Source organism: Spea bombifrons, chromosome 11, assembly GCF_027358695.1.
Source record: "Spea bombifrons isolate aSpeBom1 chromosome 11, aSpeBom1.2.pri, whole genome shotgun sequence".
Taxonomy (NCBI): domain Eukaryota; kingdom Metazoa; phylum Chordata; class Amphibia; order Anura; family Pelobatidae; genus Spea; species Spea bombifrons.
The window spans coordinates 29,291,400-29,395,685 of NC_071097.1; the positions used below are offsets into that span (position 1 = coordinate 29,291,400).

Below are 104,286 nucleotides of genomic sequence, written 5' to 3' on the forward strand. Positions count from 1 at the left end.
TGATGAAGGGCAGGTGCCAGCTCCGATTGGCCACGTGCGCCACAACTACCCTCATGACTTCATAATTTGTGATGAATACAATGACTTAACTCTTACTTTGAGTTCTCAGATTCACTTTGCTTGCTCAAGGTTCTACGTTACTACATTAGGCAAACTACGGAACACGGTCTTGCATTAAATTTTAGAGGGAAGAAAATGTACACCAGACACGTTTCATTTAGTATTTTTTTTTACTGATTTTCTGCATAGCACTTTTTCATCATATACTATTCCATACAATTTCAGAATCCATATTAAGCACTTGTTAAATAGGTTAGAAAAACAAATGACATTAAAAAAAATCTAGTTGTCTTTTAAACCTTTTTTATAATTTTTGTTTTATTTAAAAAAAAAAAATCCATAATTTCCCCCATTAAGGGGAACTTCATGCTTTCGTTTAGTGAATGGCCATCTCCAGTGTTCTGAGGTAAATTTGGTTATATATATTTGTATACATATATTTATATAGATATGATCTCCTGATTGCTTGCAAGGTTCTTGGGCGTAATGTTACCTCCGAATATTTTTCTGTGCCAATTTCAACAATGTATCGAAGTCAACAGCTTCTGATTTACCCTTGGTGGGCGCAGGATCAAAATTATCACAATTTGAATCTGAAAAATATTAAAGGTAAGATGTCATATCTTCCACACACAAACTTGATTTGTTACTTATTAGTACAGAGTGAATTTTTTTATCCCAATTTTAATATTTTTTAATTTTGTTTTTAATTTATGACAAACCCTCCGTGAAATCTATACAGTTACTAGAGATCTTTAGGACTTTCAGATGATTATCCGTGGCACGTTTTCAGAACGGTGAACTCCACAATGCCCCCCTACTAGATCCTGCTTAACTACAAGAATAAGCCAAGAAAACCAAACACCCCCCAAAAACTCACCTAGATCAGCATAATTACTTTTACAGAACTGCCTTCTCCCCCCAAAGCAGAGGTCGAAGGGGAGCTCATCGGGTAGACGCAGCTTGTGGCCGTTCTCTATGGCATCAAACGCCTCTTTGGTGTGACGGTACGTTACAAAGCCGTAATTATCGCTGCCGGTGAAATAGCAAAACGAGTTAAGCTTTCAAACGACGGAGGCGCTTATCGGGTCACGCAATTTAAGACTTCTGTAAATCCTCACCCATGCTCCCTGAAGTGAATAGTACACTCCTCGATTACGCCAAACACAGAAAAGCGCTCTTTCAGCTCCGATCTGGTCATCCGGTTGTTGATTTTACCGATATACACGACTCGCCTCTCCTCCTGTAAATTCACAATTTGTCGGGGTTAAAAATCAGACAGATGCAAATATATCCATAGGGGGTCCTAAGCAAGACAGGACTGCAAACAGATACACAGAACTCGAAGATAAGCTTCGGGCCCATCTACACTGCCTATCTTTCCCGATTTAAATACAAATCAATGAAAGCATTCTGAATAAACCATTCACAGAACAAAAAAAATACATAATGGGAAGAAATGTTAGAATGGGTTTGCAATGCTCGATTTCCAAAGACGATGACACGACTAAGTCATATAAGGAAGCATTATTTCCTTCCACAAAGCATTCTGCTACTGTATGTTTAGAATGGAGACGGACGAGATTCTGTAAAGGAGATTAACGCCTAAAGCAACATACGCCATGTGTCTGAAGACGTCCGAGGTCCCGGAAGTGATTGAGAACTTATTGTGATTAACAGCATTGGAGAGGCACGTTTCACGCGGCTGCTAAACATTCTTAGTTTTTAACCAACTTCAGCGCAACGGCCACGTCAGGCTCGCTTTAACCCCTTCAGGACCGGGATTTTGATACTAACGTGTCGCTAAAGGACCAGAGCCGTTTTTGTGTTTTTGCCATGTCTTTCTTCAACTGTAATTTCTCTCTTATCAATTGATGCACCCACACAAATCATATATTGTTTTTTTCAGCACAAGTAGGGCTTTCATTTGAAACCATATTAAGCTGGGTAGTACATTGTTTTGTTTGAAATAAACTGGAAAAAGTGGGGGAAAAATGAAAAAAAAGCATTTTTTTACAGTTTTGTATACATACAAATTGTACACACATTGAACCAATGGGAAAAAATTATCCCAAATATATTTATTAAGTTGTCCTAATTTGGAAACCACCCAACATGGCCAGGATTTTTATCTATTTTGACCAGTATAGGGCAAATATTGCAAGGCATGCATTACGTTTTTGAAATGTAATTTTTTTCAAATTTGGCATGGTAGTCTAATAACTGCAATAGTTGTCACAGATACTGATTATCCCCCCAAAATTATATGTTTATGAACAGTAGATAAGTCAAGGTGTACAACTAGGGTCATTTTGACACTTTTCAAACAGGGATTTTATCGCCAATTGCTGCCAAATTTTGAGGTATTTTTATATTTTTTTGTTTTTTTTTGCATATGTTGCAATGTTGCTTTAGATTTTATATTATATTTTGTATAGAATATGTGCAACTGCAGAACAAAACACCAAATTGTGTTCACCAACATCCCCCGGTTCCAACAAGGCCTCACATGCATGGTTCATGCATTTTTTGAGGAAGCTATGAGGGCAAAACTGGAACATGCGCATTTTAGTTTTCAAATTTGGAATTTTCAGAAATTGGTTTGCTGAGCCCATATCCCATTTGGGACATTTTGGAAGCCCCCCACTGTAAATTACCCCATAAAAGTATATATTTATGAACAGTAGACGAGTCAAGGTGTTCAACTAGGGTAGTTTTGACAGTTTTCAGCCAGCCATTTCTTCACTGATGTCTGCCAAACTTCACAGGGAAATTATTTTATTGCATTTTTAACGCATACATTTCAATGTTGCACTGAATTTCTTGCACACCATAAGTGCAACAGTGGAAGAAAACACCACATTTTGTTCACCAACATCCCATGATTCCAACAAGGCCTCACATGCATGGTTCATGCATTTTTTGAGGAAGCTATGAGGGCAAAACTGGAACATGTGCATTTACATTTTTTTTAAATATTTTTTTTTTATCAGATTACTTGTAAGTGACAGGTTTAGGCCGCTGACATCAATCAGGGAGACCGATCAATAATCAGCGACTTAAAATGTCACCGACAAGTGATCAGGTAATAATTATGATTTTTTTATTAATTAATAATTTGTGTTTTTTCATAATTAACCTAGATGACCCCTCTCTCTTTGTAGAGCAGGGTCATCCATGGGCTGCCATAATGATCCGATCATTCCTATTGGCCAGGAGCGATCTGATCAGCCCAGCCCAGCATTTGACCTGGAAGCACCCTGGACTTTCAGGTCAGTGCTGTTATTTTTTTTTATTATTATTATTTTATTAATTATTTATTTATTTTTTATTTTTTTTATTTTTCTTTATTATTATAATTTTTTTTTTTTTTTAACTCTTTCAATGCTGATGCTCCATTGAAGCACAGCATTGACTGATATTTAGTCCCCACAAGCTTGTGGGGACTAATATTAACCCCTGCAATGCTGCGATGGGGGGTCATGCACAATCGCAGCATTGAAGGGGTTAATTGAGGAACAGGGGGGGTAGGGGTTAACTGAGCAAGGGAGGGGGTGGGGGGGGGCTGGTCTCCACACTCATGTGGAGACCAAAGAACCCTGTCTCCCTGTCCCTGAAGCTGCCTCTGGCAGCTGGGACACAATCTCCAATAGACTGGAGATTGTAGGGGAGGAGTCTCTCTGATCAGTCCTACAGGACTGATCAGAGGACTTCTGGGGGGTCGTTTTTGCTGTTGCTGGTCTGCCTGGGCTTCCAGGCAGACCACCAACAGCAGAGCCCCCTACAAAACGGCAATTAACCCCTTCAATGCCGCGATCGCGGCATTGAATGCCGCGATCGCGGCATTGAAGGGGTTAACGCTGCACTGACGCTCTCATGGAGCGATCAGGCAGCAGGGGGGTGTTGGATCAGGTCCCCACACTTGTGTGGGGACCCATTCAACACCCCCCCCCCTTCCCTGAAGCTGCCTGCGGCAGCTGAAACCGCGATTGCAGATTTTTCTGCAATCGCTGTTTCTGCCTACAAAATCACTCCGTGGGAGTGATCGTAGGCTTGGGGGCGGGTTTAGACAGGCTGTGCTGTCTGCCCAGGAGTCCTGGGCAGACAGCGGCAGCAGCGCCCCCACGATCACCGCGATTGTGGTGATGTGGGGGCGTTTTTTGGAGGAGACGTACCTGGTACGTCCCGGTCTACCGGTGACTGTTAACCAGGAAGTACCAGGTACGTCCCGGTACGGAAGGGGTTAAACATACAGGTTTGAGAATTTCTAAAGAAAATGTGATTGTGAGACCCAGAAGAGCAGGACCTTCCCCTCCGCTACGTATAAGTCTTAACTTGTCTTCATTCTTCCCCATTGTAACCCGCTGGTGCTCTAATATAAAGAACATATTCTGGCTGTTCTGTTTACATCGACTGTTCTTGGCATCGTGTTTCACGGTACTTACTATGGCGCGCTCCTTGTGAAGGATTCTCTGTCTGTTACCGCTTTCCCGTGATCTGGTAAAGCAAAGAAACTATTAACACACGACTACATCAAATATGAAAGAGAACCCCAAAAAGGAAAGCGTAAATATGGGCTTCTTACCTTCTACTTCTGTACCTCTTCCGACATCGAGATCCAGACCTCGCCCGCGACCGAGACCGGCTGGAGCATGGAGAGCATGAACGGGACGAACAGGAAGAGGATCTAGAGGTGCTTCTTGTACTAGAACTAGATCTTGAAGATGAACTTGATCTACTACTTCTAGAACTGTACCTGGGGAGGGGGGGAAGTAAATTAAAAACTAGTAACGTGAAACGCAACTTTCATTAATGACATGGTGGGAAATAAACATTTCTTGAATGAATATCGATGAAAGAAATTAACAGCTTTATGGCGACCTAACAAAACCTCTGCTTACCTTTAGGCAGGTAGCAGACAGTCTGTCATAAAGCTGTGCTAATACCCAAGTACACCACATGGTGGCGCCAACGTTTCATGTAACTTATTCCTGCATCACATTTTATATGTATATGGCAGAGAACATGCTTTATTTTATAATTGTGCACCCCCATTAGCCACTTTTATAAAAAGGTGGGTTCCTACACATGGCACAATAAACAAAGGCAGACCAACTGGTAGAACACGGCGACCTTTACACAGAACCTTACACAGCGGATTTAAAATCCTAAGAACACGTTCTTCAACAGGAGCAGTAATGTAGTACGCTAACAATCTATGGAAATCAGTACAAAGTTTAAAGTTCTCAAACTCCCACAATGTATAGATAGCATCTCGCATGACATCACAGGGGCATCAGCTAGGCCAAGTAACCTGGAGAACCAGACATTAGGCCTGCTTTAGAATGCACCAAAAACTAATCATCCAACGGTTACATTTTTTGCTGTTGTGTTTAACTAACGAACAGCTTTAACTTGGAAACAATCCTTTCATCCAAAATAATAAAAAAGTTTGCGCACTGTGTTAAAAGCCAATACATCAGCGACAAGCAGCAATATTTATACTGTAGAGAGCTGCAGCACACAATGTTGCTCTATAAATCAATAAATGATACTAAAAAGTCATCTGGGTTATCAAATGGTTAAAAACCCCAGATGGCGAAGAATCTGAAGGAAGACCACAAACCAAGGAATAATGCAGCCTGTCTCAACACCCAACCTGGACTCTTTGAAAACAGCCTTTGTGGTGAATCTTAGTAGAAAACATGCAATTTCTTTGACATACCAAAACACATATGCTTAACCTATGTTTAAAAAGTCCTGCTGATTGGAACATTCTATTGGTTGCTATGGGGCCTATAGCACAAGAGTCACTTTTATATAACAATTTAAAAACATGGCCCAATTAGCAATACTGCCACTCGCTCATATCCCACAATAATAAAATAAGTTGATGCTCGTAGATGAGCAGTAAGAAATACAGAAAAATTGGGTCAGGAGAGCCATCAAAGCACAAGAGATGCCGGAATTAAGAATACTTTTGATACATGAGATTAAGAGCCCACTATGAATCAACTCTAAAAAGAACAGCACAAGTGTTGAGTACAGAAAGACCAGCGTTAGACCTTAGAATTCAGCAGACGCAGCAAACTTTCTCGTATTCCGCGCGGCCAGACAATAGTTTACAGAAACAGCTGGACATGGGCTCCCTTTCCAGAACCTGGACTCCATTCATTAAACACCAATCTAGAGCCAACTGATGTTCCAACATGCCCCGTATGGTACTCGAGTTATAAGTGTCAGGGCACCTCTATGGAACATAGACAGTCAAACCCGTAAAGGAGCTGGGAGTAAAATGGGATGGGGGGGATGGGTATTTGTTGTTTTTATTTTTTCATTCATTTCTGTTCAAACTTTGAAAGTTTATGGTCTATACTGGAAATAAGAGCATATTAGTTCTAGATTTTGTATTTTTTGATGGAAGACAAAAAAAAAAAATTCAGTAAATGGATCAGCGCAAAATCAGGTGCAACAAGTAAAATGTTCCAAGGAAGTCAAATGAATACCTTGAACATTTCATGTTTAAACATGTTGCAACCACAGATCAAGGAAGAATAACAGATTTGTTTGGGAGCAAGCAAAAAAGAAGAAAAAAAAAAAACCACAACACAAGCCTCTATGTTCTCACGTTGGCAAGATCTGGATAACATCCTACTTACTTTCTTCTCCTCTTTGATGGAGGTGATCTTGAACGGGACCTGGAGGAAGACAACGATGATGATCTTGAGCTACATGAATGACTAACACTGGACTTCCTCCCTCTAGTCGTCTCTGGGCTCGGAGAACTCTTGTACTTCCTATAGCAGCGCAGGGACCTAAACGAAACAGAGGATTTCTCCTTCTGAACATCAGCCGCTGTGTTCCCGCTTTCACTTTGACAAGGTGATGAGTCGGGAGACATTAACACTGAAACAGAGTGTCTTTCAGCCTCCAGCACATCATTAGTCCTATGATCTAGAGGACGCCCAAGATCATTTGTGACAGTAGTACATGGTAGAGTGGACCTGGCAGCACTGCAGTGGATGCTTTGGCTTGGTATATTTGACGGCTGTGTTGACCCTGGTGGCTTCTGGCACACTTTGTTGGGAGGCCTCTTGTTGAAGGCTACGATTGGCTTTATCAAAATATTTTGATGGTGTTTAACGTTCCAGCGAGAGCCTTCTTCACACCGAGAAGGTAGAACATTGGTTTCTGTTTTTGGCTGAGCCACGTTGGAACAGTTGTCAGGCTGCGATGCAGACAGAATGCAATAATCATGGTCACCGGAAGCCACGTGGACAGGCGGTGACTCCTTGATGGGAGCAGCCACAACATTCTTGTTTCGCAGCTTGCTCTGTGGCAAAGGCTTTGCCTCAATAAGCTTTGTCGTCTTGATTGGGGAAGCACATGTTTTGTCCTGTGGGTTCCCATGCAGTGGTTTCGGTTTTCCACATAAAGGACCAGCGTTAATTGGTTTCCATAGTTGGTGAGGTGGGGTTGCTGGTGGAGTCAGACCTGAAATAGAAGGAAGGGAATTTGTTACAGCCATAAAAGTGGTGGGATTGCTCATGTCTGCCTAAAAGACAAGTTAAAACCTGTTAAAGACGCGCATAAAAGCAAATGAACATCAGAAAGAAAAGAAAACCCCAACTAATAAAATATTTGACTCAATGTATCCATTTACCCTAGTATTTCACATGGCATGCACAAGGTTCTGTATAGGGTATTAAAGAAAAAGACTGTTACAGAATGCAACATTTCTTAAGTCTGGCATCCTATACAGTGCCACTAATTAAGACATGATAAACGTATATTTAACACTTACCACCATACGCCTTAAAATGCATACGATGCCTACACTATATGACCAAATGTATGTGGGACATTCCCAATTATTGACTTTAGATGTTTTAGCCACAACCATTCTAACAGGTGTATAAATCCAAACACAGAGGCCGCCATCTCCTTAGACATTGGTAGTATAATGAGTACCGCAGAGCCCAGAGACTTTAAACGTGGCGGTGTCATGGGATGCCCCGCTAGCCCTAGTCCACTGTGAGGGCCGTTATTGTGACGTAGTAGCATCAGTAGTAGATCACGCACACCCAGAGCGGGGCCAACGTGTGCTGAAGAGCCGCTGCAAACAAGTCAAAGATCAATATGTGCAACACTGAGCGTTGGCTGGAGTGGTGTAAAGCCACCACAACTGGACTCTGGAGCAGAAACGTGTTCTCTGGAGTGATAAATCACACTTCACTACTTGAAAGGACCCTACCTAGCAGAATGCATAGTGCCTACTGTAAGTTTTGGTGGAGGAGGGATAGGGGCCTGTGTTTAAAAGGTTCCAGTGAAGGATAATGCTAAATACAAAACGACATTTTAAACAATGCCATGCCTCTAACTTTGTGTTTTAGCATGACTGCGCACAAACCCAGGTACATAAAGACATGGTTGGATGAGTTTGGTGTGGAAGAACTTGACCGGCCGCACACAGCCCTGACTTCGACCCCATCGAACACATTTGGGATGAATGGAACGGAGAAGAGTGGAAACTGTTGGCCACAAAAGGAGGCTTATAACAAAATGTCCTATATGTATATAGCCTACATACCTTTAGTCATATAGTGAGCGAATAAGGGTGCGAGATCCTACATACAAAATACAGCATTATTTAAAAGGGAAAAAACAGGCCCAACACTTACCAGCAGTATTAAGTAACTCAGGAGCCAGGAGCCGGTCATGGATTTTCTTCTCTGATGGCTTCTCAGAACTGTCAAAAAAAAATCCAACAAATTTAGGTGAAACCCACAGACATACCAGATTTCATTGGGCATTATGCAGGGTCAGCCAATTACGTCTTCCAGAGGAAGCTCAGAGCGGTCAGCCCTTTATAAGGCACAGCAAGTCTGAATTGAAACTGCAACTCTATTGCAAACTCGCAATCCAGGACAAACCCTAAGAGAATAAGTCCAAAACAGCTATATGCAAGAGAAACACGAAACCCATGGGGAAACCCCAGGGAAGGAAGACCCAGTTCGCAGCATTCATACACCAGGACCTACTGTGTGCATTGGTATATAGCTGTAGGGTAACTCTCTCATACTTACCCAGAGTTTCCTACAGCCAACTTTAAGTCTGGATTTTGTGCCATACGTTCATCTTTAGCTGCAAAGAATTAAATACGTTAAACTACTGGAATGGGACAAGGCGTGATGCTGTAACAGCAAAGTGTACATTCCAGCACAGCTACTTCATTCTAAGGAAACAAAGGATTCTAATGTAAAAGTAGCGCGATAATCTGCGTCCTCCAAAAAAAATCAATACAGTTCCGACAAAAGTTGCACATCCAAAGAGTGTTTTTTTTTTTCTTTTTAATTCAGCCCTGTTCATACACAGATATTTATAAAAAGTAAAAGAAAAAAAAAAACGTGCACACGCTAAAACTCAGCTTTCCCAAAGGATGATGCAGATCCTTACCCTCTGACTCTTCAAACTGCTCTAGCAGGCTGGTTAGATCTGTTGCTTCAATCCCTATTCGGAAATTAAAGAAAAGAAAATAATAAGAGACCCACAATGGAAAGCATCATTACTATTAAACATGAAAAACCACTTGCCTTTGTCACAAGCAAAATCCTCCACGGTTCCTTTGGGGTATCCCTCTTCCACCGGTGTAAGCAGCATGCAGTCCTCTGCAATGCCTTGAGCAGCCGGCACAAGTATAGACATTTTTGTTTGTTTCTCGTGCTCCGTGTCGAGAACCTGCGTCGTGGAAGGCTTCTCTACTGCCACCTGCGCTCTAGATTTAGATTCCGCGGCAGGAACTGGAGTAAGACGTAGGATTTCAGGAGCTGAAGGTTTAAGCTCCATGAGTGATGTTGCCGTTACCAACTGCCCGGATTTCTCGACGGGCGCAGGCTCTGGTGTCACAGAACTAATGGAATTTTGACATTGTGCAGGAGCAGCTTTAGCAGATCCAGTAGAAGGTGGCATCACCTGAACACCTCTTCTTTGCGCATTCTTCAAAAGTTCCATTATTTTATACACCACCTGATTGGCAGATGTTAAGTCCGGAACAGGCATTGCTTTCTTTGTAACGGTCGTTACTTTTGGTAAGTTGTTTTCTGTTTGTTTAACCGGGGATGGGTGATTCAGCTTTTGGACCTCATAAGCAGGTGGCACTGCAGCTTTTTTCTCCTGGTGTTTAATTGTATTCTGCTTCAGATTTTCAATATAAGGCTTATGAATCTCTATTTTCTCCTTTGATCCAGAAAACGCACGACCAGGTTCATTAACCGGAGACCTGTTCATTTGACTAGGAGGCTGGCCACTCTGATTTTTGCACATCGGAGGAGCTCCGTGAGCGTCTGGAGACACTCTGACATCGGGATGCACGTGGCTATACGCTGAATTGAATGTAACCTGAGAAGCAGCAGCAATACTTTCAGGAAAGGGTTGTACGGGCATTACTTCAGGAACACTCGGCGGAACTGAAGGAGGCTGCCAGTAAGGTGGATGAAACACGGGAGGCCAAACAGGCGGATCAGGAGTAACTGTCCCCACAGCAATCGGCGGCGGCGGAAAAGGAGGCCAAGCCATAACCGGTGGCTGAACTGGCATGGGGTGTAAAGGATCATGTGGAATACAGTTTGGAAACGGAGGAGGTACCGGTAAAGCAGGAACAGCCGGATAATAAGTTGGAGGTGAGGGCCCTGGCCATGCAGGCGGATAAAAAGGAGGTGGTATATTTGGGTGCACAGGAAAAGCGTTGGCGTCAGCTGCAGTAGGGCACTTAATCTCCGTCTGATTTAAAGGTAGAGTCTCCTGAACGGTAACAGGAGGTAAGGCCGCTGCTGGTGGAGCAGAACCCAAGTTATTTGAAACATCTAAACTTGTTTTTTCAGGCACGGTTGTTGGACATGGCAATTCCTCTACCGAAGCAGCTTTCTTAGGTGTCTTGGAGGCCACCGCATCTTTTCCAGGTACGACCAAGCAAGGGATTTCCGCCAGCTCAGTCGGCGGCTCAGGAATGGAGGGCCACTTACTTCCCGATGCATTTTCATTCTCTCTCTCTTCAGCATTTGGTTTACGGTGCTGTAACCGTTTTCTGTATTCACTTAAACTGAGCGACTTGGGCTTCACCTCCTTGGTAAGCTGGTTTGATTCCTCTACTTTTTGTTCTTCCACATTGAGGTTCTTTTCTTCCACGTTAGAACAATCTTCTACCTGCATGTCACAAGTAGCTGAAGTAGAGACATCATCGTGAGCAGTGCTTTCTTTTCGAGCACTGTCATCTTTGGGGACAGTTTTGTCTTGGGACTGATCGGACGTCATTTCACACCCTTCTTTTAAGTTTGGGCGAGATGTGCCAATTTCAACATCCACATTTTCTGATGCAGACTGCAATTCTTTTCCTGTAGAATTTTTCTCAGCCTTTTTAACGTTTTCGTTGAGTACTTTCTTCTCCAAAGAGAGTGGGTTTTCTAATCCTCCTCTGCTTCTTAATCTAGTTTTCATGGTTTTGGATGACCGAAGCTCCATCTGAGAATCTTTAACCTGGTCCAATTGTTTTGTTAAGAAATCCGACTCCTGCAACAAATTATTGCTTGGGCGCTTTGACTGCGGTGGGGCGGCCTTCTGTAGCGTCTTTTCAGCTACGGCGTGCTCCTTGTCTTCATTAGCATTTTTATTTTTAGTCTTTACTTTTGATTTAGAGGTCACACTTTGCCCATCTTTCTTCTCTCTCTTCCTCTTAACAGAGACATCTTGGGCACATGAATTTTGTTGGCTGTTCTCTGGCTCCTTACGCTTTTCAAGAGACAGCTTCTCTAGTTTCTGATCAAAGTTCTTTGCCACGTTTCCATTACTGACTCTTGGTGTAGCGAAGTCATCAAGTTCAGGTAGGTCCTTTGTTTCCTTTTCCAAAACTTCAACTTCTTGCAAGGATTCCAGGTTGGACTTCTCCCTGTCGGGTTCTACGGACGGCAGTGTCAAATTTTCGTTTTCCTGATTTGGTGGTTTTTCCAGCGATTCTACCTCATCTGGTAATGTACCAAAAGTTTCACCAAAACTAATTTTGTGTACGGGTACACATTGTTCTTCTTGAGACTCATCTGTTATAGTGCTCGGAATTTTCAGTTCAGAATCAAATAGCTCTACGGGATGTAGAGCAGAAAGATTGTCCTCTGAAGACTCCATAGAAAAAACGTCCCCTGGATGTTGCATCCTCACCGGGAGTTTTATACAATCTCCTCCTTCCGACACAATCTCAAGAAAAACAGCATTTTCTAAATCTTCATCCATCTCAGCCGCTTCTGGGTCAAGGCATACGGATATTGCTGGAAGGCAATAAGGATGCATATATTTCACCAAATCATTAAGCGTGACATTTTCTGTGTTGATGACACACGGAGTATTCTGATTCAAAGCCATTTCCTGTTCAAATTCATTCTTTTGGGTTGAAGAGTCCATTGAAAAGTCATCAACCAAATGTGCCAAATCCTGGACCACTTCGGGTTTCTTTTCTGGGCTGTTGACTTCCTCTTCTTCTCCGTCACTCCGCGGCTGGGTTGCTTCCTTTCTTGTCCTACGCGGCATGCATCCTCTTACAACTTTATGACGGCTGTTCCTTTTTGGTGTGGAACTAATACATTCTGGAAATTGTTCCCAATTTAGGGCTGAAGATCGATCCACCTTCAAACAAACAAGAAAAAAATAATTCAGCGGAATCACAAACAAAATACACTATGAGCTGTAACTTTGTTACTATAGCCCAATTTGCGTTACTATTGTCCATCACTGACACATTATTAAAGAATGTTACTAAACTATTGAAGACACTCATTGCGCAAAATTATCTTGGACCTTCACAGACCCAAAGGTGGCTCACAGCGTGACAAATTAGTTTTCACGGAAAACTGCTGCACCCCAAATAACCTTTTCTATGACAGCTGTAGGTAATGGTGCAAGGCTAAAGATATATATCGAATCTAAAGTTACTAAAGTAGCGGACTCTGGTACACCAAGTCTTTACAACTATAACTAAACTGCTAGGAGAAACAACCAGAGGAACTCCTCACCTTGCCAGAATTAGCTCTGCGCTGATCATCCATTATTGCCATTTCCCGTTCAGGTGGGGTACGAGAAAAGCTGAGGAGTTTCTGCAACTGGAGAGTAAAAAAATCAAAAGTCAATGCAGTGAAATATAATTAAGCCCGATACATGCCCTCTGATTTTAAGTAAAAGTAGGACAATCTAAAGCTATTTTGCTTACTGAAAAAAGTAGTGCAGGCAATTGCTGCTTATGCCAACACAACACATACTACAGAATTCTGAAATACCAGTTCATGTTTTGATTGAGTTATAGAACACTATTTACGGAGACTTCAGCTTCATCCCCATTTAACCTTTAACCCTGTACCTGGTGTCTTCTACACACACACACACACTATACAGTCCCAGCAAGTCCATGAGTCCCACCATGCCATCAAGGGCATGAATTTGCTTACCAACAGAGTAATAGACTTACTGCAGAATTGTCACGATCTTTTGGCGAAACCAGAAGTTCCGTGTCTGGAATGGTGTCAAACGGAGACATGTTTTCATCATCTGCATTGTCCAATATTTCAGTGAGGGCGGTCAGAAGCGATAACTCATTATCTTCATCAAAATGACCTTTATTCTGCCAAAAGAAGCCCTTTGTTCTATAAACTGAGCATGTGTACTTTTTGAAGATTTGATACATTTACGTTTCAAGACATTTTCGGAGATACTTAATGCCCTGAGTTTGGCATGTTTAAGATACGTGTAACCGAGCACGGGACAAAAAAAAAAACTGTTAAACTCAAAAGAACATCTTCAAAGAGCGTGGCAGGGGATAGCTTGACGGACTAGTATACAATCAATGCACGCGTATCCATGTGGGATCATACCTGAGCCTGTGCACCAGGATCATCAATGATAGAAATGATGGAGTGATCAATATAACCCTGGAAAGTTCCCAGGATTCCGCCAGCATCCAGGGACGACAGCGAAAGGTCAGAGAGTCCAGTACAAGCCTCATCATCTTCAAAGGCCTGGCACTGAAAATAAAAGTGATATATATTAACCCAATAATTGCTATTGAACAGGTAAGAGATTCATCCCAGCGTTCTTCATAAGCACATCTCAGCAGCTCCTATAATTCCTTAAGATGGACAGCCATGAGCTAGAGAAGTCCTTTTAGATAAAATCCAGCGCCGCAAACAAACAGCTTCCTAAGTGTGAGTGACTTCAATTTTATGACCTGAGCTTAATTCCAAATGTTTGCATAAAAAAGGCATTCTTACAATACGATATCCAGGACAGCACTATATGCCAATGTATACTTATACTAATGTGTATATTATCAAACACTCATCTACAGACACCAGACAAGCCAGAAGGCTTGTTTTTCCCCTCTGAGTGGTGATCTGGCTATTGCACTCTTCCCGTGTTTTGTCTAAAGGCTGTCCTGTACAGCGGGCGATTACTTTCAAGGGATCCGTGTATAAAGTGGATATAGAGGCAAAAGGTGATAATTGTTAACCTTATTTGCATGTGCCTACCCAGAATGCCTTCTGGCTTGTCTGGTGTCTGTAGAAGAGTGTTTAATAATTTTCCATCACCTTTACCCACCATACCTTATGTAGTGGTATTAAAGGTTTACAAACACTCCTCATTGTATTAGTACACAGTGGTATCGCGCAGGTACATTTTTGTAACGTTATGGGTCATTTCAATTAACGACCACAATTGAAAAAGCCAGAGATACGAAGGAGGGGTGGTACTTAACATAACGAAATGCGTTTACTTCATTGTTCACCGATAAAAACAGGTTGCGTGTTTTCGAGCTGCTAGTTCTGGGATCAGCACATTTCTACTGGAACAGATATATACAATGCTGAGGGCAGGCGGAAATCGCTTACAAACGGGTCGAGCGGAAAGGTTTTTAACGGGACGGGGGCCGTAGGTTTTTACGCGACTCATCCTAGTGCCAAGATAAAGGCATCTACCCGTTGTACAGCACTATGGAATTTGATGGCGCTATATAAAATCATCATTTCCCTTTTAAACTATATGTGAACTATATGTGACACTACGAGCAGATGTACAATTAAACCTTTCGATAAACCCAATGCTACAAACTTTCTATAAATACAAGTGAGTCAATATTAAAATGTAGCAATAAAAGGCCAGCGGAACCTGCAGCAAAGAGCCGAATGCATCTTATGTGATACGGGAGCACAAACTGGTTTAGGTGACAGAAACACAAACTCTGTTTAATTACCTTTTTGTAATTTGTTTTACTAAATAAAAAGCATTCCCCTCAATACCCGTGTTCCTAAATGCACTATTAGACAGACAATGTAAAAGCAGCCAGGGAGCATCGGGGGTTTTACGATCGTCCCGACGCATTTCTAACGATACCTGCACTCCAGCCTCGCTGCCATTAACACCTGGAGAACTCTCGCTACCACTCGGTGCGCGCTGGAGGTTATTAGATTATTAGGCGACGGAATTAATGCATTCTTTATTTAAATATTGGAAAGATATCGAAAACCAACATTCTACTGCACTGATGTGTGGAATAGCCTCCATATTCTGTAAAATAGCCTAAAACGCATGAAAATGGGCATCTCCCGCCTTCTACAATCAGAACGTACCCGTTATTAAACCTGCTTACGCTGTACATTATTCTCTTTATCAATAAGTAAGCGATGTAATGTATTCTTCTTGCTAAACACAAACTCCTCGTTCTACATCTCAGCAGAGTACGAAAGGCGCTGCAGAAGTGAATACACACTAATAGCGATGGAGCTGCATATACCATGGAGTCCCCGAACACAACAGGTACATGATAGATTTATATGTATATATTTTTAATACATTGTAATTTTAAGGCTCACATCCATTAGGAAAAGATACACAAAAAAGTGACGCATGTTTTATTTCTTGACATTTTAATTCCTGATAAGTTGAAATTTAGGCTTTTAGACATTCATTTGAAACACCTTTATTACTGGAATAACTTTGTAAGCAAAAGGGTAATTACAATTTTTTTTTTAACACATTCGACGGAGGGTAACATACAGTAACGTAGGTCAGCACCGAACAAAAGTGGGTTTATTTCAATTTGTACGGAGGCCGCCGTGGGCAGTCATGTGATGTTTGGGTAACATTCCCTATGCTAGCCGCAGGTGTATAGTTATTAATTAAATCTCTATTTATGAAATCCTACAAACCTAATTATATCCTCTATACGTGTTCGTTAGAGTCCTTGCTGGGCAGTATGAGAAGGACTTTGCACAGTTATCATAGCCCAATCTACCATGCAAACGCAGCTGCCAAAGCACTGGGTCTCCGGGAACTATCATTGTTTTTGAAAATGACGTCATAAGCATCAGGCAGATTTGCCAAACCTTCTCTAAAAATGGATACAACGCAAACCTTTCATCCCCCTGGTAACAGGGGATCCGTAACACAGTAACACACACTCACTTTAATCAAATACATGACAGTTTAGTAACAGTTCCAAATAAACTGAAAGTTTAACCACAAACAAAATATCCGTGAAACTCGCCTCTTTCTAAAAGCTTCCTTGGGAAACGTCCAACAAGGTAAGTAAGGAAGCTGAACACACGGCATTCGGTATACAGGATCCCGGCCGGCGCACGACACCGCTTTACACGCTTACAAGAGATAAGCCAACGATAAAAAGAGATATGCTACGAAACGCACGCATTCCAGCTGTAGTAGACCCAATTAACCTAAATATAAATCGTAATGACACGGCGTACACAACACCACAGACACCCGACTCATTCATTGATTTCAAACTTAGCTTGGCCCACAATAGCAGCACCACGACATAGAACGATTCTTTATCGGGTGCGCGATAAACGTATAGATCATCTGTAATAAGATTCATTCCAGCTGATAAATGTATTAAATCAGCGTGATTTACAGTATTCCAAATAAATTACACCCCCAGCGTGTACAGAGATCCGTCCTGAACACCTTGACATTTATACGCACGTTAATATACGTGTGTAATTATATATTATAATAATTATGGAGAAATTCAGTTTATGCAAAAAAAACCCTATTTTGCATATTTGACTTATAAACTGGGGAAATAGTCAGCCTAAGTGAAAGTGTCTGTTGCTTATTCTGCCCCCTCATGCAGCACACACATGCAGTAGCGCAGTACAGAGCCCAGCGCATGCAGCCGGCTGAAGCGTGCAGACAAGCAGGGAACACGTGGGTCTCGCTGCCAGCGCCGCCCAGACACGGCTCATCCCGGAGGAAGCATATGGAAAAGTACTCGCGCTGCCCGATCGCTTCTCAATTCGAAACAACTGCTCCCGAAGTTAAAAGCGAATCGCAGACGCCCGATCCGGTGTCCGCCTCACGACTCAACGGGACGCAACTTTCGTGCCGTTAACGAATGCGATTTGATTTCCCGTTTGCCGTCTACGGGGGAAGTAAATGTAAAAGAAACACGTGGCTTATGTGTCCAGAGATTCCCATTAGACCGAGAACGTCTCCGCGAAACTTAATAATGAAAATCACAACGTAAACGAAGCCAACTATTTAACAACAACGCCCTGCCGAGAGGCCATTTTAAAAGTCCCAGGAGTTTGCAAACAGCATTAAGTGAATAAAAGAGACGATGCAACTGCCCCTGACAGGGGTAAATCTGCACAGTATGAAAGGGTTAATAGGCAGTGATTTGGTTAACAATAGCGTGTGTGGCAGCCGGTACAGCCGCCCGTAGACAGTCCCGGCACCGGGCACAACTCCACGTGCCAGCCGTGCCACACCACCCCAAAGTCCCCAGGTGCCCACACCCCGGAACAGGTAAGTAACATGTGGGGATGAAGGTCCCGTACACCCATTTCTGCCCCCTCTGTGTCTGCGGCGGCCTTGCTCGGGCGGCTCCAGTACACACGCATGGCTCTGCATCCACGTGTCACCGGCAGCGGGAGTATACAGGGCACCAGAGCCGCTGCAGCACCCGCGACCGGGCCAGTCCAACGCAGCAAGGTAGCGGGGGTGACCTATTGTACCTGGAGGGGGCCGCCCGTGGTGAAGAGCTCCATTCCTCCGATGGTTAACGTCTCTTCTCCTGCTCCCCACCGGGCCGCCATCTTGGCCCCGCAAACTCCAAGGCTTTGCCGGCACAGTCGACCAATAACACGTGGTACTTGCCGCATGGGAGGGGGCGGGGCCAGTCATCACCAGGAATAGAATGCACGCAAGAGCAGTAAGGGTGGCGCCATCTTGGATGTGGCAGTAATTGTGGCTCATCAGTTACAGTCTAGTTGCTGGAACAATCATGAGCATTCCATAACAGTAACGTTTTCCAGCATATACATAGTTACAACGAAATAAACAATGTATCTGTGCATTATTCTGGGCACGCTGTGTTCTTGTTTCAATTCATACACATTAATATATGAAATTATTAGACTAAACAATAATAAGAGTGCTTTGAATAGGTATAGTTTGTGTGATGCTCAACAGGGTGCAAAACAATAACCATTTGCTACGGGTTTATGGCCTTGGTTAAAAACAATGCTGCAAGTGACATTAAATTAAATTAAATGTGCCCAAGTACAGAAAAAGGATCAGGGCCCTCCTCACCTTTTGTACCGGTTTCTTATTGTGTGACTGCTGGCGCTATATAAATAAATATAATATTGAATGTTATAAGTGATTCCAAAAACTGTGAAAAAAAAACCGTGCATTACAATATTTGTGTGTTTCACCATGAAAAAGTCTAATGCGGGTCATTACGGAACGCGGAGCGATGGACGCTGTTTTGGAGGAATCACCCAGTAGGGTCCCGTTTTTCCATGGCTGACAGGTAAGCCTGGGCTAAGCAAGGTTCTGCAGCCTTTGCGTTTTCTCTGGACCCCCAGTAAGTTATTATTAACCCTTTACATTCCAATTAAATCACGGTACGTTTTTAGGTCGTTATTCGGCCGACGTCTCGTTTTATGTTGGGTAATATCGTCCTCGGCGGTTTTTGGAATGAATTCCATGAAAGCACATTACTGCTCCAACTCCTCAGCAAAACACTCAGAGCAGCTATTTGCAAGTTTTAAGAAAAAAGTTCTAGTTGCCCCTGTCAAAAAAATCCCCTCCCCCCTGCTGTTTGAAGGAGGGGGGGGATGGTTGATTGACAGGTACAATGGCTTGGAGAACAACGCCAAGTTAGTGAGTGAGTCAAAGAAGTTAACTTGGTTAAATTATTTTCTGCAAAAGCTCAGCTATCCCCTTTCTGCAGCTCGGAGGAAAGGAGAGAGGATGTGTTAAATCCCTTAACTATCTAAATGTTTGGAACAACTACAGGAGGGAAATTTATGTCAAAGGAAAAAAAAAACAGCCTTCCAGCAGAAGTGGTAGAGGTTAATACAGTGGGTTAATGTAAACATGCATGAGATGGGGATATGGGTCCTGAATCTCTAAGACAAGACTTAAGGACTGGTTAAGGTTTGAGTCTCTACAGCAGGATAAGCGAGCAGACTAGCCGGCCTGAATCAGTCTTATCTTCCATCAAAGTCTATGTTTCAATGTAACAAGACTGAAAATTGTACTTGTATCAAATTGTGTCGGGATGGATAACATTCAACGTCTTCAATATGGAGTGCTGCTTTTGGTTCATCTGTACCAGGTTTCCAAGTAAGATCATCCCCAATTAATGAGTTCTGTACTGGGATGCCACAGGTAGCCACATCAGGTAGCCCCATCAACCAACTGTCTGTGATAGATACAGACACAAAAGGGGAAAGAATTAATGGCATATTTTAACCCCTTCACAACAAATGATGTACCAGGCACTTCATGAGAAAACATCCCTAAAAGACCAGTGACGTATCTGGTACATCGTAGGTAAAAAAAGGTTCCACTGGCTTTTCTTTTACTTGTCATCCACCTCTTTGGAGCGATAAGCAACGTTTCTCGTGGCACTCTCTATGAAGCAGTTAGGGATTTGCTTCAGGGCTCAGAGCAAAAGAGGAGAAAATTCCTTGAGAGTGTTGAGTTTCAGATCAGCTACAAAAACTACTACCCCCAAAAGGACAAGCGTTTCTCATGGTGGCCATGGCTGATGAGGTGAAGTCAACTATTAAGTTCCACATGAAAAAGGTTCTGTGTCTGGCTGTTGGCCATGTTAAAATGACAGAGGAAGAACTGGTTTATAGCATACACTTGTCAATCAACTTCTTGGTATCTCTTCTGAAGACCCCGCTCCCACGAACCAGAGGATTCGGGTCTTGACCCTGAGAACCGGTGCTTCACCCGGCAATCTCAGGGTCAGACCCGGAGGGTTTCCAGGTATGGTCACAACATTTAATGCAATTTACTATCATTCTGCAAGAACTGGATCCCCAAACAGCAGAGGATTGTGGGTAGGGGAGCACTTTCTGTGAAACACCAAAATAAATGATGACATTATTATTTAGCAGCCTTTTTTTGCCACAACCGTTTGACAAAAACTAAAGGACATAATGGACGGCGGGAGCCCCCCTTTGATTACATTTAGCCTTCTTGGGTAACTTTGTTGTTTCATACAAGGCAGAGCAGTAGCGAAAGGTCTTAGTAATTATTATTATTTATTAGGCGCCAACATATTCCACAGCGCAGTACAAAATAAACACGGAGGAGAGGGTGTTAACACTGGCAATTCTCTATAAGGAGCATCCTGTACGTTACACATATCTGCTAACACATTACTTCAGTAACTACTATCGTTCCAGCTGTACGCGGCCTATCAAACTAAAAACCGGCACTAAACCGGAGCCAGCACCAATTAGCGCTAACACAGCTAAATGGCGCGAAAACGAGTCATTCGCCACACCCCCAAGCTGTTTACGGCACTGCGATTGGCGAGTTGTTTGTCAGACGTATGAACCACGCCTCCCAAGCGCAAGGGTTTCCCTAAAGGGGAGGCGGCGTTTCACGCATTCGTCATGAGCTGAGTGTAACCGGAAGTGGGTGCGGTGCAGGGAGCTGCTGAGGAACCCAAATGACCGTATGCGCGCGTTGCCAGGGTGGGTGTTGCGGGTGTGAGTAATACGGTCGGGTAACCCTGTGGGTGCCAGAGAAATCTCAGTGACTTTAAGAAACGTGTATTAACAGAAAGGCAAGTCGAAGCAACTGTAATTCGAGCCCCTGACCCACTAAGGGTTCCTGACCTGTCTACTAAAGGGTTAAAGTGGTCACCTGTGCTAAATTATTCTGTTGCTGATGAATACGCGCAGAGAGCAAGATACAAAAACACAGAGAAGTTTGCGTTCACTCATCTCCGTGACAACGTTTTATTAAACAATATGCATTAACAGTGTTCTCATTGGTGATGGTGTTATGTGATAGCCCTAGCAGCAGGTAGTGGTAATGTGTAAATGGGGTGTTGTGACGTCAGCAGCTATTTTGTGCACTAACTCTGTTATGTCATACCTGTTTAGATGATACGTGGCACCTAAAACCCTTAACAGCGGCTTGACTGCATCGTTACTAACGCTTTTGCTTAAAAAAGGATTCCCCTTTGAGAATCTGTATATCCTGCACACTATGCAGCTTACATCACACTCATGCTCATGTGGCTAGCGCTGTGACGTCATGGGGTGGTCTGCCCTCAGGGCACCCTCGGCTCCTCGCACCTTTCGGGATAGACAGTTACCGGTCTGCTGGCAGTCCCAATGGGCTTCATGGTTCAGCATAGGGCTGTCATTTCGGTTTTCCCGGGCCAGCTCTAATCATGTCACTGATCATCACCGATAAAGCGCTCCTGTGCACCGTAAGCAATGTATAAATTAGATTATTATTGTAAGGTTATACACCCTCATACTGCAGGGTAGCATTATAGGGAGTGACATATTTGTGTTGCGTACTCCTCGCCCAATATAGCACCCCCTATGTGCCCAGCACCGGGATATGATGTCATACTCCAACACTGCACATCTTAAAGACTCTAATAAAGTGCTAATTCTGGCAAAAAGCAAATCATTGGTTGTTCCTCATTTAACACATTATCCAACATTACAATTTTTGTGCCTCCATCAGTATGGATTAACTGCCCTCTCGTGTAATTCAGTTGATGTTTTCCTGACCTCGTGTTCATCTGACCCTTATCACTGGCTGGATATGCTGTCAGCGCCAGTGTTTGATAGCGCTCCACCTGATTGTGTTTGTGTGCATGGTGTGGTTTACACACACTGACCTAGCAAACATTGACCCAAAAGATAAACTGTTAACTTATCCTATAGCAGACAGAGAGGAGGCTGGACGGGCTGATGCTTCGTTGCTTACGCTGTACTCGCTATGTCAATCAGGGTAACGCTCTCCAGTAAATCCTAAGAATAAATCACTAAGTTATTCTTCCCTAGGAAGTCACAGACAAAGCAGACTCTCCTGTAATATATACACAGTATATAAATAATATATAACTGCTGTTTGGGGTCACTGAGCTGTTTCCATGGAAAACAAGTACTTTTCTAGCTGTAATATAATTTGCAAAAAAGGGTTTTCTAACGATCAATTTGTGTTTTAAACTTAAACTTCAGTGAACACAATGTGCCATTGGAACACAGGAGTGATGGGAGTGATAAAGGTCCTCTGTACGCCTATGAAGATATTCCATTAAAAATCATCCGTTTCCAGCTACAATAATCATTTACAACATTAACTCTGTCTGCACTGGATTTCTGATCCATTGTTATGTTAATGGAAACATTTAATTTTCTTTCCAAAACAAGGAAATTCCTAAGTGACCCAAAACTTTTGAACACGTGTATGTGTATATGTACGTATGTGTATATGTACGTAAGCGTACGTCTAGGCCATAGCTATATGTTTTATATGCATCTGCAAATTAAGGTTAAGACAGTAATTCAGTTTCAGCGAGGATACTCTTGTATACAACGTGCAGATTATACATGTGATTGTAAGGGATATGACCAGACACTGAATTAACTCACACACTCGCGAATAAATAAAGACACATGAAACTTTCAATTGGATAAACAGGCCGTGGTCTTTTATTTAGCTTACCATTAAAATAACAATTTACACACTTAACCTTGCAACACTGTAACCATAAAAAGCAACTCCTGGCCCAAGCCCCAGAGTGCCAATCCACTTTAACCCTTAGCATGCCATCCGCCCTAAAGCCAGGACAGCAAAAATGCACCACCGGTTCACCCCTTCTTTCATTTCTTTTTTTTTTTTTTTTTATAAAAAAGGGGTAACCTTAACTCAATAAAAGCCACGACATAAATAGTTAATAGATAAAGATTAACCCTTGGGTGGGAGGGTGGGCGCCTCAACAGCAGCTCTTCCATCTTCCAACCTTTGGCTCTCCCGCTATGCCGCTGCTCACCAGACTCTTATGAAAGGTCAGTGCAGACAGCTAGCGGTTCGCCGCAGGTAAGTAAGGTGTACCTCAGGGGACGCTCTATTTATAGAGCAAATTCCCGCCCTTGGCGCAGCGCGAGACAGCCGCGAGCGCAAGGCGCGCAAAAGGGGGGGCGTAACTAAGCGGCGCGCGGCGTCCTCGAGCGCACCTAAAGTAAAAAAGGCGGCAATACTAAGCGGCGCGAGCGCAACTAGAAAGTTCTTCACATATTTTTTTTTTTTTTTTATATAACCTGACTGACCTGTATGCTGACCTTTACATGACCCCAATCCCCACAACCACATGCCGCCCTGTCATCTAAATAGAGCCAGGGCTTTCCAATTTGTGGAATAAAGAGGCATTTTACAAAGAACTTCACGTTGGTTATATGGCTAAATCCATTATAGGTCTATTTAACAGATATCGTGAAGTTCTGTTAAAGGAACACATGTACTTTTATTCTGCATTAAAACATTCTGGTCCCTATAGCAACAAGAAAGCGGCAAGGACTTTCATTTGGTTTGCTACCGGAGTGTTCTTTTAATAAATTCGGAGGTTGTATGTGTAGGTTGTTCTATGTTCACTTGTGTTGACTTTCTAAGTAATTGGATGAGGCTGCACCAAAAATAAAAAAATCTAATAATCTGGAAATTATTAATAAGTGTGTCTTTTCTGCACTGTACAGAGGCTGGGGCTTCTAATTGTTGGGCTAGTTATATCAGTAATTATATTTACAAAGCCTTAGAATATATCCATTTTTGATCTGGGAGATGCAGAACATGAGCGTCCTTTATTACAGTTTCAGCAAATAGACTCTCTGCGATATGACTTCATGTCAAGGTATTATGGACCTCACAGTACTTTGCTGGGTTGGGCTCAAGATATGTACATTTTTAAATGTAAACCATGGATCTCTTTACAAGTGTAAATACCGGTATATAACTAAATACAGGGCGGCCACCAGGGGGCGACGTGCACATAAAACAGGACAATAAAGGAATTCTCATTATTATTATCTTTTATTTATATTTATTTAGCGCCTGCAATTTACGCAGCACTTAATATATATATTGAATGGGTCTGACAAGACGAGAATTGACAGACTAAGACAAACCGATACATTAGGGGGAGAGAGCTTACAATCTGGAGGATGTATGTTTTTATATGACTAACTTTATTATTTAACAGGTATTCATAAGATAATTGAACTCTGCTCCCTCTTCCAATTTGGGATGTCTCTGTTGCCGCTGGCCATTTGCCATCTGGCTTGTGGTAATGGTAATGACTGGGTGCTACAAGAACTAACAAAAAAGACTTACATTCTCAATTTCTTCAAAAATATATTAAAATAAAATGAATATAGAAAGTGGTGGGAAATTGAATTGTCCCTGTTGTGGGCTATAATCAGACCAAGGGGGAAAGACCACAACCCACAACAAAATGTGTAATTCCTAAATGAAGTCCCCTAGCGTATCAGCTACAGAGTACAGATGTAAAATTACATGAATGTATGGGACCTTAGAGGTCTCTTCTTCAACTAGAATGGCAATTGCGTTTGAGCTCCATAAAGCTCGTGTAATTTTTTTTTCATGTTTGCCCGATTAAAATTATCAACTTTCGACTGGAGACTCCTATCTCCTCTTTGGCTATATCCGTGTTTCGTCTTCTTTATATTGGAATCAACCAAATTATATTCAGATTTAGGAGATGCTTTAAACACCAGAATCTCCCAAGCTGTAGTTTTTATGGAAAGTAAATCTATCTGGCCTGTGTCTCAGCTTCTGCAACTGTGGACAATTGATCTTTTTTCCTGATCAAATATCTCTGACAGGTATTGAATAAAACAAACACTAATTTATCTGATCAATACTGGCTATGTCATTCATTTGAAGGCAACTTTCTGCATATTTGGTGGAAATGCTCTAAAATGAAACCAATATGGACCAGAGTCTTTCAAGAAATCTTAACTTTACTTGATGGCAATATAGAACAATCTCCCGAATTTGCCCTGTTTTACTTTAATATGCAGAGAATATTTCTCCCTTTTCTTAGAGATATTTAAAAATCTAGTAATTTAGAGTTCATATTTGGCAAGCTACAATAATAGCTGGTAGCCCTCGGTAAATACAAATTTGACAGATAAGATTAAAGTGGAATAAGGCCAATTTTATCAAGTAAAGATGTCTTCAAAGACTCTAGTCCATGTTGGTTTACTTTTAGAATACCTGAGCAAACTTTATACTTTCTGAATTTATTTTTATGTTATGTGTTTTGTTAGAAAATATGCATAATGCAACATCTTCTTTTTTTTTATTTTTGTGTAACCTTTTTAATGGGGGGAAAAAACTTTAATAAAGAATATCGGTACTTAAAGAAAAAAATATCTCCGACAATGAATTGCTAGGAGCAACAACACTGAGAAATTGCGGTAGCTCAGAAATTTCACATCCATTAGGCATTCAGTGCGTGTCTACATTGGGTCAGCTGAGAACCGAGCAAACCTAGGAGAAACACTATAATAATATATATTTCCAAGGGCTAGGTTAGGTAATAAATAATTCTTTATAAATAATAGTAGAATGAAAATTTATTATGCAACTTTACTGAACGAAGGCCGTTGGTCTTCGGGGTTTATACTATATTCTATAGTGCTGTATAAATCAATATATAATATTAGTATGTTTCCTTGTATTTGGAATTTATACATTATTCTATATATTGATTCTGTGTATTGTCAACATTAATGTCATTGTTAAATATGTTTACTGTCCCCTATTGTAACAGCGCTAGTAAGTCTGCTGGGGCTCTATACATAAAGGTAACGTAATATTTGCATCACAAAAGGTTTGCTGTGGGGTTTGACCAGTGTTTGTGTTATTCATAGTAAGGATGTCATTATAGATGATGACCAGTAGATGTCAGTGTGGTAGTTGGACATTTCCAGTATATATAACCTCATGGTAGCAAATAGAAACCATGCCCTATTATGTGAATATCTTCAATATCCCTGAGTTTAAAGATCAAAATAGCTATTTAGTGTTATGAGGGCAGCTGTGGAGTTAAAATATCCATACGCTTCCTACAACGTATGTATCTGCATGGTGTCTTATTTTAAACAACCACACAATTCATGTGTTTGAAATACATTGTGGCAAGTTGTAACCAAAAGTGTAAAACAGACCTAATACAGAATGCCTTACTTTGTTTGCTTGTGGCATGTTATGTAGTTATCTAAACCCAAATTATAGGATTAACCATGTATATAGAATTTGACAGCAGAGGACCATTCAGCCCATCTAGTCTGCCCATTTTTACCCAGTGTTTGGTCAGGTCAAATAGTAAGGAAAGCTTTAGGTCTATCCCATGCCTGTTTTAATTCCCTCACTGTATTAGCCTCCACCACTTCTGCTTGGAGACTGTTCAATTTATCTACTACCCTCTGAGTAATGTAAAACGTCCTTACGTTACGTCAAAGCCTCTGACTCTCTAATTTTAGACCATGACCTCTTGTTCTAACATTGCTCCTCCTTTCACATGAGCTTCACTCCTGTACTTTGTAAAACCCCTTTAAGTATTTAAATGTGTCTATTGCATCCCCCCTCTCTTTTCTTTATTCCAAGCTATGCATATTACGATCCTTTAACCTTTTAAGATGCTTCTCCTTATATGTCCTCCAACCCTGGTTAAAAAAAAAGTTGCTCTGTATATATTTACGGGACACTAAAGAGTTAAAGATTTTTTTTTTAAAAAAAGAACACAAATGTCAAAATCTTATTATTTTAACTGAAACCCGTGTTAATCTGTAAGATTTCCAACAATGAACTTTTCATAACTGTTGCGTTCCATGTTATTCATTAACAAATCCATACAGCATGTATTTATCTTTGAAAATTCTGTACACATTCTGAGTTCTATAAATAGGAAAAAAATGAGGACAAATGTCAACGTAATCACAACGCTTTCGTGTGTGTTATACATTAATAACAGCTTCAGTATTCCAGGAAGTAATAAAACATTCCTGCCATTTCACATGCCAAAGGTACGGGTTGTGTGCGAGTTTTTATTAAAAAAGAGACAGATTGTGTATATCCTGGCAAGGTGAGGGCAACGTAGCCTGGAAAAATTAATGACAAAGAAAGGAAATATTGAAATAATAATAATGCTGTTTTGCTTCTATTAATATAACTATCTAGCTTTTGATGCCCAGGGGCAGGTATAACCTGTAGATAAACCTCTCTGGTTCCTTTGTTTTCCTATAGAGCCTTTACTTGAGAATTTACACACTTTTTAGTACAATCCCAGCTTTGTACTCTGGCCTTAGATGACTAGGTCAAGGGCGGCAAGTCTGGGGGTTGGGGTGCAGTTCTTGGATTGCCCAGACAGTTATTTACAATATGGAGAGCCTAGCTGGCACAGCCTCCGCAGCATGGTGTCCTAGACACAGTGCGTTCCTTATTGATGAAGCATTAAGGTATGACGTAATATCCTGGTGTTAACCGGTAAGGGTATTGACGCAGCCGGAGAAGTTGGTCTACAGCAGATTGCAAGATCTACATACTGTAGACTCCTCTAAGGTTTTCTCTTACTGGTGTGACTACACTCAAAACTCCTGTTTACTAATCCTGGAAGAGCGACACCCCCCCTCAAAAAAAAATATGTGATATATGTGGCTGATGTGGTGTGTGGTGTGGGGTAGCATGTGATGCATGTGGATAACTGTGGGTTATATGGTAAGTGTGGTCTGTGTGGCTAACTGTGGTGTGTATGGTAAGTGTGTACAGTATGGCTGACTGGTGTGTATGGTGAGTGTAATCGGTGTGGGTGACTGGTGTGTATGGTGAGTGTGATCGTGTGGCTGACAGGTGTGTGTATGGTCAGTGTGATTGGTGTGACTGATTGGGTGTGTATGGTCAGTGTGATTGTTGTGTTTGATTGGGTTTGTATGGTGAGTGTGATCGGTGTGGCTGACTGGTGCATATGGTGTGGCTGACTGTGGTGCGTATGGTGAGAGTGATCGGTGTGGCTGACCGTGGTGCGTATGGTGAGTGTGATCAGTGTGACTGACTGTGGTGCGTATGGTGAGTGTGATCGGTGTGACTGACTGTGGTGCATATGGTGAGTGTGATCAGTGTGGCCAAGAGTAAGTCTATTGCAATGTCTAAAAATTGGCTTTATAACCACAGCAACCCAGCTGGTTGGGTCATTCCAGTGGTTGCTATGGTGATAAGACCACTTTTCAGATATCATTAGAATCTTTTTTTATACATAACCACATTGAACTTATCTGCTAAAAACAACCAACGTTAGCTCAAGGAACACCATGTTAATTTATTTACAGAAGAGTTTGTTTGGTCCTTTCAAGCTGAAAAGCTAGAGTCTTGTTGTGTAACCGTATATATCTCTACTATTCCGCTGTAGTCTTTTGGGCTTTAATTCCACGGAGACTGAATAGCAGTTCACACACAGCCTTCCAGTGGGGCGAGATTTACTGTTTACCAGATTATCCACAGGGAATCGTCCTCTGCGGCTTTGGCCTGTGTTTTATCCATGTCTTATCAAGGACTTTTCTTGATCTTGAGACAGGTGCTTTAGCTCTTGGTAAGGTAATCAGTTCTTATAAACTACTTTTACTTAAAGTAGGTTTTGTTGTAAACATTAAATTTTGAATATACCGGCATCTTAAGCAAAGAGTCAGTAACTCTGTTTTATGTATTTTATACACACATTGGACCCAGCTGTACAGTTTACAATAATTTACTAAATGCACTAGTAACTTTAGGGGGGCAGGGGCAGCAGCCCCTCCTTTAAATTCTTTAAAAACCCGGAAGCACTTTCAACTTCCCCAGGTCAGGACTAACGTTTTGTTTTGAAACACCTCTTTCAAGGCTGGTCCTCCATAGGAACCCCACATTGGTTGTGATTTGGTCCCCACAAGCTTTTGGTGACTGAAGATACAAACATTAACCCCTAAAATGTTGTGATTGCTTTATAGATGGGGATTAACGCTGAATAATCACTCGCATGGAGCGAACGCACAGCAGGGGAGGGTTGGAGCTTGTGTGGGGACTGAAGAAACCAGGGGCTTTGTCCCTGAAGCTGCCTACACTGATCACCATAGTTTAAAAGCTCTGGGGGACTTTTTCTTACTGTTGCTGGTGATGACGGAGCATTTTTGAACAAAGACGTACCAGGTACGTCATTGGTCCTCTAGGCACATTTTCTCATGACGTACTTGATACGTCTTTCATCATGAACGGTTTAAACAGATAAATTTGATAATGAGAACAAATTGAAAACAAAAAGGTGGGGAATCTCGGGTGCCTGCCTTTTATCCATTTCTTTGTATACATTGCCAGTTTTTTTATGTTTTCTTAAAGTTCACTTTAATAATAATTATATCTGTGCGGCTCCAGTGCTTTTTGGTGTGCAGATAATGAATAAAAATAGCCATATTATCAGAACCCAAATTAAGATTTTTTTTAACATGAAGCTATATTTAAGGAATCATTATAAAACAAAACAGAATAATATGATTCTCCTTTTCCACTTAGATAAAAGGTTATTTTTTGTCTCTGGTGTGTTAAGCAAATAAACCTTAGTGGATCATGGAAAAGCACCTAAGTTTGTGCCAGGTTACTGTTTTCAAATTCATTTTCTGGTTAATGTGAAAAGGCACAGTAGTTAAAATCCCCTCCAAAAGATATTTCCGACAAATAAAATTACAGTAATTCAAACACTGGGAATCCCATACAATGTGTATTCTAATGACTGTAGTCTTTAGCTCTAGTATCTGTTTTTTTTTCTGCCAAGCTCACAAATGTAAGCATATTTCCGTTATATGAAAATATTGATTCCAAATGAAGGGGCTTAATATGAGCAAATGAAATGGAAAGAGCTGATATGCGAGATCACACCGATTAGCTTGTGGGCAAAACTTCAACAAGGCAGCTGGGAGCAGTTCTGTGGTATAATTATACAACTCACTTCCATACGATAAATCAAATATCTTGCCTGTAGGCTGTCAGCACGGATTATGTGCAGGAGGTAAAGGTGCCATCAGTCCCAGGTACTTGCTTTTTGATTTATAAGTGCAAATGTATTTAAAAGGACTTTGTTTTTTAATCAATATGATCTGTGAGCAAACATCCGTCATATAAGTTTTTTTGGCCAAGTATCCCAGGGCTCGTGGTTACAGCGGCCGGTGCTGTATGTTCTCTTTTTTTTTGTGCGTTAGCGGGTGACAGTAGTTTTTCGTGGCTAGCGTATACCTACCTACACGGTTTAATTTATAATGTTATAAACAGACTAATATATATTATACAGCTATATAAGTATTATGGTCAACTATATTTGCGCTTTGTGCTTAGTTTGGGGGTTTTATTATACATAAAATATAGTACGTGTCACGTTCAAGGTCTTACAGGTGTCTTTTGCGAAAGCAAGATTCGTAGTAAACAAAATTGAGCGACATGTTCAAGGTCTTGCAGATGTCCATTTGTAGTAAACAACTTTGAGTGACATTGTCAAGGTCATGCCGCGTGAAGATGCCAACTTTTACCCAAGACAATGAGTATAAAAGATAGTGAAATAGCGAGTTGGGGGATACTGCGGTTATTATCTTTATCGGCAAGCATTATACTTATTTTCATGTACTCTGCTTTATTAATTATTTTTTAGATTCAATTTAATCACTGTTTATATAAAATATATGTTCAATAAACATATAAAAATAGAGGGATCTTACCATTTATGTATATATATATATATATATATATATTTTATTATTTTTTATTTTTTTATTTTTTTATTTTTATTTTACGGTATCTGTATGATGAGCTCTGCTAAACCCTGACAGATAAAACATTAAAAATGGGAATAAAATGTATGGAGCACATTATCACAGTACAAATCATAACGCACAAGTCTACTTGGTATGGTCACACTGTGAAGTCAGACGCCCCATTTGTGAAGCAGCGCAGTGCTGAAAATCTGCATTATGCGTCCCTTGCAGCATTATTATTTACACAATTACATACATTTTTACACTTTGTCATGTGTGTAGCAATTTAGTTTAGTGTTCCAGTCTCTAGGAGACTTCCATGTCACAGGGACAAGTTCCAAAAGTAGAAGGGAATCACAGGTAGGTTAGTACTCGTGTGAAATCTTAGGTAAGTCAAAAATAATTATGGGGGTTTGAGTTAAATATTGTAGGAGGCAGTCCCCCCTTAACTGCACCTTCATGGAGCGGGGAGAACAAAGGCCAGGAAAAAGTTGGTAACATTGGGGATGATGGCTGCTTCCAGGTATGAATAGTTTCTAATACACATGTCATGCTTTTATTTGTGTACACCATGGGTTAATTTAATGTACTTTTCTGTGTAATGCAATAATGTAGAACACCTATGGCTAGTTATAGAAATATTTTTGAGCGCTATGAAGTATCGTTAATGAATTCTATGTTTAAATAACCCCATGCACTTGCATACGCTGTATATTCCGAGTAAGTCAGAAATAGTTGATTAACAAGTGAAATATTCTAACTGTATAGCTGATTAATTGGACCACATTTAGCAACTTGTAATTATGAAATAATAATGTTGATTACACTTTGTAAGCTGTGAGTGTTTCTCGGTGTCAATTATTCATATTTTAAATGATGTAGGAGGGTTGAGGGAAATAAATACTTCTAAGAAGCAAGAGGGGAAAGTATACACGAAAGTGTAAGGATGGGAGAATTGTGCTGGGATCTCTGGAAGAAGGGAGAGGATGAGATTGGGAAATACTGGGAGGCAGATAATATGGAAGAAACAAGGAGGTTTCTGGGCAATGCTGGGGTCAACTTTAAAAAAGCTTCCCAATGCAGAGAGCTTCAAGAGGAGCTGTATTAAGTCTGGCCCTGCCATCAACCATTGGCTTTAATAATAAAGTAGTTCTAAGGGGGAGGTTTGGGGTATATTGCCAGACAAATTATATATACACACTCACTGGCCACTTTATTGGGTACACCTGTTCAATTGCTTGTTGACACAAATAGCTAATCAGCCAATCACATGGCAGCAGCCAATCACATGGCATGCATTTAGGCATGTAGACGTGGTCAAGACAACTTGCTGAAGTTCAAACCGAGCATCGGAATAGAGGAAGAAAGGGGGATTTAAGAAGTGACTGTGAATGTAGTTGGTTGTTGGTGCCAGACGGGCTGGTCTGAGTATTTTAGAAACTGCTGATCTACTGGGATTTTCTTGGGAGCCAAAAGTGATGTGTCGGCCCCTTTTGTATAAGAGGCACATTTGCCTGTTCTTCTCTTCTTGGTTGCACAATGAGAATATTGTATGTTTTTTTTATGGAGGTAAAAAAGAAATGGACTTTTTCAACTACAGGTGCAGCTCTGAACAGAGTAGTGGAGTGAATGCATTAGTGGAAAGATGCTTATTGTCTCTTATTTTTGGGTATGGCTCTGCTAGGTACACTCTTTTACTTAAGCTTTAATTTTAGATATGAGCATCTGCCGCAACACCTTAATGACTGTTGACTGTAAGTCATGTCTGCCAGATGTGAACTTCTGTGTAACCTCCCCACAAGGAGACTCCTGCATGCCCTCCATACTTTTACTCCTCCGTCTCATATTGGGGACAATAAGAGAACATGTGTAGGATATGGGGTAAACATTGTGGTGGTAGACGAGGTAAAGAAAACCATGAAGACAATTAAAGCTTTTTTTAAAAAAAATGGTAATTATACAAAGAAACAAGAATGTTACGAAAGCAACCACAACAGAAAATAAAGGATATTGATGAACATCTACATTTATTAAGCATGTTTTTAAAAGTAGAAGTGTTCGTGATCCACTTAATTAACTGTTTTGCCCTTACTCTGTTAATTAAAGTGGTCCCATGGTATCTGGCATCTGCACAGTTTTCATGCTCCTTATTAACTACAGCATTCTCACCTCACCTCTGACTCCCAAATGTGATATTGCCCCTGATGCTTCCTCCCTCTTGGGCATCTGGGGATCTATGTATGTTCTTCAATCAGTGCAAGGAAACAAAAAAAAAGGCTACTCGAAAAAAATAAATAACAATAAGCCTTTACTATGCCTGAAGAAGGGTTGCATATTTCTCTGATTTACAATCATGCCACATGCAAGCTCATGAACTTTGATAAGGTAAGAAAGTGCCATGGGATCATGCAATATGGTAGTATTCCAAGATGCTGGAGAACCATGTTAGGTCCAGTACCATAACCCAACATTTTAAGTGGACCAGGTGCAGAGTCATCCATCGTTCTTATCTGTCCAGCCACCTCATGATGTACTGAAGGAAAATGCTTGGGTAATGGCATCATGACATCACTGCAGCCACATGGGAGATGTGAATGATGCTTGTGCTGCAAAAGCTCGATTTCATAGCTATTAGCACGTTGTTGTTGGATATTATTCTTATTGGGGGGTATCAGCTTTTTTGGCACTTACAGTTGTGTGGGAAAGAAGGTACGAGCTCTTTGAATTTTATGTCTTTACATATCACCGGTTCCATAACAGGTCTAAAAATGAGGTAAATACAACCTCAGATGAACATCACATGACATAATGGTCAGTGTCATGATTTATTCAACAAAAATAAAGCCAAAATGCAGAAGCCATGTGTGAAAAATTAAGTAGCAGGCAGGTGCTGCTAATCAAATGCCCTTGATTAATTGATCATCAGTAAGTGTGACCAGCTCTATGAAAGCTAAAGTTTTAGCAGTTTGCTGGTCTGGAGCATTCAGGTGTGTGTTGCCAAGGATGAAAGACATCAGCAATGTTTTTAGAGAAGCAATTGTTGCTGCCCATCAATCTGGGAAGGGTTATAAAGCCATTTCCAAACAACTTAAAGTCCATCATTCTACAGTAAAAAAGATTATTCAAAAGTGAAAACATTTAGGACAGTTGCCAATCTGTATCCAATGTTATATGTTACAAGATGAAAGGCAGAGGTTGTTATTTCTGGTTACATTTGATAATGATGTATTTTTTTTTTTTTTTGTGTCTGTTTTTAGCCCGGTGAAGATGTCGGACAGGAGAGGGTATTTTCTGTGTATTAACACTGGGACACACCTGTTCAGCCATGGTACTGGACCTTAATTGTTTCCTTAAAGGCGCAGTTCCATTCAGACAACACATTTATTGCACTCTCTAGGATGTTCATGCTAGATAAACTTTAGCAGGTCTGTCATTTTAATCTCTTAAAAACTTTTAAGATGCTTTTATAGTTTCCATGGCAACAACATGTAAGTGTTTTGTCACGTGACAATTTACTTTCCAGCAACACTGATGAATGAGGCAAAGTTTTATTTTATTAAATATTTATTTATGAAAACATTCTAGGGGTACTTTTACATAATCTCTGATTATTCTGTGTCTGCTAACCCAAAAAAGAGAGAGGGTCACGCAGACGGTCCATTGTTTTATAGTGTTTTTGGATTTCGGTCTAGTTTCCGTATCGGGGTTGCATGGAAATCTCTCTTATAAAAGTGATAAAGCTTTTCCACTGGTGAAAATGCACGCTTAATTTATTTCAACAGTGATGCGAAATGTTGCCATTCCCGTTGAGTATTTGTGCCTCCCGTTGGCTCCTGATAAATGACCCCCTACTATGTGTTTTACCTGCAGTCCCTTCTTTTCTCAGCATCACAGTCTCCATGGTTACGGGGAGCTGATACCCTTGAGTCTTTTTCTGTAATTATTAACACTTCCCAGACTGGAGGGCTTTGTGTGCTTTTCATGTCTCTCAAACAACACCATTACATCTCTGTCTTATTAAAGCAAAGGGAATCCGGACCGCCAGCCCAGTTAATAGGTCACCCATTAAAACAGCAGCATTGTAGGTCTCTTGTTTGTATAAAGCGACATGTAACAAATTAAATATTTTGGTACACTTCATGAAAAAAGATAATTCCTATGATTTTCAGTAATACACTGTTCTAGTATTTCAAGGGTACAAGAGGTGAAGGATAAATGGGTTGACAAGAACATAAAGGTAATGCCATCATATATTTGGTGTATTAATTGTTTAGTGCAGCAGAATTCTAAACCCTCTTGTGTTCAAAGGATAATACAAATGCAAGTATCAAACCCGCAACTACATCCATGTACTACAGTGTTAGGAGGGGACATATGGAAATGTACTCTCTCTGATGCCCGGATTTGAGCAATCAGGGCACCAGGACCTTCTGGCATCTCTTTTACTTGCAATTGTCTATGTAGCCACCAGGGTGTCTAGAATGTTAGGCAGTATTTACATTTGGACTGGATCCATTATGTGGTTCATTTTGTAGGCAAGAGTGGATTATATGCATTGAGCATACAGTCAAATATGTTTAGGTTGTATATTCCTGGGCTATTTGTTGGGTTTACCCATTTCTATATGCCCACCCTGCAATGTGCATAACATGTTTCAGAATAACACTGACATATAATCATTTTATCAGGTTACCCATTAATATTCATATATTCCAAACGTGTAAATATATTTATAGCATCTGTTTGTTTATTACATGTCCGCTAAACTACAAACTTTACTTAGACCATCTGTTTTCTTATCTCGCATTTTGTTCAGAATTCTTATTCCACCCCGGTAGATAGATTTCTGCCTAGCTGCTGGAAGCGGGCTGCACTTTAGTTGGGTTGAGAATTTCTCAACCTGTGGTACATGCATCTACATGCATGTCACAAGGTAGAGACAGCGGAGGGATTCAGCAGGGTCATCTAACCTTTTATTATGTGACTCCACGATAGTAGTATTGAGGCATGGTTAAGTGATGTGTATGTGTATGTGCAAGTGTCTGGGTGTATATGTGGTAATGAGAGTGTGTGTAAGGGTCAGTGTCTGGGTGTGTGCAAGTATGTGTCACTTGTCTGTCCTCTTAACTTTCACTACTCTGTCTATCTTTCCGTCTCTTCTTTTCACTCATCCCACCTTCTCCCCTCCTTTTTCTCTTCCTCGTTTTTCTTTCTTGTCTCTCTTCCATCTCCTCTCATTCCTTCTTTCTATTACCTCCCTCTTTTCTCTCTCCTGTCTCACTCTCTATTTTATTGTCTTTGTTTTCTTTGTCTCCCTCTCTCCTCTCACTCATCATTAATTTTCTTCTTTCTCTCTAATGAAATAAAATGAGAATTTTTTGCTCTAAATTATAAAGCCAAACCCCTGAACCCCCCCCCCCCCGAGCAACTCTTTAAAGATTTTCCCGAAAACGGCTTGGTAAAAGGTGGCAAACCTATATAAATCAATAAATAGCTTTCTCTCAAATATGTTTTGGGCTTCTGTGGTAGCTCTAGTTGCTGCTGCTGTTGCTATGGTGATAAGAACACATTTCAAACTTTGCATCAGAACCTCTTTTAATGCATATATGATTGTCTGTGAACCGCGCTGCCCAACGGTCAATCCTGGAGACTCCGATTGAAGTATCCAGACACGTGGCTCGCTATCAGGATGATGCGCAGAGGAAATAAAGGTAAATCAAATAGCGTAATAAAATGTTAAAGTCTACTCCATAAAACAGTGATTGTTTCTTTGTGACGAGGCTGTATTTGGCAAGAAATGCTATTTTTGACCCTTTCAATGCCAGGGTTTTCTATATTACCTTGTGAGTAGCTCACCATGCTTGCACGATTTGTAAACCTGTCGGGTGCCTTAGACGTGAAGGAGCTTTTTGTTTTTATCGTTAGATGTAGTGTTCAGATGAAATGCACGCAGGCAGCAACTCACTGACTTAATGGAGCAAAAAGTGTGAATTAAAAGAAAGTGTGTGCTTTTTTCTCTCCGTCTTACTTGGTTGTAACATTGAATCATGATGAAGCAGGGCTCCCAAGGAAGCAGCAGTGGCCCTGGGCATAGACTTCACTACGTGCCATTCTGAGACTCAAGAAGTTAATTATCTGCAAAATATTGACAGCCGCCCGGCCATATTATTGCAGAATTGCATTCTTTGCCTTCCTTTGTGTGTCTTTCGGATCTGTTCCTGTGCTGTGTTTCTGGATCTGTACCCGTACACGGGGCTTGTTGTAAGCCAGTTAAAACAGGTCACTGGACACGGATTTGCTCTAATTTACTGACGTGTCTTTAACTCTTTGATTGCTTAAGGGGCTGTCACCGTCTATTGCGGAATAAGCCAATATAACAGGCTTCTTTTGGGAGTGAAATGATAACCTCTTAAGTGCTGTGCAAGAAATGTGTACAAATTATTTGCGTAGTGAGAATATGGGGCACATAGGGAATCGTCACGGCCCTAACACCCTGATAAGCACCCTAAGCTTATTGGCTGCTTAACATACTTCTCATAGCTGCTGTGTTCCAAAAACAAGGGGGTGAAAGTTGTGCAATCAGCAGGAACATTCCATTGGTTGCTATGGTGACTGCACCACTTTTCCAGCACCAGGTGTGCTCTTCGTAGATAGACTCCATTTAATTATCGAATAGTCTATGCATTATTATTGCCATCGTATTAGTGTTGCTATTATAAATCCGGATCCCATATTGCAATCTAATGGGCGAATGAAGGTGATTCTCAAGATGCCATGACTGATTTGTAAATAAAAATAAGTAAAAAATAATAATGAAGGAATACTTCAACGCGGGTTTCTTTATTTATTTTTCGCGGCCCCTCTTTAGAGTACTGTCCACGTATTGCTAATCGACATGAATTAGATGTCAGCTATTTTTATGCTGTGGCACAGTCTGACGCATCAAGCTCTGTTTCCATGTTTTTACCGCCATGTCCGATGACAAGGGAAGGCTGTATACTTCCCGAGCTGGTAGACGGATACATTTAGCTGGCTGCGTTTTTTCTGTTGTTTCTTTAATTGCTGTCATGAGAGGAAAGAGGGGAAAACTGTTCCACGGAAAGATGCCATTGGCTTCAATGCACAATCCTCACCTCTAAGCTGTTCCTTCTGTCGAAGAGAAACAGGGGGGGTAGAGACTGAAAATGATTAGCCCTTCCTTTCCCAATGAGACACAAGGCAGAAGGGGGCCTTTAGGGATTTACCGAGGTGGCGTAGTTAAAGCAAAGCTTCGGCAAAATCCAGCCGTCCTTTTTACAGTCAGTCTTTATATAGTTAGCGCTGGAATGTAATGTTTTAAGCAGCTCTCCTTCTCGTAGCCAGAGCTGCAAAAATATGTAGCCATAGGGGAGTCGGATTTCATGAGTTCAGAAGAAATGGGAAGTCCGAGTAAAGATATGACTCATTTTTCTGAACAGAAAAAAAAAAAGAAGTACTTGGGTCGATAGGACTATGATCTCCGAGATCCGTAAACATTGCTGTTCTAGTCCATAACGGCTTTCTGATGTTGACGCTCAACATGGAATTTACAGGGCGAGCCAGCTGGGCCTGCCTGATATAAAACGCCAGCTTCTGGGTCCCTGGACAACATATGTCTCTTCGAGGCTCTTTTATAAAGGAGATTTTGTTTTTTCAAAAAATATTTGAATTATCACGGCTAGATAAGTTACGTTTGTAAGCCTAGAATATGTACTTCTTCCTTATTTAGAGTTCATTATGCACAAGTAGTAAAGAACACGCTCTTTTTCATCAAGAGTTGTATGACCAAAGATGCCTGTTTCCTATAGGTTTTATAGGGTCAAGGTTCAAATGCAGTTACGTGTATAAGGTACGGAATGCCCATTATCTGTCTTCTGGGGATGTCCTATGATATTAACAACTTCATAGTTCTGTTTAAAAGCACCTACCACCCCTGGTGTCATCTCTGGGGGCTTTTGGCGTGTGGGGTAAACACTGAAGCAGTTGGACAAGATATCAGGAAATAACAGGATTGCATCCATACACTTTGGATATAACACAAAATCTTTTCGACTCTGACCGTGTGTCACGCTCAATAATGCATTCTCCCTCTGTGACTGGCATTCATTGACCCTATTCTAACAAGCAACATCAAAGTGTGGAAATGGTACATGATTCGACAGGGACCTATCTCCATCCAGCCTATCATATGGGGATATTTTGTTACGTTCCCAATCATAGATGCAATAGTTTTCATATATCGAACGTTTGTGTCTCCTTCTGAAACACTCGGCTCAATGGATTCATCCAGGTTGACCTTATTCATGTGATTGTCTTCATGCCTATTCATATATTTCAGACGTGATTAGTTGAAGTTGATTTGTCCAGAAGGTGTGCGACGAAAGAGGTTCATGACCTCAGAAAAGGTGCAGGATCTGCCAAGCTATGGTCCTTAATGCTATTTTATAAAAGACATTTTAAAATAACATAAATTCCACAAATTAAACATATGCGCTGAAGGAGAGTCAAGCACCTTTGGTATTTGGTCAGAAGAGCGGCATGGGACTTGGAATCTAGAGAAGTTGTGATGTCAGAAGTTACCCAACTTTGTTCATTCACTTAGTCTGTTTACAAGAACAGTTTTTTTTGGAATACATCTGTTCTTGGAATTACGTTTCTATATCATTCACTTTGGAAATGTATCAACATCCACGCTACATTCTGATACAATATTTTCCACTTGGCACTTCCAGGAAAGAATTACGGATTCCAGTGTTCCAAGTAATGAAAGTAAGTTCATGAAACTGTAATAAAACATAATCTCATTTGTCAGATGTGTCAATCATTGGGGAAAAGCGTTATATATGGGTCATTTTGTGTAAAATAAATAAATACAAATATAAAAAAAAAATAGAAGGGGTCATTTTTAAAAGTTTGTGGCACTCATGATTTAGCATTGAATGGAGAAATATCTTAGAAATGAGCTTTGTTAAATATCCTTAATGTCTCAACTATCGGGCTTAGCTTTTGGGTGTGGTATCTAAAAAGTTTATAAAGGGTTTATAAGATATGCATATTAATTATGAAAAACAGTGTCCAGGCTGCATTTATTACCCTTTGACTTTTGGCTAAAAGTTTTATCTAGTTAAAGTTTGGTGGGCTTTACCACTAACCTTCTGAACTTTTCAGGGGCTTTGCCGCTAACCTTCTGAATTTGAGGGGATTTACTGCTAGCTTTCTGAACATGTACAGAACTCAGAAATCCAAGCACTGTTTTTGTATACGTTAGGCTATAGAAACTTAGTTGTGAGGTCATCATCATGTACTAGCCAATGTTTTCATGGGCATGGTACTGGGATGGACCTCCCGAGCAACATATATTTATTATTATTTATTGTAATAGATAAGTATTTTCAGTTGGCTATTACCATGATGAAGGCTCGCTCCTTTTCATGGAGTCGAAACTATGGTATGGGTGTGATCACCAAATAAACTTTTGTTATCTTACAAGAATGTGAATGAAGGCAGTTTGACACATTATTTGTTTGACGAATTGCTCAGAAACCCTGCCAACCTGAGCTGACATTTACCTCGGTGTGGAGTTAAGGTTCCAATGGAACTCTGAAGAACCCGGCATTGTCATTTTTTTCAGGGGTGATTCCTTTAGCTTTCTGAAAATACTCATTTTGGCAGGAACAGAATGGAGGCTACAGCTGAGCTCACGTTATTAAATACCACAATGACAACTATAGATTTTCCATTTGGGCCTAAGAGAGTAGACCCTTCTTTTGAGACATGGAGATCTGGGAAGAATATATCATCAACACTATATCATAAAAAACATATTTAACGTAGACCATATTTGTAGCACTCCCGAGTACCCCATCCCATCGTATCTGAAGAAGCTTCTCCTGAGGTCTTGAGATCTTACGTGTCCATACAACTTGTTCCCAAAAATACCTACACAAAATTTCACTCAAGCGAAGAAAATGACATGGCTTCTGTCAGAGGATTGACCCCCTTCCACACCGAACCATTGTTCAAAGTGTCTAAGCAGGGATTTTAATATGTGCTGCACTGAAAAGATTAAGATGATAGACATTAGCGTTCTATCATCCAGAAGATGATGAGATGGGCTGATGTACACGCACACAGAGTCTATCCATGCTTTGAACCTGTTTATAAACCACTTGTAAATGAATGGCACCCCTACCATCATCAATATGTTGCTTTTCACTAATCATGGCTGTGTTCACCTGAGGATCGCTTGTCTTTGTTTGTGACAAATGCAGAATTTCTTCCCTTTTTTTTAGTGGCGTGCTTCTTGCCTCTAATAGAGCAAGCTTTTTTTTCCCACCCCCGTGTGCGCTCGCTGTCTCGGTCCCTGTCTGTCGGTCTATGTTAGAGCGCAGTATGGAGCGATGAAGATCAGTCTAATGCGGTATGCCTGGTCTCGGTGCAGGACACACACACTTCTCCCTTCTTTCCCCCTCTCCTCTCTCCTATTGTTTTCTCAAATCAAACATGCCACGGTTATCAAAGGGACAACCAGCGTGCCAGAAGATACCAGCATTTCTTTTCTTGTTTTTATTCTTCTGTATTATATATTTATATGCGTATATATATATCTGCGTCACATGCTTGTTGTTCATTGCACCCTTTCTCGTCACTCTATTCCCTTTCTCTCCTTCTCTCTCTCTCTCTCTCTCTTTTTTTTCACTCAGGTCACTTTGACAAGCTTTCTCTCCTCCCACTAGCAATGCAATTAGCATATTAATAAACCACAGTACTGCCAGCAGAGAGGCAGAGAGAGAGAGGGAGCGAGAGACACACACGCGCGCACGCACACTCATACACAGACAGAATAAAATTCCTTCTGCCTGCTTCCTCTGAGGCCCAATTTCTGCCTTTTAGGGGGGCTTGTTTTTCAACTGTGAGATTTTACAAGGGCATTTTATGCCAGGAGCCTTTGCTGTGGACACAAAGTACCTGCTCTGTTACAGATCAGGCATGTGAAGATGTCAGTGGGTTGCGCATGCCCTGGTAAGTGTTTCTTTTTTTTCCCCCTCTTAATTAACTTGATTATCAATTAGCTAAAGATACACGTCGGGGTTTGGCGCAGGGTTCCGGGCCTTTGTGTGTTTTTGACATATGGGGGATTTTATTATTATTTTTATTATCATCTCGCTGATTCGGATTGTATCAAAACAAAGTGCCTACTGCTTTACCTACCTAGGGAGAATACAAGGGGTGTGGGGGGGGGAGTCCAAAAATTCCCAGAGTTCCTAAATGGGAGCCAATCAGAAGTGTCTCTGGACTTTTGACCTTAGGTCATGGACAATGGTCATTGGCTGAGCATTATTCCCTTAACTATCATTATCAAATTATTGATAAAAACAGGGCTCCGTCCTACTTCGCTCTTGACCGACGACCTACGCATTGTTTGTTCTCTCGGTCTGTTGTTGATTATTGCTTTGTTTATACTTCGTGTTACACGGCTTTGCAGATGTGTCCCGTGGACCCCCTCACCCACCCCAACTCAATGATTGTGTTCCAGTTTCTGGGGGTTACTAAAGGTTGTTGCTATTTCTGCAGCCCGTGAAAGACTCATTTTGAACCGGGCTTCAATGGCATGCTTGTGCGTATCTTGATAACTCATGTTTCTGGTTAACCCTTTCATGCTTAGACCCGCGGGGAACCCCACAATACTAGCCAGGTAGCCGACAGCCTGTTGCTTGCAAGCCGCTACCGTAGCAGAAAAGATATGAGCGCATTCACCATATCCCAGGGTTACTATGATTACAATGCTCTGTGAAATGAAATATGTTTTAATCTTTGAAGTGCTAGAGGGTCGAATGCGTTTGCTCAGCTCCTTGACCCTTAACTGGTTAAGACGTGGATAATTTGCGTTTGAGTTTTTGAGTACGGCGGCAGTGTACTTTATATATATTAGTGTGTATATGCGTGAGTGTATATGTGTATGTGCATAAATGTAACATTGTATATAAAATATATGTAACCTTATTATCCTTGCGCAAGAAGGTGCTACGCACTATTCTTATTCCTGCAGGGACTCATTATCATTGACACTAAAGAGCAACAATAAAAAACACATTTTCAGGCCTGTTAACTCTGTAGTGTGCTGGAGGGAATTAAAAAGAGCTCTGGGTACGACTGCTTTTATTCCCAGTACGTTTTTTTTTCTTCGTTTTTATTTTTTGAGTTTTTTGTTGGGTCTGGAGATCACTTTAGATCGATGAAATTATAGGACTGTCACCATTAAAATATAAATTTAAAATATGAATGTAGGCACAGTAGTTATCTCATATCTGTGTAGCTGTAGTTTAAAATATCATGCGAAGACCAGTTTTTTGGTGTTTTTAACGTTCTTGCCTTAGAAGATGACCCTTGAGCTGATCAAGAGCCCAAGACGTTGTAAAATTAGGTTTATGACACACTGGGTAGGATGGCTATGTAACCATTGAAATGCCAGAGAGGATCGGAGCTAGTTAGTCTCCAGGCGTTTCAAGCACATTTGAAGTCTCATTTAATAATAAAGTCTCATTTCATAATAAATTGTCAGATTAATTAATTAACACCTCGTTTGCCGGCACTGTGACACTCCAGCGCCCCATTCAGTAATACCAACAACTTTAATAAGCATTCTTTACTGGAAAGAAAAGGAAAAATTTATAGTATATACGTTTAGAAAAAGCTGTACCTCTCCACCCCCTAAGTTGTCCGATTTTCACTTCGGTTTTGGCTGCTTGAAACAACGAATCACTGGCAAGAAAGCCAATGGGAGAGCTTTTAGCGCATGAGCGCAGGAGGTCTTGTTAGACCTCCCGGAGCTCTCATGCAAGCTGGAGTTGGTGGTTAGTACAGCGTGCATGCGCACTGGTAAGCAGCAGATGTGTTCGGTCGAACGCATCTCTTGTAAGCTGAGGATCTGCGGCCTGGGAAAGAGGACAAATGCATATGAGGACCATATGAGGGCAAAATGTTTATATATAGGGTCACTCGGCTATCTTAAAAGTGCGTATGAATGGAGTATGCCTTTAAAAGCCTAATTCGCTATTAAATACCGCAATCCCAGAGTGCATTGCTTTATCAATCAAAGGCTTGAGGACACCAGGCCCTCAGTGGGTTAATTGTGGTTCACAGCCTTCTAAATGTTTGTTCCTTTCTATAATCATTCTAACACGGAGTTTCCCATCCTTTCGAATCTAAAATGATAAAATCCTTGCTGACGATGAATGTATTTTCAACTCACCAAATTGCATCTGTCCAATAACAAAGGAATGGGATGTCATCGATATACTGCTGCGCTACATTTTACTCAAGGAATCTGTCACAACTTATGTTCTCCTTTCATCTGCATGTGTGCTAGAAGAGGCTTTGTACCAAAAGAAACCTTTTCGGTTATACCTGGCATTAACCCATTGAGTACCAGATGACTCGGTTAACACTTTAAGAGTGTTTAATTTGCTAGCAGTTTGTTGTTATGTTTTATATGTACGTTTATGTTGTGTATATATGTATAGCATGGCATTTAAAATGTAAACATTTCTCTTGCTTCTCTTTTGAGAAGATCATGTTGGGACTCTGGGACAGAAGCCCAAACTCTTAGGGACTCTCCCTAGAGATTTTGGACATTTGGCACATATGAATGTGCTTCATACATAAACCATGAAGAAACTGTCAAGTGGGATTTCTATGAAGACAGCTGAGTTAAAGTTATGTAATTTTTTTTTTAATCCAAAGTGTTGCTTTGGATATGAGTCTGAAAAGCTATACATTTTGACGACATCCTGGTTCCATTTGGAATTTCTGCGGGACCTACAAAAGAATTTTATATATATGTTGCTAATCTTACAAGAAGGCTGTTATACTTCTGCTTTCCCATCGTTGTGTCGCTTCTGCATTCTTGTCTGTGCTGCACTTGCACTTTTGCCGGAAGCTTTATGGATTGTACTCTCACTTGTGCGTACAATGACATTGTTCAAGGATGTTTAAGATTAAGTACTCCAAAAAAAAATGTGTCAAAGCCTTAGTCAGATCCCTTCAGCAAATGTTAAATAGTCCAGTCAATATTTTATATCTAACCGCTGTCATATTGTCATATGCATATATTGCAGTAGTCGAAGGACATTATATATTTACTTAGACCTAACGTAGATTGGAATCGTGGGAATTTTACTGTCAGGACTGTCACCACTTCCAAGTCATATTCATAAGTTTTTATGACATAATTTGTTACCCGCGTAGTATTTTTTACAGTCCCACAATGCAGAACATTTATCACATGGTGAATATCATTTATTTACAAGGCATCAAACTCGCTTTACAAACCAATGCAATAGGACAACAGAGGGAAGGAAGACATAGGATAGGAATCTCTTAAAGGCACCCTGTTGGTAAATAGCCACCAAGCACTTTTTTTTTTTAGGTGGGATATATGTTTGTTTCTAAAATGTGAGAAAATAAATCCGTGTTTATTTAATGGCTGCGTTTCAATAGAGCATCGTGTTTCCCTGAAACAGTTTGAGCTTGTTGACAATCTTCTAGTTACTGGAGATACTTAAATCTTTAAAGAGTTACTCCCATCATTTTTATTATTACTAGTATTGGATTAAAAATATTTTTCACAAATATTGAGCTGTTTTCTTTTAAAACAGTTATAGTTTTTGCAGAATGTAATATTTTCAGGCATGCTACATAGTAGCCCTTTGTATGAGTTCTTGCTCTGTTATTTTAGCCCAATCTCCAAGACAAACATCCTGTCTCCTTATCATACTGCCTGTAGTAAACAATAGAATGGCTCGGTGTTAATCACCCTGTGGGATCTTCTGGCCAATCAAAGTCTATGGAGGAACGGACTTCATTAGCATTGCCATAAAGAATCAGCTCAGTGTGGTGTCTGAGCAGGGAAAGTCACCCAAAATGTCACATGACCAACAACAATGGCCGCCTCCAGGTCTGCAGATAAAGGAAGTTTATTGGATCAAAATGAGATAAAACCAGGTTTTTGTCAATATTAACGTATGTTACTGTATACAGCGCTGGAGAAAATATTTTTTCCCAGGGGAATTCCTCTGTAATAAACACCTCACAAATTGGGCGAATTTGTGTTCTCACAGTGGCCAAAATGCTCTCAAAGAAGCCTTGTGGCCCTAAAGAGTTTCCATCATTTCAAGGGCATAGCTGGCCCTTCAGACTCTTTAGCGAATACCCCAGAGGAAACTGCTCAGCAGCTTTACACTTAGTGAACAGACATCTTGATAGGTTATTTAGTTTGTGGCATCAACATTTATCGGTCAACAATTAGTTAAAAGAATGTTGTTTGGGGCCCTAGGTATCAGCTTTTAAAATAAGCAGCTGTTTGTTGTACTTAAGTAAAAAAATAAGTATTTTCTTGAACCTCCGAAACGTTCTGATCAAAGTGCGTCTAGGTCCTGAAAATACCTCCTAGACATGATGGGGTTAAGTTTCCCGTCTTATGTCCCGAGCTGTAGGGATGGGAAGACCTCTATGAGAACAGTGAGGGGGAGAAATTAACGTTTGCCAATTTAGGACCAAATATCCTTCTGTACAAACAAGCTGACTGTGTAGAATTCCATGGAAATAGCGTGCTAATCATTCCCACAGGACCAAACATTAAAAGGGCCTTGTTTCAGGAGGAATTTTTTTTTTATTTAAATAAAATATTTCTTTTAATCACGTCCTTTTTTTTTTCTTTCTCTCAGTTCCTGACAAAGCAAAACACGGGGAATGTTATGAATTTTCAATCTCAAGAGATGTTTTCATTTTGGAGAATAATTTTAGCTATTAATGTGAGAGCTGAATGTGGCGTCTGGCTACCGCGCCTGTTGGGTATCTCGGAATGACTTGTTCTACTGAGAATAGATCCCTCATTCCACCTCCGCAACCTGAGACTAGCTGACTATGCGGCTTTCACGCTAAATCGTCCCAAGACATCTGCTCTGATACCAAGTTAGTTCTGTTGCGTTAAAATATATCGATGGAACCGCGTCGTTAAAGGGCCGGTATCACATAAAAAGTTACTGTTTTATCAGCGCATTCAGATCTCATGCCCTAGCAAAAGATTTTGGTTACTGCCGCATAATACTCTTCTGCTTTCTTGATGCAATTTAACTAGAAGGTCAGGAGCTTAGATGTAATGCAAGGAACTTTTACTTCATTGAAAGGGTGGTAGATAAGGGGAACATTTTCCCAACAGAGGTGGTAGAGGTTAATACAGTAAAGGAGTTTAAACATGCATGGGATGGACCTATGGCTCCTAAAGGCGAGACCGACGACTGGTTAAGGTTTAAAAACGGGAAGACTAGAGAGGATGAATGGTTGTTATCTGCCGTCATGGGCTGTGTTAGATTTTTGTTACATGGTAGCTAAACTAGAATGGAACATAGTCTTTAAAAAGTTGTTATTTAGGTGAATTCTCCACTTTCACCCAGCACAAGCCATATAACGTACCTCGTAAGGTTTTGATTTGCTAATTAGGAATAGCAAAAGCTTTCTGGGATCTAAACGTATCGGTTCAGCAGATAATGTGTTGGGAGCGCAAAAGTATCTCATTCAGATTTTCATTCCCAGTGTTTTAGTCAAAACTTTATCTTATAGTAAAGAATGAACAGGATGGGCATTAGACCAAAGACAAGGCTGAGAACATGACTTTCATAGTTTTTTCTATACCTTCAAATATATTTAGATCAGTCTTGACAACTGGGTTCCTTTCAAGCCGGTGTCTATGTTATTGGTGCTGCCACGAGTAATGCCCAAACTGAGCACGTGAGAATAGAGTGTGATGGGTGGGAGGAATGGTCCATGATGTCACGGTGCTGCCCAAAGAACCTTGGGGAAGTGTGATATGACATCACAGTGCCACACACAAGTGACATTACACATACAGAAACCTGGCTTCTACTTACATTTGCCAAGCCCTGAGCAAAGTGCATTTCCGCCATTAAATATTGTATACAAATATGCAACTGGTATGTTTTATGCAGAAAATCCGTTATTCATTATTCTTATAGTATTAGCATGCGTCACGGGAAGTAAGTATTATGGGAAAATACTCTTTTGTCCTGTGGTTCCATATCAGTATTGACTGGTCGTCCATATATCTGAAAGGCAAAGAGGCTTCCCCTTTGTGGCAGTTAAGCATCTGTGGATTTAATTTTCCAGGAAGGGTGTAATGCAGAGAGCCCCGCGGAGCAAAGGATACCAAGGTCCAAGGGGGCCCCCAAGGCTTCTTGGCGCACGAGTGAATGCTTTGAAGCTGCTACTTATAACATCTGCTGCTAATAACCTCTTTAATTATTTATTGCCAAATTTCACCTGAAATGTTGCAGGGGGGGTACACAAAGGGGACAATATTTTTTGTTACACCATTGCTGATCACATTCCTAATATTATATGTTGGGATTTCCATTAAGAAAAGTAACGTGAAACTCATCTATTCATGTGATTACTATTTTGAGAGACTGTCCTCCCCTCGAGCGCGTGGGTGAATGGAGTTATTTCGAGATCTGTGCTGTGTGTGTGAATGATACCTGCATCATGAGTGTTTACAGCAAAACCACCCAACACGGCGTTAATTCAGTACATGGATCGCCTTGGATCCGTACATGTTCTGTGTTTTTGTTTTTATGTAAAATGTTCCTAGACGAGACCAAAATATTGCCGTCGGTATAACTCACATGTTGGATTAATATCGTGTGAATTCTGCCAGATACTCCGAGTATATCCACAATGTGAAAACACAGTTAGGCTTTTCTAAGCATGCTTCATTCACTATACCGGATCGCATCTATCTGAAGTCAGAGGCGCTGCGTGTCATCTCAAGACGAGCTAAAGGGGATTATCAAATTCTGCTTCCTATGCCAGTTTTCACAACCCTTTCATCTGCTTGAAACAAAGCCAGCAGGTCTAAGGTGGTTAAAAATAATGTTTCGAGTTTGATGTTCATCAAGGTGTACTTCTGGAACTGAGATGGAGATTTCCCACTGAGCACAAATGTCATTTCTACAAAGCCCTATCTTCCAATTCTATTCATTCTCCATATAAGAATCAATGACAGGATCACGTTGTACGCCAGCTGTTAGACACTCTCTGTATTATATCCGTCATATATAAGTTTCTTGCTACCTTTTAAAGAGCCTCCGCTCCTCTGAGGATAACCAGAACCCCTAAACTGTCACACAATCCCAATTATAAGAGGGAAGCACCTATGCCGGCTTTACAGAACCATCCTGGGATTTAGGTTAAGATTAGGTTAAAGACTCTTCATGAGTAAATATAGGTGTTGGCTGCCTGTTTAACGCGTAACTAATACGATAAGATTCTGAAATTATCGTTGGGGCGCTTTCTCTTCCATATTGAATGAAGTTATTTGTTGTGTCTGTTGACGTGAAACACTCGAAACTCACAATATTCAGAGATTTAAACTGATTGTCTAAGATTGTCTCTGATCACACTGTATCTTCCTGTCTACAATTCATTTGAAAAATAACCATTATAAGAAAATATTGCGAGATCTAAACTGGCGTGTAGATAAACAGTAGATATTCGCTAATGGTGAGGGATTCGAGAAACCTACCAAATTTAGTAACCGCAGTAACTTCCAGCTTTGTGTATAGTTGCCTATTAAACCTGCTCGGCGTCCACATGGCACTATTTGCTTAACAAAGTCATGGTTTTAAGTGACGACGACGTGGTGGCTTTTAAACGGCGATACATCATTCAGTACTTACGGTCAGCGTTTCTGGACTTTGCCCTCTGAGAAAGAGACTCCTTCTGTCGGTCTTGGAATACGGAGAGTTACCAAACATATGAACTGAACGTCTCAGTTTACTAGCTTTATTATAAAACACTGACCCCTGTGAGATGCCCGCGTCAGCCATGATTTCCAGGCTTTCAATAGGCACTTACTTGCGTCCCAAGGAAATACGTAAGTGTTCACAGGTTGGATTCCAACAACTAACCGCAAGTGCTGTTATTTACATTAGTTGCACTTTAAATACCAACTTTAAGGTTGTACAATAAGATGTTAATAATATATCTCCGATGTTGGAAGGTTAAAAAAACATGGATTAGCCACTCAAGAAAGAAATGCGTAATCACAATATATTCAGATCTAGCAAGCTATGGGAAGGACATGTGAGATATTCCCCTCACAGTACAATTAATAATTTGCCATATGTATGACATCACTGCCAACAAGTTACATTATGTTACATAATAACATGAATATGCTTTGGCTCAGAAAGTCATATAAATACTGGGATATAATATATAAAGGTTAAGGGTAAGCTACACGAGGAATTCTAGATGCTGTGTACTACAACTCCTATGATGCTGAATATATGCCCTAATTTGTGGGCATCAAAACGGACTCCATTAAACAATCAAAAGGGAATCCATAAAATATTTAGATATGTAGACCTACAATAAAACTTTGTCTTATAAGGGGCTTAGAACCTGTTAATACAACATATACTCACATATAATCAATACATTTGATGTCAAAATAAATGGACAATTCCAAATCTCAACAGGAACCGGTAGCAAGGCTTTAGGAAGTTGTTGGTCTGAATATATTTGTCCCGTATGATTTAAAGGGAATAGGATTCAGAACAAAGAACCAGAATAAGAATTATTCATATATGTGACTGTCAATCATGCCTGTGGCTGGGATTCACTGCCATTGTGTTTCAATCAATTAATGAACCTTGTAGCTAATCCCGTTCTTTTCTAAAGCCAGGGTCTGAAATTCCTTTGACGTCAGATGGCAATGGCAATTTTTAAGTTTTTTTTTATAATTTTGGGATAATTTCCACCATGCTATAAGGACCAACAACACGCATCCCTTATTAATAACGGTATTCTCATGGTATTACATGCCTATTCTTGATCCGTTTACTGGAAACAATAATAAACATAAGAATTCATAACTTTGAGATAACCGTAGGAGAAAGCCAACAGGGCCACCTACAGCTTGCACCCCTTGGTGGAAGGGCTGGTAGTTTTTACCTACAGCCTCCCCAGTAGTAAAATGTCTGTATTTCCACCTCGTTGTGCCTTACGCTCTCTCTCTGCACTTCTACAGCTATCCTCCCGCAGGTCAGAGTAAATTCAATTTCTCTGCCGCTTCACTCAGCCTAGCTCCCTCCCCGAAGCTCCTGTCGCACTGAGTTATGTGCGGCCAAGCCTGAGCGGCGGATGAAGCACCAGGGACATCCAGCAGAGTCTGGACCGAGAGCAGCGATGACCTCACCTTAACCCATATTTGCCAACTCTCTCTGAATTTGAGCAGGACTGTATCCTATGCGATTATTGTCCTGCTATGCCTTTATCAGCCCCCCCCCTTATGTCTGCCAAGCGTCAGCCTTTACAGCAATGGGATGAACGCACACATTGGATGAAAGGTTTATACGTGCGATGGATACCGATGATTGTAATGCCTACCTGTCTCAAACTATACACGCTACCTCAGGGGCATCCATGTGTATTTTGGGCCTATGGGGTGGAGCATTTGGAGAGTAGGGTGGGCCAGCTCTCCTTATTACATCACATTTATTAATAAAGTGCCAGCTGATTCCGTAAAGTCACACAATAGCCAACTGTTACAAAAGGAGAAGAGGGCCCTGCTCGCGGGAGCTTACAATTTAGTCGCCATTCGACGTATACATTGTTGCTCACGTATGGCAGGAGTACCTAAACTAACCATAACCCTCAGCAAAGGTGTCTGGATTTGGACACCTGGAATTTTATAGCTCAGGTGGGCCAGCCCAGGGACAGCCTCTGATCTCTCTATCCAGCCCATGAGCAACACACACTAATGATGGGACTTCAGGCACAAAGATCCTACAAATAAAATATTGTATAGACAGGCTGAGATCTATGATCTAGCTGGACAGGTTCTTTTAATAAAAGATTACCACATTTTAAAATTAAATGGATATTTTTAAAATGTTTATACAATGTCAAAAAGGAGCAGAAAAATGTATCCATAACAAAGAAAATGTAATCAATGTTTTGACTGAGATATAAGTAATGAATACATATTTTCCAACACATTCACTATCACCGATATTATTTGTGTGCAATTATTTTTGGTTTAAGAGATCTGTGTCTGAATGTGGAACAATTAGCATTAACTAATCAGTTCCTGGACTAGTCTTCACACTTTCAGCGGATGTCTGACCCTATCAGCAATAATCAGCAATTTTACTAAAGGGGAGAGATAACTTACTGTGGATAAAGAGCCATAGAGCATTCCCCATAGTATACACATATGGCGGAGGAGGGGGGTGTGTTAATCAATAACAACCATCATGTTGGTTTATTTAGCGTAGCGATAAATACAGGATTTGAGAAAAGTGACAGATCCGAATTATGAGCGTTTCAGGCTACAATATTGGGAAAGAACATAAGCTGGGAACAGAAGCCTCCCGAGGGGACTGTTCCCTGAAATCAGGCCACGTGGTCCCTCTGTCTTAATCATTTAGGTGTAATCTTTAACCATAACCAGACCGGTGATGTTGAATCAGCCCTGGCACTTTAAGGCCAGCGGCGCCTGATGACACAAATATGGCCGACAGCAGGATATGCACGGCAACGCGCTATTTTATGCTCATGTACCGCGACCGCATGCTTACATTGTTGAATTATATATTGTATGTGATAAATGTTCAGAAACATAGTACAGTACAGAATATTTTATATTTATAAAGTTTTAATGCTGCAATAAATCGATGTAATAGGTTTAAGGCTGAAAGTTGTTCTCATCCCCAAAACTATAAGCAAAAAAAAGCATCAAATGGAAATAGCAGCGTATTGATCGTAGAAATGAATCATTCTGAAAACTATTGCAGTTTTCCGTTAGAGCTTTTTTACTCTTTGTAAACATTTCCCGTAATTCCAAATATGGCTCATTTTGCCTGCACTTTGCCTGCACTCAATTGTGCTAGGTGTGCAAGCAACTATTTGTTTTGATCCCCATTTTTACACCCAGGGGGGTTAATATTTGTATTGTATAGAAGGCTTGTGATGTCCCAGCCTTTTTTTTAAAAAAAATCACAGTAATTAGTGCTCCCTGTTCAAGTTTTTTTTTGTAGATAACACAACCCCTGCCCATCTTAACGGATAATCTTCATAGACCGCCTTTCAACACCCTTTTCTTCTTATCCCTTTTTATGGCAGCTCTGGAGCATTTATTAGACTTTATAAAATCCAAAAAATAACTCCTGCCCTATAAAGGAGGCTTTATAGGACCTAAGTGTTTCATGGGTAGGCACCAGAGCCAGTATAGAAGCCAGTATAGAACCCAGCAGCTCAAGTATATGTGTATTTACTAACAATGGTCATATTATCCACCGCTGCTACGTCTTTTTCCCCCCTAATATTGGTCGTTGATAAGTCAGAATCTTACAGTCCACGTGCATGCATAGAAAGCCCATTTTCATTAGGTATTGCAGCCTTCGACAAATCTGTTTTCCTCCAGGAAGAGCATAAGAACTTTTAAAATGCATCTCTAATTCCCATAATCCCCACCGCACTTGGCCTCTTTGGCTGCGTACATGTGCTAACCCTTCCGTTTACCTGAGCCCCCACCGGCTACGAGTGCGGTATGCCGCTGACCCCAATACAAGACCGCGGGGAATATTCTATTTGCTTTCCTTGCTGAACTTCTAGATTCCCACAACTAACCCTTCTTCGGAACATGCGTTCCTTACAAGGCCCTCCGAAGCAAGGCTATGATTCCGTATCCCTAACGTTTTCCCTTTCATTTCCCCCCTTCGTTCTGTTCTGCTCCCATTAAGCCGAAGCTACCCCTTCCCCCACCTTCCTCCTACTCCTTTCTCCCTCTGGAAGCTGCCAGCGCTCTGCTTCCTCAAGCAGAAAGTCACGTGGCTTCTCTCGTGAGCCAGGCCAAAAATTTAAAGCGCTAGCATCAGCCAAAGTGAAATAAGATAGATGTCCCTGGCAAACACTGTTGTTTGTTTGTTATAAAAAGCACTCATTTTATCCTCCGCTTTTTGATGAGCAGAAGACAAATTTTGTGCAGAGGGCAAAAAAAAAAGAACATCCTAATTAGTTATTCTCTTAGCTTTTTACTGCTGAGATATTCCACTTTAGATTTCTTGTACATTCACCCCTAATTGATAAATAGTTTAATGCTCTATTTTTTTAGAGAGATGTCAGAGAGGTGTTGTTGAAGACGGTCTTCTGCATTCTGTCTCTGTACTTCCCCAAAATTTGTAGTTATAGATGATACAGAAAATTCCAGCTTTTGGAGGCATTAAGTAGGCTTACCCTAAAAGATCATACTATAGGCAGAGTATAGGAGATATCCTAGGAAGTGATCAATTTTGAGGAGTCTGAACTTTGGGGAGAAAGCGAGACAATCCAACATTTAGCTCTTCGGCTCTTCCAAAACACCAATGATGGTTGACCAGGCTTTGGATAACCAAAGGTATATTTCGTTGGCCATGTTTACTAGGACACATATAATTTTCACATGTGATTGCCAAGCACATATAAAGTGCTGCACAGCCGTATGTACGATGTGAGGGAATAACCATACCTGGGAACTCTCTGAGTTTGGCCCAGAGAACTCCAGGAGAAGCGACGCTTCTCTTGTTCCTTGAGTCAACAACTGAATCCTCCAGGTCGCGGGAGCGGGGTCCTGACATGCCCCACTCCATGCCCATTTCCTCTTCAAATGGTGGTGTTTTCCACAGAAAAGCCCACTGGCGGCACCAGTCCTGGCCACGTCCTGCAAGGGTAGGCTCTGGGTAGCCAGAGCCCACAAGTTCCCAGGTATGTGTCATGGAAAACATGGACTGAGAACCCCAGAAGCATTGGTATGTACACGTCTTGCACATGCTCAGTAGCACTACCATTGTAGTCACTTAAGCAGCAGCTAATCACATGTATTCTAGCAAAACATCAATGCTCAGCATACATATCCATTGTCTGCTTCTACATTGATTTAGACGAGAGCTCAACTCTAATTGACTAAAATGGGAGCTCTACTGAGCATGTGCAAGAAGCATACTATAGTATGCACCCTGCTTTCATTGAAGGCAGCTTAGGGAGGAGTTAAATAACTAAAATAACTCAATGTCTGCCCCAATTTGCAGGCAGTAAAGATGAACTGGATGCCATGCACAAATGTATTTAACATTAAAACAGGGGAGAATATTGTGTTTCATTTACACAATTTAATTTTATATACATATTTTTTTTCTATTATTGTGACTCTTTGGACTGTAGTACACTCATACCCAGAAAACATGCGGAGCTTCTAGAAGAGAGGGACTGACCCTCCTAAATGGTCACTTGGGATGTATACTTATATAAATGTATAGGCTTTATGGAATTATAGAGGAATATATAATGTTCTTCCCACCGAAGTGAATTCTTTATCACACCTCTGTACATTTACCCCCTGCTGTGCCAATGTTCTGTCATGTTCATGGATCACAGTGTGAAGCTGACTCGGAAGTACACAAAGTTATTATTACCGAAAGTTAAAAAGAAAAGAAAAATGATACATCGTCTTCAATGATGACGTTCTGTCGGATACGGAAACCTGCATTCTATCTCTGCATGTCAGGCCTGGATCTGCATAAAATCATCTGTAATATTGCTGCAGAATGGGTGCTGATCTGCTCGTTATCTTCTGTATAGCGAATTAATGTTTGCAACATTAACTCTTTGTATCCATTTTGTATATTTTAACAATCTTCTGCTTGTGACCTCACAACTTGGCTGTCACAGAAGTATTGGTGTTTGAAGCAATGATTTATTTCCTCATACTACTACAGCTTCCATTCAACAAAAGACTTTAACCATCTGATTGTCTTTGACCCCTCGGAAATGCCAGGGACGCCGCAGAATCAAACAGGGTCAGAGACCAGAGACATTGTATTGGTCTAGTAGATGGAAGCAGTAAGACCTGTAGACATTTTTCTTTGCTTCCATGCCAATCAGACCGTCAGCAGGAAGTGACCTCATAGCAGCTGCCCTCAATCACTGCAACCTGTGAAGCCCTGGACTACAACTTGTTAGATGCTGCAGGAAATAAGGGGGTGTGGCTAAATGTTGGCCCCACCCATTTTTATCAGTACAAAAGCAGTTTTGACCACGTTCCTTTTCTGCCCATTTCCCTCATACCACGCCCATTTCTACATATGCCTCTACTACGCACCCTATATTTTCATATAGGTTTTTATAATGCGAATAGTCTTTGTGCCTGGAGGGACCCCATTTTTTTAAATGTTTTTACAAGGTTAAATTATAAGGCCGTCTGAAAATGGTTAATTTATGAAGGCAAATCAATTTCATGGCTGATAAAAAAAAATGAGACTGAAAATGCAGCTCTGCTACATGCACATCAACCATATTTCTGAGGCCACCACTGAGAAAAAAAAGTCTGGTAGAAAAATGCCCCTCGGCAGTCATCTAAAACTCATTTACTTCGAGAGAACGCAATTTTTTATTACTTCCTCAACAGCTTTAAAAATCAGCAGGCATTTTAATAATAAGTGACTTATCACAATTATAGATTCCATAAGTAAAACAAAGAAGACTAATAATTATTGTGTGCACCTTAATAACTTCCTATTCCGTGCTGGGAAACTCTTACACGCGAGATACAGAGCAGGAGCGTGTTGTAAAGAACAGTAACGCTGCATATCGTATCACCTAAGGTGCTGCTCCATGAATTAATTAATAGTATTTGCATACGCTGCAGTATGTGCAGCAAATAAACCTTAGTAGATCTTTTGCTGTCCTCTGAAGGTTTATTCATGTGAAAACCACACACAAACCTCAGTTTCTATGGCAACACCCTATCGGTGCAGGCTTTTGTATCATGTGACAATTATATGTTCCCGGCCAAAAATTATGAATGTAGTAAATTTATAGGTGTTAAAGATTTTTTGGGGCCGATTTTTCTCCCCAAATCAATATTTCAATCATACCAGTAATGATGACTCTAACGCAGCATTTAGTTACAAAGAGTTAAATTCAGCAAAGACAGTGGAAAGGCACCTTTAATGTGGCTAAGATGTGTTTCAGTGTGAATAATAATCGCAGATCTTTAATAATAGCTGCGGGGCTTTTTCTGATATGCAAATTTCATGCAAATATCCCGATCTATACATTTTGACATGACATTCTTAACGTACATTGGTCTTCTGTATATTAATAATAATAATTACGTCAATTGTATTTCTCCTTGATTGTAATTCGAATGTGTACATCGCCTTTGGTCATGTTCTACGACCCCAATGAATATTATTGGTTGCTAAAAAGACTCGGGAGCCCAGGGGTACAAACTAGATGTTCACTGTTGCTTAAACCCCACAGCTAATGAGGAATATATAAGATATGTCATTTTAATGCTTAAGGGTTTACATAGTCAAACAGATATTCCGCCATGCTTTGGCTCTTAAATATTGTTTAGACTGACGGAGAAAAAAATAACAATATTTTTAAAAGTCCATATGCAATGAAAAAAATGGTTGCACTCCTCAGGGGGAGAAATTTGATCTACACTTTTTGGTAGCCTAGTGCTAGCCAACGTATTGAGGAAATTATGGTTTAATCTAAAATTTAGCACGCCACCAGCATTCTGGTACAAGCTACTAATTTACCAGTAAATGAACTGTGTGGATAATCTGTCTTTTTGGTATGGAAATCATTTTACCTATACATATGCTAGCAAAGCGTATAGAAGGAGTTTATTCTCATTCCCCTTGGTGGCCAATTTGCCTGGCATATGGGGCAGGGTGGCAATTGCTGATTCTAAGATTTCGCCCCCCCCCCCGGTAAAAAGCAAATTTGATTCATACACATTGGGGCATCACTTAGCTTGACATTGGCAGGGCTGGCGTATGTCATAAACATTATGTCCTTTTATCACTATTAAAGGCTCATTGATTTGGAAGCATTATTCCCTATGCATGTACACAATAAAAGGCACTCCGCTATAATCTAGTTGAAAGCGGACATTGTGGCTTTCAGGTAAGGTAACCAACACGAGACAATCCAATCCATTCTGCTCGAAAACATGGATTTCTATTTTAGTGTCCTATAACCGTTGAATAGTATCATAACGTTCCAAACTGTTACAGATATAGCATCTGTATCCTCGAGCAAATATTTAAATGAAATCTCTAAGCTCAGCAGTAGCAAATAACAGAGCAGCACTTGGAATTTCTTTCTAAGAAAATGAGGGCTCAGCATAGGAAAAATCAGTACGTTTTCGCCCAACTAGACATGTATAGCCTCTTTAAAATTAGGAGTAAAGAACCGAGAAACGGTAATCTCTCAACAGAGTACCATTTTTATGGTTTTATGGGAAATCCAGGTACTAGTCATTTCAGTAAAAAAAAGATTTGGTTTAGATTGGTGAAGAAGCAGTGAATTTCCTCCCTATCGTTCATGGATATGCATAATTTGAGCAAAAAAACGCTCCAGCTGCCAACACAATTTGGAGTATTTAGGTTAAATAGCTGTAATTGGGACTATATTTTTAGACCCGTGTTGGAAAAGGTCCCCAGCTCCAAATACATTACATTTCCCCAGACACAGAACATAAACATGATACAAAAAAATCAGCTCCAGATTCTGTGTTACCATGTGCTGCTATCTCACAAGCCACCAAATATAATTGTAGGACCTTGAATTGTTAATAACTGGACTGTTGTGGACAATCCGCAAGGGTGGCCATCATCTTGGCATTATCAGCCAGATCCTTCAACATATTAAACAGGAGTATAGAACATCTGTACTGAAGGCCACCAAAGTGGTCAGGAAATCTGTTTCTCTGCTTGAGCACAGGTGACTCTTTCAAAATGTATTAAACTGCTGTAGTCCTCAACGTCTGCCATTAAGCAGAAGAGAACAACCTATGACAACCTATGACCCTCAACACCAATTCCAGGTCCATGCACTGCTGCCCCTATGCTTTAAATTGTCAACAAGCAACAATTGAGCAGAACGCTTTGACACGAGAACCAAGTGTCCCTTGCGTCATGTTGAGGAATACTAAATATCGTTCTTCTATTAGACTCAGTATTAACATTTGTTACGCTGCATCCCTGTGATTATTTATTGCTTGTAACGTTGGAGAGATGTAAGCTTCAGCCACTTTGCACAAATGGCTTTTCCAGGCAAGTCAGCCAAAGGCACTGCACAGGAACCGGATATAACCAAAATCTCCCAGGTTTTGTTATTTCGCGTATGCCAGAGATAACGGGAATCTGTCCATCTTTCAGCGTGGCTAAATTAGGAAGGAATTCAACTGGATTACATGTTTAAAAGCAAGTAATAATAAACCACGCATCCAATTAAAAGACCAGGTTAAATTCCCTGTGGCAGTACCCACAGAAATAAAATTATTATTATTATTTTTAATTACATATATTATTATTATTATTATTATTATTATTATTATACTCGTGTAACTTATATATACAAAATAAAAAAAATATGAAAAAAAGCTAATGGTATATATTATCATAAAAATTATGTTTTATTAAATTGATTTATATAGTGCAGTCACATTCTGCAGATTGCCCAAAATTTAAGACAAGACCAGATAAATTGAAAATAGTAATTTTACTACAGCCAGAAAATGGGCAGACATTGGCCAGATGATAATTATCTGCCAAACAGATACATGTACATACTGTATATACATATATGTAAGCGTGTTCATGTTTTTACAGATGTTACTTAGATGCTGCTCAGCAGACTGGGTAAATCTATTTCTCTTTGTAATTACCCTCTTGAGCAGTAAATGAAGCATGCGGAGAACTATGCTCCTTGTGCTCATACGAAAAAAACAGCATATTAATGATATAATACCTTATATTATGTCATCATATGGAACATTATACATCTTTTATATAACATTTTATAAGGGAGCCTTAATATCATCTATTCTGCTTAATGTGGTATTTTGGGGGTTCTGCTGCTTCATGCATCCAAGATGCAAAGAGGTCCCCAGTGACTGTCCAACTAACATGGATGGAGTGGAAAAGGCATGCTTGGATGTAAGGGATCTGATATGGGGATAAATGGTAAAACAAGAGCAGAGGGGGTTAAACTAATGGGGGTCCTCAATCAAATCGAATGGGGTCCCCAAGCAAATCTTCCCTGGGGCCCCATTAGCATTAACAAATGGCCCTGTTTCATCTCTACATGCTATGCTTGTCCAGAGGGCCCACCAACAATGCAATCAAAGGGTTTAAATTCTTAAATGATGAAATGCTTTTCAGTTGGAGAAGAGACCTCTGAGTTCCCAAAAGCTCAGATATCTCTACATTATTCTCTATGTTGGCCCAAAGAATGGTATCAACTACAACTAAGGTCCTCATCTTCTGGACAACGATATTAATTTCTGTATTAGAAAATGACTTTTTTAGTGACAGGGAAAATATAACATTCAATAACTCTGTCTCTGTTATTCATAAAAAGCTAACAATGGAAGGTGTAACCTCGGTAATCAGACTTATGATGGCCTTACAGTAACAATTGCTTATTTTTGTCTTCTTCTGCAAATAAAAGAGTATTTTTTTTGCCAATAAACTAGTTTATCATATCGGTGCTTCAGGCCCGGTAATAAAAACAATTTGCATAGTTTTTGCCCTTGAGCGCTGATTAAGTGTTAAGTGATTTCAGTAATCATGTAACGTATCTGGACAAAAGCTGTACTTCTGTCAACAAAAGCAAACCCAAGAGGATTCTGGGTCAGAAAGACAAAAACAGATACTTATAATTCTGTCATCAGTCCTCTGTTATGTCACTAAAGTCCAGGTGATGAATGGAATTTGGGATGATTGATTGTTTTCAGCTGGAGGAAGAAAAAACCTAACAAATCTAGTAGGGTCCATAAGGCAAAAGCAGCCATAGAGTATTAATTCTTATTTTATTTTTAACAGAGTACATCTGTACATATAATTAACACAGGAGGAACAATTCTAAATTCAGCCTGTATTCTGTTTGCATTTCAATGGGTCGATCGTAGAAGAACTCCTAGATTCCTTCTCAGGGACACTAGGCATGGATCTGCCATGTTGCCTAAATAAAGCGGTGTATTCTGGTTTAGGCTGAGTGGCCCAGGACTGCAAGTTGGCTGCCCCTCTGCAGCAAAAGTGGAGGCAGATTGCCTTATTGGTGGATCTGGGCTGGTTACCCCCCAGCATTCCTGTTTTTTATGCAATAGTCACGATTTCAGGACTGTCCTGCCTTTGCAGGCAGTGGAGATCGTGGACCATTTGGGGAGATCCCCCGACTACCCCAGGGTGTTGTAAAATCAATATATGTCCTTGCAGTTGCATCAGAGGCCTCCGTTACAGCTCTCACATGGCCACCTGGCAACGGCGTAAAGTGGCTGTTTGGGTAAGGCGGGTGCTCCTGCCTCCAGGCCCTTCCACACATCTTCCCACACACCCCAACACAGGTGTCCCACTTAGAACAATGGAAATGTTGAAATGTTGGGGGGTGTATGGGTTACAACAGAGATCTATGATGCACGGCCCTGCCTCTCTCCTCCTAGTAAACAAGGGTCTCCTGATTTGGACACCTGACATTTTGGAGGGTTGCGGTGGGCTTCATTTTCATCTAGAATGACCACATCAATAATTTTTTTCCAGAACAAAGATACGTGTCACATGTTGCCCCCTGACGCAAAACTGGTTACACATCTAACTTCCTCCCCTTGCTTGTAGTGTTGTTGAAGCAGCTACATTTAACCCTTCACCACCACCAATTTACACGTGAAGACAAGATCCAAGAGAGTGAAATTCATAATTTGGACCTCCATTATTACACATTGACAGACAACCTGGGACCCCTTTCCTTGAGCGAATGGCATATTGAATGGACAGTCCCCTGTCTGTCAGTCTATTAATTGTGAGGGTGGTGCGTTTACAAGAACCACAAACCACATGGAATTACGGCAATTTATTACAGGTTATCACATTATTGTATTGTGTTACCTTAGCATGGAAAGCTGCCACATGAATGTCCTTTCACCACTGTTACAAACCTAGCTAGTAAGCCAAGATTGAGGCGACGGGTAACTTTAAGTTTGTTTTTTAGAAAATTGTCTCTTTGTGTATTCAATTTTTTTTTTAATTCCATAATCTGGCAATAGGTGGCAGTAGTGGAGCAATATTACCTATCCTGTGACAGTCGGTGGCCCGCGTTCTATTCAAATGATAGAATCTGCCCTGGAGTTTGCCGAACACAAATGCACCGAGATGCTGCCGTACATAGTGAAAATGTCTACTTTTGATAAAATTCATGAAAACACCGAAATCACTGAACTAAAATGTTGGGGCAATGTATAAAGTATTAATTCTGCACATTGAAACGTCTAAGGGGGTGTGAAATTACTTTGAGGACTCTGACGGCTAATTTTAAGAGTATAATTTCTCTTTGACCTTTCAATGACAGTGCTGCCATTTCGTGTGGAATCGTGTTATGATCAGATAGGGAGGAATAAAGCCAACACAACCTTCCAAAGTCTTACAGTCTCCGTTCTTGCTTCTGTGTCTGTAATCTGCAATATACATGATAATTTACCAGCGAACGCAATCATTTCCAAGTATATAAACTTTATCAATACAAACGCTCTGGATGCTTTTGCTAATTTCTCCCCCTTGCTGGGGTCTGTTAGTTAGAGACGCAAAATAAGTCAATCTCTACTTGATGTCAAAAGCTGTCCTTTGCTAAGTATCGGGCGCTCAGAAGGTCTCGGCTTATTCTCAACACTACAAAAAGTTATAGAAACCAAGCAAAGTATCAATACGTGAGGTCACGTTTAACTAGACACTTGTTCAGTGATTATATTTATTAGGAGAAAGGATCGATATTGAAATGGTGTGAGAAGTGGGATTATGTTTTTGAATTTGGAAGGGGCGATCACAATACTTTTTAAACCAGATCTAAAGTATATTGTAACCTTAATCATTTTACTCTAAAGCATCATCCGGACCGGATACCTTTGAGCTCATTTTTTATGTTGTAATATCTCGCTAAGAATGTGCTTGAAATCTCAATAGGAGTCCATGCTTAGTAGCTTTCAGAATGTAATGTTATTGCGCAAGGTGCAGGGAGATATTGCTTCATTTCTTTTTCAAATTTGATTAAAGGATCTGATCAAAGGTCAGTTTAAAAGTACATGTATGTAGTGGAAAAAAAATGTACAGATAAAGTAGAATGGTGATGCTTAAAATATCATGGTGAATGCCCATGACACGCTTGTCTCACAGTAGTGTTTTTAGGTACCACCTGTCCAGTATTGGCCAGTCGATCTGTGCTTCTTCTGACGCATATTTCCATTCTCCAGTTTCGCCCTGTGAAGAACTCTTGTGTCAGGATATGATGTCATACCTAACATAATTATTATTTATTGTTTTATATAGCGCCATCAAATTCCGTAGTGCTGTACAATGGATAGACGGGACACGACAAGTAGTATGTAACATAACAAATTGACTTACAGAGACAACAGGTGAGGAGGGCCCGGCTCAAACGAGCTTACGATCTAGACTTTCCTCACCCCCATGATACCACAACATGGGAGCTCATTTCTGCAAAGTAAAAGTGGGTAGAGTTCAGAAAAAGATATACGGGGGGGGGGGTATTATGGTTGTTAAGGGGGCATTTATTCTTCAGGGGGCGGGATACATCACTGTTTGTCATGGATGTCTCAGAAATCATCTGTTTCGTTTGTGTTATGTTTAAACGCGATTACAATCGTGAATTGCATTTAGGAATGAACGTAATAAACAGTGTGTTATTTTTTTTTTATCCGTCTCTGGGGAATAAACTGTCTGCGCTTTTACTGTCTGCGCCACTCCCGTCTTAAACTGCGACCGGTGTTCCTTGGTTTTTGTGTGTGGCTTGCATCAAAGAGAAGATTATTCCTTCCCATGCTGACTCCTTTGAGGTTAGGATAATAAATCTATTTGTTTGCTTCTTGGTTGGACGGCCGCAGCTGTCCGGTTCAGGCTAAGGATTGAAAATTAGCTCATTTAGAAACAGGAGATCACAAAAGTAAATTCGGTCTATGAAAAAACCTTAACAGTGGCAAATCACAGTAACAAATCATTACTAGGGATCAGGCTGGGAGTAACAAAGTAATTGATGAATCGACTAAGCTATGATAAATCATTGAGCTCAGTACTACAAAGATATACTGTATGCGCGGATCCATACATACTCGTGTGGGAGATCAGAGAGCATCTTATATCTGTGATTCCCCCTACGGATCAAATATGATTGTATGATAAATAGCAGTTGTAGTTTATGGACACTCATTCAATCCTCCTGTCCCAGGGTTAATTTTTCATTGGGTTGGGCTGTAAGATTTTTTTTTTTACAGAAAGTTGGTTTCTTTTTATGGACAACCTTGAAAGGGTTGCATGAGCAGCACCTGATCATCTCTCCCAGCAGCCCATATAGATGAAATTGTTTAGGTTATCAGACCTATGGAAAACTGAATGACAGACCAAAACTAGGTGACCTGGTACCTTTCATTTTAGTAAATAACCCCAGTCTCCTTTTCAACGAGGTCAAGGTTTATGCATTCCTATTACTGGGCTGTATTTTTCCCACCACTATCAGACAATAAGGACATAGTGGGGGTCAGCAGACTGGAGAAGTTAATGTAACAAAAAGAATGTTTAAGGATAAAGCCAGGGTCAAATGCAATAATCAAAAGTAATATGGACCACGAGCCACCTGGTAAGAACTCCAGAGAGACTGGCGTTAGGGATCTTCATTCTAGAACCTCAACATCAGGTTGTATCGTATATGTATCAGTCTGAATTGAATCTGGCATGAAGCTAGGCCAGGACTGGCCATCATACAAATTGGGCACTGGTCCCTTACCTGATGTTCATGCGCCAGATCTGAACCCTTAGTGAGTTACTGTTGCCTGAATACACCTGGCTGCATGCAGGTTGAGTCTAAGGGCGTAGCGTTGGGCTTCATGTATCCAGCAGGTGACCGCATGTAGTTCATTTAATGGTTGCGGACCCTGAATGCAGCACATACGTTAGACACACGCTACATGTTCAATTCTGGAATTCCTATCTCTTACATTAATGTAGACTATCTCTAAAAACAGCAGGTTTTCGATCCACTTTAAAAGACAATGTTGGACCTTAACTATTTGATGGGTTAACAGTAACAATGAGGTACTTATCAAATCGGGTGATTGTGAAATGTCTCCCTGTTGTAGACTGGATTCTATTTTCTTATATTTATTTGACATTTTTCTGATTTCGCGGGGATACATGTTTAGTATGCTCGTGGCATATCTTGCATTTGAATGAATCCTTTGGAACAGGCTGTCTCCATGGGCACGGCCGGCACAGGAGAAGCATATGGATGTGTTTGTGAAGCGACTCTGGAAATCTGTGCGAGCGTGTGTGTGAGCGTGTGTGTGTAAGCGTGTGTGTGTGAGCGCGTGTGTGTGTGTGCGCTTGTGTATATGAGAACGTGTGTGTATGAGAATGTGTGTGTGAGCGCGTGTGCGTATGAGCGCGTGTGCGTATGAGCGCGTGTGTGTATGAGAACGTGTGTGTGTGTGAGCGTGTGTGTATGAGCGCGTGTGTGTGAGCGCGTGTGCGTAGGGGCGTGTGTGTGTGAGCGCGTGTGTGTATGAGAACGTGTGTGTGAGCATGTGTGTATGTGAGCGCGTGTGTGCGTGTGTGTATATGAGAATGTGTGTGTATGTGAGCGTCTGTGTGTGAGCGCGAGTGTGCGTTTTGTATACATGTGTCTGCAGCATCCAGAATTCCCTGGTCAGCCAAGCGGAGTGCTGCAGTGTCGCCCGGCTCACATGTGCTGGGCATGTGGCACAGAGAAGGGAGTTAAGAATTAACTCCTGCCCCCCTGTTTTATAACAAAAGGACACCGTGAGGAAACGCAGCCGTCCGTTGTGCGGAGACACCCAATGTTTGAGCTGAAATTTGATAAAATCAGGAGTCGACGCGTCAGCCAGATGTTCCGTGTTGTTTACTGCAACATTTTTTTTTGAGTTACTAGAAGAGGTTTATGCAGAAACTGCCCTTTAATAATGTAACAGTAAACCATATTTATTCCTAGTAGCGTCTCCAGCCTGTACCAAGTGAACAAAGTAGTCCCTCGGTAGGATCTAACCGCCAGAACCATTTTACTCATTAAAAAGGATGTACGTTGAAAACGATCTGTTTTACAGTCCATTAAACCGGTAATACAAGTTCAAAGAGCAATTTATTAGAAGCCCACCTTATGAATGTAAAAAAATGGAGTAGTGATAATAATAACTTCCTGTTTTGTATGATTATTCCTCCCCTATGTGTGAGGATCTTTCCCCGTTGATAGAAGCTGATTAGTTCCAACAGATTTCAAAGGCGGGGTGAGGAGAAGACAAGTGAGATTCTGAAACGGAATTCAGCTGGGCTTACGTAAAATTGTATCTTAGTTTTAAACCACTTTTCTTTTAAAGCGGCGTCACTGAGCGAAACCAAAGACACAAACCGTAGAGATAAAAGGTGATGTCAAAAGTCATGAAGGTGACAGGTCCGATTCTTAAGCCTAGGGATCAGATTTATAAAGGAAACACTAGAGCAGACCTCTGATTCTACTTCGTCTTTCCTAATGAGCTTAACCCCTTAAGGGCAATGGGCGGTCCCAAAACCCATTGAAAACAATGCATTTTGAGCCCGTACATGTACAGGCTTTGTCATTAAGGGGTTAAAAGGTATTTTCATGCGGATTGAATCTCCATTTCATCTCTTTTCACTTCTTCTTTAATACCGAAAGTGGTGAAGACGGCAGCTTTGGGCCCTGATTGGCTTGTGGACAACCGCTCCCTCTGTTGCCGTTGCCCTTTGAGTACAAGCGCTATATGTGAGGTTATAGCAGTAGCCGTTGTCTGAATCTTTTCATATAAAAAAAAAATAAGAAAACATATGAGGAATTGGAATGGAGTAGTTCCCTCTGTGTAACTTCTACCGGTCAACAGGAAGGGAAGTGCATGGTTCCAGTTGTAGGCTAATAAACGTGAACTCAATGGCCAGCATGGGCATAAGTCAATTTTTAGGGTTAAATCTCTATGCTTGTTCAAGTGGACTGGAAAACGGGCTGACGTAATGGGCCAATTTGTTAATTTCTGCTATCGAGTGCCGTATTCCGGTGATACGTCTGTATATTACTGTTTGTTCTAAGAAGATTACAGGATTTCGGAATAGCTTTTCCACTGAGCTTTGCCAGTTGGGTGGAATGATGTCATGCACCCGTTTGGGTTTTTATGGTAATCTCATAACGGTTCGCAGTATTTAAAGGAATAGTAACGATTAAGAAAAATAACATGTATACTTTTAATACTTTCAATCTAAGAGCTCACGGCGTTCATGGTGGCCGCCAATCAGTCTATCAATCAAGGCTGGGTGCCAAAGTATCCTCGCCTCTGATACTTGCCAGGATAGGACCCCGGGATAGGACCCCAACAAAAGGGACTATGCTGGTAAATTCGGCACTGTTGGCAAGTATGGTATGGAGATGATCTTGTTCTGGGGCTATAGGGATTAACCCCTTAATGACAAAGCCCGTACCTGTACGGGCTAAAAATGCATTGTTTTCAATGGGTTTAGGGACCGCCCATTGTCCTTAAGGGGTTAATTACCGGTGTTTATATTGCGGTGAAACCTTGCAAAACGTGGGGCCGTGGCAAAATTAAAGCTCATACAAATCTGCCTTGGTGCCCAAAGATATGGAGGTTATACTTTTGCATTTATCTCTACTGTGAAGGAGTGGCAACCAACCATTGCTACTGAATTTATTACAAAAGGGCTTTAATAATATAAGAAATAATTATTTCAGTTTAAGACCAGACTGCGCATGTACTTCCAGTAATAATTTCTAGTTGGACACGCATTCACTACTTCAGGCAATTTCTCCGATTTCCCTTAAACTGTTATTGTTTGGGTTCTTAGATCTTTTTTGTTTGGGAAAATAACATCCAATCCGGTATTCTCTTGTGTTTCCCGTAAGAACGTCTGCTAATGATCATTCATAACCTGAGATAATGAACTTGTGCTGACTCCGTACCTGGGGAGGTGCTGGAGAGTCGCAGAGGATGCACTCCCCCCTGGTCCATCACCTCTTACACATGTATCCAGGCAACTGTCTGAAATTGGGAATTGGAACGCATCCATGCATATCCAAGCTAAAAACTTCAGCCGGGCATTTATTTTAACCTATTGAGTGCCAAAGGGCTGTGTCTGCCATGTATTTACTAAAATGTAACACTTCCTATTAAATCACGGCTGAATTAGATTAATAATATTGCGTATAGAATGTATGGTCTCTGCTGGCATACACTACAATATCCAAGAAGCAAATCTTACTAATTTACAAAAAAGTTAATAATTTAGCCAGTACATCCCCCCCCTCCCCAGATTAATTGGTTATACTGGGTGAGTGTGTTTAATAAATACTTTACCGAAACCTGCAGCATATCGTCCCGCGGTGATATTATTATATAGGCGACTTTTACCTATATATCTTATCCCTGCCGAAACCTGTGCTGTAGGTGGCACTCTATGCACTGGGTGCTCTATTACCCCTTTAACCCCTGCATGGCCGTGTTTCTTTTTCCCACTAGGCAGATCTGTGTTTTTAAGGGATTGGCCAGCGAAATGTCCCAGGGCACTTATTGTACATATAGTATCATACATATCATACGTTTAGTCGTGTTACTCAATCTGAAATTGAGTATTAACCCCTTAAGGACAATGGGTTGTCATGTACGGGCTTTGTCATGAAAGGGTTAATATTTACATTTAGAATGTGTAAGATAGAAGCCCACTACATTACTTGTAGTGATCAAATATTCCCACGGGGAAAATCGTAAGATGTACCCGTAAGCAAAGCCTTTCCATTCGGTCTGTTTCTATTTTTGCAACATCGGACAGGTCATCATCAGATAATGCAAGGGTGTTAATACAAGCCCGGTAACGTAAGGGTTAACGCCGCTTTCCTTCCAAGAACGTGTATAAAGTGAATGGTCGTGAGCCGACTACTCTCTGCTCCGCAAACTTTTACACTCCAGATGGTAGAAAATAAGGTAATCATCCTAACAACCGAGCCACGCTGCAAATTCCCATCTCATAATAGCGGATTTTATTGTGTCACATAATTGTGTACTTTCATGTACCTGCCATTACGCATAAAAATCTTTCTCGGATTGCAGTCATTTCTGGGTTCAAGCTGAGGATACAGTAAGTTTTGTTATATTTTCCGTTGGTCTGCTTCTTACGGTATTTTCTCTTCATTCTTACTTCATTTCATGCTGCAAATGACAACGAGCCAAGGATTAGTAACCAGTCTCAAAATCAATAAAACCAAATCAAACGCGTTATACGCATTATACAAATCCGTTCTGATTCTGAGACTTCTTACAGTGGCTGCAAGTAACTCCCATGACTGTTAGCCAGCTGCAGATTCAGTAACAGCTAGAGAGCTTAAAGAGGAGATACCATAACAAAAATGATAATCATAAAATAAAACATAATAAAATTAACTCTAATAAACCTAAAATTGGACCAGATTGTCCCTTTAGATGATTACATCTCCTCTTAAGAGCTTACAATCTTTTTCAGTTACTTTTTCATACTAACGCGGCACGCACTGCAGCACCCAACCTGTGCTGGAGCGGCACTATTAGTAAGTATTTGGCCATACCGGCCCCCCCGGCATCTTCTCAGACGGCCACGCCAGGCCTGCAGACCACAGAAACTCAGTATGTAACCGCATAGAATAAAATGGACCGCATTAAACGTACAAAACACGGGAATGTTCCCTATGCATGTATGTAATGTCCTTATCCTACTCTAACCAGCTGTACTACTCAGAGAACATCAAGGAGCCATTTCGGTTATTTTGGTAGACGTACAAAGAAATGTTATTTTTTAACGAAGGTTATGCTGTCCTCTAGTGGCAGAAATCTTACTCGTTTAAACATTCGTCCAAAATCACAACACAGCAGCGTATTTCCGCTAAAATTATCTGTTTCTAATATGTAAAGTGGCTTAAATACTGTTACACGCATTATATGTATCCAAAGAAATAAGAAGAGTTAATAAACGGATACATTTCTTTTAACTGGATGTCTGAATGTACCCAACCTCTGTGTTTTACACATCTGTCTCATGAGCACAGGGGGCAGCTCTGTTACGGCGAAACATTTTGGGGCATGTGTACCCCCTGTAATCCGGAAGGGTTCCCTAAGATGGCTTTGCTCTGCATTATGCATGGTTACTGTTGGCAGATGCCATTGCTTATTTCACCCAAAACGCAATGTTCTGTGAATTGATCCCTAAATTCTTTAATGAGTTTTTTTATGCTTCAGTCCGGCCCCTGGGACCTCTCTATTCAGGCAGCTGTAGGTTCCGAAAAATATAAAGTTCCAACAAATAGCAAAAGATGTGCTGGATACGGGGGTGCTTTACCATAAGGAAGCTCAGCTCAATGGCCAAATTAGAATACCAATTGTAACCTGGTTATACCCGTTCTCCAAATACAAATCGACAGGACAGGAGCTCCCATGGTATACACATAAATTGCGTTTCAATTACACATCTTAAATTATATATATATATATATATATATATATATATATATATTTATATATATATATATATATATATATATATATACTCATTGTACAGCGCTACTGAATATGATGGCGCTATATAAAACAATATATATATATATATATCACCTGCACCTAAGCTTAGTAAGTGTGCACCCAGTATTGGGTTTGTGAAAATGATAGAGGCACATTAATTTAAAAAACTAAAACAATAGGTTAATAATCGACAATCTTTAGATTATACCTTTAGAGCCAACAGCATCTGGGAGGGTTTGGGGGCAAAATGTTAGCCCTATCCAAGGCATGTGGCAAATGCAGAATCGGGTGGAATTGTCATTGTTTTATAAATATTGGGTGAGTCTTACGGGTTTACACAATAAACTAGAACTTGCGGTAAGATTTAACTATTTCCTGACGTATACTTACTATGCCTTATACAGGGAACCCCAACGAGACTCTCTGAAACAAGGGCTGAGCTGTCCCTGAATAATGCATGGTGAAATCTATTAGATAATACCAGAACTTGGCTGACCTGAGGTGACCCCCTACCAGTTCCAAATAAAAGATTTGTTAGCATTGGGGTGTATTCACTAAACTGGGAGTTTGCAGGGAAGTTGAACCTTTTAAAAACCCGGTTTCAATGTGCAGTATAATGACAATATTAGAAGGGCTGATCCGGGCCTCTATCATACGCTTATATTGGCTCTCTCACTTTAATTATATACATTATACAGGACAGGTTCTCATGCCTCCCAACAGGCCTGGTTTTTGTGGAGCAGTCCTAATTTTCAGGCACTGGATAGCTTTTGTGGGGATCACATCATGCCGAAGCTAACCAAGGTTGACACCTATTGTGGATAGTGAATAAATAGTGAAATTTCTGAGTTCGAGTGTTTGAACTTTTCTGCAAACTACCAATTTAGTGAGTAAGCCCCAGCGCTGAGACAGTTTCCGTACCCTGCTGTGGCCGAATCTAACCGTCACGTGCCAGCCTCTCAGCTCCTCCGTAAGGACATCTGCTTATCACCAGTTCAGACTCCACCAGCAGAAACATTGACAATATCGGCAGAATATATTACCCGTGCTGGACTATGCTAATGGACATCCAGCTCTGGGCATATGCACTCGCTGAATATTTTATTATGTGTGTATTGATGCTTGTCGGTTTCCTCTGGAGGCGTATTTATGGCACTGATAAACATTTGATGAGAACCCATTGCTAATATATGTATTGATTTGTTTTCCCCCAAATAAAACTTTGATATATGTTTCGTATTGGCATAGACATCATATTTTGTATATTGTGAGTGCTATTTATAGCTGCCATATTTGTGAATCTGTGCGTGAAAGAATAAGCTAACCTTTCCTCTCGCTAATGATACTCATTACACATAAAGCAATATAACGAAAGTCATAACATTTTATGAAAAAACTGATATTTTTTGATTATTTAAAAAATGTACTCCATACAGAGATGAATCAAACAGACCACGGCTTGGCATCGTGTGCCTACCTTTCCACTTGAAATGAACAAATTAATCTGACAGCAGGTTTTTTTTTAGGTCAAACTGTTAACCTAGTTTTACAAATTACCCAAGGTAACCCAGCCTATGCTATTAATGACAAACGGGTCCCACAAGAAATGCATGCCTGGAGTATTTGGCACTTGGGACAGATCCTATATTTGGCACGTCCTTCCCCACTTTAAAACGTGAAAACACCCACAGAAAATCACTGTTTGCAAGAATAGATTTCCCTGCTTTATCTCAGCATTCCCAGGACTTGCTTACTTGTTCCCTGGTGATCTAGTGGGGTGTTTTCACAAGGGGACGCACAACGACCCTCTCTAGAGGGTAATTGACATACATGCACACATACATACTCACTCCCTCTCTAACTCCCTTATCAGCTCTCATTCTCTCTCCCCCCCATGCCTGCCTGTCTTCCTCACTTACTCATTCCCTCACCTTTTTCTCACTCTCTCACATTTTCGCCACTAATGTTTCTCTTTTATAGAAGCTCAAAATGTTTGCTGGGTATAAGTGTAATCCCAGCATTCTACAGCCATAAAAGTAATAATTGTTTGTATAGACACACCTGAAGGTACAGACACACCTGAAGGTATAGACACACCTGCTTCTTGATTAAATTGTGTGAATATATTTTCCTTCTTCTAAAACTCCTGCTCATTTACATAACCAGCCGTCAATAGGTCACAAAAAGGTCTTCATAAAGCCTCTCCTGCTAGCCACATCTTCAACCGCATGTCCTCAAACAATTGTGCCCCTCTTTGGCATACTTGAGAACTTCCCAGGACGAGCTCCCCCGAGCTCTCCCGTTTCTAGAGGAGTGGGTTTGTGGGGATGTGGAACTACTCGGATGTGTAGGTCAGCGAGGGCCGCTACAAATACAAAGAAGTCCATGGTCACCAGCAAGAGAATGTTCCTACTGAAATTCTGCGCATGTGGGCCTTTCTTAAACCCCTGGAAATCTTGCATGAACTCGCGCTGAGGCTATTTGGCAGTGAGAATGGCGCTCATGCCCATTAGCAAGAAGGAAATGTGGTCAGCCAAGCACATCTACTGCAATGTTAGGGACTGGGGGTCAGGAAAAGGGGTAAATGCATGGGGTAGAATTCTGTAGAATCACTCAACACATTTGTGGGGGTGGTAAAGAATTTAAAGAAACCATTCGGGTATCATATGCATTAACTGCTGGATTGTCTCTTTTCCCAGTGCGACTGGTACTTGCCCTCATGCCAGGTCAGGATTTAAGGAATTTCTGTGGATTATAATAATCTCCCCTAATTTAGACTGATACACTGCTATTCAATCAGGGACCGGCCTGGCGGCAGACGGCTTTTATAAACACAGTTTTACAAAAAAAATATTTAGTGTCTCCCGTTATCACACTCTTTGTTCTGTGCAATCGTAGTCTATCAACCTGATTTATACTACACTTTACAATCAATGCGAGCACAAAGAGACTGTATCTGAGGTGTAATTTGAGATAATATCACTATTATGCACGTTTAACTGCTTTTAGCAAAAAATATAGCAAATTACAAATTGTGCAAAGGAAAACTATAGCTGTCAGGAATATATCTTGCAGGACAGCGGTAGATTTAATGTTGCAACATTTTTTACAGCTCCCCGGGCAGGTCAGGGGAGATCAGAGAATCTTCACAGCTGGTCCACGGTCGTACAGTAGGGCAGTTTCCAAGACCTTCATAAGGGAGGTAGCACCGGTACAGGTCCCTCACTTCCCCGCCATTAAATGTTTTTACATAGGGACTTGGACCCTAGAGAATTCCTACTAGGCCCAAAGAACTCATATGGTGGCCCTAGTTGTTAGCCCTGGCCTTGGCTATTAGTAGGTGAGGGAGATCTGTGGGGCACTAGTCCTGGGCAGTTCCCATATTTGTTAGTAATACGGTTATATTGATTAATCTGTAAACGCCATTATATCGGTGTAATTAGCGCACTTAAGTGTAAAATGCAGGATTTGTGGAAAGTGCCGAAGCTCCTTTGAAGAAGCGGATCACGGCACGTAATTGAATGTGGGATAGTTTTTTTTAAAAGGAATCTGGATTTTGCTGACACATCCCAGCCCAGGGCTCTGGATATTTATAAGCTGACCAGATATGTAAAAGAGACGAATGTTGTAAACCATGCATTTGCGGGCAATGTTTGGCAACTACGCAGTTTCATTTGGCACATAGTTACCAACTTATGCAATATGGGTGAAGCCACATTGAGACACCAAATGCAGAAAGTCATATGTGTACAAGATTCCAGTAATGGCCGGTCCAAGCATTCTGCTAGGGAACGTCCAGTGGTTGGCTGTCCAAAATGCCCCCTTTCTTGGCGGTTTTTCAGCGATCAGAGGGGCTATTCCTAGCTAGACTCTTGTGGAGGAAGAAGTGGATTGAGAGTAGGCAAGATCGGGCAAGAGTTGGGTTGGTAGTGGGCCTTACCAAACGTTCCTCTCTGGCAAAAGACTTAATATACTAACCCAGGATCCCAGAGGGGCTCGCCTGGAGACTCCAGGTGAACCTGCCAAGCTCCAAGTGCCTCTAGAGCCCCCTTTTTATTCAAATGCTCAGGTCAAGGATCTGCCTTGGCCCATAAAAAGAATAAGGAACTTCCGCATAAATAAATAAAAAAAACAAACCTACTGTGCACCAGGTGTACCCTGTTACTACTAGTATCTAGGGGTCAGGCAAACTCAATATATAATATATATAATGACGTATTATAGAGCCTTTTTTTTTCTATCACAGAGAGCATTGATAAAGGCGTCCAGATATCCATTTTGCCCGTGTTACTGGATGCGTTGCCCCGATCTGTTGCCCCGTAAATGCATCATTTGAATGGTGGGGGAGAGTTTTTTTTTTAGCTGTTATTGGTCTTGCTAATGGGATTGCTGACATTGTCCCAGAGGAGCGTCTTCTCCTCCCCCAGCCTCCTCTTTATGGGGAGTGAAGCTGCAAGCCTGCCGGGGTTGTTATCTACTGTCATTCAGGTTGAGAATATGGTTTCCTGTGGAGGAGGGTGGGGTGCGTAAAATAGGTGGGGTAACAGGGCATCATAGCAAGAAGGGTGGACAGGGGCTGTCACAGCGCTTACACATCTCTTATTAGATATACAGTATGGGAAAGGCAAACGTTTAAAGTGCAATGCGTGCAGAAGATCTCAAAGTCTTTCTTGCTGGAATTACCTTCTTCATATTTGAGAGGCAAAGCGGAGTACGGAGACCTCCGGCAAATGGCAGAAGAATTTGAGTTGGCAGGTAAGGGGACCTGGAATGAACCCCCTTGGTGTCAGTGGGCTAGTAGACTATTTGATTAATCTAGCAATATCTTAATTACAGAAATGTAACGCTGGGATGTCATTAAATCCATCCAAAATTTTAGCTATCCATAAAATTAATGCTGTGCAGCAGAAAAAAAAGACACTAGTAATTACGTAATTCATTTACTTGTTTATGATCATATTGCACTGAAGTAGGTTTTGTCTATACGGTTCGGACCTTTAATATATATATATATATATATATATACTTATGAATAATGTTTATTTTCGCATTGCTAGTAAATGGTAGCGCTTATGGATATTCTGAATATGATATAGAATTATGATACCGAATTGCAATGTATGTTGGTGCATTAATGTGTTGCCGTTTCATAAATTTGTAACAAAATAAAATTTCAGGCAGGTAAACGGTAAGCAGGTATTTGGGTTTTATAATAAAATATTCTGTATATTATAATATATTCCCTCCTTATTAATAATGATTGACGTGGAAGGAACAGAATGTTATATCCAGACTATGGGTATGCCCATTTTGTGCCATTCGTTAAACCTCAATAGTCGTATATTCGGGATAGCCTTTTGCCTATCCCATGCATCTTTAAATTCCCTCACTGCTTTAACCACTACCACCCCTGCTGGAAAGCAGTTGCAGTGATCGTGTTCTTGGGGTTGATCCTAAAGGTACTTCCACTCTACATGTTTTATAAAAAAATATCCTTCGAAGAGGCGCCTGTGCTCTTGTGTTGAGAAATAAAAATATCTACACACCTTCACCTGAAGAAGAGACCTAGATAGTCCCAAAAGCTTGCATCAGTTGGCCAATAAACAAAGTTATCATCTTTATCAAATTCGCCGAACCCCCAAGAGTGGAACTTTGTTCATATTCAGCTGTGAGTTTACAGTAAAGACTGGGAGGGTAAAGTAAAACTTTGGAGGACCTTTAATCTGCTTTTAAGGAGCAGACCTTGTAACCGTTTGTGCGGCTTGGTATCTGTCCACACTTCTGCAGACAGATTATCACCGTGTGTTGCTCGGAGATAAACAAACACACACTTTTCTAGCTTTCGCTATTGCCAGCACTAGCTCTGATCAGTATCGATTACAGGAGTCATAGTATGTTGCAACAAAAAAGAGGAGACAGCACAGCACACATTTCGGCACTCGCTTTTAAAGCAACTCGGTAGAATTTAAAGTGCAATGTAAAATGCGTTTCATTGGGCTGTTCAACTTTATTGCCAAGCTTTGGCCAACATCCATTGTTTAAAAAAAAAAAAACTTGAAGCAGTATGTGAATGAAGTGTAGGAAAAATCATTAGGGAGAACACACACAATATACACCGATCATTCATAACATTCTGCGCACTGACAGGTGAAGTGAATGACACTGATAATCTGGTTATCATGGCAGCTGTCAGTGGGTGGGATATATTAGGCAGAAAGTGAACATTTTGTCCTCAAAGTTGATGCACTAGAAGCAGGAAAAATGGACAAGCGTAAGGATCTGAGCGACTTTGACAAGGGCCAAATTGTGTACTCCAAAAATCCCACCGGTCCACTATTTAGGAAATTATCCATACATACATTGGTTTACCCATCTGTGAGCAGAAGCCTCCTATGTTTATTATGTTAAATATGTTTATTTTCCAAACATAACTATTTGAAACATATGAGCACACGAAATAGAAATAACACTTTTTCTCAGGACTCATCGAGTCTAAACTGGTGGTTCATTTCTCAAAAACAAAATTATACATTTACGGCCACAATTCTGTTTTTGAGAAATGAACTCTTCTTCGGGTCAAGCAGTACTGTATGTAGTATAAAATAATGCCATCCAGGGTGCATGCGAGGGGGCTGGAGTGGGGAGTGAAATAAGGAGAGCAATAAATAATGAGAAGACAGGAGGGTAGTTGGTGGGGGATGGTGCAGAGGAAGAGAGAGGATTTATATAAATCTCTGCTAATGTGTTGAGGATCCAGAGTTCATGTTAAAGAAGCAGTTTATGTTTGTACATCTGTAACATTTATATTTGAAATTATTGAAGCCACCTGCCCTTAATTAATGGGTTAATTAAAGGGGCACTTCATTGCCCCTTGCAGCCACACCAATGAAGAATGCAAAGAATGTACTTTGCAGGCACTTTGATATGCATTCTTTAGGCGAAAGAATAAATAAATATATGAATGAATGAACGAATAAATAAATAAAAAGCATCTTTAGGAAAAGCTGCAGCCCCGTCCGCAGCCTGAGTTTCATCCCAGTCACCTGCAGGGAAATGCTCCAATTCAAAACAATGAGAGCACTTTCACATCTAGAATCTGATTTGCTAAAGGTGCTGTTCCACTTATTCTGCTATTGCGTTTTTGATATTTCCCCCCCAGGTCATTGACATAGAAACTTAAAAAAAGCTTCTTAAATGTTTCTGTGTTGCGATTACGCATTCAGAAGATCGAATAAAATTATAGACCTGCTATGGTTTATTTGCTCAGCATACTAGATAGTGTATTTAATGTTTTGTCTAAGTGGAACAGAACCTTTAATTCAAGAATTTTGAAATAACAGAAATTATATTTTCGTTCAAATGGATTAATGCTTAGATACAGATTTCAGTCCCTCTTGGAAGGGAAGCTTTAAAAGAAATCTGGTATTGTCCAGAGCAACGAGACAGAAAAGTGACACATGGTTTATTATTCAAAGCTTCTAGTCCCATCCCTTGCTAGGGATTTGCCTTTAGGTCATCAGTAATCCTTGTTCGGAACAGAAGAGGGTAAAAAGAAACGATCTTGTTACACTAAAGCACAGATGGCGACTACCCCCCTACAAAAATAAAATAAAATGTCCCTCCCATTTAACATTGGACGTCACACTTCGCTGTTGTTCTAAAAGTGCAAACAACATGCAAGAGTGTTAAAGGTAGAATTTAGCAACGTCGCTCTAAAATTCAATGGGCAATTTCAATTGAAATAACAAACTCCTACCGATCAGCCTTTAATCACTTGTTTGCACCCGTTTTGTTGATCTAACAGGAAAAGCATCGGCCGACCAGTTCATCCAGTTTTTTTTGGAATCATTCAACTCCATTCATATAAATTCTTTAAGGGCTCCCACCTTAGCATATGAAATGGTCCTTTCTTAGGGCATCATTGTGCATGCACTCTATAACGTGACCCTCTATTGCAGTGGTGTATTTTGGTTTTGTGCTGCCCTAGGCAAGACTAAACTTGAGCACCCCCCTAATCTAAAATTGTCCGACCCCTTCCTCTCAAGACCACACCCCTTCCTAATTAAGACCCACAGCTTCCTATCCAAACTCCACCTGTTCCTCTATCTACCCACCTCTTCTCATTATCTACCCCCCTCTTATCTCACTTTATCTACCCTCTCGCCCTTTGTAGTTCACTTACCTAACAGAAGTCCTGCGGTAGGAGCGCGAGGCCTCTGCCTCTGCCGCGGTGCGTGCTGCTTCACTGCTGAGCACCGGATATGACATCATATTGCGGCGCTCAGCATGAAATGCCGGCACTTTGACCAAAGCAGAGGCCTCGCGAGGAGTTACTGAGCGACTGCTTGGCGCCTCTCTCTCCTCTCTCGCGGCTGAAAAAAAACCAACACTTTTTCTATTGGAGGGGCACAAGGTGGGGCACAGCATGAAGTGGGGGCCATGGCCCCCTCTGTCCCCCCCCACCGACGACACTGACTTGCAGGGGTGTTCGATGGGCGTCCAATGTGCCACCTCGTGGCAGATACAGCTCTGCTCTATTGCATAAAACATAAACATAAGAGCACGTGTTGCTGATGTTGCACATTCGGAAAGAATAAACCATGATATAGTGATACACGCTGGTCATGCTGGCAATAAATAATCACGTAGTCATTAATGGGGCCACAGACATCACACACTAGACCAAGAGGCCTGATCCCCCAACAATGTAGGGTTTGTAGGTACCTTAATTATGCTCCTCTAATAAATCAGTTCCCCAATATTTCCAAAATCACATTTAAGTTAATTCTCCCATAGGAAGTCCTCATGGCAGCAAATCTTCACACACAATCCCTTGTAAATATTCTTTATATTTTGTGGCAAGATCACTGAAACGCCGAACAGGAACAGTGAGGCAAACACTGGTTATATTAAAAAATCAATGTAGATCCAGGCATTATAGCCTCTTGAAGCGCTGCCCTGTATACTAGTGAACGGTTATTCCCGGACACTAGGCATGGTTGAGACGCCGGTCTGCTTACCCGATTGCCTACATTTCTTTGATACGACATTGAAGGTTGTGTTTTTATCCTCACTTTACAACAGTAAAGCAGGGGGGTGAGAGCTGCCATCTGTTCTCTATCTGAAGTGACCCCAGGAAAATGCATACATTTTGTTGAGGTCCGGCTAGCGTCATGGTGAAGGAGATAATTCAAGAATTTTGGTGTCTAGTAAACAAGATGAAGGAAATTTATGCCATTAGTAGGTCAAATTCCTTCGTGGACATTGATGGATTTACAGGGGGTATCATGGCTCCGACACTTAAAATGGTCAAAGTGCGATACAATTTAATTTATAAACACATTTTTTCCTGTTTTCCTACATATTGTTGTGGCTTCCAGGGCTTTAGATCACTGTGTGACATTTATACTCACCAAACACTCTGAGCCCTTAGGAAAGAGGGACGGAGGCATTTGAGTCCCAAAGAGACACTGACCCTCGTAAACAGCTTGGAAGATACGCGTACCTGACAGGCCTTTGCAGGATATGCGCCGCCGCATGCTACGTGAGCGTAAAAATGTAACATGCAGCCTGTCGTTGGCTGCGCTTATGTCATTAGGCCTTAAAGCGCCAGGGCCACCTTGTTATCCCCAGTCCGGCCCTGGTACCGAGACACAAGAGATTGTTACTTCAGTGGAAGTAATACATGATATCGTTTAACAGTAACCAAACATGTGGAGAAGGAAACCTTCAATGAATGATATTGTTCTAAGACGTGGGTGTAGGGATTGTAAACATTAATCAAGGAACAGACATGTCGTTACTGTGGGGAATTACCACAATTTGCTTATGTGTCTTAAATCTTTTACTACAATTGCAGGTACTGGGTAGAAGACAATCAGTTTCCCCCATCTCTTGATTGTTTTAAGCCTTTCAGTTGTTGATTTACCTGCCTTAAGGTTCTAGATCAGGGTTAGATTATGGACAGCCATTCTATTCCACAAATAGGTGGAATAAGAAAAAAAAGTAAAGGCAGGAAATTCCTAATTATGTTGATTTTGGTAAAGATGTGTGCATTCATTTTAAGCCAAATATTTTCAAAACTTTGACACTTAATAAAAACACATGAAGCTCAAGTCATTGTCTTCTCGGTAAGAAATAGTAAGGAAAAAATAGGGAGCACTAGATATAATTAAAAAATAAATAAAATATTTGTATATTATATATATATATATATATATATTTTTTTTTTTTTATTTTTTTTTCTAAAATATATGTTTTTTCTAAATCCCTCTTCTGGTTATGTTACACGATTTATACATATTATACTCAAGTGTGATATGCATTTATATATATATATATACATAATCTAAATATAATGGAGAACCAGCCAACGGGTAGAGGCACTGTATACAGAAACTGTGCGCTGGCCAGATGCCCGTCAGCCTCCGGAGCATCACGCTACCAGGGAAATACTTGTACTTAAACATTTCTTTACGGATGTAGTTTGAATTATTTATTCATCAGTCATATGCATCAGAGTGTTTCATGATCACCTCTCTGCCGCACTTCCCATATCTAAATGAAATCGGTCAGAAAGAAAAAACTAGCATTCGGGCTGATTGGATAATTGTTACAATGTCTTACATGGTTCAGTTAAAAATTAATACATACATGTGTTTCAGTTCCACCTCTTGTGCTGTCATCTAAACATTTTTTGAAATGCAATACTTTATAGACCTGAATTATTATAAATATGAAAGACTTTTGGTTTGATTGGTTGTAGACTTTTGGTTTGATTACATGTAGATTAGGGCTACTCAAGTTGTATAGTGGACCTGGTGCTCTTTGTTACTTTTTTGTCCAACTAGTTCCTCCAGCAAATTGAGGTCACAGATTTGGTGACATTACCTGAGTAATAAAAAGTGATGATAACTCTGTTTAACCACCTACAAGCCTCCTCTTACCTATGCCTTACCTAGAAAAGATTATACAAGGACAAAAGTATTGGGACATCTGTGAGGAAGAACTTGACCGGCTGCACAGAGCTCTGACCCAAACCCCATGCGTCCAACATCTAGTGTGTGTGTGTGTGTGTGTGTGTGTATATATATATATATATATATATATATATATATATATATATATATATAATATAAGGTTGCGGGGCAGTCATACATTTTCCACTCAATTCTGCAGTCCTGCTGAGTATACCTGGGAACTTTCTGGGTATTAGAGGACCCACTAACATCACGGGACACACTAACTTGTTGCAGTTCTGTGGTACCAGTTTCATTCTCCGCTGTCCCAGAATTATGCGCATGCACAATAGCTCTGGCTCCCAAGCTGTGCCCCCCAGCATCCCGATTCTCCAGGGTAGCAGTTGGGAGGTATGATATTGACACTTTATAGAACATGTATTAACTATATATGTTTCTTTACCTGTCGTTCTTGCGTGTCAGTGTTATTGTCAATTGCCATTATAATGTTGATTTCACTGCATACCCCCCCCCCCGTGGCGTATCCTGGCCTAGACCTAAGGTGGCAAATCCAGGGGGAAATTGTAATCTTGGGTGATCGAGACCCTCTGTATGCACATTAGGACAGTTACAAGGGAGATCAAAGGTCTCCGCAATCGGCCCGTTTACACTTAGCACAACCTCCATAGACTGCATTAAAAGACATTGCGCACCTGTAAGACATGGGGTATGATGTCATACGATGCCTAAACGTCTTTGTGCATCTTTTAATGTGTAAAAGACAAGCTTGGGCCTAGGGCAGTCCCAAAAGAACGTACATCAATGCCGCCCTCCGTTGTAAGAGCGCTACAGAATCTAGTGCAACAAATGTAACAGAACGGAACGATTCTAAACTCCGCAAGAAAAAAATCCATCTGATAATTATTTTTATTTCTCTATTTCCATAAAATTGGGTGGATTAGCCCCTCCAGTTGGTGACATTTTTTTTATTTAAAATCTCCAGACATTACATTATACATGTACAACGTGTGCGTATATATGTGTATGTATGTATATATATATGTATGTATATGTGTAGATATATGTATAATTTGATGGCAGATAACAACCATTCGGGCCATCTCGTCAGTCCTTGGCCCCCCCATATGCCTATCCCACGCGTGTTTACATTCTCTCGCCGTGTTAAACCTCTCTCGTATATGTAGATATATATATTATATATATTATATATATAGTGTATCTGTATATTTTGTAGATGAAGCGATACGTTGTAATCACTGGTTACAGTTTGTCGCCGGTGACAGCCCGGTGTAAAGATCGCTGCACTCACTTCCTCTCCCCCCCACTCTGAGTACACAATGAGCCAGCACAGGGATAACCTCTCTCTTTTGTTGTCCTCTCAGCCTATGACTGCTCCAGGTCCCTCCCAGCCTCTTCCTCCTCCTCCACCCCCTCCACCACCCTCTCCTGTATTCATGAGAGAGAGAGAGGGGAGAGCAGCCCTAGAGAGCAAGTAGAGAGGAGGGGGAAGGGTGCAGGCACAGGCCACCTCCTGGGCCTCATTGTGGGAGACACTGGGAAAAATAGGAGGGTGAGGGTGAGTGGGTGTGTGAGAGCGAGCATTGCACAGAACCACAACTCAGACTCCTGCTGTAACCCATTAGAGGGCCCACAACAGCAGCCAGGAGCAGTCTGGCCTTTGCATGAGCAGCCATTGTTGAGAGAGAGAGAGGGGGACTTGCAAACAAAGAGAGAGGGGAGGAAAAAAAAAAAAAAAAGAAAGGGCTTCCTCCACCTCTCTGCCTTCCTGTTTCCCTTAGGCTGCCATTCTCATTATCTCCAGCTAGGCCTCAGCCTGCGAGGACTTCTACCCTTTTCCCCCCATTAATTCCTGGTTTCTGATCCGCTGGATTCTCTCGCACACAGTCATGTTTTAACCGTGTGTCTTCATAGATCCTTTTTTATTTTTTTTACACACTTCTGCGGCCGCTTGTTTCTTCTGGTGAGTACATGCATGTTCCAGTGTATGGGGGGGGTGGATATAATAGCTTATGCTTAAGGGTTAAAGCACATTGATTGTATGCTTTTATTAAATGCTTCCAATGCACAAACTAGTTCTATTGTGATGGTTTGAATCCAGATTTGCAGAGGGTCCCCCCTGGTCATATAAAGTTATTGTGCCCATCATCATTATTATTTTAAGTATGTTTGTTTTAAATGTTACGGAACGCACAAATATTTTGTCTGACTTAGTAGTTACAATAAGTGTACAATGTTTATATATCTGGAGTTGGTAAAGTATAACCGTTTAATGTTAAATGTGAAACGTTGTAAGGTTTCGAATGCCAGAAATGTTTCAAATTATCCTTTTTCTGGAGTTTAAGAAGCTTATCTGCTCTTCTCTTTTAGATCTCCTAAATAGACATTTTTTTTCCCCACGTAAAACGTGTATTTGTTAAATATCACAGGGGTGTCCAAACCGTACGATACAATGTACTTGTGCAGCGATACATAGATGTAGGGATGCTTCGATTCATAGATTTGGAAATGATGTAAAAAAAAAAAAAGTGCTTATAGACCTAAACTGCTGTTTTCTGAGATCTGCCGCTCCCCCCTGTGTACAGCACTCTGGAATATGTTTGTGCTATAGCGGAAGTTGTCCCCCCTCAACACTCACCTTTTCTAGCTGCTCATTTGAGCCTTTGCTGAAAATCTAATGAAAACAAGATTTTTGCGGGCAAATGCTCCTGCTTTTAAAGTTATCGCCTTGCTGTATTCTTTAGAAATAACTTTTTAATCAGATTGATAACGATTGCTCTCTTGCTCGCCACATTGTGCTATTAGAGCGCTATCGCGGCCCCTCACGTATGGCATTTAAGGATATGTTTGTAAGATAACAGAGAGAAGGATCTCTGAATTGCCTTGTCTACGTCGATAAAGAATACGTTCATTTTATGGGTACAGTGGTGAAAATGTAAGATTATGGTAATGAATAGCGGTTGTGTCTATTCTGTTGCTGTTTCCTCTGTCAGCAGTGTCACGGAGATGAAGGAGTTAATGAGGCTGTGCTGTAAGAAACAGCTTTACCCCCCCAACCCCCTCTCTGTTTTCTAGTCCCATCCCCCCTTTCAGTATCTCTCTAGCACCCTTTCTAATCTCTGCATGCTAAAACAATTGGGAACTTAAAGCAAAAAAAAACAAACAAAAAAAACATTTTTTAACCCAAATTTTCTAGGGTGTGGAATCCCTTCCTGGGTCAGTAATGCTTTTTGTTTTAAACCATTATATTCTAGACAGCCGCTGTGCTTTGCTAATTTTCCTCCAAAAGCGTAAAACAATGCATCTTTTAATGTTTCGTTTTGTATAAAAAAAATCTCTGGGGTTGATCCATCCTTTTTGACGTTATTGGCTTTTTTCTTATTGTGGTTATTTAGTTTTTTTGTTGCATGCGGGGGGGGGGGGGGGACAGATCACCGTAACCGTACGCTTATCTGTGTTCCTGTTCTAAGCATGTGTAATTTGGGCCTTTTTGTGTTTTTGAGGTTGATTGTGGTTATAATGCGTTAATATGGATCCATAAAGCGCTAGCGCAAGAATGAATGCTTTCTAGGAAGCCCTTAGACAGCAGGTTTTTAAAAAACGGCAACATTGGATGATTATTTATTATTATCCTTTATTAAGCGCTAACGTATTGCACAGGGCTGTACAATTTAAAGATGTGCTGGTAAACGTATACAAATATATATCTACACATATAGATACAACAGGAGGCAATGAGCCCATGAGCTTGCCATCTAGCATTATGGTACAAAGTCCCTGGCTAATATGGTGGGCTTATGAAGGCTCTGCACGTAAGTTTATAATCTAAAAGGTCGGTTTATCTAAAATTCATAGAACATAAATCTTTTTTGGCCTTTTAGGGTAACAAATTCCTTACCTTTTGGAATAAAAGTATATAATATGGTAAAGTTGTGCGGATGGCAATCGTGAAATATGCCGTAAAGCATCAGTGTAAGTAGTGCTGGACTGGCCAGTTTCAATGCTGTGTATCATAACACTCAGCCACTTCGCTCTTGCTAAGGAGGCAAAGTGTTTTTCAGTTATTTATTATTATTGTTTTATATAGCGCCATCAAACTCCGTAGCGCTGTACAATGGGTAGACCGGACATAACAAGTAGTATGTAACATAACAAATTGACTTACAGAAACTACAGGTGAGGAGGGCCCGGCTCAAACGAGCATACGATCTAGTTTTTGTGCCTGGCCCGGAGAACACATGGTGTTGCGTATAAGTTTTAGGATGTTCATGGGCTCATTCAGTTTGGTTAATGATCTGTGTCGCAAAATAATATTGTTTTTTTTTTTTTAAATTGTAAGATTTTTTTTTTTTATACTCATGGGACCCAAGGGGTTAAAAGTATCGTCACCCCCCCCCCGCATATTTTTATATAATGGGGACATCGGAGAAGAATATTTTTGGTCTGTTTTTACTAGAATGCGGTAGAATGTTAAACCGATATCCCATCATCCCAATGTGTCTTATTTGTCTGGGAAGGGTTATGTTCTTATAAAGCACTTTTTAAAGAAGTTTCAATGGGAGTCATAATAATTTACAATCATGTTTTTTTTTATCATGATTTTTAGGACTTTTAATTTACTCCACGATGTAGCGTGGGGATCCCTGGTGTCTCCTGGTATTAAAAGTGCTTAAATAACTGCCCTGCGCCATGTTTCAATGCTGGGGTTGTGTGCGTTGTGTATGTGTAATGCTTGTTCTACAACAATCAGAGAAAGCTTTCTACCCAGTTTTTTTTTGTAGTTATTATATATTGAGGAACAGGAGCCTTTACTTTTGTTTTGTTTCTCCCTGAAACGCGTTGGGCAGGAGTAATTCTGCAAAATATGACCATTAATATGTTCTTCATCCACTGCGAGCCGTGCCCTGATCATGTTTCTGACTGTACCGTGGAATTCTACATTGCTTTCTCTGGGTATTCAAATAGCTGGGCCAAACCTATATATATATATAAGTGATTCGTTTGTTACAAAGTAAGTATGCCGAGGCGTAATAAAAGTACATAAGCCTAGTAGCTATTTAGAACTACTGTAAAAAGACGTCATATCTCGGCATTTGCGGATCCTCAGTATCTCTAACGGCCGAATAATGTTCATTTTAGTACGAATCGCTAATAGACCGTTATTGCCATAAAAATGGTATACAGTTGGGTAGTATTTTACGGGAATTCCCTGTGAAAGATAAATACCGAGTGGTTCATTATGTATTTCTAGAACAGCCTCGGAAAGTGTGTCCTTGTAAGCGACAGGGATGCTCTTTACTTATACCCTCGGTGCGGTCTATTGACGTCGCGGCTGGTCCTTGGAAGGTGTTTGGAGGCTCGGTTTCAGTGCAGTCTACGCTTGCTCCCGGGGTTGGCGCAGTTAAGTGCAGCCGGCGAGATGTGGTCTCGGAGGTGAGGGGGCAATCTCTGAAAGAACTGGGGGTCGCTAAAAGCTAAGGGGACGTTTCCAGTTTCTGGAAGAAGGCAAATGTACTTTTTATTTTATTTAAAGAAAAGAATGTAAACCATGCATGTCAGATTTGACGGCTTGCATTGCTGCTTTGTTATGAGAACTTTTTATCTGTTTTATCTATCACCCCTGTCTCTACTACTTTAATTAAGGACATTTCTGGGTTAACGATAATTTTTGGAGGGGGGTCTGAAAGGGAAAATATCATATTGTGTGTCCTAAGGCCAGACATAGATATTGTTAGAACCCCCTATTGCTCTCACATTTACCCCTTTTATCAGAAGAGATGTGAGCAGCGCCTTGTCGAGCTTTGCAAGTTCTTCAGTTATCTCTTCTGTAAATATATATGTGTGTGTGTCTGTGTATGTGTATATATATATATATATATATGCTCAATAATGTTTTACGAAGCTTCTTTCAATGCTTCCTTAAGTTGTTTAATGTGGGAAGTCACCGTAGCTTAAAATCAATGGTGATCTGACCCTGTTTAGTTGTCGGGAGATGGCCTTGAGTAGCTCCTCAAAATGTTCTTCACCGGTGGTGGTAAACCTGGTCACTGGTCCTAATCATCTTCAATGCATATATTAGTGGCGCTGAAAATACCGTACTTTGTCTGTTTGGTGTATTATGAAGAGGTCGATGTAAATGGTGGTTGTAGGTAGACAGAGCGGTGTGGCTGGTGAGCATGTTTTCTTGTCACCTAGTAAGTTGGACTTAATGTAGAGTAGGACCTCCTTAGCTGGCCTGCGCATGTTTTCCTATCCAGCCATCTATGTTTATAGCAGATAATAGCGAGTCCCGTTAGACCCAGGAAATTAGAATTAAAAGCCTCGGCTCCAGAGGAGGGCAGTGGACGAGGCCAAGAACAAAATAGGGTTTTGTGGTCCTAAAGACGGTAGAAAATATGGGCTAGAATGGCTTCCATGATTATAATCTTAGGAATTGTGGAACGGTCAGCCTGGTCCGATGACACAGTAGCTGCCTTGTGCAGATAACAAAACTAACATAAGGGACATCATCTCCTTTATCCTTGCTTTTTACATGCAGTGTGCGGCGTTGTGACATACGTAAGGGAGCGCTAATGTCTTCGCACGCAGCTTTAATAATACTGACTCTTAGCAAAACGTTCAGTTTGAAAGATATTTTGCCGTAGAGGTTTTTGTTTTTTTTAACTTCTTATCTTCATACGGTTTGCTTAGGGGTGTTAATGCCAGACTCCCCTAATGCATTCAGCGGTTTGGAGAGGTCCGTTGTGTGTGTGGTCGATGTGCGGTAAACACCTTCTCTTTTATTTTAGTAATGCTCTTATGAACTTTTCCTTACTATTTAAAGATGCCCCAGGCTTGGTGGGGCTATTATTGTGGTGTTATCTAGACAGGGAGGGATGCTGATTAGCCTATCTATGACCACATCGGCTCTGGAGGACTTCCTAGTTCCTGACCTGCTCTGTATTTACTTTACGATAAACGCTGACTCTCTAGGACAACACTGATGACTTAACGAATTTGCTTATTTTCATTGCGTTTGGGTCTGAATGTTGCGGCCATAACCAAATCACAACAAGTAATAATTATAACCAATATTACCATATCCTTTATTTGCTCAGACGCCATGGTATTGAACATTCTATAGAGTTGGGTAACAGAATCTAACGATTAAGAGCTACTAACCTATGGGGAAAAAAGTTTCTTGCGGGAAGGATTTTTAAAAGTTAAATGACATTGAGAAAGAATCGCATAAACCTTCAAGACCTCAGATGTCAGGTCAATAAAGGTTGGTCCACCAAAAGGTATCGAAAATTACCGTAAGACTTTTGTTCTCTGGGACCAATATGACACACATCCGTTCTTGGGTTAAGCAGTCTCAAGATTCGAGCAAAGGGTTAAGAAGCCATATCTGGGCTGATGGGAGTTAAAGTGTACACGGGGATGTCGGGGAAACAAAACATTGGAGGATGCAGACTTTCACTCCATGCTGGATGATTTTGTTCTCCGGCAAACTAGTTTATTTTATAAGCGGGTCATCTATACTTAAGCTTTATTTTAATTCTTTTTTAATCTGTTGCACTTGTTCTGATTACAAGCAGCCTTATTTTATTTAGTGTGGAATGTTACGTGTCGGGGAAAGAATGACATAGTACAGTGACTTTCCTGCTGTTCCACTGCAAATCTCAGCATGCTGAACCAGCCTCAGACTGAGCTGATGGGGAACTATAGGCCATTAGCCGGAGGGCTTCTGCTCCTGATACTGCGTGGGAATTGTGTTTTAATCTCTGTGTGGGAAAATCAGTGTTGACTTGTATGCTTTTTATTTGATATAATTAACCCACATTTAATTTATCTTAGCTGTTCTGCAAACAGAGTGATGAGTAATTATAAACATTTAGCAGTAAAGATTAAAATGATTGTCTATCTTTAAATATGCAAAAAAACCAGGCAGATTATTAAGAAGTATTTTTTCCCCTTTCTGACGTGACTCCCATTCTGACACTAAAGCAGGGCAAAGGTACTTCAGGTGTAATTGAAATGCTTTTAACCAAAATGTTTTTTGTTTTTTTTTCTGGCCGTTTCTGATAACTAATTACAGCATTGGGGTTTATTAACTAAATGGAGTGTTGGCAGCAGAGTTGGTAGTTCTGACTCCCTCACTTCACTATTCATTATGAGGGGCCAACAGTGGAAAGTTGTTCCGGCAAAAAGGTCTAAACTGACCCGGTGTAATGTTTTATTCAATGTGTAAGGAGACTTCGGAGAAACTTCATGTATAAAACACGTCTCTACTCCCATCTTTACCTTGACTGACGGTTAATTAGCTGTAAGAATCGAAGGCTTTTGCCAATGTTTACAGCACTACGGAATTATAAAATGTAATATTATTTAGTTTCTTTGTGTCTCGGTGATTATAAGGTGTGAAGTTGTCTGGTTAGGGTCACAGGCCATGTCCAAGCTCTTTGTTCTGTAACGGGTAGGACGTAGACCTTACCTGGTTTGCCGTAGCTGACCACCTCGTTGAGTCGATTGGCCTTGCGCTGGAAGGTGGTGTTCGGCTTGGACAAAGCAATATTTAAACCTTTTGGTTTGTTAAGCAAATAAACCTCAGCAGATATCTCTTCATTCTTTCCTTTGCTGTAAAACACAAACTTAACACGGTAACTTTTACAAACTTTTTTCTGTTTTTACGAACAACCATTCAGTGATTTTGTGTCAAGTGACAATTATGTGTTCCTCTCAAAATACATTAAGGAGACAATGAATAGAAAACGATTAAGATTGTGGAACATCAGTCGAAGCCCCACACGGACACGTCTCGGCACCTTGGCTAATATAAACTTAATGTATTTTTCCTATAAGGAAGAAATGTCTACTAAATGCAGAATAGTCAAGAGGGTAGGTTGCATAATACAAAGGAATTCCCTCTGCGATACTATGCTTTTTAGAAAGTATCCAAAACTCCAACATTTTGTTGATTTGTCTGAATTCTCCGAATCTCTGGTCTGCTTTGCAGTGAAACACAGGTTGGCAGAGACTTCAGTAACAAGTAGCGATGGCGCGCGTGTGGGGGGGGGGGAGGATTGATAAATGGCTTGAAACAGTAAGGACTCGTTGCCAAAACCAGATTAAAGACAGTGGTGATGCATATGTTTCCTAACCTTTTTGATCGTCGCAAGCCTCATCTCTTGTCTAATTCCTGGATGATTTCCCAGCCTGCCTCTGCGGTGGGGGAGACGCTGTTGACGTGGTATAGCTACAGAGTATGGTCCTGTTCTAAAGATAATGAATAATATTAATTGATGAAGTTACATTCTAGTGACTTGACCGTTTGTATGTGTTCCTCACTTGCAAAATGATTGTGTCCCCCCCCCCCACCGTCCCACGGGCACTGGGGGCGAAATGTCCTGCAGTTACCTCCATCCGTGGTCGGCGATGTGAAGTTATCCGGTTGCAGGGATGCCGTACTGGATTCATGTTGGGAAATCACACCGTGTGCGCGCATGTGAATTAATTCTGTTTTCCCTAATGCGGTAAACGTTGATGTTTACGGTTGTGATTTAGAAACGTATTGTACATGCTTTGAGGCGGTTTTTGTCCTTTCTCACGCTGATGTTTTGGTTCGATTCATTCTGTGATTATGCTAAACGTCATATTCTTTCATTGCAGCTCTAAATATTTACTTTGAAGATTAATATTTGTCTAGCTTTATTCTCCTGAGGCATTCTCGTACACGAGACTTTGATGGGAAATATATTCTATATATTATGTGTATATGTGTGTGTGTATATATATATATATTAATGTGTGTGTACTGGGCTGCTGTAAGAGGCGATAAGAAGTGCGGCATGCAAAGCCCAAATGTTCCCGGAACCTATAGGGTACATGTTAACCTTTTTTATTAGCCGGAGAGAGACCTAACAAGGCTGAAACATTGCCCAATTGGGGTCTTTTTGGAAGGGGATCTGAAGCCCCTGTTACTCATGTCACCTTGTAGTAAAGACAGCATTAGTCTGTGTGTTTTAACTCAAACTTGTAAAGGGTTTAAGAAGGAAGAAAAGGCTGGGGTTACCCTGGTAGCTGTCTAACCGGTTACACATTCACTTATAGACATACCTTACTCCATGTGTTTGGGCTCATATTCCTTATCGGTATACGCGTATACTGTGTTTCTTCATATAGACTCGGATATTTAACTAGCGTTTGGGTGTCTTACACCACCCCCCCCCCACCGTGCTACAAGAAGGTTTTCTGTGAATGAAAACAAATCCTTTCTAGCCTCGTAGAATTAGTCGTGTGTCCATTACCCATTGCTTTATGAATAATAAAGAATGCTTTGGTTCTCCATCCATGGTTATACGTGCTAATAATCCAGCCATTCTTTGAAGCCGTACTGCCTACACCAAACACCGGTCATCAGCTGGGATACAGACGTTAAAGCAGCGCAGTAAACATATAGACTTTAGGAAAGACGAGTCTTTCACATGTGATTGAGTTTCTGGATTATAGAGAATGTTTGCACTTTTGTTCATACGGAAACATGGCGTCTTGGGGCAGGAGGAGTGCTTGACCCTGCCGAACTTTCTCCCCTTCATCTTGTTACAAAATGAAGTAGCGTTAATTCTTGCTACAATTTTGATGAAATTACAGTCTAATATAATGCTCTGCATCTCCTTTTGTCTTGTTTTTTTTTTGTGATTGCATAAAAGCCTTCCTGTGGTAACGGACGGGAAATGGACAATTAGCTAATGAGATTGTTTCTCCAAGGAGCGTTGGAGGAAATATACTTTAGGGTAGGAACATCGTCTTTTGTGTTCCAATCCCGGGGGGGGTCTTGTTTGACCCCTTTAGATCAGTCGGGTTTAACACCCTAGCACACAAAACGATTGAATGTCATTGTGTGCGAGTGCTGCCGGCACTCCAGGTAGACAGGATGGTTGCCTTGTTACAAAGAACCTTTAGCGATTGTGTAAAGGTAACACTGTTTCTGATCAGAGGATAATAGTGATACTTTTGGAACTGTTGCATTCTTCAAATTAACATATCCATGGCACTAGTCAATTATGTTTTGACGATTAACTTAATAACGAATGTTTACCTGCGTTACGGGTTGTGCTGATCTGTATAGATCGGTTGATGGAATACACATAGAAAATGCTGATGCTCTTAATCCGTTCTGGTGAGGAGCATCTCACTGGACAAGTAAGAATAATGTGTCGGAAAATATCCTGTGCTATTAGCTGGCATATTTAACCCCTGAGAGACCGGGAAGGGCTTTTAATGGGGAAAATCTAACCATCGTCCCCGAGGACCACACAGAGCACATTTCCCTGGTAAAGTCATCTGTTTTGCAGCGTTCTACAGCCCATTCCTGGCTCTCTCTATTGAACTGCGTTCTTTTGAGTTTTGTGAACAAATGCCAGATATTGTGCAATACCCACATGGCTTTCATGAAGTGTTAGATAGCGATATGTCTTTTAATTTTTAATCATTGCTTCCTTGGTTTAGTCTTTTTGATGTAAATGGTTTCAGTGCGACATGGATGGGGCTTTTCCAGGTCAGCAGCAGAGTTTCACTTACCATCTCGGGCCCCTGCGCCATATGGAGGGTCTTGCGTCCCCCTCTGGGTTTTCTAATTCTGTGATTAAAGAGCGCAGACTCTTGTTCTTCTCTCGCTTCCATCAGACGGCCCTTTAATCACTTTTAAAACACAGACAATAGAGAGACGCCTTTTATGTTTTTATTGAGCAGTCCTTTACACAGATTACAGATTTCTTTGGAAGGATTAGCATTGGATTTAAATCGGCGTTAAATAAACAGCCGTAGTATCCGAATGCCTGACTCAGACTTCAGGGTTCACTCAATCCATGGGGTTCCTGTGAAGAGATGAGGGTAATAACCGGAGTCCGATCAGCGTCCCAGCACTGTAATAATCCGCTTGCTCGTGATATTGCCCTTCCCGATGGCGTAGTTTCCATATGGGATGGGTTTACATTAGCCAGTGTACTGGTGTTGGAGTTTCCACCCATCCATCATATTAATATCCTTAATAGAAATTCCATTAAAGGAACAGACAAGACCGTTTCTATCCTTGCTTTAATTAAGCGGCACCCTGTGTTGGTGAATACAATGGTTCTTACGTTGTTATCTGGAATTGTCTGTCTATTAAATGACGCCGCGTGGCTATGAATTAAAAGTAAGCGAACGATGTGTTTTTGTTGTGTAGTGTGTGTAAGGTGGACGTCGAGGAGCCGCTGTATGTTTGCTCTTGGAAAGCCGTAAGTTTTATTTATCTGTATCTTGTGTTTTCTCTTGTTTTCAGGCTGTTCCTCAAAGTCATTCAAGCTGTACTCTCCAAAGGAGCCCCCCAACGGCAACGCCTTCCCCCCCTTCCACCCAGGCACAATGCTGGATCGAGACGTGGGGTAAGTTAGTGTTGACATTTTGGGGTATACGAGTTAAGATGTTTTAAGCAGGACATTTAACTGGTAGGTTTCATCAGTCACCTTTTCAGTGGCATATTTACCTTCAGAACTGCCCTAGGCCTAACCTGCCGCCCCTCCACATTACTCTCCTTTCTACCCAGCGCAGCAGGGGAGGAAACGATGGAGGCCCTGCATGATGTATAATTAGGATGGCGAGATCACATTGAAGGTGTTTCTCCCCAATTCACCCCGTCTCCTTTTAGCATATGGTTTTTGGTGGCCCGGCGTGATCTGTCGTTATAAGTTGAAATGCACCATCCCGCCGGCAAACTTTGTGCTTTTAGGGAACAAAACTAGAGTAAGCACTTCAAACAAACCAATAAACCCAAGTCTTTGAATGTAACGCTTTTCATAATCCGTCCTTGATTCTCATAGATACCACGGCGGGCACTTTCATGTTGCAGGTGACATTAAACACTAAAGACTTTTTTGTTAGTCTTTTTTTTTTGTGGAAAAACATTCTTGAATTCTACAAGCACATGTGTCAACTGATCAGTAATTTACGCGTGATACCCCCCACAAGAACAAACAAGACTACTTTCCTGGTATCATAACAGTGCCGTAAATCTTCTCAGACAAGGAAAACATCCTGGTGTTTTGACTGGATCTAAATTTATAAGCTTAAAAAAAAAAAATTGTACATTCTACAAACATGTATACCGTGTAAATAAAAGCCAGGCTACAGTGTGCTTTGTAGCAGGCAAATAGATATAAAGCAAGAACCCTCTATTCACTAACAGAAGACAATTTGTATCTTCTTCCTGCAGACCCACTCCGATGTATCCTCCTACTTACCTGGAGCCTGGAATAGGGTAAGTCTGTTTTTATTTAATATATATATATATATATAGATAGAGATAGAGATATATATAGAGAGAGATATAGATATATATATATATATCTATCTATATAGCTATCTATAGATTTATGTATGTTGTTTGCAAGAAATAGAAATATAGGATTCTACGGTAAAAAAAAATTTTTTAAAAAGATAACCGGCCAAAAAAAATTCAGTAGTGCTGAAATATGGATCGAACGTTTTCACCTGCACCCGGATTTTCTCCGACTTGTGTGTCATTATGTTGTATAACCTAAACCTTGCTTGGTCTAATCCTGTTGATAGCCCAATGGCTTTTCATCGACATCTAGAGAGTGCCTGTTTTTTGTGAATACCATCTTTTTTGCCATATGTCTCTCAAACCTCTTGCATGGAAGTAGTTCTCCGGCTAAATGTTCTGGTTTAAAAGAATCTATAACTTGGCAAGAACTATTTATTTGCGATTTGTGATGACTTGGTGATATAAGTGGTATGTGGTTTTTGTCATAGGAGGCACACGCCGTATGGGAACCAGACAGACTACAGAATATTTGAGCTGAATAAACGGCTGCAAAATTGGACAGAGGTACGCTATGGTTTTTTATTTATTTTTATTTTTTTTAAATTGCAAACATTTTATGGTTAAACCTTACTTCACCGTAGCATTCCTGACTGTACATATATCCTGTCTTAGAATCATAATAATAATGTTTTTTGCATAATTTAAGTAAAAGATGGAAAACAAACTAAATTCCCATAAATACAGTTAAATGAAAATATACTTTAGATATATATATAGATTTTTTTTTCTTGAAAAGAGGAGGAACTACCTTTTTGGCTGGAAGCATTAGGTGCAAAAATACATCTGTGTTCAGAAAATATCTCAACGCAACAAATGTAGAATTTCAGAATATATCACATGGAGCAAATAGAAAATATTACTTATCCTTGTTTTATGGGGTGGGGGGGAGGCCAAAAAATGTGTTGAACAGAATTACCCATCTGCCAGGGACGCATGGACTAAGTTTAAAGCCTGTAGTAAATAAAGGGGCAATTAGCGGCTGTGTATCTGTGGTTTACCAACGCCTCCTTCGCTTCAGTTTGAATTGTACGGTGACGTCTTGTTTCCTATTTACTAGGAATGTGACAATCTGTGGTGGGACGCGTTCACCACCGAATTCTTTGAAGACGACGCCATGTTGACCATCACCTTCTGTTTAGAAGATGGACCAAAGAGATACAGTATGTCTTCCTTTCTCTGCAATCAGTGTTTGGTTATTCTTCAGCACTTTGTTTCTAATTTACTGCAGTTACGTGGTCTATTGCTAAAAATAATAGTCCTAGTAACACGTCTAAATGACTTGTAGTCAAGGGAGGTGGAGTACAAAGAGAATAAGAGAAGGAAATGCATATTTTGGTCAATGCTTTTGGTTTTTCCCCCCTTGTTAGCGATCGGACGGACGCTGATCCCACGGTATTTCCGCAGCATCTTCGAAGGAGGCGCCACCGAGCTGTACTACGTTTTAAAGCACCCCAAGGAATCATTCCACAATAACTTTGTCTCCCTTGACTGCGATCAGTGTACGATGGTCACACAACACGGAAAACCCATGTTCACACAGGTAATTAAGGACGTACTTTTCAACCAACGGCTTATTTATTATATACCATACTGAACAAACTGTTTTTTGGAACATCCAGTTGATGCAATTCTCTGTAGTAACAATTGGTGCAAATAGAATCAATCTCCATGAAATAAATGGTATCGGGTAAAATCATTGCTTTGGTCAAAGTCTATAGATGGAACAGCGGTCGCGTTTTTATTGACGTTATTGTTCTCGGCTGCTTTGTGTTGGAAGAAACCCCTACAAGGGCTGTTTTACGAATTCAAAGTGTGCCCTCTAGTGTCCAGAGTAGGCTAATACAAGATGTAAAGCCATAGAGTGGTGCATGTTTACTAGATTAATCTTATATGTTTTTTACATGCTGTTACATCAATTTGCCTCTTCAAATCTTCTATAAAAGTTGCATTCGGTGCGTTCTGACTTGCTTTTTTTAAGCATTTAATGCCGGATTACTTATTTTTTAGTTTTATTGGCTGTGTTGCCAATTCTATCCTGTTAGGTTAGTCTACACGACCCAACATGTCCACCTTTTTTTTCCCTAGGTATGCGTGGAAGGTCGACTCTACCTGGAATTCATGTTTGATGACATGATGAGGATAAAGACCTGGCATTTCAGTATCAGACAACATCGAGAACTTATTCCCCGGAGTATCCTAGCCATGCATGTAAGTGCGAGTGGATGACCATCTATAGTATCTATATCATCTATAGCTACTGTATGCATAATGCAGGGCTGAATTAAAATCACTGCTGGCCTGCTTGATGCCTTTGTTATAAAAATGTCTCTTTAAAGACACCGCCTGACTCTATTTTATAGGAGAATGTTTAAAGAAAACACATTGCTTTAGTCTTTAATGCCAGGCTCTGTCTTGTTGCATAAATTACGCAGGACTCATAACTGGTGTCCGTAAGGGCCGGCATGTAATACTATGGTGTGTAATTCTGTGATTTAATTCATGGTTGATATGGAGCATGCATCACATAGATTTATGTAAACGTAAGTCAGATACACGAGCCGTTCAGAGAAATGTATTTTAACGGTTTCAAATATTAGGTTCTTTCAAAGGTTCACTGAAGTAGTAGATCTGTAACAAATTATAGAAGTATTTATTTTCCTAAGAAACAAGAATTTTCATCTTAAATCTTCTAGGCTCAGGACCCCCAAATGTTGGACCAGTTGTCGAAGAACATCACAAGATGCGGACTTTCAAATTCCACACTCAACTACCTCCGAGTAAGCAAAGGGCTGAAGTTACTTGCCATGTTCTATGCTGCGTTGTCTGATTACTTTTGGAAAAACCCTTTAAGACATAACAGGCTTATAACAATTATAAACAGCGTCTAAAACCCCTTTTAATGCTGGTGTGCGTATGCACATGTCTGATTGAATTTAATTTCTTCCACCATCTTACTATGTATTTAAGTAGAAGTAGTAGTGATATTATTTGTGGATTGATATAATGCTGTCATATTCCGCAGCGCTGTACAATGGGTAAACGGGACATAACCATTACTATGTCACATAACAATTTGGGGTTGTGCGAGGCTGATTAGGCCAGTCCATCATATTCTTCTTATTAATGATTCCATATACAAACTTCTGTCTTTATAAAGGAGATACGATTTAGCTTATCAGTCTGTCCTTGCAAATCCCCTGCTTATATCCTAAGGAATGGGACGTGCTCGGCATATGCTATGGATTTTCTTGCACATAAAATGAACTTGAGATGAAGAAATAGACAGACGTGTAACGGGTTCCATCTTCCTTCTCCGCAGCTCTGTGTAATTCTTGAACCAATGCAGGAGCTCATGTCCAGACACAAGACCTACAGTTTAAGTCCACGTGATTGTCTCAAGACATGCCTCTTTCAGAAGTGGCAGCGGATGGTGGCCCCACCTGGTGAGAATTCTAATGGAATACGTTACCTGCATTATTGAATTAATTGTTCTCATTAAAGTGGAAATGTTGTTAAAGCCGCTTAAACCTTTACAATTTACAAGTAACTTTCCCTGGGGTTCTGACTGCCTCCAGCAATCTGGTCATCTGCAGTATATTTGAATTAAACTTTTTTCAGTAGAGAGTAATAAAAATATAGCTTTCAGAGACCCCAAACCCTTTGAAAAGTTTGACTTTTTTTTTTAAATCTAGAAATGCACATTTGTTACACTTTTTTTTTTTTTTTTGTTACACTTTTTTGACTTGTATTCTAATTTGATTCATTTGATCTTGCGCTTGGAGCAGCTGAACCAGCCCGACAGGCACCCAACAAACGCAGGAAAAGGAAGATGTCCGGGGGCAGCACCATGAGCTCTGGAGGGGGCAACACGAACAACAGCAACAGCAAAAAGAAAAGTCCCGCCAGTACCTTCGCCCTCTCCAGCCAGGTACCTGTAAGCATCCACTTTTAACTTACTATTCTTGGCCTCCTGACCCAGTTTGGGTAGTTAACACTAAAATAACTAAAGTAACTTATGCTATGGATCACACGGTGTTCCCCGATGGCACTACCTTTATTTCCATCAGAATGGTATTGGAGGAGGAGGGTTAGAAGAGTCCATATATAATGTGTTTGGGTTGCGGGAAGCTCTTGCACCGTTCTGAGCTGGTTTATCTGCTGTGTGTTGACCAGGGCTGATTCTCAAAAGGGTCGCAGCTGAAACAATGGATGTCCTTTTTCCTAAACTCTGCTGCCAGTCAAGGTGTGCTCCTTGGCAGGCATCAGACCTTAACGCACATGGGCGTCGATAAGCTTTTGGGAAGCTTACGTCCACGGAACACACAAAATGCACCCATTTGGTTTTACAAAATCAGCCCTGATCTCCCCGCGGTCTACCCCGCTGGAAGGCATTGTGGATGAACACATCCCTGAGATACCTTCACGACCATTCTGATAATGTACTGCCACGACTTATACGTTGGAGGTGGGTTGGTTGAGGAATACTGTGTCTTTTTAAAGAGTTTATCTGTCTGTAGGAATTGCAGTTTTCTGATTTATTGATTTAATCAATAGAAGGGATTTTGTGATATCACGTAAAATCTTAGATGTCCATAACTTATTATAACACTTAACATGTTAGAGACGGTTTGTGCGTTTTTAAAATTGTATTAAAAGCAGAGCGGTGGTAATCCCTCTTTGATTAGTGTCCCTGCCTGCAAATGTGTGTAATATTCTCCAGGGCCCGTACCTTATCTCCACCTAATACGCTAAACTCAATACGTTGACTTTAGTCATAGGAAACTATTGCGCAATTCCAGGAAACCGTCCACTTGGTTCTTAAAAAGCGAACTTCTTATTAACAATAATATTACGTTTTTAAAGCCGAATCTAAGACTTTGGATCAGCTGCTTTGTCCAGCGATCCCCGTCTGGTCCTGGAGAATGATGCCTGTCTTGCAGCTTAATATACAAATATTTTTTATTTTTAATAATCACCTATTCTAAAACAGAAACCCTTGCTTATAATTATTGTCAAAAGCTGCAACTTCCATAATGTTGAAAAGAAACACTTTAGGTCTTTATTTTCTGTATAACTGGAATCGGTATGTGTTTTCGGGAAGTCTTCTTCTTCCTGCAGAATAAATCCGTAATGATTACAAATATGCTTATTTTTTTTTGTAATAATGGATGGCCTTGTTTGATCAGGGCTTTTAATCCTACATCCCTTAAATTACATGCATTTTTGCAGGCATCAGCTTCCCCCTGAGCTCCAAGAAGCCGCTTCTGACCACGCGTAGTAGTGGAAGGAAGGGACACGCCTCTGCCTTGATTATGTTTCTGGAACTCTTCCCTTTCAGGATGTAATGGTGGTGGGCGAACCAACCCTGATGGGAGGCGAATTCGGCGATGAAGATGAGCGGCTCATAACCCGCCTGGAGAATACTCAGTTTGACGCCGCCAATGGAATTGACGATGAAGATAGCTTCAATAACTCACCCGCGTTAGGCGCCAACAGCCCATGGAACAGCAAACCCCCCTCAAGTCAAGAAAGCAAATCGGAGAACCCAACGTCCCAGGCTTCACAGTAAAAAAAAAAAAAAAAAAATCCGAAAAAAATATAAACAGAAAAAAAAACACAAAATAAAAAAACAAAAAAAAAACAAAACAAATATATATATGTGTATAACAGGCCAATGTGGAGGAACAAAAATGTTGTTTTAAATAAAGAGTAAAATCTCCAAAAAAGAGAGAGAGTGAAACATATCTACCTGTAAATTGAAATTAAAAAAATGACATTTTAAAATGTACCCCTTCGCCATTTAGGTCATGCCTTTTAGAAGGGGTGTTAGTGTGAGAGCAAAATACGGAAGGAGGTCCTGTGGACAGCTTGCTGCATAATAAGGGGGGGGGTAGGGGATTGCCTTTTTTTGTTTAAAATGACCCAGTTTCAATATTTAACGAAGGAATATAAGGGAAAATAGACATGTTCGCTGGATACGGTGAATGGTCTGCGGGTTGTGACGTAGGAAGCTGCATTCGTCTTCAGTTCCGCGCATGCCTCCTTGTAGCTGTTGATTTAAATGTCCGCTTTCCTGTAGAACAACCAGTTTTATAATGTTCATCGTGTTGCGGATCATATATATATACGCTTCTATCCCCGATTTCTTCTGACAGATATCAGGAGCAGCTTTTCTGCGTTATAGTGTTATATTCATGATTTTGGATGAAAAATGTCAGACCTGCACACGTTTAGGAGAGAACTTTATAACAAATACAATTTTAGATATATATGTGACATGTCAGTTACATGTGTAGAACCCGACCGGCCGGAGTCCCATTTGACTTACGCACTTGCGCTTATAAGCACTTTCTAGGAAGCGGGCGGCTTTAAGATCGCAGTGTGCTAATACAGATGGTGAAACCGGTACTGTGTTTATGTACATATCTTCAGTACTACTTCTGCATAGAACTTTAGGACTCCGTTTGTGATTTGTTACTTAGTGTCCCTCGCATATATAGATGCAGCTTAGACGTTTTATCGTCAATCGCTGTTGAAGGTGACAACTCAAAGTACTGCCGGGTCTGGACAGATGTCTAAGGAGCCATGTTTGCTTGTTGAATTGACCTAGTGTGACACCGCAGGGCAGAGGGGCCGATCTGAGCGCTATGCGTTGATGGGTTCCGTGGCCCTTATTAATTATCGCAATGGCCGGCTACAAGAAACCACAATCTTTTTGCATCAACCGGCCCCTTGATGGCCGCCATATATTGTTGAAGTTGTAGGTGTGTTAAAAGCCGGCCAACATTGATCTCTCTGATAATTGTGTGCTCTGTCACCACTGCCCAGAGAACCAAGAACATCCTAATAATTACTAAACCGCATTAAAATAATCTCCTGTATAAATAAGAGGTCCTAGAACTCTAATACTGAATCATTTTCCTGCGAATTCTATAGAATTACATCCTTAGCCCCAATCCAGTGTATAATATATTTTACAACTGTCCTTAGAAACCTTCCGTAACTTATTCCGGTTTCCGTAACGAACGAGGTTGCAGTAGCCGATTCCCAGTGCCTCCTTCCGATATTTTGTTCGCTTATTATTATTATTTTTTTTTTCTATTATTTTGTTTTGTTTTATTTTTGTTTTTAAATAATATTATTAAAAAAAGTAAGTTAAAAAAAAATGCTGTCCTGATTTTGTACTGGCTTATATATATATATATATATCTCTGGGGAATATTGTTTTATACAGTTCCAAAAGCTTCACACCAAGAAAAGACTTTGCGGAATTCCTCTGTAATCCCAGCAAGTGGACGAGAGGAGGAAACATTTTTAGTGGTTATTATTTTTTTTTCCTTTCTTAAATGTAAACTTGTGTGCTACCCTCTCCCTTTTTCCCTATAAAAACAAAAAACGTACAAAAAAAACAGTTTTCTTGCTTGGTTTTGTGTACTTTGTGTCTGTACATTTTACGCTTGTTAGAAGCAGTGTGTAATTTTGGTCTTACTGTATTATCATTAGAAAAGATGCCTCCTTTTTATATCTTGGGGATATGATACTTGGAGGGAGGGAGGGGTAGGATTTCCATATTATTTTGTTTGGAAGTTCCAAGATAAAAAGGGTTTTAAGGTATAGGGGTTGTTTGTCACCAGTTCACTATTAAATCACTTTTTTTTTAATTGGGGTGGGATTAGAGTTTTAAAAACAAAATCTGGGTTACTTCTGCATGGAAATACTTTGCCAGGGACAAAACATTGCAGTTCCAAATGGATACAAGTGACCAAAGGGGATATGTAAAGCTTTTTAAATAGTGGGTCATCGTCTTTCCATAAAAAATGACCTTTTTTTTTTATTTTTTTTTATGTTTTTCGTGTGGCTATAGTTTAAAATAAACCATCTTTTCTGGTGATACTTAATGGAAAGTTCTATCAACTTCTCTACATCACTATTGGTTCTAATGACCCAGCACTTGCAAGTTCCTCCACTGTGAAAGGCTGTGCTGGCCCTGTATGATGCATAAATCAGTGTGTGAGGAAACTAACCTCGGTCATTGTACTATACATTATACAGGGCCAGCCAAGCGCTTTTTGCAGCAGAGGCTCACTAGTGTTGGTTCTTCGTAATGTGTAGTGATGTCAAGGAGCTGAAACGCATCTCTTCTAGTGCCGCTCTTTGTTGCGGAGGAAAATACGTTCTATAGTAGCTGGGAAGTTCTTTGGCATCTCTTTGTCTCAGAATCTACTTGGGGCTGCAATGATTTTGGTCAAAACAAGCCTTGTTGGGAGCGGAAGATTTATATGACATGAATCCTTTTATGTGACTTGTGACTCTGACATGATGAAATTTGACGGAATGTTTAGATTAGGTTGACTGCAATCATTTTCAATCTTTGTTTCAAATAATAAAACATTGGAGATGAGGGCTGATCTCCAATTTATGATTTAATTGAGCCAATGGATGCCCCCCCCCACACACACACACATAGATTAAAGAAGAGATTCTTGGAGGGGTGCTGAAGGGTAATTTTGTGTAAAGCTGGGCAAAGTGGCTAAAACTTGATAGAATAGCTACAATTGTCCCCTCCACACAACTGTAGCGAAGCCAACTAAGAACGTTCTATCTAGCAGCTTCCTTCAGACATCGTTACGTTATTCTAAATGCAACACTTCGTTTGCCAAGACAGCTTTGGGCAAATAACATGGATATAGCGGCCACATGGTCAGTCAATGACACGCGCTATTGGCGTGCTGCCGGATGCTTCCCCTTGATGGATTTGGAGAGGAACACTTTTTTAAATGCTATTGGAAGACTAATTAAAGACTTCCTTTAAAAGTAGAACTTTCTTCCGAAACCTTAGTAATCCTAAACATGAGAAATGAATGTACCCTTGTTTGTAAATTCTACTTTAAGCTTTAAATCCCATCAGATTTGTTGAGCACTTTAAAGGGGGAATGTCACCTTCTCAAATTTATTAAACTGTAG

At 40.7% G+C, this 104,286-nt stretch overlaps 2 protein-coding genes across 8 annotated transcripts; one reads left to right on the forward strand and one right to left on the reverse strand.

The window, feature by feature from the left end:
* Window positions 1–211: 211 nt before the first annotated feature.
* Window positions 212–18,240, reverse strand: PPRC1 (PPARG related coactivator 1). Its single transcript, XM_053450033.1, has 14 exons — window positions 18,126–18,240; window positions 13,968–14,117; window positions 13,565–13,717; window positions 13,116–13,202; window positions 9,654–12,729; window positions 9,517–9,570; window positions 9,147–9,204; window positions 8,742–8,809; window positions 6,720–7,554; window positions 4,646–4,816; window positions 4,506–4,557; window positions 1,182–1,303; window positions 941–1,092; window positions 212–653 (listed from the first exon to the last, which is right to left on the reverse strand). Exons 1-14 carry the CDS (start codon window positions 18,204–18,206, stop codon window positions 550–552), a joined length of 5,163 nt encoding a protein of 1,720 aa, XP_053306008.1. The 5' UTR covers window positions 18,207–18,240; the 3' UTR covers window positions 212–549.
* A 23,842-nt stretch (window positions 18,241–42,082) lies between these two features.
* Window positions 42,083–101,078, forward strand: LDB1 (LIM domain binding 1). 7 transcript variants are annotated; one of them, XM_053450038.1, is made up of 11 exons: window positions 42,083–42,275; window positions 94,261–94,363; window positions 95,191–95,235; window positions 95,751–95,826; window positions 96,380–96,482; window positions 96,690–96,862; window positions 97,408–97,530; window positions 98,016–98,099; window positions 98,642–98,765; window positions 99,105–99,256; window positions 100,661–101,078. In XM_053450038.1, the coding sequence occupies exons 1-11, from the start codon at window positions 42,251–42,253 to the stop codon at window positions 100,889–100,891; spliced, it is 1,239 nt and encodes a 412-aa protein (XP_053306013.1). In that variant the 5' UTR covers window positions 42,083–42,250; the 3' UTR covers window positions 100,892–101,078. The 7 variants fall into 7 exon arrangements, with proteins under 7 accessions (XP_053306013.1, XP_053306018.1, XP_053306015.1 ...); XM_053450043.1 differs by lacking the exon at window positions 42,083–42,275 and adding an exon at window positions 75,553–75,717 and having other exon boundaries at window positions 99,105–99,250; window positions 100,552–100,723; XM_053450040.1 differs by lacking the exon at window positions 42,083–42,275 and adding an exon at window positions 75,558–75,717 and having other exon boundaries at window positions 99,105–99,250.
* The last annotated feature ends 3,208 nt before the right edge of the window (window positions 101,079–104,286 follow it).

Excerpts from the sequence above, each read along its gene's own strand:
- PPRC1 (XM_053450033.1), bottom strand. The coding sequence starts at position 18,206 with ATGGCGGCCCGGTGGGGAGCAGGAGAAGAGACGTTAACCATCGGAGGA. Across the intron at positions 14,118-18,125 it reads CCACGGGCGGCCCCCTCCAG|TGCCAGGCCTTTGAAGATGA; the intron begins GTACAATAGGTC and ends TTTTATTTTCAG. Across the intron at positions 13,203-13,564 it reads AAGATCGTGACAATTCTGCA|TTGCAGAAACTCCTCAGCTT; the intron begins GTAAGTCTATTA and ends TTTACTCTCCAG.
- LDB1 (XM_053450038.1), top strand. The coding sequence starts at position 42,251 with ATGTCAGTGGGTTGCGCATGCCCTG. Across the intron at positions 94,364-95,190 it reads ATGCTGGATCGAGACGTGGG|ACCCACTCCGATGTATCCTC; the intron begins GTAAGTTAGTGT and ends TTCTTCCTGCAG. Across the intron at positions 96,863-97,407 it reads GAAAACCCATGTTCACACAG|GTATGCGTGGAAGGTCGACT; the intron begins GTAATTAAGGAC and ends TTTTTTCCCTAG.